Genomic DNA, 144179 nt, shown 5'->3' on the forward strand with positions numbered 1-144179 from the left:
ACACAGACTGTGACGCAAGCCGGGAATCGAATGCGGGTCCCTGGCGCTGTGAAGCAGCAGTGCTAACCACTGTGCCATTGTGCCACCCCAAACAGCAGCCAACAGCGAAACGGAAAGTAAGAAGGCACTTTTCCCCTGATCTGTCAATCATTCTTCCCCCTAATAATTTAAAAGGGTCCTAAACTTGTTGAACTCCAGGACGTCGCATTAGGTCCAAATTACACATAAACATTATCCCACCTAAACCATTTAAGCAGCAATAAAGGACATCTAAGAATTCAGGTCGAAACAATGAAAAAAAAACAGCTGAGTACATGATTTTAAAACATTTTTTCTGAAAGACAAAGTACCATCACAAAAGTCACGTTCGTGTTTCCCTCGCATGGCCACAACTTCCAGTGCAGTGATCACAGCCACATTTCTTTTGTAGTTCGCGATCCATTTAATCAGGAACTGTGCTCTGTTTAGGCGATGCAAAGATATCATGTTCATTAATGCTATTTTCCAATGGAAGTAGCTTCAGCAAACTCAGAATTTTTTCCCTTTGTGGAAGAGAAACTCGGCGCCAATTGAAGACAGAGATGAGGCAGAATTTCTTCTCTCAGCTGAACAACTGTTGCTTTTGGGAACAATTAGATTTAATTAATCGATATGAGGTCTAGCTTTAACTTAGTTTGATATTGTGTTTTTTTCTGTAAAATATGGGGTAAAAACTTCAGGTAACGAATAATAAAAAGCTGCTTCTACGTCAGTGGATTTTGGTTTCATTTAAAACTGTAGTTGCATTGTAGTTAAGGGTTTCTGACATGAAAGCAAACAATGTTGAAGAAAGACTAGGCGATTGCTTAGCAACAAGGGAGGAATGCTGAAATACATAAGCTCCTGTGGTTGAAGGGGAATTGGGAATCGAAGCACAAGACCAGACAACATACTCGCATAAGTTGGTTATTTGTTCCATCGAGTTTGCTCCGCTTTTCAATCAGATCATGACTGGTCTGAAATGATATTCCTCAACCACACTTCCCTGCGGGTAAAATATGTGGGGGTAGGGCCTGGGTGGGATTATGGTCGGTGCAGACTCGATGGGCCGAATGGCCTCCTTCTGCACTGTAGGGTTTCTATGATTCTATGATTCTATACCTATGACCCTTGATTCCCTTACTGATTACAAATCTGTCTATCTGAACTGTAAATAAACTTTACAATTCAGTGTCTATAGCTTTCTGCTGTACAACCTCCCACAGTGGCTACCCGCTGAGAGAAGAAATTGTGTCTCATCTCTGTCTTACATTGGCACCCAGTTACTCTTCCTTAAAGGGAAAGAATTCTCAGTATCCACGATGTCAAGCCTTTGAGGATCCAGTATGTCTCAGCTCGATTGCATCTCCTTCCTCATATCTGAGAAGAAAGCAGCTCTCACTGAAACTGCGAGCTGAAAATCAGGGCAATGGAGTCAGGTGCAGAAAAAAATAACATAGGCTAAAGAATGGAGAGAGCTGGAATTCAGAAAAGGAAAAGAGAAGTCTTCGGAAGACTGAATTCTAAGAGACCAAGAACCAGAATTTGAGCAAGATATTGTTGAATAAAGTTAAAGAAACTGACAGAACGTGTCTCCCAGTGAAAGCCAGGGCAGCAATGGGCTGAACTGGTGAAGTCGGCTAGTGAATAATTATTCAATTATTTGCCCAGCTAAAAAAAGTGAAACCGGAAGAAAAATAAACACAAGGCATGTCTTATGACAATGACATGACACACAGTTTCAGATAGTTTGGGTAAATGCGTTGCCTTTGTTTTGCAGTTATGTTATATGGCATGTGCAGTTCTGAAATGAAATAGGTTTTTCTTTACCAATGAAAATAAACATTCATGGTCATGAAGCTGTCTTTCTTTCAAGGGTGAGTATGCCTCAGGAAATGTGAGTTAATGCAGTTTGGAAGGTCTAATACAGATAGGAAATATACAGTAAATAGCAGAACCCTTAAGAGTTTTGATAGGCAAAGGGATCTGGGTGTACAGGTACACAAGTCACTGAATGTGGCAATGCAGGTGGAGAATGTAGTCAAGAAGGCATGCTCCTTGACTATGGCATGCTTGCCTTCATCGGCCGGGGTCTTGAGTTTAAAAATGGGCAACTCATGTTGCAGCTTTATAGAACCTTAGTTAGGCTGCACTTGCAGCTTGAGAGTTACACGTTAGCCAGGAAGGACCGAAAGAAAGAGTTAAGAAGAGCGAGGAGGGGACATGAGAAGTCTTTGGCAGGTAGGATCAAGGAAAGCCCTAAAGCTTTCTATAGGTATGTCAGGAGTAAAAGAATGACTTGGGTAAGATTAGGGCCAGTCAAGGACAGTAGTGGGAAGTTGTGCGTGGAGTCTGAAGAGATAGCAGAGGCACTAAATGAATACTTTTCGTCAGTATTCACACTGGAGAGGGACAGTGTCAAGGGGAGTACTGAGATGCAGGCTGTTGGACTGGATGGGATTGAGGTTCATAAGGAGGAGGTGTTAGCAATTCTGGAAAGAGTAAAAATAGATAAGTCACCTGGGCCGGATGGGATTTATCCTAGGATTCTCTGGGAGGCTAGAGAGGAGATTGCAGAGCCGTTGGCTTTGATCTTTGTGTCATCATTGTCCACAGGAACAGTGCCAGAAGACTGGAGGATAGCAAATGTTGACCCTTGTTCAAAACGGGGAGTAGGGACAACCATGGTAATTATGGACCGGTGAGCCTTACTTCTGTTGTGGGCAAAGTATTGGAAAGGATTATAAGAGATAGGATTTATACTCACCTGGAAATGAATAATCTGATTAGGGATAGTCAGCACGGTTTTGTGAAGGGTAGGTCGTGCCTCACAAACCTTATTGAGTCCTTTGAGAAGGTGACCAAAGAGGTGGATGAAGGTAAAGCGGTTGATGTGGTGCATATGAATTTCAGCAAAGCGTTTGATAAGGTTCCCCATGGTAAGCGTTTGCAAAAAATACAGACACATGGGATTGAGGGTGATTTAGTGGTTTGGATCAGGAATTGGCTAGCTGTAAGAAAACAGAGGGTGGTGGTGATGGGAAATATTCATCCTGGAGTTCAGTTACTAGTGGTGTACCGCAAGGATCTGTTTTAGAGCCACAGCTGTTTGTCATTTTTATTCATGACCTGGATGAGGGCATAGAAGGATGGGTTGGTAAATTTGCAGATGACACTAAAGTTGGTGGAGTTGTAGACAGTGCGGAGGGAAGTAGCACGTTATGGAGGGACATAGATAAGCTGCAGAGCTGGGCTGAGAGGTGGCAAATGGAGTTTAATGCGGAAAAGTGCGAAGTGATTCACTTTGGAAGGAGTAACAGGAATACAGAGTACTGGGCTAATGGTAAGATACTTGGTCGTGTGGATGAACAGAGGGATCTGGGTGTCCATGTGCATAGATCCCTGAAAGTTGGCACCCAGGTTGATAGGGTTGTTAAGAAGGCGTACGGTGTGTTAGCTTTTATTGGTAGAGGAATTGAGTTTCGGAGCCAGGAGGTCATGTTGCAACTGTACAAAACTCTGGTACAGCCGCACTTGGAATATTGCGTACAGTTTTCGTCACCACATTATAGGAAGGATGTGGAAGTGTTCGAAAGGGTGCAGAGGAGATTTACCAGGATGTTGCCTGGTATGGTGGGAAAATCGTATGAGGAAAGGCTGAGGGACTTGAGGTTGTTTTCGGTAGAGAGAAGAAGGTTAAGAGGTGACTTAATAGAGGCATACAAGATGATCAGAGGAGTAGATAGGGTGGATAGTGAGAGCCTTTTTCCTCAGATGGTGATGGCTAACATGAAGGGACATAGCTTTAAATTAAGGGGTGATAGATATAGGACAGATGTTAGAGGTAGGTTCTTTACTCAGAGAGTAGTAAGGGCGTGGAATGCCCTGCCTGCAGCAGTAGTGGATTCGTCAACATTAAGAGCATTCAAATGGTTATTGGATAAACATATGGATGATATTGGAAAAGTGTAGGTTAGATGGGCTTTGGATTGGTTTCACTGGTCGGCGCAACAACGAGGGCCGAAGGGCCTGTACTGAGCTGTAATGTTCTATGTTCTATGTTCTATAGTGTTCAATTCTGGTCGCCACATTACCAGAAGGATGTGAAGGCTTTGGAGAGGGTACAGAAAAGATTTACCAAAATTTTGCCTGGTATGGAGGGTATTAGCTGTGAGGAGATGTTGGAGAAACTTGGTTTGTTCTCACTGGAACGACGAAGGTTGAGGGTGACCTGATAGATGTCTACAAGATTCTGAGAGGCATGGACAGATTGGGTATCAGAAGCTTTTTCCCAGAGTGGAAGAGTCAATTACTCGGGGGCATAGGTTTAAGGTGCGTGGGGCAAGGTTTAAAGGAGATGGACGAGGCAGATGTTTTACACAGAGAGTAGTGGGTGCCTGGAACATGTTGCCAGGGGAGGTAGTGGAAGCGGATACGCTAGTGACTTTTAAGGGGCATCTTTGACAAGTACATGAATAGGATGGGAATAGAGGAATATGGTCCCCGGAAGGGTAAGGGGTTTTAGTTAAGTCGGGCAGCATGGTCGGTGCAGGCTTGGAAGGCCGAAGGGCCTGTTCCTGTGCTGTAATTTTCATTGTTCTTTGTTCTTTGAAACAAATGCAGTATTGGTCAATCAATATTTGTGTTTGTGGGTATCAGGAGTTAGCTATAGGTTATGCAGGGTGGGCTTATGAGGTGGATACAGCACTGGCTTGGTTATAGAAGGCAGAAAGTCGTGGTGGAATGGTCTTTTTCAGAATGTAGATCTGTAGTTCGTGGTGCTCCGCAGGGATCAGTGCTAGCACCTCTGTTGTTAGTTGTATATATAAATCATCTGGAAGAATATGTGGGTGATCTGATTAGTAAGTTTGTGGATGACACGACGATAGTGGAGTTGCTGATTGTGCTGCGGACTGTCATGGGATACAACAGGATATAAATTCATTGGAGACTTGGACACAAAAATGGCAGATAGAGTTCAATGTGGACAAATGCGAGGTGATGTATTTTGGAGGATGATATTTAGGTGTAAATAATACTGTAAGTAGCAAAACTCTTCGGAAAATTAACGTACAGAGAGATATGGACGTGCAGGTCCACAGTTCCCGAAAAGTGGCAACGCCTGTGGCCACGGTGATGAAGCAAGCATATGCATGCTTGCCTTCATGAGCCGGGGCATTGAGTACAAGAGTTGGGAAATCATGTTGCAGCGATATAAAACCTTAGTTAGGCTGCATTTGGAATATTGCATGCAGTTCTGATCACCACCTTACCAGAAGGACATGGAAGAATTGGAGAGAGTTCAAAAAAGATTCAGCAGGGTGTTGCCTTGTCTCAAGGCAGTGTGTTGCCTTGTGACGAGAGGTTGAATAAACTTGGATTGTTTAAATTGGAAAGACGGAGGCTGATGGGAGTCCTCATCGATGTCGACCAAATTATGAGAGGAAAAGCAAGGGTGGATATTCAGAGGTTTTTTCCAAGTGTGGAAGTGTTCATACAAGGGGAACAGGTTCAAGGTGAAAGGGGGAAAGTTTAAGGGAGATGTGCGGGAGAAAATGTTTCATGCAGAGTGGTGGATGCCTGGAACGCGCTGCCAGAGGACTTGGTGGAAGAAGACACATTATTAACATTTAAAAGGCATCTGGATAGGTACATGAATAGAGAGGGAACAGAGGGATACAGACCGAGTAAGGGCAGAACAAGTATTTTTAGTTTAGTTAGGGCATCATGATTGTCATAGGCTCGAAGGGCCTATTCCTGTGCTGTACTCTTACTTGTTCTTTGCTTGTTTGAGTTAAATTGAGTGGTTTTGTATTTTAAAGTGTTAATGGCATCCGTTCTGCGGCATGTTTGTATGTGTGGTAATACAAATTTATGACGTGGAAAATAAGAGGGTTGACAAAAAACCTTGGATGTTGTTTAGCAATCAGAAGGCACCCGAGGTTGGAAATAATGGGATCGATTCTCCCAAAAGTGCTGAATTGGTGAGAAAACTGGTCTAGATCACGACTGTTTTTTGAGTGCAGCTTCAGACTTGGCTCTTCCCACTCTGTGCAATGAAAAGGTCCCAATCGCGAATATCATTGAAAACCCCGGGGTGCAGGGCCTATCCACGCCACTGTCTGAGAGCTGCGGAACTCTGCGCATGTGCAGAATCCCTGAAATGTCAATCACCCCGTTTTCTGGCCAGCCCGATCGCTGGCCAGCCCGGGACTCGCAGTGCAGCCCCTCCAGCACCCCCCCCCCCCACCCCACACACACACAAACATGGCCCAATTGCAGCACACATGACAATTTCCGGGCGAGGCCCGAGACCGCCGCCCTGGAGCGCTCCGATGTCCAGCCCACCCTTCCAGCACTGGTGATCCCCCCCACTCCCTCACCCCGGCAGAGCCCCCCACTGAGGCCCCCGGGGTCAGACCGCCACCGGGCGGAGGACCCTCCCAGGCAGACCATCACCCTTGCAACACGCCCTGATCGCTAGCCTCACTCCAGCCCCGACCGATCCCCATGTAGAGTGTCAGCGGGACTCCCTCCCCTATCAATCGCCCCGTAAGCCCCGCCCACAATAGGCCCCACCCCCTTGGCACTGTCCGAAACCCGATCGGCATTGCCAAGGTGCCCGCTGGGCAAGGGCACTTTGCCCCTTGGGCGGTGCCGGGGGCACAGGCTGGCACTGCCAGGGTGCCCATGCCCAGCGGGCACCACCCACTAGCACCCGACCCTCTGGGGCGCCCCATATGACCCCCTTCGCTCCAGAGGGGTCTCCCGCTAGTTTCCCGAACATGGAGAGTTGCTCTAAACCCTGGTGGGGTGGGAGATGCTATCGGGCCCGGCAAGTTCCGTGCTGGGCCCGATGACCACATGCAAAATAGATTTAAAATACTTTTAAAACAAGATTTAAATGGCATACCTCTCTTCCCGCTGGTTTCCAGCGCGGTCCCGACTGCAACTGTTCCATGGATCTGCGAGACCCGCATGTGTCGGGAACACATGCACAAATCCCGTGAAATGGCTGACACGTGATTCTCTCTCCTGGACCCGCTAGAAAAATTGCCGTTCGCACTGGGAGAGTCGCCCCCAACAGTTGAGTGTAGTTTCAAACTGGACCCAGGAGGAATTATACAGAACTCGGGAACTGGAGAAATCAAACTTCCCCACTAAAAAAAGGACGCCCAAAAACAAACGAGTTGGGACAAAAGGCATGTCTGAGGAAGAAGTTTAACAACACCAGGTTAAAGTCCAACAGGTTTATTTGGTAGCAAAAGCCACACAAGCTTTCGGAGCTCCAAGCCCCTTCTTCAGGTGAGTGGGAATTCTGTTCACAAACAGAGCATATAAAGACACAAACTCAATTTACATGAATAATGGTTGGAATGCGAATACTTACAACTAATCAAGTCTTTAAGAAACAAAACAACGTGAGTGGAGAGAGCATCAAGACAGGCTAAAAAGATGTGTATTGTCTCCAGACAAGACAGCCAGTGAAACTCTGCAGGTCCAGGCAACTGTGGGGGTTACAAATAGTGTGACATGAACCCAATATCCCGGTTGAGGCCGTCCTCGTGTGTGCGGAACTTGGCTATCAGTTTCTGCTCAGCGACTCTGCGCTGTCGTGTGTCACGAAGGCCGCCTTGGAGAATGCTTACCCGAATATCAGAGGCCGAATGCCCGTGACCGGTCACGGGCATTCGGCCTCTGATATTCGGGTAAGCATTCTCCAAGGCGGCCTTCACGACACACGACGGCGCAGAGTCGCTGAGCAGAAACTGATAGCCAAGTTCCGCACACATGAAGACGGCCTCAACCGGGATATTGGGTTCATGTCACACTATTTGTAACCCCCACAGTTGCCTGGACCTGCAGAGTTTCACTGGCTGTCTTGTCTGGAGACAATACACATCTTTTTAGCCTGTCTTGATGCTCTCTCCACTCACGTTGTTTTGTTTCTTAAAGACTTGATTAGTTGTAAGCATTCGCATCCCAACCATTATTCATGTAAATTGAGTTTGTGTCTTTATATGCTCTGTTTGTGAACAGAATTCCCACTCACCTGAAGAAGGGGCTTGGAGCTCCGAAAGCTTGTGTGGCTTTTGCTACCAAATAAACCTGTTGGACTTTAACCTGGTGTTGTTAAACTTCTTACTGTGTTTACCCCAGTCCAACGCCGGCATCTCCACATCATGTCTGAGGAAGACAGTTATGTCAAATGGGCGAAGAACAACAAATTGAGAAAGGGATTCCTGCTGAAGTTAAAGTTCAAAAAGCAGGTAAGATATTCTGAAGCAAAATGCAGCTGTAACAAACAGACTTGTAGTGAATAGCCAGACATCAGAGGAAAATCAGCAGTTTGATCAAATATGTGAAGCAGCAGTATTCTATTGGCATGGCTGGGAACAGGAAGCCTGAATGCACATGGCAATCTAAGGCAGAGGAAAGGAGCGACTTAAATCCTGATAGTAGATCTTGAGTGAAGTGCTATTTGGGGGAACATTCCCCCGCATATTTGTGTTCTGCGAGTAGAGACTGGAAACACTTGTGTGCATGCCAGCGTTACAGTAAGAGCATTTGGCTCACAATGTTTGACAAACATCTTGGGGACTTCAATGAGAAATCCACCGAAGCTTTATTGGGTGGCTTCTGCTAATTGGCTTCAGAGTATTCTGTGCCTGACCACATATCGCCTCTTGCTTTACTTGATCTGTGTACCTGTCGGGAACATTAGAATTTTGTAATTGCTGTAATCCTTATTAACATGTATATGCTTGAAAAGGTATCGTGGGAATGAGTGAATAGGCTATTATAGTTAATATTTTCTTGTTTAATTAACGTTTTATAATTATGTTTAAAGTGATATGGTATTCATGTGAATCCGTTCACCCACGTCACCCAAAGTAAAGCACACACACGTTCGGAACTATTGTCCCAGGATCCAAACTGAGACCAGATTCTCCAGTAGAAACATTAGTTTGCATCAGAAGAAAGCTCTGAATTGATTTTCCTTTAAATGTCCAGGTTAAGCTGCAATATAAACGTTTCAGGACTGATGATAATTCAAGTGTTTTTGTGTCTCAGTTCCTTTCAAGGAACGTACGTAGATATGGCAGGGTACATTTTATTGAAATATTTTATCTGTATGTTTTCTAGTTCCTCCCTCCAACTATAAGCACCCTAACTGCCTAGCATCACAGCTCCCATGTACATAACATTGCAATGAGTATTATAAGGTCTTGTAGTGCCGTGGAGACCGCACATGTTGCAATGATAGTGATGGTAGCAAGTGTAGCATTCCTTCCAGCTCATGGTTGACCAGAAATTTATTGTACCATTACTGGCTGTCATTATGTGTGCTGGCAGGTTTGCAGTTTCATACGTTATAAGTTTTCTTATTTATTCGTGACACATGGGTGTCGCTGGCTGAGCACCATTTATTGCCCATCCCTAATCACACTTGGAGGGCAGTTGAGAGTCAACCATCTTGCTTTGGCCGTGGAGTCACATGAGCATGACGAGGTAAGGATGGAAAATTTCATTACCTAAAGGACATTAGTTTTTTTTATTTGTGTCACATGTAGGCTTAGATGAACACTGCAATTAAGTTACTGTGAAAATCCCCTGGTCGCCACACTCCGGTGCCTGTTCAGATACATTGCGGGAGAATTTAGCATGGCTAAATGCACCTGACTAGCACGTATTTCGGACTGTGGGAGAAAACTGCTGCACGTGGAGGAAACCCACGCAGACACGGGGAGAACGTGCAAACTCTGCACGGACAGTGACCCAAGCAGGGAATCGAACTTGGGTCCCTGGCGCTTTGAGGCAGCAGTGCGAACCATTGTGCCACCATGCTGCCTGTTCGTGAACCAGATTTTTCCCCTGACAATCAACAATGGTTTCAGTGCCATCAATAGATTGTTAATTCCAGATATATTTTATTGAATTCAAGTTTCACCGGCTGCAGTGGCGGGATTGAATAAAGGTCCCGAGAATATTATCTGCATTTCTGCATTAATCGAAAATATTACGAGGCCATCGCCTCCCCCTAAATATGGTTAATTAGGATATGAACACAAATTGTATGGCCATTTTGCCCTAATTTAGGGCTTAGATCTGGAGCATATTTCTCAAAGACAAGGGTGGTACTCACTACACCACAAGACCTATCGTCATGATTGCAATGTGAAATATATGGGGGCTGCGATGATCGGCAGTTAGAATGGTGGCGATGGTAGGGAGGTACTAAATAAGCTAAAGACATGATTTATCAATAACAAGCAGAAATTTTGAGAGAATCCTGGAATAAATGTCCCTCGGTTTCGTGGAACAGAGTTCAGGTGCATGGTTCTTTAAAGGTGGACTCGCACGTAGATAGGGCAGTGAAGAATACTTTTTGGCATGCTGGCCTTCATCAGTCAAGGCACTGAGTATGGAAGTTGGAAAGTTATGTTGCAGTTGTGCAGAACATTGGTGAGGCCTCATCTGGAGTATTGTGTTCAGTTCTGATCTCTTGTCTATAGGAAATATGTTATTAAGTGGAGAGAGTGCAGAAGAGATTGACAAAGATGTTGCCAGGACTCAAGGAACTGAGTTATCGGGAGAGATTGGGCAGGCTGGAACTTTTTTCTGTGGAGCGTAGGAGACCGAGAGGTGATGTTAGATCTGCATTATGTCATGAGAGGCATGGATTGAGTCAATGCACTCAGTCTTTTTCCCAGAGTTGGGGAATCGACAACTCGAGGGCAGAGATTTAAGTTAAGAGGGGGCAGAATAAATGGGAACCCCAGGAGCAACTTTTTGTGGAATGTGCTGCCGGAGGAACTGGTTGAGGCAGGGGCATAGACAACATTTCAAAGGCATTTGGACAGATACATGGATAGGAAAGCTTTAGAGGGACATGGATCAAATGCAGGCAAATGGGGTTAGCTTAGATGGCATTTTGGTCGGCATGGACCAATTTGGGCCGAAGGGCCTGCCTTCGTGTGGCAGGTTCTATGACTCCATGACTCTAAAGCTGATGACCATTTGAATTAGAAAGAAACATCTTTGCACCAAATTATCAGAAAGTGGATGAAGCAAATCATTTCGTTCCAAAGCCTTCAATCCTGAGCAGAAAGGGTTAAACTAATTCAATTATTCATTCACGAACAACAACAGAGGGGAATGTGTGCAAAACTGACCTAATACGTTTCAGAAGTCGTAACACTCAACCAAAATAACCACCTTAACTGCTCATGGTAGTCACATCCTCTGATACATTGCTCTCAAACATGGGGAAAGCATGTTTTCAGAACTTAATTTAGGAAAGGTGAGATGCATACTTCAAGTGTGTAAAAACAACGCTGATTTTCAAAATAGGGTGTTGTGAGGAAACAGGAAATAGCAGACCTATCGTCCTGAATTCATTAATGTGTGAACCTTAAGTCTTAATAATCCCAGAAAATAAAATAATTGTCACTCAGAAGCATATGAATTTCTGAAAGAAATTTTTTGTCTCCCAACCTTTGTTTCGTTGATCATGGAAATAACTGAATTGTTTGATGATAGATGATATTTGGAAAATTTGGAAAATTACAACTTAATTGATTTATTCTCCAAATTGGAGACCATGGTCGCCTTTCTCTTATATCCATGCGTCTTACAAAATTCCTTCTGTCCCAATTCCCTGGTTATCCGGACAGTAACTGGTGGTCTAGAGAGCCTGCTTTTTTACAGCTGCCGTACTGCCTAGTCTTTCTTCTAGCAGGATTAATAGTTGCTCATCCCCAGAGTTCTGTATTCAACTTCCAACAAATTAAGCTAAAGCGAAAACCTAAAAGCTATCTTCATCCTTGCAAGGGTCTCCAGTTGCTAAGCAAGCCTTCCTGGTTATATGTATTAATCACGCTGAAACGCCCTTTAAGCACAAAAGCATCAAATTTGGAATTGAAACCAACCCCCACACATACAGCCAACTTTGTCTAGCATGGTTCTAGTTATTGGTTCTACCCTTACAGGCACAGAAATCTTAAACCAATCCCACTTAAAACTGTACTTTATTTGAAATGTTTACTAAGATAAGACTTGGTCGGCAGAATGTTACTGCTGTGTAACAGTTACCATTCCTCATGAACATGTGAAAGAATGCAAGAACACAAAGTTCGGAATTGTTTCATTTGAAGACTTACACAAGCCTTAGTATTGGTGTCAGTATTTATGTGAGGTGCTGGACAAGTAGAAGTTCAACGAATCTACATTTCAAAATTCAATGGGCGTGTACAGCTTCAGACTACTTTTGTTTTCATAACAGTACCAGTTCGTCATCGAGGCAAACTGACATAGACAAACAAAATGGTTGGACAGTTATAAGCCTCAAGAGAACGTACATAAAAAGCCAAATAGAGACTAAAAGACATAAATCGATTGCACAAATCCATATCCGTTTGTAAATATAATGAGTTGCAGAAAGGAAGATTTGAGATTCGAAACTCCAAACAAACATATAGGCAAGAATAGGCATTAATGCGTGCATAAGAAGGCAAACACCGAATACACACTTACAAGCACACACACACACACACACGCACACACACACACACACACATACACACACACATTGGCAAAACCACACACATTCACACACACTGAAAATAACGATACAGAACTGGTGCAGTACACATTGTCAGTACACATTGCCACTACCCATGCAGAATTATATAATTCACGCTGACACTCACAGTACAGAATTGGTGCAGTGTGCATTGAGATTAATCATAGAGAATCTGTACAGTGCAGAATGACACTCATTGCACAGAATTGGTACAGTGCAGAATGATGCTAACTCTACTGAATAGGCACAGCACAGAATGAGACTAACCGGACCAAACACATACAGTGTAGAATGACGTGAATCGCACAGAATTGGTACAGTGCAGAATGACGCTAACTGTACAGAATAGGCACAGCACAGAATGAGACTAACCGGACCAAACAGATACAGTGTAGAATGACGCTAACCGCACAGAATTGGTACACTGCAGAATGATGCTAATGATACAGAACTCATATATCTTTTTTAAAATCTCGTAGAATTGTGACAGTGCTGACTGACAGAATAAATATAGTGCACTCTTTAACTAACCTTACAGAAGTGGTACAGTGTCCCTTAATACTAAGCATCAGAATCAGCATACTGCATATTGATAATAACTGTACATAAAATGTAGAGTGCACACTGATACTCACCATGCATAATTGATGCAGCACACACTGATACTTACCGTACAGAATGGTTAATATACACACTGATACTCACCGCACAGAATAGGCACAGTGCATTCTGATAATAACCGTACAGAATTGGTACAGTGCACATTGATAATAACTGTACAGAATTGATACTGTGCACTTTGAAAATGACTGTACAGAATTTATACAATGCACATTGATAAAAACGAAACAGAATTGATACAATGCACATTGATTATAACTGTACAGAATTGATACAATGCACATTGATTATAACTGTACAGAATTGATACAATGCACGTTGAAAATAATCATGCAGAATTGATACAGGACACAATGATACTTACCATGCATAATTTACAATATGTACAGAATGGGTTGAGTGCACATTTATTCTAACCGCACAGAATTTGTACAGTACACATTGAGTATAACCGTCAATAATTTATAAAGTCAAATTGAAACAAAGCATTCAGAATTGTACTGCACATATTAATATTAATCGTTGAAAATGGGAAAAGTCCATAGGAAACCAAGTGAACCTGTGACAAATGGTGTGAACTTGTTGAAATGGCTCTGTCGATACAAAGAATAATAGTTTTATGTGGGCAATTCACATTATATATAACGATACTGAACTATCCTCCCACAATTAACAAAACTATACTCTCCTGGTTCTGTGTGCAACATAATCGTGCTGAAGTGGGCCTGCCACAATCGGATGTACTGAACGTGCCCAATCAATTTTACTTAACAGGAGATTTGTACTCTGAAAATAGACCTGTAAATATTGCATATTCTCGGGGTTGACCAGTTAACACTGGATGGAACCACCATGGACAAGAACTGCTGACACTGAAAATGGTGGAACTGGACAGTAACTTGCTACACTGAACTGAGAAATGCAGCGTAAACATGCTGTAAACATTGTGTATTTCAATTTAATGCAGTGACAGTGCTCCTTAAAAATTAATATCGCAATCAACAAACAGGAGCCGTGTAAGAAATCTGTTCATGTTAGTTTTGAATCACGCATCAGCTTATCTCCTGGGAATGAATACCATGTATAAATGTGGCAATCGTTCAGTGCAGTGCAGATAGCGTTCAGAGCTTCTGAGAGAGATGCACGGAACACCAGATGGTCTGCTGTTTGCCGTTTACTATCCAGTTCTTGCAGTTGTCGGAGTTTTAGGTAAGATATTGTGATGAGCAACATCATTGCTCTTGTTTACAAGAATTGTTACTCCACGGTATCGATATCATACCTTCCCTTCAGTCACTTCATTCTCCCGTTTAACAGGACGATTATTTGGTTCAACCTGCTTTCACTTACAGACTAAGTGGTCCACTTTAAGGGTGTTCATTATTTTATAAAAACATTTCTAATGTCTCCTTTATTGGACAATTTCTCCCTATTAATGACACAATTAATTATAACATCCTTCGTTTTTGATTTGAGTTCATCACTGTGTGGGCATTAATTTTTCCAGTTAAACATATGACTTCTGAAATTCTTAGCTAATATTTCTGCTTTTAAACACAGCAATCTCTCTCCTTTAACGGAATATTTACGTCCTTTAGCCTCCTCTTTTTCATTGCTGTAAGTAATCTCACGTTATTTGTACCATAATGCTCAATTAATTATCACAGTTAGCACAGTGTCAATGTAGCTCTATTGCATTATTTAAAGTTAAATTTACAAGTCAAAGTTAAAGTTCATTTATTAGTAGGCTTACATTGACATGGCAATGAAGTTGCTGTGAAAAGCCCCTAGTTGCAACACTCCGGCGCTTGTTCGGGTACACTGAGAGAGCATTTAGCATGACAAATCCACCAAACCAACACATGTTTCGGACTGCTACTACTGATACTGCTACTTTGGGTGAAATTTCATAATGTTCACATTATGTAAACGTAAATCTCTTGTGCTATTGCCAACGTCATTATGATAATTACACTCTAATCATTGCGCAAGTATTAATAATTGTTTTATCGTCAATGTTGCTTCGCATCAATTATCACACGATGTAAAATAATCTGTTATATTAGTGATATAACTACTGTGCCTGAATTATCACACTGCTATCAAAGTCTAAACGTAGTCTAATGTTGTGTTCTTCACATTGTCATGTAAGTTAATTATCACACAATTATTATTGTATTAATGTAGCTTCGTTGTTCTATTGAGACTATTCTTTGGCTTCACATTCACACCATTATAACGGGATATACATAGTTCTATTTTCTTATTAACACTGTTATTTTGTGAGAATTATCGGATAAGGTGATTTAAAAACCCATGGCATGCTTGCCTTCATCAGCCGGGGCATTGAATACAAGAGTTGGGAAATCAGGTGACAGATATATAAAACCTTGCTAGGCTCCATTTGGAGTTTTGCGTTCAATTCTGGTCACCACAATGCCAGAAGGACATGGAAGCTTCGGAGACAGTGCAAAAGATGTTCACCAGGCTGTTGCCTGGTTTTGCGGGTGTTGGCTATGAGTGGAGGTTGAATAAAATAGAATTGTCTTAGCTGGAAAGACGGAGGTTAAGGGGAGACCTGATAGAGAGCGGCAGAATTATGAGAGGCATAGAGGGGATGGATTGACAGAGGCCTTTTCCCAGGATGGAAGTTTCAATTAGAAGTGGGCACAGGTTCAAGGTGAGAGGGGGAAAGTTTAAGGAAGATATGCAGGGGATGTTTCTCATGCAGAGAGTGGTGGGTGCTTGGACTGCGCTGCCAGAGGAGGTGGTGGAAGCAGGTACATTAGCAGCATTTAAGAGTCATGTGGATGGATAGGGATGGAATAGAGGGATCGAACCAAATAAGGGCAGAAGGTTTTTGTTTAGTTTAATTCGGACAACATAAAACAATTACTGTTACTAAAGAGGTAGTGCTTGGCAGACGAATGGGACTGAAGGTAGACAAGTCCTTGGGCCCGGATGAAAGAAATGGCTGAGGTAATAGCAGATGCGTTAGTAGTTATTTATCAAAATTCGCTGGACTCTGGGGTAGTGCCGGCTGATTGGAAAACAGCTACTGTTATGCCGCTGTTTAAAAAAGGAAGTAGACAAAAGCGGGTAACTACAGGCCGGTTAGCTTAACGTCCATAGTTGGGAAGATGCTGGAGTCCATCATTAAAGAGGAAATAGCAGAGAACCTGGATAAGAATGGTTCGATCAAGCAGACGCAGCATGGATTCATGAAGGGAAAGTCGTGTTTGAGGAATTTACTGGATTTTTATGAAGATGTGACTCGTGCGGTTGACAGAGGGGAACCGGTGGATGTGGTGTTTTTAGATTTCCAGAAGGCATTCGATAAGGTGCCACACAAAAGGTTGCTGCAGAAGATTGGGGTACACGGAGTTGGGGGTAAGGTGTTGGCGTGGATTGGGGATTGGCGATCTAACAGGAAGCAGAGAGTTGGAATAAATGGGTGCTTTTCTGGTTGGCAGTTGGTGACCAGTGGCGTGCCGCAGGGATCGGTGCTGGGGCCTCAACTGTTTACCATTTACATAGATGACCTGGAGGAGGGGACTGAGTGTAGGGTATCAAGGTTTGCTGATGACACGAAGATGAGTGGGTAAGCGAATTGCGTGGAAGATGTGGAAAGTCTGCAGAGAGATTTGGATAGGCTGAGCGATGGGCAAGGATCTGGCAGACGGAATATAACGTTGGAAAATGTGAGGTTATCCACTTCGGAAGAAATAATAGTAAATTGGAATATTATTTAAATGGAGAAAAATTACATCAGGCTACTGTGCAGAGGGATCTGGGGGTCCTTGTGCACGAATCGCAAAAACTCAGTCAGAAGGCGAATGGAATGTTGGCCTTTATCACGAGGGGGATAGAATATGAAAACAGGGAAGTCTTGCTGCAACTATACAAGGCACTGGTGAGGCCGCAACTGGAGTACTGTGTGCAGTTTTGGTCCCCTTATTTGCGAAAGCATATATTGGCCTTGGAGGGAGTGCAAGAGAAGGTTCACCAGGTTGATACCGGAGATGAGGGGTGTAGCTTATGAGGAGAGATTGAACAGATAAGGTCTGTACTCGTTGGAGTTTAGAAGGCTGAGGGGTGATCTTATAGAGACATATAAGATAATGAAGGGGCTGGATAGGGTAGAGGTAGAGAGATTCTTTCCACTCAGAAGGGAAACCAGAACGAGATGGCACAGCCTCAAAATAAGTGGGGGCCGGGTTCAGAACAGAGCTGAGGGGGAACCTCTTATCTCAGAGGGTAGTGAATCTCTGGAATTGAAGTGGTGGAGGCTACCTCGTTGAATATGTTTAAATCGCGGGTAGATAGATTTCTGATCGATAAGGGAATCAAGGGATATGAGGAGCAGGCGAGTAAGTGGAACTGATACGCCTCAGATCAGCCATGATCTTGTTGAATGGCGGGGCAGGCCCGACGGGCTAGATTGCCTACTCCTGCTCCTATTTCTTATGTTCTTATGTTCTAACATGATTGGCACAGGCCAAAGTGCTCAGACAATAATTAATCATCTCATCACCTTGTCCTCGCTTCCAATCCTTGCTACGTTCCCTATATCATTTAATATGAGGTGGTGGAAGCAGGCACATTAGCAACATTTAAGAGGCATCTGGATGGAAACATGGAAACGGAGGAAATACAGGGATAAGGACCGATCACATGCTGAAGGCACTTTCTATTGTCGAGTTACGGCATCGTGATTGGCACAGGCTCGGAGGGCCGAAGCGCCTCTTCCCGTGCTGTATTTTTCTTTGTTCTTTGTTTTTTTCTTCGACATGGATCACTATCCTGCTGGCAGTGGCTAACATTCAAGAAAGATTCACAGATTGATATTTTTCAATGACTCACTAATTCATACTTGAATCAAATTAATGATTTTTTTGATGAGACATTATGAAGCATTTGACAGAAATAGAAGCATTTGATTGGATTGTGACTTTCGACAATTAATCTCTATTTAGCCTGAACGAACAGAACCATAGATTCTAACTCTCAATGGTTCAACTTGGCTATTGCCTTCCACATTAGTTGCTGCTAATATTTCTACAGTCACTGCTATGTGCCCGAGGTTTTCTTTCTGCTTCTTACATGATTTCATTTCCCAAACCGTTCCCATCTTCAACAGTGATCTTCGGATTAAGGAGAAAAATTTTGCATACATCGTATATGTCTCAAATGATTTCAAGTATAATGTAACTGAACAATGGGGTCAGTTGTACATTCCGACATCACAACGAAGTCGTGGGGAAGTGCTGCTTCTGGGGAGGAACATTTTCTTGAACTGGGACCTTATTATGAAAGTTGGTCGGCAAGGATCGAAACGGAAATCCAATGCAGCGACAAAGAACGGCATTGTTATGAGAATTGCAATCTCAACAACACCCCACTGCAAATCCTTAAAACCCTGTTTGTCCATTTGCATAGCCCTGTTTCAAAATATTGTCCAACAGATTAACAGTCAGGTTTTCCAAAAGTGAAAACAGTTACAAAATTCAGCAAATGACTTGGCTTGTTGTCCTTGGTAGAAGACAGAGAGATTTAAACGCAAGTTCTTCGTCCAATGCACTTGTACGTTTATGCTCATTGTTGATTGTTCTGTTGCATACACTCTTGAATAATTTCTGCTTTATATTTATGCATTATGTTTGCTAAGATGGATAGGGAGCTGCTGTTCCTTTAGCTGAACAGTCAGTAGCGAGGAGACACAAGTTAAAAGTGAGGGGTGAGAGGTTTCGGGGGGATTTGAGGAAAGACATTTTTGACGCACAGAGTGGTGACGGTCGGGAATAAACTACCTGGGAGGGTGGTAGAGGCACCTCACATCCTCTAAAAAGTACTCGGATGAGTACTTGGCACGCCATAACATTCAAGGCTATGGGCTAAGTGCTGGCAAGTGGAATTAGATGGGCAGGTCAAGACCTTTCATGCGTCAGTGTGACTCGATGGGCCGAAGGGCCTCTTCTGCACTGTGGTATCCTGTGATTCTGTGGAGTTGATTCAATGTTTCTTCTGCTTCTCAATGCTCTCCAATATCGTAAATTTCAAGGTTATTGGGATTGTCTTATTTAAAGTCCGGGCAATTATTTGAAAACAAGCAGTACCAATTAACTAAAAAAAAACATCTGTCTATTCGGAAATTACAGGGCAAATCTATAAGCTTCATGCAGCATTTTCAAGCATTCCATTATGCAGCGAATAGAAGCAAACTATTCTCTTTGAATAGAATCATAGAATCCCGACAGTACTGAAGGAGGCCATTCGGCCCATTGAGACTGTACCGACCACAATCCTACCCATGTCCTGTTCCCGTAGCCTTATGTACTTACCCTTGTAATTCCCTGACACTGGGGTCAATGAAGCATGCCCAACCTAATCCGTACATCTTTTGACTGTGTGACGAAACCGCAGCAACCGGTGGAAACCCATGCAGACACAGGGAGAACGTGCAAACTCCACACAGTCAGTCACCCAAGGCCAGAATTGAATGCGGTTCCCTGTTGCTGTGATGCAGCAGTGCTAACACTGTGCCACCGTGCCACTGTGAAGCGCACATAAAATTTCTCACTCACACATACATTCTCAGCCACTCTCTCTCAATATTTCTCTCTGTTTACAGCCAATTTCACAGTGATTGTCATCCTGTCTAGAGGAAAGTGCGGTCTCTCCAGATGTGTGACTTGGTACCTGGTGTCCATGGCGGTGTCAGATCTGTTGGTCATTATCACTGCTGTCATACTCAACCGGATTGCTGGTATTTATTTTCCATTGAGTTTCCTGTCAATCACGCCAGTATGCAGCCTCCGTTCCACTTTAATATATACAGCCATAAATATTTCTGTCTGGCTGACGGTCGTTTTCACCTTGGATCGTTTTGTGGCCATCTGTTGTCAGAAGGCGAAAATAAAATATTGCACCGAGAAGAGGGCGAGGTGGGTGATCGGAACAGTTTGTGTATTGAACTGTTTAATAGTCTCCTTATTGTATTTTATATATGAACCTTTGTACATGGTTGGCAATACACCCTGGTTCTGCATCGTGAAATCAGAATTTTATAAGTCAGCTGCATGGGTTGCATATGATGGGCTTCATCGCATTTTAAACCCCTGTCTCCCCGTCATTCTGATCTTGCTGCTCAATGTTTTGACCGTCAGACATATATTAGCAGCCAGTCGAGCCCGAAGAAGGCTCCGGTCCCAAAGCAATAGCGAGAATCAGAGCGACCCAGAGATGGAGAGCAGAAGGAAGTCCATTGTCTATTACTGTTCACACTCTCGGGCAATTTCATTCTATTGTACTCGTTATATTTTATAACCTTTCTGTATGTTCGAATTGCCAGTCTTACTTACTTCTCAGGTTCAAATTACAAAGATTCAAATTTCATTGTGGAGGAAAGTGGATTTATGCTCCAGCTTTTGAGTTCCTGTGTTAACCCATTTATTTATGGAGGAACACAGAGGAAATTCAGATTGGACTTAAAGAATGGACTGAAGTACCCTCTTTGTGTAATTATTAATTTTTTTAAGTGAGGGTATTGAGCAAAACAACACGAAATATATATCAACATAGATCCATTTCTTACCTTATACTGCAGGTCTCGCCTCCCAACATATAATCACTCGATTTGAGATCATGATGCATTGTGTGGTTGTAACAATGTACAAGAAAAGCTGCGGGGCCCTAATTTCAAATTTCAAAGATATCCTCAGCATTTTCCCCATGTGTACTGAGGCCTCGTAGTTTCTCGGCATCCTCGAGATCCTGGAGATCTGTACACTCAACTCAGATAAAAAGTCTGATTTATCGTTGCGTATCTATTTTTTTTAAGGTGAAGTCGCTATTGATTTCTCTCCACTTAAGAATCATAGAATCAGCGAATCAAAGAGCGCAGAAGAGGCCCTTCGGCCCAGCGAGTCCACACCAAAACACCTGAATTCCCACCTAATTCTATCTGCCAGCACTTGGCCCATAGCCCTGAATGTTATGATGAAACAAGTCTTTATCCAATCACTAAAGGATGTGAGGCAACCCGCCTCTACCACCCTCCGAGGTGTGGTTACCTCTGGGTTAAAACGTTTTTCCTCAAATCCCCCACCAAACGGCCTGCCCTTGCCTTGAACCTATGTTCTCTCGTGACTGACCCTTCAACCAAAGTGAACAGCTGCTCATTATCCACTCTGTCCATGTCTCTCATAATCGTGTACACCTCGATCAGGTCGCCCCTCAGTCTTCTTTGCTCCAACAAAAACAACCCAAGATTACTCAACCTCTCTTCATAACATAAATTTTCCATCCCAGGCAGCATCCTGGTGAATCTGCTCTGCACACTCTCCAGTGAAATCACATATTTTTTTTAATGTGGCGACCAGAACTGCACAAGGTGCTCATGTTGTGACCTCACCAAAGTTCTATACAACTCCAACATGACTGCCCTGCTTTTGTACTCTATGCCTCGATTGATAAAGGCATGTGTCCCATGTGACTTTTTCATCACCCTACAAACATGCCCTGCCGCTCTCAGAGATCTGTGGACAAACATGCCAAAGTCCCTTTGTTTCACTCAACTTCCTAGTGTACTACCATTCATTGAGTACTTTCTTGTCAAATTACTCCTTCCAAAGTGGATCACCTCACATTTTCAGGATTAATTTCCATCTGTCATTTATTTGTCCATTTCGTCTACATCTTCTTTTCACCCAAGACATTCGGCCTCACTCTTAACCACCCGTCTAATGCTTGTGTCATCTGCAAACTGACTAATCCTACCCTCCACATAGGCATCAAAGTCATTTACATGAATAACGAATAAAAGAGGGCCCAACGCAGATCCTTGAGGTACGCCACTTGACACTGGCTTCCAGTCATTAAAGCAGACTTCAGTCATCACCCCCCTGTCTTCTGCAACTGAGCCAATTTTGAATCCACTTGATGAAATTCCCGATATCTCATGTGATTTTACCTTCTTTAAAAGTCTCCCATGTGGGACCTGGTCAAAGGCTTTGCTGAGCTTTTGACGGTGGGTAGCAGTGATTTACATAAGAACATAAGAAATAGGAGCAGGAGTAGGCCATCTAGCCCCTCGAGCCTGCCCCGCCATTCAATAACATCATGGCTGATCTGACGTGGATCAGTACCACTTACCCGCCTAATCCCCATAACCCTTAATTCCCTTACCGATCAGGAATCCATCCATCCGCGCTTTAAACATATTCAGCGAGGTAGCCTCCACCACCTCAGTGGGCAGAGAATTCCAGAGATTCACCACCCTCTGGGAGAAGAAGTTCCTCCTCAAATCTGTCTTAAACCGACCCCCCTTTATTTTGAGGCTGTGTCCTCTAGTTTTAACTTCCTTACTAAGTGGAAAGAATCTCTCCGCCTCCACCCTATCCAGCCCCCGCATTATCTTATAAGTCTCCATAAGATCCCCCCTCATCCTTCTAAACTCCAACGAGTACAAACCCAATCTCCTCAGCCTCTCCTCATAATCCAAACCCCTCATCTCCGGTATCAACCTGGTGAACCTTCTCTGCACTCCCTCCAATGCCAATATATCCTTCCTCATATAAGGGGACCAATACTGCACACAGTATTCCAGCTGCGGCCTCACCAATGCCCTGTACAGGTGCATCAAGACATCCCTGCTTTTATATTCTATGCCCTTCGCAATATAGGGCAACATCCCATTTGCCTTCTTGATCACCTGTTGTACCTGCAGACTGGGCTTTTGCGTCTCATGCACAAGGACCCCCAGGTCCCTTTGCACGGTAGCATGTTGTAATTTGTTTCCATTGAGATAGTAATCCCATTTGTTATTATTTCCTCCAAAGTATATAACCTCGCATTTCTCAACGTTATACTCCATTTGCCATATCCTCGCCCACTCACTCAGCCTGTCCAAATCTCTCTGCAGATCTTCTCCGTCCTCCACACGATTCACTTTTCCACTTATCTTTGTGTCGTCTGCAAACTTCGTTACCCTACACTCCGTCCCCTCCTCCTGATCATCGATATAAATGGTAAATAGTTGCGGCCCGAGTACCGATCCCTGCGGCACGCCACTAGTTACCTTCCTCCAACCGGAAAAACACCCATTCATTCCGACTCTTTGCTTCCTGTCGGATAGCCAGTCCCCAATCCACTTTAACACACTACCCCCAACTCCGTGTGCCCTAATCTTCTTCAGCAGCCTTTTATGGGGCACCTTATCAAACGCCTTTTGGAAATCCAAAAACACCGCATTCACCGGTTCTCCTCCATCAACCGCCCTAGTCACATCTTCATAAAAATCCAACATGTTCGTCAAGCACGACTTTCCCCTCATGAATCCATGCTGCGTCTGATTGATCGAACCATTTCTATCCAGATGCCCTGCTATCTCCTCTTTAATAATGGATTCCAGCATTTTCCCTACTACAGACGTTAAGCTGACCGGCCTATAGTTACCCGCCTTTTGTCTCCTTCCTTTTTTAAACAGCGGCGTAACATTAGCCGTTTTCCAATCAACCGGCACTACCCCAGAATGCAACGAGTTTTGATAAATAATCACTAACGCATCCACTATTACCTCTGACATTTCTTTCAATACCCTGAGATGCATTCCATCTGGACCCGGGGACTTATCCACCTTCAGTCCCATTAGTCTACCCAGCACTGCCTCTCTGCTAACATTAATCGTATTAAGTATTTCTCCTGCTGCCAACCCTCTATCGTTAATATTTGGCAAACTATTTGTGTCCTCCACCGTGAAGACCGACACAAAAAACTTATTTAAAGACTCAGCCATATCCTCATTTCCCACTATTAACTCCCCCCTCTCGTCCTCCAAGGGTCCAACATTCACTCTAGCCACTCTATTCCTTTTTATATATTTATAAAAACTTTTACTATCATTTTTTATATGAATTGCTAGCCTAGCTTCATAGTCTATCCTTCCTTTCTTTATCGCTTTCTTAGTCTCTCTTTGTTGTTTCTTAAATTTTTCCCAATCACTTGTTTCTCCGCTATTTTTGGCCACTCTGTACGCAGCTGTTTTTATTTTAATACTCTCCTTTATTTCCTTCGTTATCCACGGCTGGTTCTCCCTTTTCTTACAATCCTTGTTTTTTGCTGGAATATATTTTTGCTGAGAACTGAAAAGGATCTCCTTAAAAATCCTCCACTGTTCCTCAGCTATCCTACCTGCCAGCCTGCTCTCCCAGTCTACCTTAGCCAATTCATCCCTCATCCTATCATATTTCCCTCTGTTCAAACAGAGGACACTGGTTTGGGACCAAACTTTCTCCTCTTCCATCTGAATCAGAAATTCGACCATATTGTGGTCACTAGACCCAAGAGGGTCCTTCACAATAAGATCCTTAATTCTACCTACCTCGTTACACAATACCAGATCCAAAATAGCTCGTTCCCTCGTCGGTTCCGTAACATGCTGTTCAAGGAAACTATCCCGACAGCATTCTAAGAACTCTTCCTCCATTCCACCCTTACCGACTTGAGTCTGCCAGTTTAACCTGAGCATCACCACACCTCAGTCAAGGAGCAAGGTTGAAAATACTGGTCTTCATGAAGAACTAGAGAGGGTATGGAATGAAACCTACGCTATTGGTGTCACTTTACATTACGAACCTGCTTTTCAGCCAACTGACCGAAACCTCTTCAAACTTACTGAAACCATGCAGAGAATGTGTAATCAGTTTTAACTATTCTGGACAGTCGAGACTACTGAGAGTTTCAAGAAGCAGAAATCACATCTCCTTTCCATATTCTTCTTTCTAACTGAGAACTTGTCCCTGACGATTGAATTGCTGCATTATCATGTGTTCTCCTAAACGGTAAGAAATAAGATGGCTGCAGTTTTACTTGTGGTATATAAATAACTGCTCCTCACTTTGCTGACACCAATTCACAACTCAATCAATTCCACTGTTGAAATTTCAGTTTTCCAAATGTTACAATAATTTAACTGATTGTCAAACGATTCCTTCACCATTTATTTTTTTTTCCATTCTCAGTGATATCCCTATTCTAGGATTGTTTATCCATGTACCACAGGTTCCATTTATTCATGAAGATAAAAGCAAAAAAATGTGGATTCTGAAAAAATAACAGACAATGCTGTAAAATATCAGCAGGTCTGAAAGCACATGTGGAGAGAGAATCGAGCCAACATTTCGAGTCTGGATGACCCTGCCTCGGAGCAAAATCCAGCATTTTCTGTTTGGTTCCATTCGTTCACATTGTGAATGAATCTTCAGTGTATTTTAAGGGGTTAGAGACTAAATAACAACGAATTTGAAAGTAAAATAGAAACGGATTTTATTGATAAAAGACATCAATCCATCGGATAGCCCAGTGCTGCAATACAGGCAGACTGACGCAGCAAGATGGCCATGTCAGGGAACGGGGACAAAGACAGTTCAGATGGGAAAAGATGGAGATTGTCCAGAAAAGTTCCGTTGAACAGAGACATTATAGATGTTGAATAAATTGCTGTTTTGTTGGATGTATAGACTCATAGAATCCTACAGTGCAGGAGGAGGCCATTCGGGTTGCACTGACCACAATCCCACCGAGGCCCTATACCCATAACCTCATGAATTTATCTTAGTTAATCCACCTAACAGTAAGGGGCAATTTAGCATGGCCAATCCACCTCACCCGCACAGCTTTGGACTGTGGGAGCAAACCAGATCACCCGGATGTAACCCATCCCAACACAGGGAGAATGTGTAACCTCCATCCAGATAGAGACCCAAGCCGGGAATCGAACCCAGACCCTTGGCGTTGTGAGACAGCCATGCTAATCACTACGCCACCGTGTATACTGGAGCTAAAAAATTGTCTGCAGAACTGTGCAATGTGGGTGAAGACCATGCTGTGGAAATTGCCTTGCTGCAGATCTGCTGTCGAATGAAAATCGGTAGCTTTATCCGAGCAGAAAATGATCTGGAATTCTCCCTGTCGCCGTTCAGAATTTGGAGAAACTGTGTGACTGAAAGAGTGCTATTTACAGCTATATGTGGAGAGAGAATCGAGCTTGGAAGGCCTAAGGGCCTGTTCCTGTCTTGTAATTTTCTTTGTTCTTATATCAAATGGATTGTGTGCTAAAACCGAGAGTTCTATCTTTGTTACATCTCAAGTTTAAAATCTAATGCACAGTCTATGATTTGTATTAGCTGAAAGTTTCCTGCGGATTCATGTTTAATTTGTGGTTATATTAATAAATTTCTAAATGAAACGTCACCACAAGTAACATTTTGTACATGTGTTTTGTTTTGGTGGTTCGAGATATTATTTTCCTTTGGTTTCTTGGTCTCCATTAGGATCATGCCAACAATACTTGTCTTTTTTTCTGCATTCTACGCAATAGGCACATGCTGAAATCCTCCTGTCACTGATCAACATTGTCTTCGCCAGTCTATCAAATTGATTAGTATTGTCACATCAGAAAAAGTACCCACACTTCCGGTGAATTGTAGTCAACATTTCTGCGTGCAGATGTCCAAAAAAGGAAGAAAACAGATGTTCCTAGAATTCGCTTTGAAAATTCTCTCAGACAATTGAACATTCGAGTTTCAACATACCCTCGGTTTACAAATTAGCCTTTTAGAATTGTCAGTGTTTCACATGTATTCTGTCAATATCATTATTTCCAGATCGGAAGTCGTGTAGCTCAGGATTGAACACATCGAAAGCCTTGCATCATTAACCTCCTCGATAACACTTAGTTTGACCATCGATTATCCATTTTTGAAAGAAAACATACTTCCCATTTTCATGCACCTGCTTATTAAGTTCAAAGAGTAGTATTTTTAAATTTTGAAAGTCAAATATGAGGGCATGAAAGCAGAGCTAGCTATTGTGAAGTGGCAAATAGGGTTCACAGCGAGGTCAGTAAGGCAGACATTTAAGGAAATATTTCAAAATACGTGGAATAGAACATTGCCGTGAGAAAGCGAAAATTGTTAAAGATATTAGTAACCATGAAAAATTGTACCATTTCACAAAGGTGGGTGGCACATCAGAAGATTTAAAGGATATAAATACAGCAAAGGACGACAAATTTCTGAACATGGAAGGAAAATTTGAGTATGAAAGAAACGACAGCTCGAACTGTAAAGATGAAGAGCTTCGTCAAATACTTAGCCGAGAAAAGAGTTAACAAAGTGAGCTTGCATCATATATTGCGTGTATCTGGGGAACTGATACTGAGAATGACCACTTTCCAGATTAATGAATCACAAAGTCACAGAATCACAGAAAAACTATAGTTCAAAAGAGGCCCTTCAGTCCATCGAGTCTGTGTCGACGCATGAAAGTCCCTGATCTGCTCACCGAATCCCATTTGCCAGCTCTTGGCCCATAGCCTTGAATGTTATGGCATGCCAAATACTCATTCAGGCACTTTTTAAAGGTTGTGAGGCATCTCAGCTCCACCACCGTCTCAGGCAATCCATTCCAGACTGTCACCACCCTCTGGGTATTTTGTTTTCCTCAAGTTTTACAGAGGTTCAGTATGCTCAAGAATACTCAGCATGGCTTTGTCAAGGGCAGATCGTGCGCTACGAGCCTGGTGGAGTTCTTCGAAAAAGTGACTAAACACATTGACGAAGGGAAGGCGATAGATGTGGTTTATATGGATTTTAGCAAGGCGTTCGATAAGGTCCCCCATGCAAGGCTTCTAGAAAAAGTGAGAGGGCATGGGATCCAAGGGGCTGCTGCCCTGTGAATCCAGAACAGGCTTGCACAAAGGAGGCAGAGAGTGGGTACAGATGGGTCTTTTTCTAACTGGAGGTCGTTCACCAGTGGCGTGCCCCAGGGATCTGTTCTGGGACCCTTGCTGTTTGTCATTTCCATAGATGACCTGGATGAGGAAGCGGAGGGATGGGTTGGTAAGTTTGCCGATGATACGAAGGTTGGTGGGGTTGTGGATAGTCTGGAGGGATGTCAGAAGTTACAGAGGGACATAGATAGGATGCAGGACTGGGTGGACAAATGGCAGATGGACTTCAACCCAGATAAATGCGTCGTGGTCCATTTCGGTAGGTCAAATGGGATGAAGGAGTACAATATAAAGGGAAAGACTCTTAGCACTGTAGAGGATCAGAAGGACCTTGGGGTCCGGGTCCATCGGACTCTAAAATCGGCCCCGCAGGTGGAGGAGGTGGTTAAGAAGGCGTATGGTGTGCTGGCCTTTATCAATCGAGGGATTGAGTCTAGGAGTCCGGGGATAATGATGCAGCTGTATAAGACCCTCGTCAGACCCCACTTGGAGTACTGTGCTCAGTGCTGGTCGCCTCACTATAGGAAGGAGGTGGAAAAGATTGAAAGGGTGCAGAGGAGATTTACAAGGATGTTGCCTGGATTGACTGACATGCCTTATGAGGATAGGCTGAGGGAGCTTGGTCTTTTCTCCTTGGATAGACGAAGGATGAGAGGAGACCTAATAGAGGTATATAAGATGTAGAGAGGCTGAGATCGGGTGGACTCTCAGAGGCTTTTTCCCAGCGTGGAAATGTCTGCTACGAGAGGACACAGGTTTAGGGTGCTGGGGGGTAGGTACAGGGGAGATGTTAGCGGTAAGTTTTTCACACAGAGGGTGGTGGGCGAGTGGAATCGGCTGCCGTCAGTGGTGGTGGAGGCGAACTCAATAGAGTCTTTTAAGAGACTCCTGGATGAGTACATGGAGCGTAATAGGATGGAGGGTTATAGGTAGGTCTAGAAGGTAGGGATGTGCTCGGCGCAACTTGTGGGCTGAAGGGCCTGTTCGTGCTGTAGTTTTTCTATGTTTCCATGTTTCTAAGTTCCCCCTAAACCTCCCAAACTTACTTTCAATTTTTCCCCTCCTCATTGATCCTTCGACGAAGGGGAACAGCTGCTTCCTATCCACACTGTCCGTGCCAGCCATAATCTTGAACATCTGTAAAAGGTCGCCCACTCAGTCTTCTCTGCTCCAGAGAAAACAACCCAAGCCTACCCAACCTCTTTTTACAATTTGAAAGTTCCATCCCAGGCAACATCCTGGTGAATATCCTCTCTACCCCTTCCAGTGCGATGACATCCTTCCTTTAATGTGGCGACCAGGACTGCACACAGCGCTCCACCTGTGGCCTCAGCCAAGTTCTATACAACTCCATCGTGTCCTCTCTGCTTTTCTAATACCCCAATTGAAAAAGGTATGTATGTCATATGTCTTTTTCAACACCCTAAGAACCTACCTTCCCGCCTCAGAGATCTATGGACAAACACGCAAAGGTCCCTTTGTTTTTCAGAACTTTCTAGTGTCAGACATTTCATAGTATACTTCCTCGTTAAATTACTCCTTCCAAAGTTTCATGTTGCACTTTTCAAGGTTAAATTCCATCTGCCACTCATCCGCCAACTTGACCAGCTCATCTATATCTTCCTGTAACCCAAGAAACTCAACCTGAGTGATAACGACCCGGCTAATCTTTCTGTCATTGGCAAACTTATTGATCCTCATCCCCTCTCCCCGCTCACATAATCATCTATGTCATTTATATAAATGATGAATGATAAGGAGGCCAGCACCAATCCTTGTGGTACGCCACTGATCACTGGCCTCCAGTCACTAAAGCAGCCATCTGTCATCACCCTCTGTCTCCTACCACGAAGGCAATTATGAATTAACCTTCTCAGATCACCCTGTATCCCATGTGCATTCGCCTTCTTAAAATCTTTCATGTGAAACTTTGTCAAAGACTTTGCTGAAATCAACTGCACTACCCTCATCGATGCACTTGGTTACATGTTCAAAAAATTCAGTCAGATGTGTTAGGAAGGACCTGCCTTTGACAAAGCCATGCTGACTATTCCTGATCAAACCTTGCCTCTCCAAATGGAGAGAGTTTCTCTCCTTCGGAATCTTCTTCAGTAGTTTCCCAAACACAGTGAGCTTCACTGGTATTTAGTTCCCTGGCTTGTCTCTGCATATTATCTTAAATAGTGGGATAATATTAAATCGGGGCAGCACAGTGGTTAGCACGGTGGCAGTGGTTAGCACTGCTGCCTCACAGGGCCAGGGACCTGGGATCGATCCCCGATTGGGTCATTGTCTGCGTGTTACTTGTGCATTCTCCCAGTGTCTGCGTGGGTTTCCTTTGGGTGCTCCGGTTCCACCCACAGTCCAACGATGTGTGTGTTAGGTTGATTGGACATGCCAGATTGCCTACAGTGTCCCGGGATGTGTAGGTTAGAGGAATTAGCGGGGTAAATCTGTAGCGTTGTGGGGATAGGGCCTGGGGTGGGATTATTTTCGGTGCAGACTCGATGGGCCGAATCGCCTCCTTCTGCACTGTATGGTTTCTGCGTTTAGATGTTCTTCCGTCCTCTGCACACCGGTGGCCACAGAGGAATTAAAATTTTGGGTCAAATCCTCTGAAATTTCCACCCTCGCTTCTGACAACAACCTGGCACACAATTTATCTGGGCATGGTTATATGTCCAAGTTTAACCCCGCCAATACCTCCAATACCTCATCACTCCATTTACCATTTGCTTCGAAGGGCCAAATTGCCTCCTTCTGCCTCTATTTTCTATGTTGCTATGTTACTCCCTAGAACCTCAGAGACTCTCTCCCCGACTTCCATAACTACCTCCTCATTTTCGTGGGTGAAGACCCTTGGCTCTTAATATGTCCTACTCTATCCAGAATGATGCTAATGATACAGAACTCATATATCTTTTTTAAAATCTCGTAGAATTGTGACAGTGCTGACTGACAGAATAAATATAGTGCACTCTTTAACTAACCTTACAGAAGTGGTACAGTATCCCTTAATACAAAGCATCAGAATCAGCATACTGCATATTGATAATAACTGTACATAAAATGTAGAGTGCACACTGATACTCACCATGCATAATTGATGCAGTACACACTGATACTTACCGTACAGAATGGTTAATATACACACTGATACTCACCGCACAGAATAGGCACAGTGCATATTGATATTAACCATACAGAATTGGTAGTACAGTGCACATTGATAATAACTAATCGGAATTGATACTGTCCACGTTGATTATAACCGTACAGATTTGACACAGTGCTCATTGAGAATAACTGTTCAGAGTTGATACTGTGCACTTTGAAAATAACTGTACAGAATTTATACAATGCACATTGATAAAAACGAAACAGAATTGATACAATGCACATTGATTACAACCATACAGATTTGATACACTGCACACTGATTATAACTGTACAGAATTGATACAATGCACGTTGAAAATAATCATGCAGAATTGATACAGTACACAGTGATACTTACCGTGCATAATTTACAATATGTACAGAATGGGTTGAGTGCACATTTATTCTAACCGCACAGAATTTGTACAGTACACATTGAGTATAACCGTCAATAATTTATACAATCAAATTGAAACAAAGCGTTTAGAATTGTACTGCACATATTAATATTAATCGTTGAAAATGGGAAAAGTCCATAGGAAACCTAACACTGCCAAAGTGAACCTGTGACAAAGGATGTGAACTTGTTCAAATGGCTCTGCCGATACAAAGAATAATAGTTTTATGTGGGCAATTCACATTCTATATAACGACACTGAACTATCCTCCCACAATTAGCAAAACTATACTCTCCTGGTTCTGTGTGCAACATAATCGTGCTGAAGTGGGCCTGCCACAATCGGATGTACTGAACGTGCCCAAATAATTTTACTTAACAGGAGATTTGTACTCTGAAAATAGGCCTGTAAATATTGCATATTCTCAGGGTTTACCAGTTAACACTGGATGGAACCACCATGGACAAGAACTGCTGACACTGAAAATGGTGGAACTGAACAGCAACTTGCTACACTGAATTGAGAAACGTAGCGTAATCATGCTGTAAACATTGTGTATTTCAATTTAATGCAGTGACAGCGCTCCTTAAAAATTAATATCTCCATCAACAAACAGGAGCCGTGTAAGAAATCTGTTCATGTTAGTTTTGAATCACGCATCAGCTTATCTCCTGGGAATGAATACCATGTATAAATGTGGCAATCGTTCAGTGCAGTGCAGATAGCGTTCAGAGCTTCTGAGAGAGATGCACGGAATACCAGATGGTCTGCTGTTTGCCGTTTACTATCCAGTTCTTGCAGTTGTCGGAGTTTTAGGTAAGATATTGTGATGAGCAACATCATTGCTCTTGTTTACAAGAATTGATACTCCACGGTATCGATATAATACCTTTCCTTCAGTTACTTCATTCTCCCGATTAACAGGACGATTAATTGGTTCAAACTGCTTTCACTTACAGACTAAGTGGTCCACTTTAAGGGTGTTCATTATTTTATAAAAACATTTCTAATGTCTCCTTTATTGGACAATTTATCCCTATTAATGACACAATTAATTATAACGTCCTTCGTTTTTGATTTGAGTTCATCACTGTGTGGGCATTAATTTTTCCAGTTAAACATATGACTTCTGAAATTCTTAGCTAATATTTCTGCTTTTAAACACAGCAATCTCTCTCCTTTAACGGAATATTTATGTCCTTTAGCCTCCTTTTTTTCATTGCTGTAAGTAATCTCGCGTTATTTGCACCATAATGCTCAATGAATTATCACAGTTCGCACATTGTCACTGTAGCTCTATTGCATTATTTAAAGTTAAATTTACAAGACAAAGTTAAAGTTCATTTATTAGTAGGCTTACATTGACATGGCAATGAAGTTGCTGTGAAAACCCCCTAGTTGCAACACTCCGGCGCTTGTTCGGGTACACTGAGGGAGCATTTAGCATGACAAATCCACCTAACCAACACATGTTTCGGACTGCTACTACTTATACTGCTACTTTGGGTGAAATTTCATAATGTTCACATTATGTAAACGTAAATCTCTTGTGCTATTGCCAACGTCATTATGATAATTACATTCTAATCATTGCGCAAGTATTAATAATTGTTTTATCGTCAATGTTGCTTCGCATTAATTATCACACGATGTAAAATAATCTGTTACGTTAGTGATATAACTACGGTGCCTGAATTATCACACTGCTGTCAAAGTCGAAACGTAGTCTAATGTTGTATTCTTGACATTGCCATGTAAGTTAATTATCACACAATTATTATTGTATTAATGTAGCTTCGTTGTTCTATTGAGACTATTCTTTGGCTTCACATTCACACCATTATAACGGGATATACATAGTTCTATTTTCTTATTAACACTGTTATTTTGTGAGAATTATCGGATAAGGTGATTTAAAAACCCATGGCATGCTTGCCTTCATCAGCCGGGGCATTGAATACAAGAGTTGGGAAATCAGGTGACAGATATATAAAACCTTGCTAGGCTCCATTTGGAGTTTTGCGTTCAATTCTGGTCACCACAATGCCAGAAGGACATGGAAGCTTCGGAGACAGTGCAAAAGATGTTCACCAGGCTGTTGCCTGGTTTTGCGGGTGTTGGCTATGAGTGGAGGTTGAATAAAATAGAATTGTCTTAGCTGGAAAGACGGAGGTTAAGGGGAGACCTGATAGAGATCGGCAGAATTATGAGAGGCATAGAGGGGATGGATTGACAGAGGCCTTTTCCCAGGATGGAAGTTTCAATTAGAAGTGGGCACAGGTTCAAGGTGAGAGGGGGAAAGTTTAAGGAAGATATGCAGGGGATGTTTCTCATGCAGAGAGTGGTGGGTGCTTGGACTGCGCTGCCAGAGGAGGTGGTGGAAGCAGGTACATTAGCAGCATTTAAGAGTCATGTGGATGGATAGGGATGGAATAGAGGGATCGAACCAAATAAGGGCAGAAGGTTTTTGTTTAGTTTAATTCGGACAACATAAAACAATTACTGTTACTAAAGAGGTAGTGCTTGGCAGACGAATGGGACTGAAGGTAGACAAGTCATTGGGCCCGGATGAAAGAAATGGCTGAGGTAATAGCAGATGCGTTAGTAGTTATTTATCAAAATTCGCTGGACTCTGGGGTAGTGCCGGCTGATTGGAAAACAGCTACTGTTATGCCGCTGTTTAAAAAAGGAAGTAGACAAAAGCGGGTAACTACAGGCCGGTTAGCTTAACGTCCATAGTTGGGAAGATGCTGGAGTCCATCATTAAAGAGGAAATAGCAGAGAACCTGGATAAGAATGGTTCGATCAAGCAGACGCAGCATGGATTCATGAAGGGAAAGTCGTGTTTGAGGAATTTACTGGATTTTTATGAAGATGTGACTCGTGCGGTTGACAGAGGGGAACCGGTGGATGTGGTGTTTTTAGATTTCCAGAAGGCATTCGATAAGGTGCCACACAAAAGGTTGCTGCAGAAGATTGGGGCACACGGAGTTGGGGGTAAGGTGTTGGCGTGGATTGGGGATTGGCGATCTAACAGGAAGCAGAGAGTTGGAATAAATGGGTGCTTTTCTGGTTGGCAGTTGGTGACCAGTGGCGTGCCGCAGGGATCGGTGCTGGGGCCTCAACTGTTTACCATTTACATAGATGACCTGGAGGAGGGGACTGAGTGTAAGGTATCAAAGTTTGCTGATGACACGAAGATGAGTGGGAAAGCGAATTGCGTGGAAGATGTGGAAAGTCTGCAGAGAGATTTGGATAGGCTGAGCGAGTGGGCAAGGATCTGGCAGATGGAATATAATGTTGGAAAATGTGAGGTTCTCCACTTCGGAAGAAATAATAGTAAATTGGAATATTATTTAAATGGAGAAAAATTACATCAGGCTACTGTGCAGAGGGACCTGGGGGTCCTTGTGCACGAATCGCAAAAAACTCAGTCTGCAGGTGCAGCAGGTGATCAAGAAGGCGAATGGAATGTTGGCCTTTATCACGAGGGGGATAGAATATAAAAGCAGGGAGGTCTTGCGGCAACTATACAAGGCACTGGTGAGGCCGCAACTGGAGGACTGTGTGCAGTTTTGGTCCCCTTATTTGCGAAAGGATATATTGGCCTTGGAGGGAGTGCAGAGAACGTTCACCAGGTTGATACCAGAGATGAGGGGTATAGCTTATGAGGAGAGATTGAACAGATTGGGTCTGTACTCGTTGGAGTTTAGAAGGCTGAGGGGTGATCTTATAGAGACATATAAGAGAATGAAGGGGCTGGATAGGGTAGAGGTGGAGAGATTCTTTCCACTCAGAAGGGAAACCAGAACTAGAGGGCACAGCCTCAAAATAAGTGAGGGCCGGTTCAGAACAGAGCTGAGGGGGAACTTCTTCTGTCAGAGGGTAGTGAATCTCTGGAATTCTCTGCCCATTGAAGTGGTGGAGGCTACCTCGTTGAATATGTTTAAATCGCGGGTAGATAGATTTCTGATCGATAAGGGAATCAAGGGATATGAGGAGCAGGCGAGTCAGTGGAACTGATTCGCCTCAGATCAGCCATGATCTCGTTGAATGGCGGGCCAGGCCCGACGGGCGAGATTGCCTACTCCTGCTCCTATTTCTTATGTTCTTATGTTCTAACATGATTGGCACAGGCCAAAGTGCTCAGACAATAATTAATCATCTCATCACCTTGTCCTCGCTTCCAATCCTTGCTACGTTCCCTATATCATTTCATATGAGGTGGTGGAAGCAAGCACATTAGCAACAGTTAAGAGGCATCTGGATGGAAACATGGAAACGGGGAAATACAGGGATATGGACCGATCACATGCTGAAGGCATTTTCTTTTGTCGAGTTACGGCATCGTGATTGGCACAGGCTCGGAGGGCCGAAGCGCCTCTTCCCGTGCTGTATTTTTCTTTGTTCTTTGTTTTGTTCTTCGACATGGATCACTATCCTGCTGGCAGTGGCTAACATTCAAGAAAGATTCACAGATTGATATTTTTCAATGACTCACTAATTCATACTTGAATCAAATTAATGATTTTTTTGATGAGATATTATGAAGCATTTGACAGAAATAGAAGCATTTGATTGGATTGTGACTTTCGACAATTAATCTCTATTTAGCCTGAACGAACAGAACCATAGATTCTAACTCTCAATGGTTCAACTTGGCTATTGCCTTCCACATTAGTTGCTGCTAATATTTCTACAGTCACTGCTATGTGCCCGAGGTTTTCTTTCTGCTTCTAACATGATTTCATTTCCCAAACCGTTCCCATCTTCAACAGTGATCTTCGGATTAAGGAGAAAAATTTTGCATACATCGTATATGTCTCAAATGATTTCAAGTATAATGTAACTGAACAATGGGGTCAGTTGTATATTCCGACATCACAACGAAGTCGTGGGGAAGTGCTGCTTCTGGGGAGGAACATTTTCTTGAACTGGGACCTTATTATGAAAGTTGGTCGGCAAGGATCGAAACGGAAATCCAATGCAGCGACAAAAAACGGCATTGTTATGAGAATTGCAATCTCAACAACACCCCACTGCAAATCCTTAAAACCCTGCTTGTCTATTTGCATAGCCCTGTTTCAAAATATTGTCCAACAGATTAACAGTCAGGTTTTCCAAAAGTGAAAACAGTTACAAAATTCAGCAAATGACTTGGCTTGTTGTCCTTGGTAGAAGACAGAGAGATTTAAACGCAAGTTCTTCGTCCAATGCACTTGTACGTTTATGCTCATTGTTGATTGTTCTGTTGCATACACTCTTGAATAATTTCTGCTTTATATTTATGCATTATGTTTGCTAAGATGGATAGGGAGCTGCTGTTCTTTTAGCTGAACAGTCAGTAGCGAGGAGACACAAGTTAAAAGTGAGGGGTGAGAGGTTTCGGGGGGATTTGAGGAAAGACGTTTTTGACGCACAGAGTGGTGACGGTCGGGAATGAACTACCTGGGAGGGTGGTAGAGGCACCTCACATCCTCTAAAAAGTACTCGGATGAGTACTTGGCACGCCATAACATTCAAGGCTATGGGCTAAGTGCTGGCAAGTGGAATTAGATGGGCAGGTCAAGACGTTTCATGCGTCAGTGGGAGTCGATGGGCCGAAGGGCCTCTTCTGCACTGTGGTATCCTGTGATTCTGTGAAGCTGATTCAATGTTTCTTCTGCTTCTCAATGCTCTCCAATATCGTAAATTTCAAGGTTATTGGCATTGTCTTATTTAAAGTCCGGGCAATTATTTGAAAACAAGCAGTACCAATTAACTAAAAAAAAACATCTGTCTATTTGGAAATTACAGGGCAAATCTATCAGCTTCAAGCAGCATTTTCAAGCATCCATTATGCAGCGAATAGAAGCAAACTGTTCTCTTTGAATAGAATCATAGAATCCCGACAGTACTGAAGGAGGCCATTCGGCCCATTGAGACTGTACCGATCACAATCCTACCCATGTCCTATTCCCGTAGCCTTCTGTACTTACCCTCGTAATTCCCTGACACGAGGGTCAATGAAGCATGCCCAACCTAATCCGTACATCTTTTGACTGTGGGAGGAAACCGGAGCAACCGGTGGAAACCCATGCAGACACAGGGAGAACGTGCAAACTCCACACAGTCAGTCACACAAGGCCAGAATTGAATGCGGTTCCCTGGTGCTGTGATGCAGCAGGGCTAACACTGTGCCACCGTGCCACTGTGAAGCGCACATACAATTTCTCACTCACACATGCATTCTCATCCACTCTCTCTCAATATTTCTCTCTGTTTACAGCCAATTTCACAGTGATTGTCATCCTGTCTAGAGGAAAGTGCGGTCTCTCCAGATGTGTGACTTGCTACCTGGTGTCCATGGCGGTGTCAGATCTGTTGGTCATTATCACTGCTGTCATACTCAACCGGATTGCTGGTATTTATTTTCCATTGAGTTTCCTGTCAATCACGCCAGTATGCAGCCTCCGTTCCACTTTAATATATACAGCCATAGATATTTCTGTCTGGCTGACGGTCGTTTTCACCCTGGATCGTTTTGTGGCCATCTGTTGTCAGAAGGTGAAAATAAAATATTGCACCGAGAAGAGGGCGAGGTGGGTGATCGGAACAGTTTGTGTATTGAACTGTTTAATGGTCTCCTTATTGTATTTTATATATGAACCTTTGTACATGGTTGGCAATACACCCTGGTTCTGCAGCGTGAAATCAGAATTTTATAAGTCAGCTGCATGGGCTGCATACGATTGGCTTCATCGCATTTTAAACCCCTGTCTCCCCGTCATTCTGATCTTGCTGCTCAATGTTTTGACCGTCAGACATATATTAGCAGCCAGTCGAGCCCGAAGAAGGCTCCGGTCCCAAAGCAATAGCGAGAATCAGAGCGACCCAGAGATGGAGAGCAGAAGGAAGTCCATTGTGTTACTATTCACAATCTCGGGCTGTTTCATTCTCTTGTACTCGTTGTATTTTATAACCTTTCTGTATGTTCGAATTGCCCGTCTTACTTACTTTTCAGGTTCAAATTACAAAGATTCAAATTTCATTGTGGAGGAAAGTGGATTTATGCTCCAGCTTTTGAGTTCCTGTGTTAACCCATTTATTTATGGAGGAACACAGAGGAAATTCAGATTGGACTTAAAGAATGGACTGAAGTACCCTCTTTGTGTAATTATTAATTTTTTTAAGTGAGGGTATTGAGCAAAACAACAAGAAATATATATCAACATAGATCCATTTCTCACCTTATACTGCAGGTCTCGCCTCCCAACATATAGTCACTCGATTTGAGATCATGATGCATTGTGTGGTTGTAACAATATACAAGAAAAGCTGCGAGGCCCTAATTTCAAATTTCAAAGATATCCTCAGCATTTTCCCCATGTGTACTGAGGCCTCGTAGTTTCTCGGCATCCTCGAGATCCTGGAGATCTGTACACTCAACTCAGATAAAAAGTCTGATTTATCGTTGCGTATCTATTTTTTTTAAGGTGAAGTCGCTATTGATTTCTCTCCACTTAAGAATCATAGAATCATCGAATCAAAGAGCGCAGAAGAGGCCCTTCGGCCCAGCGAGTCCACACCGAAACACCTGAACTCCCACCTAATTCCATCTGCCAGCACTTGGCCCATAGCCCTGAATGTTATGATGAGACAAGTCTTCATCCAATCACTTAAGGATATGAGGCAACCCGCCTCTACCACCCTCCGAGGTGTGGTTACCTCTGGGTAAAACGTTTTTCCTCAAATCCCCCACCAAACGGCCTGCCCTTGCCTTGAACCTATGTTCTCTCGTGACTGACCCTTCAACCAAAGTGAACAGCTGCTCATTATCCACTCTGTCCATGTCTCTCATAATCGTGTACACCTCGATCAGGTCCCCCCTCAGTCTTCTTTGCTCCAACAAAAACAACCCAAGATTACTCAACCTCTCTTCATAACATAAATCTTCCATCCCAGGCAGCATCCTGGTGAATCTGCTCTGCACACTCTCCAGTGAAATCACATATTTTTTTTAATGTGGCGACCAGAACTGCACAAGGTGCTCATGTTGTGACCTCACCAAAGTTCTATACAACTCCAACATGACTGCCCTGCTTTTGTACTCTATGCCTCGATTGATAAAGGCATGTGTCCCATATGACTTTTTCATCACCCTACCAACATGCCCTGCCGCTCTCAGAGATCTGTGGACAAACATGCCAAAGTCCCTTTGTTTCACTCAACTTCCGAGTGTACTACCATTCATTGAGTGCTTTCTTGTCAAATTACTCCTTCCAAAGTGGATCACCTCACATTTTCAGGATTAATTTCCATTTGTCATTTACTTGTCCATTTCGTATACATCTTCTTTTCACCCAAGACATTCGGCCTCACTCTTAACCACCCGTCTAATGCTTGTGTCGTCTGCAAACTGACTAATCCTACCCTCCACATAGGCATCAAAGTCATTTACATGAATAACGAATAAAAGAGGGCCCAACGCAGATCCCTGAGGTACGCCACTTGACACTGGCTTCCAGTCATTAAAGCAGACTTCAGTCATCACCCCCCTGTCTTCTACAACTGAGCCAATTTTGAATCCACTTGATGAAATTCCCGATATCTCATGTGATTTTACCTTCTTTAAAAGTCTCCCATGTGGGACCTGGTCAAAGGCTTTGCTGAACTTTTGACGGTGGGTAGCAGTGATTTAACCTGAGCATCACCACACCTCAGCCAAGGAGCAAGGTTGAAAATGCTGGTCTTCATGAAGAACTAGAGAGGGTATGGGAATGAAACCTACGCTGTTGGTGTCACTTTACATTACGAACCTGCTTTTCAGCCAACTGACCGAAACCTCTTCAAACTTACTGAAACCATGCAGAGAATGTGTAATCGGTTTTAACTATTCTGGACAGTCGCGACTACTGAGAGTTTCAAGAAGCAGAAATCACATCTCCTTTCCATATTCTTCTTTCTAACTGAGAACTTGTCCCTGACGATTGAATTGCTGCATTATCATGTGTTCTCCTAAACGGTAAGAAATAAGATGGCTGCAGTTTTACTTGTGGTATATAAATAACTGCTCCTCACTTTGCTGACACCAATTCACAACTCAATCAATTCCACTGTTGAAATTTCAGTTTTCCAAATGTTACAATAATTTAACTGATTGTCAAACGATTCCTTCACCATTTATTTTTTTTTCCATTCTCAGTGATATCCCTATTCTAGGATTGTTTATCCATGTACCACAGGTTCCATTTATTCATGAAGATAAAAGCAAAAAAATGTGGATTCTGAAAAAATAACAGACAATGCTGTAAAATATCAGCAGGTCTGAAAGCACATGTGGAGAGAGAATCGAGCCAACATTTCGAGTCTGGATGACCCTGCCTCGGAGCAAAATCCAGCATTTTCTGTTTGGTTCCATTCGTTCACATTGTGAATGAATCTTCAGTGTATTTTAAGGGGTTAGAGACTAAATAACAACGAACTTGAAAGTAAAATAGAAACGGATTTTATTGATAAAAGACATCAATCCATCGGATAGCCCAGTGCTGCAATACAGGCAGACTGACGCAGCAAGATGGCCATGTCAGGGAACGGGGACAAAGACAGTTCAGATGGGAAAAGATGGAGATTGTCCAGAAAAGTTCCGTTGAACAGAGACATTATAGATGTTGAATAAATTGCTGTTTTGTTGGATGAATAGACTCATAGAATCCGACAGTGCAGGAGGAGGCCATTCGGGTTGCACTGACCACAATCCCACCGAGGCCCTATACCCATAACCTCATGAATTTATCTTAGTTAATCCACCTAACAGTAAGGGGCAATTTAGCATGGCCAATCCACCTCACCCGCACAGCTTTGGACTGTGGGAGCAAACCAGATCACCCGGATGTAACCCATCCCAACACAGGGAGAATGTGTAACCTACATCCAGATAGAGACCCAAGCCGGGAATCGAACCCAGACCCTTGGCGTTGTGAGACAGCCATGCTAATCACTACGCCACCGTGTATACTGGAGCTAAAAAATTGTCTGCAGAACTGTGCAATGTGGGTGAAGACCATGCTGTGGAAATTGCCTTGCTGCAGATCTGCTGTCGAATGAAAATCGGTAGATTTATCCGAGCAGAAAATGATCTGGAATTCTCCCTGTCGCCGTTCAGAATTTGGAGAAACTGTGTGACTGAAAGAGTGCTATTTACAGCTATATACATGCTTGGAAGGCCTAAGGGCCTGTTCCTGTCTTGTAATTTTCTTTGTTCTTATATCAAATGGATTGTGTGCTAAAACCGAGAGTTCTATCTTTGTTACATCTCAAGTTTAAAATCTAATGCACAGTCTATGATTTGTATTAGCTGAAAGTTTCCTGCGGATTCATGTTTAACTTGTGGTTATATTAATAAATTTCTAAATGAAACGTCACCACAAGTAACATTTTGTACATGTGTTTTGTTTTGGTGGTTCGAGATATTATTTTCCTTTGGTTTCTTGGTCTCCATTAGGATCATGCCAACAATACTTGTCTTTTTTTCTGCATTCTACGCAATAGGCACATGCTGAAATCCTCCTGTCACTGATCAACATGGTCTTCGCCAGTCTATCAAATTGATTAGTATTGTCACATCAGAAAAAGTACCCACACTTCCAGTGAATTGTAGTCAACATTTCTGCGTGCAGATGTCCAAAAAAGGAAGAAAACAGATTTTCCCAGAATTCGCTTTGAAAATTCTCTCAGGCTATTGAACATTCGAGTTTCAACATACCCTCGGTTTACAAATTAGCCTTTTAGAATTGTCAGTGTTTCACATATATTCTGTCAACATCATTATTTCCAGATCGGAAGTCCTGTAGCTAAGGATTGAACACATCGAAAGCCTTGCATCATTAACCTCCTCGATAACACTTAGTTTGACCATCGATTATCCATTTTTGAAAGAAAATATACTTCCCATTTTCATGCACCTGCTTATTAAGTTCAAAGAGTAGTACTTTAAAATTTTGAAAGTCAAATATGAGGGCATGAAAGCAGAGCTAGCTATTGTGAAGTGGCAATTAGGGTTCACAGCGAGGTCAGTAAGGCAGACATTTAAGGAAATATTTCAAAATACGTGGAATAGAACATTGCCGTGAGAAAGGGAAATTCGAAGGAGATGGCCATCATCGCAGGCTAGCGAAAATTGTTAAAGGTATTAGTAACCATGAAAAATTGTACCATTTCACAAAGGTGGGTGGCACATCAGAAGATTTAAAGGATATAAATACAGCAAAGGACGACAAATTTCTGAACGTGGAAGGAAAATTTGAGTATGAAAGAAACGACAGCTAGAACTGTAAAGATGAAGAGCTTCGTCAAATACTTAGCCGAGAAAAGAGTTAACAAAGTGAGCTTGCATCATATATTGCGTGTATCTGGGGAACTGATACTGAGAATGACCACTTTCCAGATTAATGAATCACAAAGTCACAGAATCACAGAAAAACTATAGTTCAAAAGAGGCCCTTCAGTCCATCGAGTCTGTGTCAACGCATGAAAGTCCCTGATCTGCTCACCGAATCCCATTTGCCAGCTCTTGGCCCATAGCCTTGAATGTTATGGCATGCCAAATACTCATCCAGGCACTTTTTAAAGGTTGTGAAGCATCTCAGCTCCAACACCGTCCCAGGCAATCGATTCCAGACTGTCACAACCCTCTGGGTATTTTGTTTTCCTCAAGTTTTACAGAGGTTTAGTATGCTCAAGAATACTCAGCATGGCTTTGTCAAGGGCAGATCGTGCGTTACGAGCCTGGTGGAGTTCTTCGAAAACGTGACTAAACACATTGACGAAGGGAAGGTGGTAGATGTGGTATATATGGATTTTAGCAAGGCGTTCGATAAGGTCCCCCATGCAAGGCTTCTAGAAAAAGTGAGAGGGCATGGGATCCAAGGGGCTGCTGCCCTGTGAATCCAGAACTGGCTTGCCCAAAGGAGGCAGAGAGTGGGCACAGATGGGTCTTTTTCTAAATGGAGGTCGGTCACCAGTGGCGTGCCCCAGGGATCTGTTCTGGGACCCTTGCTGTTTGTCATTTCCATAAATGACCTGGATGAGGAAGCGGAGGGATGGGTTGGTAAGTTTGCCGATGACACGAAGGTTGGTGGGGTTGTGGATAGTCTGGAGGGATGTCAGAAGTTACCGAGGGACATAGATAGGATGCAAGACTGGGCGGACAAGTGGCCGATGGACTTCAACCCAGATAAATGCGTCGTGGTCCATTTTGGTAGGTCAAATGGGATGAAGGAGTACAATATAAAGGGAAAGACTGTTAGTACTGTAGAGGATCAGAAGGACCTTGGGGTCCGGGTCCATAGGACTCTAAAATCGGCCCCGCAGGTGGAGGAGGTGGTTAAGAAGGCGTATGGTGTGCTGGCCTTTATCAATCGAGGGATTGAGTCTAGGAGTCCGGGGATAATGATGCAGCTATATAAGACCCTCGTCAGACCCCACTTGGAGTACTGTGCTCAGTGCTGGTCGCCTCACTATAGGAAGGAGGTGGAAAAGGTTGAAACCGTGCAGAGGAGATTTACAAGGATGTTGCCTGGATTGACTGACATGCCTTATGAGGATAGGCTGAGGGAGCTTGGTCTTTTCTCCTTGGATAGACGAAGGATGAGAGGAGACCTAATAGAGGTGTATAAGATGTTGAGAGGCATAGATCGGGTGGACTCTCAGAGGCTTTTTCCCAGGGTGGAAATGTCTGCTACGAGAGGACACAGGTTTAGGGTGCTGGGGGGTAGGTACAGGGGAGATGTTAGCGGTATGTTTTTCACACAGAGGGTGGTGGGCGAGTGGAATCGGCTGCCGTCAGTGGTGGTGGAGGCGAACTCAATAGAGTATTTTAAGAGACTCCTGGATGAGTACATGGAGCGTAATAGGACGGAGGGTTATAGGTAGGTCCAGAAGGTAGGGATGTGCTCGGCGCAACTTGTGGGCCGAAGGGCCTGTTTGTGCTGTAGTTTTTCTATGTTTCCATGTTTCTAAGTTCCCCCTAAACGTCCCAACCTTACTTTCAATTTTTCCCCTCCTCATTGATCCTTCGACGAAGGGGAACAGCTGCTTCCTATCCACACTGTCCGTGCCAGCCATAATCTTGAACATCTGTAAAACGTCGCCCACTCAGTCTTCTCTGCTCCAGAGAAAACAACCCAAGCCTACCCAACCTCTTTTTATAATTTGAAAGTTCCATCCCAGGCAACATCCTGGTGAATATCTTCTCTACCCCTTCCAGTGCGATGACATCCTTCCTATAATGTGGCGACCAGGACTGCACACAGTGCTCCACCTGTGGCCTCAGCCAAGTTCTATACAACTCCATCGTGTCCTCTCTGCTTTTCTAATACCCCAATTGAAAAAGGTATGTATGTCAAAATGTCTTTTTCAACACCCTAAGAACCTACCTTCCCGCCTCAGAGATCTATGGACAAACACGGAAAGGTCTCTTTGTTTTTCAGAACTTCCTAGTGTCAGACATTTCATAGTATACTTCCTCGTTAAATTACTCCTTGCAAAGTTTCATGTTGCACTTTTCAAGGTTAAATTCCATCTGCCACTCATCCGCCAACTTGACCAGCTCATCTGTATCTTCCTGTAACCCAAGAAACTCAACCTGAGTGATAACGACCCGGCTAATCTTTGTGTCATTGGCAAACTTATTGATCCTCATCCCCTCTCCCCGCTCACATAATCATCTATGTCATTTATATAAATGATGAATGATAAGGAGGCCAGCACCAATCCTTGTGGTACGCCACTGATCACTGGCCTCCAGTCACTAAAACAGCCATCTGTCATCACCCTCTGTCTCCTACCACGAAGGCAATTATGAATTAACCTTCTCAGATCACCCTGTATCCCATGTGCATTTGCCTTCTTAAAATCTTTCATGTGAAACTTTGTCAAAGACTTTGCTGAAATCAACCGCACTACCCTCATCGATGCACTTGGTTACATGTTCAAAAAATTCAGTCAGATGTGTTAGGAAGGACCTGCCTTTGACAAAGCCATGCTGACTATTCCTGATCAAACCTTGCCTCTCCAAATGGAGAGAGTTTCTCTCCTTCGGAATCTTCTTCAGTAGTTTCCCAAACACAGTGAGCTTCACTGGTATTTAGTTCCCTGGCTTGTCTCTGCATATTATCTTAAATAGTGGGATAATATTAAATCGGGGCAGCACAGTGGTTAGCACGGTGGCAGTGGTTAGCACTGCTGCCTCACAGGGCCAGGGACCTGGGTTCGATTCCCGATTGGGTCATTGTCTGCGTGTTATTTGTGCATTCTCCCAGTGTCTGCGTGGATTTCCTTTGGGTGTTTCGGTTCCACCCACAGTCCAACGATGTGTGTGTTAGGTTGATTGGACATGCCAGATTGCCTACAGTGTCCCGGGATGTGTAGGTTAGAGGAATTAGCGGGGTAAATCTGTAGCGTTGTGGGGATAGGGTCTGGGGTGGGATTATTTTCGGTGCAGACTCGATGGGCCGAATCGCCTCCTTCTGCACTGTATGGTTTCTGTGATTAGACGTTCTTCCGTCCACTGGCACACCGGGGGCCACAGAGGAATTAAAATTTTGTGTCAAATCCTCTGAAATTTCCGCCCTCGCCTCCGACAACAGCCTGGCACAAAATTTATCTGGGCCTGGTTATATGTCCAAGTTTAAACCCGCCAATACCTCCAATACCTCATCACTCCATTTACCATTTGCTTCGAAGGGCCAAATTGCCTCCTTCTGCCTCTATTTTCTATGTTGCTATGTTACTCCCTAGAACCTCAGAGTCTCTCTCCCCGACTTCCATAACTACCTCCTCATTTTCGTGGGTGAAGACCCTTGGCTCTGAATATGTCCTACTCTATCCTGCTTATTCTCTTCCCATTGATGTACTTATAGAATATCTACGATTTTGCCACTTTTACCAGACAGCAATTTCTCATATCACTTCTTTGCTCTGCTGATTGTTTTCTTCAGCACTGTTCTGCACTTCCTGTTCCGCACTAATGCCTCCGCAGACGTACTCCCCTTATACCTCTTAAAAGCTTCACTTTTTCTTCTCATTTTATCCTGAAGATCTCTTGTAATCCATGGTCCTCTGGGTTTGTTACACATTCTAATTACTCGAGAGGGCACATGTTGGGCCTGTACTCTCCCCATTTCATTTTTGGAAGCAGTTCGCTGCTCTTCCGTTGGTTTCCCCGCAAGTAACTCGCTCCAATCTACCTTGGCCAGTTCCTGCCGATTTTGTTAAAATCTATCCTCCACCAATCTGAAATCTTTTGCTGTCACTTTTCTATTTCTTTGTCCATAATACATTTGAATCGAACCATGTTGTGGTCGCTATCACCAAAATGCTCCCACACTTCAACCATCTGTCTGGCTTGATTCCCCAGAATTCGGTCTAGCACTGCATCATCGCTTGTTGCAACCTCTACATATTGACCTAAAATGTTTTCGTGTATAGATTCTAAAACACTCAACTCCATCTATGCCCTGAAAATGATGGCTATCCCAATTAATTTTGGAAAAATTGAAATCACCAATGTAATTACCCTCTTGCTATTTTTACACACCCCTGCGAAATACACATATTTGCTCTTCAATTTCCCACTAACTATTTGGGGGCCTATAATAAACGACCAGAAATTTAGCTGTTCCCTAACAGGTATTTTGAATTGGTCTTGACGGTAGAGGACACGAGTAGCATCTCAGGTCTCACTAGTAGCTCCAGTCAGGAAATGGAAGACTGAGAGGAACAGGAGAAAATTTCCATCCGCAAGTAATGGTATTGAGCAAATTGTTAGCAAGCTGCCTGTAAAATATTTGTAACCTCATAAACTTCAAACGAATGGCATGACACAATTGGCCAGTGAGATGGTCGATGAATTGATGTCACTTTTCCAAAATGTTCTAGAAGGCTGGAAGGTTCAATTAGTTTGGCAATTAGCAAAAAAATAAGTCTACAAAACGCAGCAGCACTGAACGTGAAGTGGTACAGGCCAGCTCACCTACGATCCGTCAGAGGGCAAGAATTATTAGCCACTATCAAATACGGCAGAGCCTGGCATGTGGAAAAAAAAACAAGTCAATTATGCAGAGTTAACATTTCTTGTCAAATGAAAATCATGCTTAATGCAATGATCAGAGTTATTTCAATGAGTCACGTGCTGTGGATAAAGAGAATTGATGGGTGGAATGTATGCGTTCAATACAGAAAACATTTGCTCAGTTGCAACATCAAATATTGCTGCAGAAAATGAAAGCTTGTGGTTGAATGAGTATCATATTGACCTGGACAAAAGATTGGTTATATCTAAGAAAGAGATTGTTGGCATGAATGGGATTCTTTTTACTAGGTTTGATGTGACAAATGTACAGATGCAAACAATCCAGTGAGTGTGGCGAAGGAATTTGTGGACACTCACATTCGGAGACTTTGGGCCCGGCGATGTGCTAATCCAGGATTATCACAAATCAGTTAAATGGAATGAATTACATTAGGTTGATTGGCCATGTTAAATTGAGCATAGAGTCAGTGATTAGCGGGGTAAATATGTGGGGTTACAGGAATAGGACCTGGGTGGGATTGTAGTCGCTGCAGGCTCGATGGTCCGAATGGCCTCCTCCCGCACTGTCGGGATTCTATGTATATGCAGGTGATGGATGAAATATGGATCTTATAACACAACCAGAATATGATATAAATTTTGGACAAACATTTAAATATGGAGCAACAGAAGTATTTTTAGGCAATTCTGTGTGCAGAAAGCCTTGATCACCCATGTTGCTGTCTTGTCCATACAACATTTTATTTCACTTTCTGGCAAGACAATCGATCAAAGGTGAAATCAACAGTGAACCAGGAAGAACTGCCTATAGCTTCACAGATTAAGGCAATGTGGACATTGCGTTTTGGTGTGTTGGACTGAAACCACATGAGAAATAAATACCAGCAATTTGGTTTAACATCACAGTGATGATAATGGCTGGACACCCTTCACCGCCAGGAGTACCATTCATTCGCAGAAAGACCCTCTCGTCATATGGCATCTTCTCAGTGATGCCAGGAACAGTCAAATATATGTTCAAATTTGCCTTCGAGTGAATATTAGAATATTTAAAGATGTGCCTTGGATGCAAAAGATGTCAGCAGCTTTGGTGTCTCATTCAATATGGAGAGACTGATGGAAATGGTGAGATGTTTGCGATATTGCTTGAACACAGGGAAATAATAAGCCCCGGACCGCGGCAGTCTGCAATATAGCATCTTCAGCCGTAAGCAATCAGAGAGAGGACAACCTGCCTTAAGCAGCGATGGTGCGAGATCGAGGCCAGTGGCTACATGTGCTTTGTTGGCCATGGAAAAATATAAACAATTTACCAGAGAGCCACTGTAACATTATTTATAAATGTGTCAACAGTTCGGTGTCAAATAATGCTCTTTCAATATATGCACTCCCTTAATTCGCTTTGGAGTTATTCAAAGGTGCAATCCATTGAAAAAATGGATAATATATGCGGATTACTCCGTCGATTTCACGATCGACACCTTAATATCAGGAGTTTCACTGCGATAACAAGGATAACAAGGTGAAAATCCACCTGCAAGCTATAGCGAAACATAAGACAGTGGAGCTATATTTACACCAAAATGGCAATGGAATAACTCACGCATTGTCACTGTGCCAGTAGCATGATTGGTCTATAATTGCACACGGATAATAGTGAGAGAATTGAACGTCAATCACAGCGCCGAAAACACACTAACATTGGATTTTTGCTTTGATAACAGAGTGCGAATTCATCCAGAGCGACACTAGCTTTGCAACAATAGAATTGAATTTACATCAACATAACTTTGTGGCGACTCACCAGAATAGCATTGCCAACTGCACAAAAAAACTTTATTTGCGCTGTGATCAGAGTCTATGAAAGCGCTCAAAACAATTGACAATTACAGGATAAGACAACTTCAACACACTGAATATAGTCTATGCATGTACCCACAGTCAGTATTAATAGCACAATGAAATGCATCTAGTCATTACAGTCTACGAATGTTCCAGGACTAATGTCCGAATAACTTTGTTATTGCAATGGAGAGGGATAGGGCCCTACCGCAGGGCAAGGTTTACAATTGGGGGAGAGGTAATTATGATGCGAATAGGCAAGAATTAGGGGGCATAAGATGGGAACAGAAACTGTCAGGGAAAGGCACTCATGAAAAGTGGAACTTTTTCAAGGAATAAATACTGGGTGTCCTTGATAGGTATGTCCCTGTCAGGCAGGGAGGAAATGGCCGAGTGAGGGAACCATGGTTCACGAAAGAGGTGGAATGTCTTGTGAAAAGGAAGAGGGAAGCTTATGCAGGGATGAGGAAACAAGTTTCAGATGGCTCGATTGAGGGTTACAAGTTAGCAAGGAATGAGCTGAAAAAGGGGCTTAGGAGAGCTCGGAGGGGACATGGAAGTCCTTGGCGGGTCGGATCAAGGAAAACCCCAAGGCTTTTTACTCTTATGTGAGGAATGAAAGAATGACCAGGATGAGGTGAGGGCCGGTCAAAGACAGTAGTGGGAACTTGTGTATGGAGTCAGTAGAGATAGGCGAGGTGATGAATGAATACTTTTCTTCTGTGTTCACCAAGGAGAGGGGCCATGTTTTTGAGGAAGAGAAGGTGTTACAGGCTAGTAGGCTGGAGGAAATAGTTTTTCGGAGGGAGGATGTACTAGCAGTTTTGAATAAACTGAAGGTCGATAAGTCCCCTGGGCCAGATTAAATATATCCTAGGATTCTTTGGGAGGCAATGGATGAGATTGAAGAGCCTTTGGCTTTGATCTTTGGGTCCTCACTGTCCACGGGGATGGTGCCAGAGGACTGGAGAGTGGCGAATGTTGTTCCTCTGTTTAAGAAAGGGAATAGAAATGACCCTGGTAATTATAGACCAGTTAGCCTTACTTCGGTGGTTGGTAAATTAATGGAAAAAGTCCTTAGGGATGGGATTTACGACCATTTAGAAAGATGCGGATTAATCTGGGATAGTCAGCACGGATTCGCGAACGGCAAGTCGTGCCTCACAAATTTGATTGAATTTTTTGAGGAGGTAACTAAATGTGTTAATGAAGGTAGGGCAGTTGATGTCATATACATGGATTTTAGTAAGGCGTTTGATAACGTCCCCCATGGTGGGCTTATGATGAAAGTAAGGAGGTGTGGGATAGAGGGAAAGTTGGCCGGTTGGATAGGTAATTGGCTATCTGATCGAGGACAGAGGGTGGTGGTGGATGGAAAATTTTCGGACTGGAGGCAGGTTGCTAGCGGAGTGCCACAGGGATCAGTGCTTGGTCCTCTGCTCGTTGTGATTTTCATTAATGACTTAGAGGAGGGGGCTGAAGGGTAGATCAGTAAATTTGCTGATGACACCAAGATTGGTGGAGTAGTGGATGAGGTGGAGGGCTGTTGTAGGCTGCAAAGAGACATAGATAGGATGCAAAGCTGGGCTGAAAAATGGCAAATGGAGTTTAACCCTGATGAATGTGAGGTGATTCGTTTTGGTAGGACTAATTTAAATGTGGATTACAGGGTCAAAGGTAGGGGTCTGAAGACTGTGGAGGAACAGAGAGAGGGGTCTATATCCACAGATCTCTAAAGGTTGCCACTCAAGTGGATAGAGCTGTGAAGAAGGCCTATAGTGTGTTAGCTTTTATTAACAGGGGGTTGGAGTTTAAGAGCCGTGGGGTTAAGCTGCAACTGTACAGGACCTTGGTGAGACCACATTTGGAATATTGTGTGCAGTTCTGGTCACCTCACTATAAGAAGGATGTGGAAGCGCTGGAAAGAGTGCAGAGGATATTTACCAGGATGCTGCCTGGTTTGGAGGGTAGGTCTTATGAGGAAAGGTTGAGGGAGCTAGGGCTGTTCTCTCTGGAGCGGAGGAGGCTGAGAGGAGACTTAATAGAGGTTTATAAAATTAGGAAGGGGATAGATAGAGTGAACGTTCAAAGACTATTTCCTCGGGTGGATGGAGCTATTACAGGGGCATAACTATAGGGTTCATGGTGGGAGATATAGGAGGGATATCAGAGGTAGGTTCTTTACGCAGAGAGTGGTTGGGCTGTGGAATGGACTGCCTGCAGTGATAGTGGAGTCAGACACTTTAGGAACATTTAAGCGGTTATTGGATAGGCACATGGAGCACACCAGGATGATAGGGAGTGGGATAGCTTGATCTTGGTTTCAGATAAAGCTCGGCACAACATCGTGGGCCGAAGGGCCTGTTCTGTGCTGTACTGTTCTATGTTCTAATAGTGTTAATAGCACAATAAAACTACTTCTACACATTAATTGCAGTGTATGAATAGCCCAGTACGGAAGATGGGAGACAAAAAGTGATATGGGCACAGACAAAGAAAACAGGGATCATGGGAACTATTGGAAAGAAAAAGAAAAAGACTGCCTTAGCTTTCGCCAACATTTTAACACCCCCTGAGTGTCTCAGTACCAACGATCACCAGCAGGACACTATTCAGTCAATTCCCTCTGTCTCCGATCACCTTAGTCTTAATAGTATCGATTCTCCATTGTTCAACTGCGAAATTGAACCCCGTCAATTTGGACATGTGGCGCTGATGAAACTGATTTTTTCCACAGAAATGTTTGCTTCCTCAGCGATCAAAACATTCATTTTTTTATTGTCCGTTTCTCTGTTCCATGCGCTCAACGCCAAATGTATTTCGCACTTAATTGCTCCTCTACTGTGTTGTTTCAGCGACCTCGGATTTCCATAGCACATTGGGTCGTATAAACATTTCACAGCAGTGAAGATAAACTATTCATTCTGCTCCTAAATTCAAATCCCATGACATTAGTTTCCCTCTGGAAGGTTCACGACATTATAGAAATTAATGTATTTGAACATGAGTACGTCTGCGATCTTTTCCCGACATTATTTATTCATTCATGGATATAGTCAATTACACCAGCAGCTTTAGCTTCTTTGAGGCTGTTTAGTTCATTTTATCTTTTCTGTGTTATTATGGGTACATATCAAATTACCTTTTTAAAATTTATTTGTGGGACCACGGCGTCGGTGGCTGGCCGACATTTATTGCTCATCCCGAGTTGCCTTTGAACTGAGTGGCTTGCTCGGTCATTTCAGAGGGCAGTTGAGAGTCAACAACATTGCTGTGGCTCTGGAGTCACATGTAGGCCAGACTGGGTAAGGATAGCAGATTTCCTTCCCAGGACATCAGTGAACCAGATGGGTTTCTCCAACAATCGACAATGATTTCATGGTCATCAGTAGATTCTTAATTCCAGATTTATTTTTACGGAAGTCAAATTCCACCATTGGCTGGAACATTTGCTGAGTTTCTGGATTAATCATCCAGCAATAATACATGGCCTCAGCTTTTCTCATAATTCAGTGTTATCTTTCAGCTTGTATGACGTTTTGGTTTTTACTGGAGTTAAGTAGTTATTTAAATCGCCTTCAATGCCTATTTTGTTGCATCCGGTATTGTCTCCTTTACCAATTCATTACCCAATTGCTATCAGAGTTTTGCTTCATCAATGGTCTTCAAAGTAGGTATTATTTTGTGCTGTGTTACTTAATGATCCAATGTTTTCTCATTGCCTCCTGAAAATTTCAGTTATTTCCGAATTCAGACATTCACCTGTCGTGTTCTCCTCTGCTGTCCATGAGCTTAAGCTATGCGCCTGTCCTCATCCTCGTTTGTCCCCTTCTGTTTTCACTCATCTGTAGATTCCAGCTGATCTTTTGATTTTGTACTCATTCTAGCGGAACATATCTTCCCTGCATACCGCTGAGCACATTTTGAAACGTTTCTCATCTCTGTTACGTTGATTGGCCATGCTGAATTGACCCTAGTGCCAGGGGGATCAGCAGTGTAAATATGTGGGGTTATGGGAATAGGGCCTGGGTGGGATTGTGCTCGGTGCAGCCACGATGGACTGAATGGCCTCCTTCTGCACTGCACGGATTCTATGGTTATATGGTGGACATCCATTTCTGTTAATGCTGTTTCTTTTCTTCCTGTCAATGCCCATTTCGCCCGTCAATATTCGCGGATTCTATTTATTACTTTTCTCTTCTTATGTATGTTCTTCTCGATCATTATGTAAATAAAAATGTGTACATGTAACTTCGGATCTCCATGACAGTGTTTCTCATGGGTACCTCAACCATGCCCTGGTAAACATTCCCCGCACCCCAATCCCTCAGGTTAAAAGGCAACTTTCGTTCTGGCTTATGGACCACTGAGTTTAACTTCCAATTGGCTTTGATTATTATCATGCTAATTCCCTTCCACCTCTTTGCACCTTCCCAGTTTCTGGTATTTTCCTTTCAAGAACAAAGGGACATAGAAACAGAGAAGACCATTCAGCCCTTTGCATCTGTTCTGCAATTTTACTAGATCTGGCGGATCTTCTTCAAAGCCTTTTTCTTTCACTGCCCTATAGATCTCCTAACGTGTAGTAACTAGGGACGTATCCACCACTGCTTTGATCACACCAGCGACTGAGCCTCCAGAGCCCTCTCGCGTAATGGATTCTCCACCCACTGAGTGAAGAAATTCCCCTTCATCTTTGCCCAAAATATCCCAATTCTAACGAAGAGACGGTGCCCCGTGTTGTAATCCATCAAATGCAATAAATAGTAAACAGGCTTAGCCACACTGTCCCAGCGGTTGGATATTTCAGGTGCTTTCCTGTTTCCTCCAAGATTTGTCTGTTTCTCCTGTGTGCTCCCGCTTCTTGTTCTCACTTGATTGCACTTTTTTTTCTCCATTGTCCCCTCTGAAATTCACATGGATCACAAATATGACTGTCAAGTCAGTTCAATAAATTACTCAATCGTGGGACATGGGCATCGCTGGCTGGACAGCATTAATTGCCCATCCCGAGTCACCCTTAGATGGCACTTGAAAGTCAACCACATTGCTGTGGCTCTGGAGTCACATGTCGGCCAGACCAGCTAAGGATGGCAGATTTCCTTTCCGAAAGGCATTAGTGAATCAGATGGGTTTTTCTGGCAATCGACAATGGTTTCCTGGCCATCAGTAGATTCCTAATGCCAGATATGTTTTCAGTGAATTGAAATTCCACCCTCTGCCATGGCGAGATTCGTACCCGGATCCCCAAGACATTAACTGAGTTTCTGGATTAATAGTCCAGCGATAATACCACTAGGCCATCGCCTCCCCCAAATGCTTATAAGACTGACTGCATTTGGAATCCTGACCTGATTTCAGCGATTTCCCTGTAAAGGAGGAAGCGATCGGTGGTGAACCAAATCTCAGTGAAGTAACGCTTGATCATTGTTCGACTGGAGGAAGGGAGAGAGGGGCGATTTGTGGCTGGAGTAAAAAGGGTAAGGGATTGACTTTTTTCTTCCTTGCTTTTTCGTGAGGTTTCTTTTTTTTCCTAGTTTAAAGTGAAAAGCAGAAGTAGGCCGGCCGCAGGGTGACCTGGGAAGGATTTTTTAAAAAATTTTATAAGGGTGCGGGAGGTTTAAATAGCAGGCCGCACTTTCCAGTGGGCAGCGTCGTTTGTGGGCAGCAGAGTGAGGGCTGAAGGGCTTTGGCTCAACGGGCTGAGGTGGAAACGGGCGAGGCAGGGTAGGTTTACTTCTTAGTTTTTAAAAAACTTAAACAAAGCAAATAAAATAAGGATGGAGGGTCATGTGACGTGTTGTTCCTTCATGATGTGGGAGCTGGTGGACCACATTGTGGTTCCCAGTGAGCATGTCTGCAGTAAGTGTTGGTTGCTTGAGGAACTCTGGCTCAAGGTTGATAAGCTGGATTCTGAGCTTCGGACACTGCGACACGTCAGGGAGGGGGAGTGTTACCTGGATGCTGTGTTTCAGGAGGCAGTCACATCCATTCCAATAACCAGCTTGAATTCAGCCAGCGGTCAGGGACAAGAGGGTGTGGCTGCGAGTGAGGCAGGTAGCGGGATCCAGGGGGTAGAGTTCCAGGAGCCTCAGTCCCTGAACCTGTCCAACAGGTTCGAGATTCTTGCTCCCTATGTGGACGGGAACGGGGACTGCAGGGGGGATGAACAAACTGACCACAGCACGTGGTACAGGGAGCCGTTCAAGTGGGGGGAGAAAAAAGAAATGTAGTCGTAATTGGGGATAGTATAGTTAGGGCCATTGATACTGTTCTCTGTGACCAGGATCGAGAATCCTGAAGGTTGTGTTGCCTGCCTGGTGCTCGGGTTCAGGATATCTCATCTGGGCTGCAGAGGAACTTCGAGTGGGAGGGTAAAAATCCAGTTGTTGTGGTCCACGTAGGTACCAACGACATAGGTCGAACAGGAACAGAGGTTCTGCTAAGGGAATATGAAAAGCTCGGAACTAAATTAAAATGCAGAACCAAAAAGTTAATAATCTCTGGATTACTACCTGAGCCACGAGCGAATTGGCACAGGGTCAATAAGATTAAGGATGCAAATGTGTGGCTCAAATATTGGTGTGGGAGGAATGGGTTTGAATTCATGGGACATTGGCACCAGTGTTGGGGAAGAGGGGACCTGTTCCGGAGGGATGGTCTTCATCTGAATCGTGCTGTGACCAGAACCCTGGCGAATCGTATAACTAGGGCTGTAGATAGGGCTTTAAACTAAAGAGTGGGGGGGGGGGGGGGCGGGGGGAGAAGGGGGGGTGGCGGAGGGTTCAGTTGTATGGAGAATTAGAAAATCAAAGCTAAAGGAGAGTTCAGGAGTTCAGGTTAATGATGAGGACTTTCAACTAGTTAAAGGAGCCGAGGGCTCAGGAGAGGTTAGTAAAGTTTCTAGACCACGTAATAGAACAGAGAGTATAGAAGGTGGCAGGAATCTAACCTCAGGCAAAGTAAAAAAGGTGACAAGCATGAGAAGGGAGGTGGTCAACACAGTGCAAGGAGATGGTCTGGGGAAGAATAATCATGTCTGTGACAGGAAGGGACAGAGCATGCAAAGAAAGGAATGCACTAACAAATCGGGTCCAGGTAAGAAAGACTAACATAAAGACACTTTACCTGAATGCACGTAGCATTCGAAACAAAGTGCATGAGTTGACGGCACAAATCAGTACAAATGGGTATGATCTCGTGACCATTGCAGAAACGTGGTTGTAGGGTGACCAGGACTGGGAACTAAATAGCCTGGGGTATCAGACAATTCGGAAGGATAGACAGAAAGGAAAAGGAGGTGGAGTAGCTCTGTTTATTAAGGATAACATCAGGGTGGTAGTGAGAGACAATATAGGCTCTCAGGAGCAAAATGTGGAATCGATTTGGTGGAGATAAGGAATAGTAAGGGGAAAAAGTCATTGGTGGGCGTAGTCTATAGGCCCCCAAATAATAACTTCAAGGTGAGGCGGGCTATAAACAAACAAATAACAGATGCATGTCAAAATGGAGCAGCAATAATCATGGGGGATTTTAACCTCCATCTTGATTGGTCAACTCAAGTCGGATGCGGTGGACTTAAGGAAGAGTTTTTAGAATGCTGTTGTGATAGTTTCCTCGAACAGTACGTTACAGAACCTACGAGGGAGCAAGCTATCTTGGATCTGCTCCTCTGTAATGAGACCGGTAAAATTAATGATCTCCTTGTGAGGGATCCTCTTGGAATGAGTGATCACAATATGGTTAAATTTCTAATGCAGATGGAGGGTGGGAAAGTAGGGTCCCAAAACAGTGTCCTCTGCTTGAACAAGGGGGATTACAATAGGATGAGGGCGGAGTTGGCTAATGTAGACTGGGAACACAGACTAATTGGTGGGACAGTTGAGGAACAGTGGGGGATTTTTAAGGAGACTTTTCTCAGTACTCAGCAAAAATATATTCCAGTGAAAAAGAAGGAATGTAAGAAAAGGGATAACCAGCCATGGATAACTAAGGAAATAAAAGAGAGTATCAAATTAAAAACCAATGCATACAGAGTGGCCAAAATTAGTGGGGAAATAGAAGATTGGGAAGGCTTTAAAAAACAACAAAGAACTACTGAGGAAGCAATAAAGAAAGGAAAGATAGTTTATTAAAATAAACGAGCACAAAATATAAAAACTGATCGTAATTTTTTTGCAAATATGTAGAACGAAAAAGAGTGGCTAAAGTAACTGTTGGTCCCTTAGAAAATGAGAAGGGGGATTTAATAATAGGAAACGAGGAAATGGCCGAGGCCTTAAAAAAGTTTTTTGTGTCGGTCTTCACAGTGGAGGACACAAATAGCTTATCAATAATTGACGTTCATGGGACTGTAGGGGGTGAGGACCTTAAAACGATCACTATTACTAAAGAGGTAGTGCTGGGTAGGCTAATGGGACTAAAGGTAGACAAGTCCCCTGGTCCAGATGGAATGCATCCCAGGGTACTAAATGAAACGGCAGAAGAAATAGCCAATGCATTAGTTGTAATTTATCAAAATTCACTGGACTCTGGGGAGGTGCCAGCTGATTGGAAAACAGCTAATGCAACGCCACTGTTTTAAAAAAGGAGGTAGACAAAAGGCAGGTAACTGCAGGCCAGTTAGCTTAACATCTGTAGTTGGGAAAATGCTGGAATCTATCATTAAGGAACAAATAGCAGGACACCTGGAAAAGAACGGTTCAATCAAGTAGACCAGCATGGATTCATGAAGGGAAAGTCATGTTTGACTAATTTACTGGAATTTTATGAGGATATAACGAGTGTGGTTGAAAGAGGGGAACCGGTGGATGTGGTGTATTTAGATTTCCAGAAGGCATTCGATAAGGTGCCTCACAAAAGATTGCTGCATAAGATAAAGGTACACGGAGTTGGGGGTAAAGTGTTAGCGTGGATTGAGGATTGGCTATCGAACAGAAAGCAGAGAGTCGGAATAAATGGGTGCTTTTCCGGTTGGCGATCAGTGACTAGTGGCGTGCCGCAGGGATCAGTGCTGGGGCCTCAACTGTTTACCATATACATAGATGATCTGGAGGAGGGGACAGAGTGTAGAGTAACAAAGTTTGCAGATGACACAAAGGTGAGTGGGAAAGCAAATTGCGTGGAGGACACAGAGAGACTGCAGAGAGATTTGGATAGGCTAAGTGAGTGGGCAAGGATCTGGCAGATGGAGTACAACATTGGTAAGTGTGCGGTTATCCACTTTGGAAGGAATAATAGTAAAACGGACTATTATTTAAACGGTGAAAAATTACGACATGTTACTGTGCAGAGGGACCTGGGGGTCCTTGTGCATGAATCACAAAAACTCAGTTTGCAGGTGCAGCAGGTAATCAAGAAGGCAAATGGAATGTTGACCTTTATCGCGAGAGGGATGGAATATAAAAGCAGGGAGGTCATGCTGCAACTGTACAGGGCACTGGTGAGGCCACACCTAGAGTACTGTGTACAATTTTGGTCCCCTTATTTAAGAAAGGGTACATTAGATTTGGAGGGGGGACAGAGAAGGTTCACCAGGTTGATTCCAGAGATGAGGGTGTTAGCTTATGAGGAGAGATTGAGTAGACTGGGCCTGTACTCATTGGAGTTCAGAAGGTTGAGGGGAGATCTTATAGAGACATATAAGATAATGAAGGGTCCAGACAGGGTAGAAGCAGCGAGGTTATTTCCACTTATAATGGAAACAAGAACTCGGGGGCATAGCCTCAAAATACGGGGGAGTCAATTTAGAACAGAGTTGAGGAAGAACTCCTTCTCCCAGAGGTTAGTGAATCTTTGGAATTCTCTGCCCAATGAAGTAGTAGAGGCTACCTCGTTAAATGTGTTTAAGTCACAGATAGATAGATTTTTAACCATTAAGGGAATTAAGGGTTATGGGGAGCGGGCGGGTAAGTGGAACTGAACCCACTATCAGATCCGCCATGATCTTATTGAATGGTGGAGCAGGCTTGAGGGGCTAGATGGCCTACTCCTGCTCCTATTTCTTATGTTCATATGTTCTTATGTTCTGTACCATTGTCCATGATCATTTCTGTCCCACCGTTGTTTAGTATCTCACTCTGTCTGGCTCTATTGGAGATCAAATGATGGAGAATATCTGCCATAATCAGTCAGCGGTCCAGTTAATTTTGCATTCTACGACTATTGATAAAGCAGAATTTGTGTTGGAGGACAAAGAACGGGTGAAAATGACGATGACATTCTCATTAAATTTGACAAAAATATTTTCATTTGTTTTTTTTTATTTATCATTGTCGCATGTATTACTATAGAGTGAAAAGTATTGTTTCTAGCGCCCCATACAGACAAAACCTACTGTGAATAGAGAAGGGAATGAGAAAGTGCAGAATGTAGTGTTACAGTCAAAGATAGAGAAAGATCAACTTAATGCGAAGTAGGTGCATTCATAAGATTTTTAAATAAAAACATTTGAAAGAGTGGTATTTATTTTGTCTGGTGTACTGGCGTGCCGTCCTAATGTACTTTCCGAAAGGTGAAGAAGTGAACAATGTGCTTCACTGTTGCCTTGTTTCTCAGGAGTTTCTCTCTTCAATACTGTAGTTATAATGATGTGGCAATGGGGCATGAGTGCTAATCGACTCTTATGGATGTGAGTTGGACCAATTAAAAAGCCTAGCTTACTCTCAACATTCAAGATTTACACAGACCGCTAGTATATTTATGTTGCTTCATTATAGAGGACTACGTGACATCCACATTGGACTCCCTGCTTCCAACATGCATTATGATATAACTTAGGGAGGTAATCGAAGTTGCAACTGTACGGGAGCCGATTGAACAGGAAGAAATGGACTTGAATCTAAATGGGAATATGTAATCGTAATTGTGTTCCGTTGAAGTGTCGCTTAAGTTCACACAACAGATAACAATATCAAAACTTGTGATTATGTATCTGATGGTGGAACACATGTGAGAGTTGGACAAAAATAATGGATGGAAATATAATGCACAATCCATGCTTTCTTTTATTATTTTCTTCATTTAAATGATGCAACAATTAAATTCAGTGGATAATCCACCCCACTCTTTAACTCAGCTCTGAATTGACTCTGGGTCCCTGCATAAATGAATGGGTTGATGCAGGAACTCAGAAGCTGAAGCATGTATCCATATTCCTCCAGCATAACTGATCATTCACTCAGATTGGAACCTGAGAAATATGCAACATTCGCGATTCTGACATGGGTGAATATTACAAAAAATAACGTGTCTAACAGGATGAAACTGTGCGAGATTGCAAAGAGTAAAACAATGGACTTCTTTCGCTTCTCCATCTCTGGGCCATTCTGATTCTCGCCACTGCTCTGGGCCCGGAGTCTCCTGCAGACTTACTGGTTATTAGAATTTGTCTGACTGTCAGAGCATTGAGCAGTAAAATCAGAGTGAATGGGAGACAAGGGGTTAAAATGCAATGAAACAGGTCAAATGCCGCCCATGCGGTTGAAGTGTAAAATATTGGCTTCATGCTGCAGAACCAGGGGACCTGATTAACTATGTCTACCGGTTCATATATAAAATACAAGGGGATATTCTTTAGAAAGCTCAGAATATATACAGTCGCTATGATCTGTATTGCCTTTCTCTCGGTGCAGTATTTTACTTTCAGCTTTTGGCAAGAAATGACTACAAATCGATCAAAGGTGAAAGCAACTGTTAACCAGGCAGAACAATCTATTACTGCATAGATTAGGGCAAGGCGGAGACAGGTGTGATTAACAGAAATGTGAATGGAAAAAACATTCCAGTAATCCTTTTGTAAATCACAGACGTGATTAAGACCAAGAGATCCGTCGCCGCCATTGACACCAAGTAAATGGTAATACACCTGGAAAGACCGCACCTCCCTCGGGACAGGATTACAATTACTGCCAAATTTGCTGTAAAAGATGGAGAGAGACTGAGAGAAAAATCCCCATTATGTGTGCAAGTCAGAGGGCCAGAAAAGGCATCTGATTGGCTTGACATCCAACAAACTGAACAGATCGTTTCTTTGAATAACTTCCACCTTTGAGCAGACACTGATTTGAAAGTATCACCCAATGTGGAGGCAGTCGTTTGTTTGTTTAAATGATAACCCAGGTTGAAACAGAAATAAAACAATAATATCAGTGTGGGAAATAATGAAGCCCAATGCAGAAGGAAAGCACATCCTCAAATTGAAACCAAAATGACAACATAAATTGGGCAAGAAAAATTACGTATTAGCAAAGAATTTGAAAATAAAATACACAGTGAATCGGGACTATCTGCTGCTGAAAATCGAAAGTGACCTAATTGTACGAATCTCTGAAACCATTTCAGTTTTGGACACTTGGGCAGCCAACGTACACAGTAAAGCATTCAAAAAGTCAGAAATTCAGGAAGGGATAGATAGTGTTTTCTGATATTGCGGTTGAGATGATAATAACGTTTTGATAGCTCCAACCACCCATGCTGATTAACATCTAGAATTTTCCTCGTTCCTCTTAAGTCCAGAAATGGCAAATGGAACAATCTCATTTGGAAAATGCACCCTCTTGCTGTACGGCAGTTCTTCCAACATGTCTTGCACTCTTGAAATGCATGATCACTGCAATCGAAATTCCCATAATTAACTTGCGCATGGCTTCCAAGTAACACCAGCAGCTGTACAAAAACACTTACTGTGGAAGACACAGTGAAGACTGGAATGTTCTGAGAAATTGACAGATGCTCTGACCAGATGGAAACTGTAGGAAGAAAGATTTAGATCTCAGGGACCTTCCACCACCTTGATACCCGAACATACTAGCTAGCATATGTTCCTGGTGAATTGGCAACATGGTGAAAAAAATCAGGATAATTTTGTTTGAGTTCTCTGGTGATAGAAAAAAGAGAATGTTTACGCGGATTTCACTGCCCATGACAAAGCAATAAAGACTGGAGCGCACGATTTTTCTCCAGTGCCTTTCGCCTTTGTTCCTTAATCTCCACCTCTCTCTCTCTCTCTCTCCCTCCATCCGTCTGCCTGCCTGTCTGTCTGTCAACTCTACTTCAGTCTAAAATCTTTCTCGTTCATGTCTGTTGTTTTGATTATTTTGCCTATTCTGTTTCTAGATGGCCTCTCCCTCTTCCAAAAAAAAAGCTGAAGTAAGACTAAATTTATCCTGGCTGCCAAGTTATGCTCCAACCATCATCATGTTCAGCCATGTTTGCAAGGGTATTTCCCCGACATGTACAGACAAAAGCCTGGTGTTCCATTCACTCGATGAGTAATCCAAACACTCATCATAATTCTTGGAGAACATGGGCTCAAATCCCACAATGGAAGCCTTGGTAAAATGTTCTTACAGAGAGACAGTGCTAACTCGATGGACAAATTATCCCCTTGTGCACTGTTTGGATCCTATGGTTCTATTACTTGTTGATGAGAAGCGTTTCTACAATGGCCCACTGTAGTTGCTCCGAGATGGACCTTGACATCCTAATCCTGTCCTTCAACATGTACAAACAGCGTGACAGACAGGCTCAATGTTTTTGCCTTTTGCAGTCAGTCATATCTGTGGCAACTTGACGCAAAGTTCCACAATCATTCTCCATTGGCATCATTTCTAAATTGTTTCCTATTTCAACGAAGTCTGCTTTGTAAACTATAAGGTTAGATCTTAGAAATTAGCAATGAAATGTGATTTCAGCCATTCATATTTTTGTCATTAAGCTAACAATCCTCCAAAAAGCACACTTAAGCAATGAGAGTTAGAGACCAAGGTAAGAGACTCGGCCCATAGAGGTTTGCGAAAAAGAACGAAAAATCAGATTTATTCGCTGAATAGCCATCATTATATTGTATATGTTGATGAAGGTAGCTCAGTATAATCAGTTATAAAGTTCAATTTGAAAGTATTCCGAACATCAAAACTCAATGCATCATTTATTTTGTGAGGTCACTTGCTGCCCATGACATTGCTGTCACTTCCAAATGCAATGAACAATTGATCTACATTCACATACTGAAAACAATGTGACGATTCATCCACAGTAGCAGCGACTGTAACACAATGACTTTACATTTACATTGTGAGATGACAGCAGAAATAACAAAATTTATTTTGTTAAATTGATGAAACTGTAACAGTTTAATCAAACACCACGGCATCCTCAAAGGGTATAAGGGAAGAGCGATAAACTCTCTCGTAAATGAAAATGATATGTGAAGGAATATTGTTGGCAAAGAGAAAACAATGGACTGCAAAGGGATAAATAAGACCATTATTGCAGTTAAACGTGTCAAAGGGAATTTGAAGAGATTAAAATTGTAGAAACAACTATCGTCCTGATTGCTAAGGAAACACAGAATAGACTGCAGGAGGAGTGAAATTATATGGTTTACAAAGATAATATCATGCCCCATAAAAGTAAAATCATCCTATTGTGCCCAAACAGGCCATCTGAAATGGCGATTTGTAAAGCACTCTGGGACAATTGGGCAAGAACTAAAACGACAGTCTGCAGTTTAAAAGACAGAGACAAACAAGCTGCGACCTGGACGTGTGAATCCACAGGATATGGGTCATCTCCAAGATCAAAGAGACTTTCTGGTTGCACTGCGTTGTTTCATCTCCAGGGTGAGATTTTGAAGTAAGGTTAGCCAAGGGGAAGGGTGAACTCTATTGTCGACCATGAGGCAAGGCTCCAACCTAACTCTGGAGTAGAGAGGGGGTGTTCATCATACCCTTGATACCAACTGACTTAGAGGGACTGATTGGTAAATTAGCAGGCACTGTACCCTTTTTGTAACTTCTTGTTCTCCTGAGACGACGCCTCGAGAAATGAATAGAATGCTGCAGTGAGTTTTTGGATCTGGGATCCGTGAGTCAGAGATGTTTTAATAAGAGAAACAGAGATAAAGGAAAATGTTTGTGGAAACTGAGTAAAGTTATTGTGATTATTAGTTTAGAAGAGTTAAAGAGTGAGAAGTCAGAGAAAATGAAGTTAAAAGATGAGTTAGAAATTATGAGAGAGTTAGTTGAGAGGTAAACAGAAGAAAATAAGTAATTCTGTGGAAAAGCAGATAAGCAGGATAGAAACAATGAGGTAAATATATTGTCTATGAGTCAGTTTAAAGTATATCAAGTTAGTGAAAAGAATCTCCAAGAGTTTATCGCTCTTCCCTTATACCCTTTGAGGATGCCGTGGTGTTTGATTAAACTGTTACAGTTTCATCAATTTAAGATTTATTTGGAGACGAGAGATGAAACCGCTGGGCCTCTGACACAAATCTTTGTCTCGTCACTGGACACAGGTGAAGTCCCAGAGAATTGGAGGATAGCTAATGTGGTCCCATTATTTAAGAAGGGTAGGAAGAATAACCCGGGTAATTATAGGCCTGTGAGCTTGACGGCCGTGGTAAGGAAGTTGTTGGAGAGGATTCTTAGAGATAGGATGTATGTGCATTTAGAAAGGAATAAACTCATTAACGATAGTCAGCATGGTTTTGTGAGAGGGAGGTCATGCCTCACTAACCTGGTGGAGTTTTTTGAAGAAGTGACTGGAATGGTTGACGAGGGAAGGGCCGTGGATGTCGTCTATATGGACTTTAGTAAAGCGTTTGGCAAAGTCCCTCATGGTAGGTTGGTGCAAAAGGTTGGATTTCATGGGATAAAGGGGGAGGTGGCTAGATGGGTGGAGAATTGGCTTGCTCACAGAAGACAGAGGGTGGTAGTGGAAGGGTCTTTTTCCGGCTGGAGGCCTGTGACTAGTGGTGTTCCGCAGGGCTCTGTATTGGGACCTCTGCTGTTTGTGATTTATATAAACGATCTGGAAGAAGGTGTAACTGGGGTGATCAGTAAGTTTGCGGACGACACGAAATTGGCTGGACTTCCAGATAGTGAGGAACATTGTCAGAGGCTACAGATGGATATAGATAGGCTGGAAATTTGGGCAAAGAAATGGCAGATGGAGTTCAATCCAGATAAATGCGAAGTGATGCATTTTGGTAGAGCTAATGTAGGGGGGAGCTATACGATAAATGGCAGAACCATAAAGGGTGCAGATACACAGAGGGACCTGGGTGTGCAAGTCCACAGATCCTTGAAGGTGACGTCACAGGTGGAGAAGTTGGTGAAGAAGGCATATGGCATGCTTGGCTTTATAGGACGGGGCATAGAGTATAAAAGTTGGGGTCTGATGTTGCAGATGTTTAGAACGTTGGATCGGCCGCATTTAGAATACTGCGTCCTGTTCTAGTCGCCACACTACCAGAAGGAAGTGGAGGCTTTAGAGAGAGTGCAGAGGAGGTTTACCAGGATGTTGCCTGGTATGGAGGGGCTTCGTTATGAGCAGAGATTGGGTAAACTGGGGTTGTTCTCACTGGAAAGACGGAGGATGAGGGGAGACTTAATAGAGGTGTATAAAATTGTGAAAGGCATAGATAGGGTGAACGGTGGGAAGCTTTTTCCCATGTCGGTGGTGACGTTCACGAGGGGTCATAGGTTCAAGGTGAGGGGGGGGAGGTTTAACACGGATATCAGAAGGACATATTTTACACAGAGGGTGGTGGGGGCCTGGAATGCGCTGCTAGGCAAGGTAGTGGAGGCGGGCACACTGGGAACGTTTAAGACTTATTTGGATAGCCACATGAACGGAGTGGGAATGGAGGGATACAAAAGAATGGTCTCGTTTGGACCAGGGAGTGGCGCCGGCTTGGAGGGCCGAAGGGCCTGTTCCTGTGCTGTATTGTTCTTTGTTCTTTGTTCTGATTACACCAAGTTCTAGCAGGAGATTAATCAATTAAAATCTCAGTTCCCAATGCAGATAGGGGTGTTGTCTATATTTGGGACAGTTGAGTCTGCGGGAGATGGTGTTTATGAATTGGGTTGTGGATTGTATCTGGAAAAGCATGCCCATTGTGCACGTGGCATTGACTGGGGACCCCCACCTCCTTTTCCGGAGGCACCTAATCCCACAGTGAGTTTAGAATTTGCCCCTGGTCTGATGAATTATGTGAATATTAGTTACAAGGAAGGCATGGAATTGCCAGGAGATGCTGTTGATTGTGAAGGAATGAATGTTTTAAAGAATCTCAGCACTGTATATAGTCCTGAATGTAGACTTAACCGTCCCCATCAGTGGCTAGTCTTGCGTTATTAGAAAATGTTATGCCCAGGAACCCCATTAAAACAGACCATGTGGGGTAAGGATCTTACACTCTCACTCACATCACAAAGAATCCCAAGTGGTCCTTTGTTTTTGTTTAAAAGGGGGGAGTGTGCAGTGTGTGTTACAGAATTTTGAGAGAAAGGAACTATGTTCTCTCAACTTTCTAGGGAAATGTTGTAAATTAATTGGCAAGATGAAGAAACCTGATGAGAGAAAATCAAAGGTTGAGCTAATAATTTGAGTAGTTTTTGTATTTCAGTGTGTTTGTGTGGTCTGGTGGCTTGTCGAACGTAGGTGGTTGGTGTTGCAATAGATTGAGAGCAGGAGTTGTTAAAGCCTTTGCGTTGTCCTTGTGGTGTATTTGTTGCAGGCAATACATGCAATGCTTCACACTTTGGTTTAACTTCAAAGGGGCTGAGGAAGTGTTAAAACTGTTAAAATTTAAGTATAAGATTTCTTGAATTTACTTCTGTTTTTGAGTTTACTTACAGTTTGGAAGAAAGAGGAACGAAGGCGACGGTCTTAATCAATTTTCTATATTTTCTTTAAATGTTTTATTTTCATCCCTGTTTAAAATGTTAAGTTTGAATGAAAGAGGAAGTGCTGTGGAATGAATGTTGGAAGCTTCCATGTGTGTCTGTGTCTGTTTAATAAAGTGGTTGCGTGGATGTTTTTCTTGTTGTTTGCCTTAATGTTCTCATGTGATTTTACAACAGTGGGTTTGATGCAGAGTTTAAATAAAAATTGGAAATTGGATTGGATTAAGTTGAAATAATTTTTTGGAATTCCTTAACCTTTTAATCAATGGCCATCCAGTGGTAATGAAAGTTCATGGAGGTGAAAGATGAGCTTTGTTGACCTGTGCACACACGCTGTCTGACTTACTGAGTTTCTCCAGCTTTTTCATCTTTCAGTGCAGATGTCTGATCCACTTTGGATGGCAATGAGAATATATTTGTTGACTTCCTTCCTGAACGATGACTTGTTGGTCTCGGGGTATGAGTCTCACTTCAGGTGTTAAAATCCACAAGCTTGTGGTAGATCCCGGGTTTATACTACCGGACAAGCCCTCATTTCGCATTGGAAGAGTGGAGGGTTTAGTTAGTTTATTGCTAATGCACGTGGCGGGATTGAATTACATAGGGTCAGATTTGAGAACCTGAGCACACATTGCAGGAATTCTAACATAGTAACACACTCACAAAGAATCAAAGAATTTTCAAAAAGTGACTATGCTTACAGACATTTACTTAATACACTTCACCAATTCAGAGGACCGAATGATTGTGGGTTCAGACAGCGTTTGCCTGCATATTGAGTTGTGGGTGTCTGCCCCACTCTGCGTCCCTCTCTGTCTCTCTTTGTCGCTGTATACCTGTCTCAGATTCTTTCACTCACTGTCTATGTATCTCTCCCGTACTTACTCTTTTGCTCTTTTCTCCCTCTATTCTCTCGCTGTCTGTGTGTAACCAATGTTCACTGGATTGATTCCTGTGATGAGGCACTTGTCCTGGGAGGGGAGATTCAATGGGATATGTCTGTTCTGTTTCTAGTTTACAGTAATGAGAGGTGATCTGATTGAAAAGTCTGAAATTGGGAGACAATTTGACAGTGTACATAGTGAGAGGCTGTTTCTCTCCTTGCTGGAGCATTTGGAACAAACATAATTAAGTTGTCATGTGAATGTACCTTTAAGAAATGTTTTCTTTTAAATCATGTAGCCTTCAGCTTCAGTTATGTCATTGGGGTGCAGGGAAGCTGTGGCAGTCAGGTAATAGGGCTTCCAGTTTCGTTTGTGGCGGACAGGTGATATGGTTCTTTTTTTCCTTTGGGAGTTTTAGTTTCGTTTTTGAGAAGCAGTTTAGCAGCAAGCTAAGAAGCAGTCCCTCTCTCTCTCTCTCTCTGTCTCCTTTTTTTTCCCTTTTTGTTTGGTTCTGCCTTAAAGAAGCTGTATTTTGGGAAATAGATTCGATGATAACCTCCTCTGAGTTTCTTCACAAACGGTTTTCAGCATTCAACCCAGGAGGCTGGATTCCTGTAACAAGTGAGCATTAACCTATGCTGTATTGTGTTTACTTGGAGGGTTTTGTGTACTGGATGTTGGCTTTGATTGGAACACATTAGAGATATTTCTTTAAGAGTTATATATTTTCGTGGTTGTTGTGTTTCACTTTTATAATTGTTAGAAGTTCTTGCTAATTGTCTGACTATCCATGTCAACAATACACTTAATTTAACTTTGTTTTGATAAAAGTTCCTCGTTGGTCACTTGAGTCACACCTGAAGTGAAACCTCTCATGCTCATCCTCGCCAAATTCAACGTAAAGCTTTACAGGTCAGGCGCGCTTCATAGAACACTTTGAAGTATTCGACTTGACTTGCAACAAGGTGAAAGATGTGTGGAGAGTTTGCAATGTTTGGAAGGGGATGAAGTTAAGAAGTGGAGGATGTGAATGAAGTTTATTGATAATTGAAAGCAATACATTCTAACGTTGGGTATTCTGTCGCGCAATAATTGTAAACTTTGTCATCAGAACAAGCTGAGCCACCAGAAAGGAAATAAAACCATACAAGTCTTCACACGCATTTTAAGGTTCGACCTTTAGTGCCCGGCGAGCTCATTTGGTAGAGTATAAGACTCTTAATCTTCGGATCGTGCGTTCGAGCACCACGTTGGGCATCATTATTTTAAACTTTGCCCCTTTCTTGGGTGAACTCCAGATCTCAAGTTCTACAGCTGTGTCACCACTCAAACTTTGTGTTTCTCCATCCTGCGTTGTTAACCTCACAATTACTGCTTTCTGAGTTAAAGCTATCTCTCCTTCATTGGAAGACGGAGAGTTTAATGCTTTAATGCTTAATGCTTACATCCTATCACAAGACCGTTTGTTCTTTTATCCTCCACCCCTCTATTTTCCTTGACTCTGTACTTGTTTGCAAACATTAAATCTCTAAGGGGAATAGCTGATCCCTATCCATAAGACCATAAGACCATAAAACAGAGGAGCAGAATTAGGCCGCTCGTCCCATCGAGTCTGGTCCGCCATTCAATCATGGCTGATTGTTATCTCATCCCCATTGTCCTGCCTTTTCCCTATAAACCCTGATCCCCTTATAAATCAAGAACATATCTATATCTGTCTTAAAGACATTCAATGACCTGGCCTCCACAGCCTTCTGTGGTAAAGAGTTCCACAGATTCACCACTCTCTGGCTGAAGAAATTCCTCCTCCTCTCTGTTTTAAAGGATCTTCCCTTTAGCCTGAGGTCGTGCCCTCTGGTTCTAGTTTTTCCTGCTTGTGGAAACATCCTCTCCACTCTGTCCATGTCCCATAACTGTAAGGGCCACAGCGAGAGTGGACAGGAATAAACCTTTCCCTTGATGGAGAGATCACTGACTAGGGGTTCTCGGTTTAAGGTAAGTTTCAGAATGTTTCGAGCGGATACGAGGAAAATACCTTTTCAGCCAGAGGGTGGTGGGAGTCTGGACCTCACTGCCTGAAAGCGTAGCAGGGAGTGAGACCTTTTTAACATCGAATAAGTGCTTAGATGTGTACTTGCAATATCAAGGCACGCATTGCTACGGGCCAAATGCTGGAAAATTGGTTTCGAATAGAGAGGTGGTTGTTTGACCAGTGGAGACGTGATGGGCCAAATGGCCGTTTCTGTGTGACTCTATGACTGGGCACTTGCCCCTGTGAAACATGATTATTGCTGCTGATATCTCCCGATATGGCTTGAGATCAAATGATTTTGGGCGGCACGGTAGCACAGTGGTTAGCACTGCTGCTTCACAGCTCCAGAGACCTGGGTTCGATTCCCGGCTAGGGTCACTGTCTGTGTGGAGTTTGCACATTCTCTTCGTGTCTGCGTGGGTTTCCTCCGGGTGCTCCGGTTTCCTCCCACAGTCCAAAGATGTGCGGGTAGGTTGATTGGCCATGCTAAAATTGCCCCTTAGTGTCCTGGGATGTGTAGATTAGAGGGATTAGCGGGTTAAATATGTAGGAATATGGGGGTGGGGCCTGGGTGGGATTGTGGTCGGTGCAGACTCGATGGGCCGAATGGCCTCTTTCTGTACTGTAGGGTTTCTATGATTTGCTGTAGATTTGGGGCGCAGTGCATTGCGAGTTTTTTGCATATCAATGGTGGTGCATAATGATGATGTGGAGATGCCGGCGTTGGACTGGGGTAAACACAGTAAGAACTTTAACAACACCAGGTTAAAGTCCAACAGGTTTATTTGGTAGCAAAAGCCACACAAGCTTTCGGAGCCTTAAGCCCCTTCTTCAGGTGAGTGGGAATTCCCACTCTCCTGAAGAAGGGACTTAAGGCTCTGAAAGCTTGCGTGCATAACAACACATTGTTGTCGCACTTGCTGTTGCTGCCACAGTGAATGAAAGTGGTCAAATTCTTTGAGTGACCATTTGCCACTTGCTGTCGTGTTCTCGGTTCTGTGGTATACAAATGGGCACTCGCGCCTCTGAGTCAATCAATTCCAGGTCAAATATTGGAGGAATCTTGCCGATGATTGGTTTGCTGAAGGGCCTTTTATTTAAAATTCTCAGAAAGTGGAAATCTAGAAAATGAGGAAATCACCTTCAGACGATGCAGAGAATGACTCTCCTGGAGTCATTGCATCAGCTCCAGAGGGCGATTGCTCAAGAATACAAAGTGCTCAGGGGCAGAGAAGCCATAGGGCGTCCACCTCCAGTCGTGATTCACTCACTCATCTGTCCCAATTCAAAGAAGAGTGTGGACGCCAAGTGTCGCGTGGCACAGTGGCACCGTGATTCGTATTGCTGCCTCACAGCGCCAGGAACCTGGTTTCAATTCCTGCCTCGGGTCACCATCTGTGTGTAGTTTGCAAATTCTCCTTGTGTCTGCGTGGGTTTCCTCCGGATGCTTCGGTTTTCTCCAGCACTCCAAAGATTTGTGATTTAGGTTGATTGGTGTTGCTAAATTGACACTGGTACAAGGGGGATGAGTAGTGTCAATATATGGGGTTACCGGAATAGGGTCTGGGCCGATTCAATGTGCCGATTGGCCTCCTTTTGCACTGTAGGGATTCTATAAGTGTCCAGTGAGCTATCGGTTACACCGTGGAGCTGACAGCGCTCTGACCTAAGACACTTGGCCTTTCTCCCAAAACACACACACACACACACAAACACATAATTGCCAGTCTCCAGGGGATTGCTTGTTGTTGTCTGACACCAACTGCTCCTTTCCTTCAACAGTGCATTTAAAGAGCAGCGAAAAGATGAAACGAAACAGCGATGGTGCAGGCATCTGAGGCTCAGAAATGTGCATTGTAATCGTCGTTGAAATGGCTGACAAATTGTCCCGTCGATTCGCATTTTGTGAGAATTTTATGCGAAATGTCCTTCAGCAAAGCCATCATCAGCATTGAGAACGTGAAGCAAGGCTCCACCAGGATTTGAACTCGGATTACTCGATTCAGAGTCCATACTGGTCACCATTACACCACGGAACCCAGAACAAAGCCACCCCCACCACCCCCCCCCCCCCCAACCCGACAGTCCCATTCCTCAATCCCTTCAATTCATACTTACATTGCCCTTGCTGGTTCCTCCTGTCAAAATGTGTATGCTAACTTGAACTGCATTAAATTTCGCTGTAGCTCATCAAATTCAAAGAACAATGTTAGGATCGATTTGTTATAAACCTGATTAAGATATATCTGCTGAACAACATCAGCTTATCACAGCTCTGCGCTCGTTCGAAAATGTGAACAATTTCAAATCTTAACAGATTGGAAGGAGAGTGTGACTGTCGATAATTGGCTCTGTGCACATTCTTGTAATCAGTATCTGGGAGTCAGAAAGATGAGATCCTGCTGGCCTAGTGTTTAGGGCTCAATGCACCGTTTACAGCAATGTTACAATGGAAATAACAATAAACAAGCGTCCCTGTACCTGTTTATTAATCTCGTCTATCCAGGGTTGGACTGCTTCATTAATCTCACCTATCCAGGGTTGTACTGGGATGTCTGGAAGGCCAACATTCATTCAGTAAAATGCTTCTCCATTGTGACTGTTTCTAACTGCCTGTCGCTAAAAACCTTGACTCTGATCCACTAGACCACCCGGGCATTAGCAATGTTCTCCTTTCTATCATTCCTTCTTTCAGTTAATCCATCCTGCCTTGTTCTCTGTTGCAGGTCTGCCCCCTCTTCCTCTTTGCCTCGGGACTGTGCAATTTTGATACAGAAACTGCTGGGAAAACTCAGCATAATCGTTTCTTTTAGCAACCAGAACACAAATTATTTAAACTTTGATTATTCTAAACTTAGAACAAATCGACAACTTTCTGGACAGTTTCCAGCCAGAGACTTTTCGCCCTTGAGGTAAATGTGATGACCACTACACCACAGAAATACTTCACGAGCAAAAACCCAAAAGGACAGAACAGTATTTAGCTGCGCATTTAGGCTACAACTCACCATTTGATTTACAGAAATAGATTGAGACAAGATACTGAGGAATTATATCATGAATTTTATCTGCCAGTAGAATCACAAAACGATTCAAGTCATCGAGGCCATTCGATCCATTAATCGGTGACTGAAATTCAATTGGTTTACCAAATACATTCAGTGAGTATCGCAACTTCGCAATTATTTTTGTCCTCTGGTGATTCCAGTCATCAGAACTAGATCAGGCGACTCGGTGTCATAGTAATTAGCATTGCTACCAGTAAATGGTACCAGGGACCCGTGATCGAACCCAGCCGCTGTGTGGAGCTTGCACGTTCGATACGTGTCCGCATTGGCTTCCTCCAGGTGTTCCTGTTTCCTCTCACAGTCCATGGATCTGCTGGTTAAGTAGATGAGCCAGGATGAATTTCCGCTCAGTTTTCAACTTTTGTGCAAGTTGGTGCACGGGGACGAGGAGAGGATGTGGACCGAGGTAGAGTGCTCTTTCGGAAGGCCAGTGCAAACTCTATGGGATGAATGGCTTCCTTCTGCACAGGAAGGATTCTATATTAAATCTTTAAATCTCTGAAATGGATGTGCAGGCACTTATATTTTAAAACAATATATTTGCAGCTTTAAGAAGATCTAAGAACTAGGACAACTAGGAGCAGGAGTAGGCCATCTGGCCCTTCGAACCTGCCATTCAATAAGATCATGGCTGATCTTTTCGTGCACTCAGCTCCACTTACCCGCCCGCTCACCATAACCCTTAATTCCTTTACTGTTCGAAAATGTATCTATCCTTACCTTAAAAACATTCAATGAGGTAGCTTCAACTGCTTCACGGGCAGGGAATTCCATAGATTCACAACCCTTTGTGTGAAGAAGTTCCTCCTCAACTCAGTCCTAAATCTGTTCGCCCTTATTTTGAGGACATGCCCCCTAGCTCTAGTTTCACCCGCCAGTGCAAACAACTTCCCTGCTTCTATCCTATCTATTCTTTTCATAAGCCTATATGTTTTTATAAGACCTCCCCTCATTCTTCTGAATTCCAATGAGTATAGCCGCAGTCTACTAAGTCTCTCCTCATAAGCCAACCCGCTCAACTCCGGAATCAGCCTAGTGAATCTCCTCTGCACCCCCTCCAGTGCCAGTATATCCTTTCTCAATTAAGGAGAACAAAACTGTACACAGTACTCCAGGTGTGGCTCAACAGCACCTTATACAGCTGCAGCATAAGCTCGCTGTTTTTAAACTCCATCCCTCCAGCAATAAAGGACAAAATTCCATTTGCCTTCTTAATTACCGACTGCATCTGCAAACCAACTTTTTGTGATTCATGCACAAGGACACCCAGGTCCCTCTGCACAGCAGCATGTTGCAATTTTTTTACCATTTAAATCATAGTCCATTTAGCTGTTATTCCTACGACAATGGATGACCTCACATTTACCAACATTGTACTCCATCTGCCAGACCCTCGCCCACTCACGGAGACTGTCTATACCCTTTGCAGACTTTCAGCATCCTTTTCAGCCTCATTGTTCCACAGGAGCAGGCTGAGGGTAAGAGAGATTGTGTCTGCATTTTATTTATTTATTAATTTTTCAGTTAAATTTGGCTTAAAAATCGGAGGTTTTTTTCAAAACAGGAAGTAGGCCCAGGAGCAGCCTGGGGAAGGTTTAAAAAGGGCTAATTTAAAAAGGAGGTTTTTTTCAAAACAGGAAGTAGGCCTAGGAGCAGCCTGGGGAAGGTTTAAAAAGGGCTAATTTAAAAAGGAGGTTTTTTTCAAAAGAGGAAGTAGGCCCAGGAGCAGCCTGGGGAAGGTTTAAAAAGGGCTAATTTAAAAAGGAGGTTTTTTTGAAAACAGGAAGTAGGCCCAGGAGCAGCCTGGGGAAGGTTTTTTTGGAGGGTTTAAAAGCACTTTTGAGCGGGCAGCGTCTGGAGTGGGCAGCAGAGTGAGGAGGGAACAGAGTGTGAGCTGTAAGGGCTTTGGCTCACAGGGCTTTGGCGAAGGCGAGGAAGGTTGTTTGTTTTTCTTCTGTTACACCCCCTTTTTTGTTTTATCTCCCAAAAACTAAAAAGGACATGGCTGGTATGAGTGGGAGGCCAGTATACTGCATTCGGTGTGGGATGTGGGAGTTCCTGGAGACAACTTGCCTCCCGGAAGTCCATATCTGTGCCAGATGCGTGGAACTGCAACTCCTGAAGGATCGTGTAAGGGAGCTGGAGCTGAGGCTCGGTGAACTCAGTTTAGTTAGGGAAAATGAGAGATTAATAGTCAGGTAGTGACACCAGGGTCTCGGAAGGAAGACACGTGGGTCACAGTTAGGAGGGGTAAAAGTCAGAAGGGTGATGTGCCAGAAAGTACCCCAGTGGCAGTCTCCCATAAAAGAAACGGATGGGCAACAGATGGGAGAAGGGAAGGGAGTGAGCAGTCTGTGGAGGGATCCACTGTGGTTGTCCCCCTCCAAAACAGGTATATTGTTTTGGATTCTGTGGAGGGGGATGACCCTCCAGGGGTAAGCCACGAGGACCAGATCACCTCCACGGAGACAGGCTCAGGGGTCCGGAAGGTAAAGAAGGGGTTTAGGAGAGCGATAGTTGTGGGGGATGCAATGATTAGAGGCACGGACACGCGGTTCTGTGGGAGTGAACGAGAATCCAGGATGGTAGTCTGCCTCCCTGGTGCCGGGGTACTGGATGTCTCCGAGAGGGCAGGAAGCATATTTAAAAAGGAAGGTAGTCAAACGGATGTGATTATACACATTGGTGAAAATGATGTAGGTAGGAAGAGCAGGGGGGTCATACGAGAAAAATTCAGGGAGTTGGGTGCTAGGCTAAAAAGTAAGGCCTCCAGGGTAGCAATCTCTGGACTGCTCCCGGTGTCTAGCGCAAGTGAGGCTCGTAACAGGGAGATTCTACAGTTGAACGCGTGGCTAAAGGACTGGTGCAAGAGGGAGGGTTTTAAATTCATAGATAACTGGGAAATCTTCAAGTCAGGACGGCAACTGTACAGAAAGGATGGGTAACACCTTGACTGGAAGGGAGCAAATATCCTGGCTGGGAGTTTTGCTAGAGTGTTTCGGCAGGATTTAAACTAGTGTGGCAGGGGGGTGGGGAACAAAACAGTAGGTCAGTAAATACTGAGGCTGGGGTTGAGCTGGGGGCCAGGGCAAGGCTAGCTAAGAAGAGGAGCACTCTGGAGGAGGATGACCTGAGTGGGCCTGGAGGTCTGGAGTGCATCTGCTTCAATGCGAGGAGCGTAACGGGTAAAACAGACGAATTTAGGGCCTGAATGCTTATGCGGAATTTGGATGTGGTTGCTGTGACGGAAACTTGGTTAAAAGAAGGACAGGACTGGCAGCTGAATATTCCGGGGTATAAGTGTTTTAGGCGAGACAGAGGAGGGGCTAAAAAAGGTGGGGGAGTAGCGATATTAGTTAAGGAGCATATTACCGCGGTGCAGAGGGTAAACAACTTAGAGGGGGTCATGTACTGAGTCGCTGTGGGTGGAACTCAGAAACAGGAAGGGTGCAGTCACTATGCTGGGGGTGTACTACAGACCACCCAACAGCCCACGGGAAGTGGAGGAAAGGATATGTCAGGAGATTCAGGATAGGTGCAGAAAAAATAGGGTTGTTGTCGTGGGGGACTTTAATTTCCCTGGCACAGACTGGAAAGTGATTAGGGCTGGGGGTCCAGACGGGGAAGAATTTGTAAAATGCGTACTGGAAGGTTCTTCGGAACAGTATGTAGATAGCCCGACTAGAGAGGGGGCTATACTGGACCGAGTTCTGGGAAATGAGCCCGGTCAGGTCGTCAAAGTTTCGGTAGGGGAACATGTGGCAAATATGATTCTATGATTCTATGATTCTAAATAGTGACCACAACTCTGTTAACTTTAGGATAGTAATGGACAAGGATGAGTGCTGTCCTACGGGCAGGGTGCTAAATTGGGGGAAGGCTAACTATAGCCGGATTAGGCAGGAATTGGTGGATGTTGATTGGGAGAGGATGTTCGAGGGTAAGTCCGCGTCTGGCATGTGGGAGTCTTTTAAGGAACTATTGATAAGGCTGCAGGATAGGCATGTGCCTGTCAAAAGGAAAGATAGGAAAGGTAGGGTTCGAGAGCCGTGGATAACCAGGGAAATTGAGGATCTGATTAAAATGAAAAGGGAGGCGTACGTTAAGTCCAGGGAACAGAAAACAGATGGAGCTCTGGAGGAATACAGAGAGAGTAGGAAAGAACTCAAACGGGGAGTTAGAAGGGCAAAAAGAGGTCACAAGGTGTTCTTGGCAGGCAGGATTAAGGAGAATTCTAAGGCATTCTATTCATACATTAGGAACAAAAGAGTTGTCAGGGAGAAAATCGGACCTCTCAGGCACAAAGGAGGGGAATTGTGCTTGGAACGCAAGGGAATAGGGGAGATCCTAAATGAATATTTTGCATCGGTATTCACGAAGGAGAGGGGCGTGTTAACCGGGAGTGTCTCAGAGGGAGGTGTTCACCCGTTAGAAAAAATCTCCATTACAAGAGAGGAAGTGTTAGGTTTTTTAGGGAACATTAAAACTGACAAAGCCCCAGGGCCTGATGGCATCTATCCTCGACTGCTCAGGGAGACGAGAGATGAAATTGCTGGGCCTCTGACGGAAATCTTTGTCGCTTCTTTGGACACGGGTGAGGTCCCTGAGGATTGGAGGATAGCGAATGTGGTCCCGTTGTTTAAGAAGGGTAGCAGGGATAACCCAGGAAATTATAGGCCGGTGAGCTTGACGTCCGTGGCAGGGAAGGTGTTGGAGAGGATTCTTAGAGACCGGATGTATGTGCATTTAGAACGGAACAATCTCATTAGTGACAGACAGCATGGTTTTGTAAGAGGGAGGTCGTGCCTTACAAATTTGGTGGAGTGTTTTGAGGAAGTGACAAAAACGGTTGATGAAGGAAGGGCCGTGGATGTCGTCTATATGGATTTCAGTAAGGCATTTGACAAAGTCCCACATGGCAGGTTGGTTAAGAAGGTTAAGGCTCATGGGATACAAGGAGAAGTGGCTAGATGGGTGGAGAATTGGCTTGGCCATAGGAGACAGAGGGTAGTGGTCGAAGGGTCTTTTTCCGGCTGGAGGTCTGTGACCAGTGGTGTTCCGCAGGGCTCTGTACTGGGACCTCTGCTATTTGTGATATATATAAATGATTTGGAAGAAGGTGTAACTGGTGTAATCAGCAAGTTTGCGGATGACACGAAGATGGCTGGGCTTGCGGATAGCGAAGAGCATTGTCGGGTAATACAGCAGGATATAGATAGGCTGGAAAATTGGGCGGAGAGGTGGCAGATGGAGTTTAATCCGGATAAATGCGAAGTGATGCATTTTGGAAGAAATAATGTCGGGAGGAGTTATACAATAAATGGCAGAGTCATCAGGAGTATAGAAACACAGAGGGACCTAGGTGTGCAAGTCCACAAATCCTTGACAACACAGGTGGAGAAGGTGGTGAAGAAGGCATATGGTATGCTTGCCTTTATAGGACGGGGTATAGACTATAAAAGCTGGAGTCTGATGATGCAGCTGTATAGAACGCTGGTTAGGCCACATTTGGAGTACTGCGTCCAGTTCTGGACGCCGCACTACCAGAAGGACGTGGAGGCGTTAGAGAGAGTGCAGAGAAGGTTTACCAGGATGTTGCCTGACATGGAGAGTCTTAGCTATGAGGAGAGATTGGGTAAACTGGGGTTGTTCTCCTTGGAAAGACGGAGAATGAGGGGAGATCTAATAGAGGTATACAAGATTATGAAGGGTATAGATAGGGTGAACAGTGGGAAGCTTTTTCCCAGGTCGGAGGTGACGATCACGAGGGGTCACGGGCTCAAGCTGAGAGGGGCGAAGTATAACTCACATATTAGAGGGATGTTTTTTACACAGAGGGTGGTGGGGGCCTGGAATGCGCTGCCAAGTAGGGTGGTGGAGGCAGGCACGCTGACATCGTTTAAGACTTACCTGGATAGTCACATGAGCAGCCTGGGAATGGAGGGATACAAACGATTGGTCTAGTTGGACCAAGGAGCGGCGCAGGCCTGGAGGGCCGAAGGGCCTGTTTCCTGTGCTGTACTGTTCTTTGTTCTTTGTTGTTCTTTGCATACTTTGCTCTGCCCCTCAGCTTAGTATCATCTGCGAATTTTGACACACTACACTTGGTCCCCAACTCCAAATCATCGATGTAAATCGGAAACAATTGTGGTCCCAACACTGTTCCCTGAGGCACACCACTAGTCATTGATCGCCAACCAGAAAAACAGCCATTTACCCCAACTCTTTGCTTTCTGTTAGTTATCCAATCCTCTATCCATTGTAATACATCACCCGTAGCACACAGTTTTTGGTGCGGCACCTTTTCAAATGCCTCCTGAAAATCTAGATACACTACATCCACAGGTTCTCCGTTGTCCACTGCACACGGAATGTTCTCAAAGAATTCCACCAAATTAATCAAACATACCTGCCCTTCATGAACACATGCTCCGTCTTATCAATGAGACAATTTAAATCCAGATCATAGAGTCATAGAGTCACAGAGGTTTATTGCATGGAAACAGGCCCGTCAGCCCAACCTGTCCCTGCAGCCCTTTTTTTATGAACCACTAAGCTAATCCCAATTGCCTGCATTTGGCCCATATCCCACTATACCCATTGTACCCATGTAAATATCTAAATGCTTTTTAAAAGACAAAATTGTACCCACGTCTACTACTACCTCTGGCAGCTTGTTCCAGACACTCGCCACCCTCTGTGTGAAAAAATTGCCCCTCTGGTCACTTTTGTATCTCTCCCCTCTCACCTTAAACCTGTGTCCTCTCGTTTTAGACTCCCCTAACTTAGGGAAAAGATATTGACTCTCTAGCTGATCTGTGTCCCTCATTATTTTATGTCTCGCTCTTTGTTCCTTAATGATAGATTCAAGCATTTTCCCTACTACAGAAGTTAAGCTAACCAGCCTGTCGTTACCCGCCTTTTGTTCTACCTCCTTTTTTAAGCAAAGGCGTCACATTTGCTGTTTTCCAATTTACGGGAACCACCCCAGAATCCAGCGAATTTTGGTAAATTATCTCTATTGCATTTGCTATTTCCCCCGCCATCTCTTTAGTACCCTAGGATGCATTTCATCAGGGCCAGGAGGCTTGTCTACCGTTAGCCCCATTAGTTTGCCCAACACGGCTCTTTCGTGAAAATGATAGTTGCTCGGTCCTCATCTGCCATAGCCTTCCTTCGTCAATTTGTGGCATGTTATTTGTACCTTCCACTGTGAATACCGACACAAAATACCTGGTCAATGCCTCAGCCATTTTCTCATTTCCAGTTATTGCATCCCCCTTCTTATCCACTAAAGGACAAATGTTTACTTTAGCCATTCCTTTTCGTTTTATATATTTGTAGAAACCTTTCCTATCTGTTTTTACATTCTGAGCTAGTTTGCTCTCATAATCCATCTTTACTTTCATTCATAGCTTTTTTCGTGTCTTTCTGTTGACCTTTAAAGATTTCCCAATTCTTTAGTTTCCCACTAATCTTTGCCACAATGTATGACTTTTCTTTCAACTTGATACCCTCCTTTATTTCCTTAGATATCCATGGCTGATTATCACCTTTTCTATCGTCCTTCCTTATCACTGGTATATACTTTTGCTGAGCACTGTGAAAGATCGCTTTGAAAGTCTTCCACTGTTTCTCAATTGTCCCAGCATAAAGATTTTTCTCTCAGTCTAACTTAGCCAGCGCCTCCCTCATCCTTTTGTTGTCTCCTTTGTTTAAGCACAAGACACTGATATTGGATTTTACCTTCTTATGCTCATTCTAGATTTCAAATTCAACCATTCTGTGATCGCTTCTTCTGAGAGGATCCCTAACTGTAAGATCATTAATATTTCGTGTCTCACTACACAGGACCAGATCTAGGATAGCTTGATCCCTCGTAGGTTCCATTACATACTGTTCAAGGAAGCAATCGCGGATACATTCCATGAACTCCTCCTCAAGGCTGCCTTGACCAAACTGGTTTGACCAATGTTATGGAACTTAAAATCCCCCATGATAATTGCTGAACCAATTTTACATGCATCAGTTATTTCTTTGTTTATTTCTCGCCCCACCATGATTTTATTATTTGGTGACCTATAGACGACGCCTATCAGTGATTTTTTTTCTCCTTTCTGTTCCTAATTTCCACCCAAATGGATTCAACCTTTTTTTGCATAGAACCTGTATCAACTCTCACTACCGCCCTGATGTCATCTTTAAATATCAGAGCTACACCACCTCCCTTACCTTCCTGTCGGTCACTCCGAACAGTCTGATACCCCTGGATATTTAACTCCCAGTCGTGACCATCCTGCAACCATGTCTCTTAAAGGCCACCAAATCATACCCGTTCGCAATGATTTGTGCCGTCAACTCATTTACTTGTTTTGAAAGCTACGAGCATTCAGATAAAGTGCCCTTATGCTCGTTTTGTACCTTTGTTTAAATTCTAACACTTCCATTGATAAAATCTCCTGAGTTCTCCTTCCTTTTAACATGTTTCCTGATTTTTGATGTGGTTGGAACCTTCTCCCCACATTTTGTCCTTGCTCCCTCATTCTCGGACTCTACACAGGTTCCCATCCCCCTGGCAAATTAATTTAAACCCTGCTCAACCGCACTGGCAAACACCTTCCTCGGACATCAGTCCCAGTCCTGCCCATGTGTAACCCGTCCAATTTCTGGGGAGGTCCCACCTCCCCAGAACCGGTCGCACTGCCCCAAAAATCTGAACCCCTCCCCCTGACACCATCTCTTCAACTACGTATTTATCCGATATATCCTGTCATTTCTACTCTGACTAGCACGTGGCGCCGGTAGTAATCCTGAATACACTACCCTTGAGGTCCAAATTCTTAACTTTCTTCCTAACTCCCTGTATCCTGCTTTTAGAACCTCATCCTTTTTTTTTTACTGATGTTCTTTGTACCAACGTGTACTACGACCACTGGCTGTTCGCCCTCACCCTTGAGAATGTCCTGCAGCCGCTCTGAGACATCCTTGACCCTCGCGCCAGGGAGGCAATCTACCATCCTGGAGTCTCGTTTGCGGCCCCAGAAACGCCTGTCTATTCCCTGTGCATTTAAATGTGGATGAACCATAAATGCCAATTCATTGTTGCCTGCAAGGGATGTGATTTGGGCAGTGTTGAATTTATGAGTCTTAATTTTTTTGATGAGGACGCTGGTGAAGCCAACATTTTCCCATCACTATCCTTCAGAATGTGGTGGTGAGCCAGAATATTGAATCGTTCCAGTCAATGTGTTGTAGGTAAACTCCACAGTGCTGTTACGGGGGAAGTTCCAGGACATTGGACCAGTGAGCATGAAGGAGTAGAGATTTATTTTCAAGTCAGGATGATGGGCGGCTAAGAGGGAACTTGAAGGTAATGGTTTTCCCAAGTATCTGCTGACGTCGATATGGCAGTGGTCTTGGTTTGGAAAGTGCTGTCGAAGAGGGTTGTGTAGATTGTACATACTGCTCCAATGTGCGTCAGGAGTGTAGCGATTTAGTTTGTCTATGCAATGCCAATCAGATGGGCATCTTTGTCCTGATGGGTGTCAAACTTCTTGGGCGGTGTTGGGATTGCACTTATCAGAGCAAGTGATGAGTACTCAATTACACGTTGACTTTATCGTTGCAAATGGTGGGGAGGTTTTCGGGAGCATGCAGATGAGTTAATCACTGTGAGATCCTTAACTTCTGAACTGCGCTTGTGGACACAATATTTATATGGTTAGCCCAGTTGAGATTCAGTTCAATGGTAAGCCCCAGGTTGTTGCCAGCGGGGAATCCACTGATGTAAATGCCTTCGACTGTCCAAGGTCGGTGGTTGGACTCTTGTTGAAATCGCCTTTGATAGGATATCGACTATTCAACTGCCAAACTGATGATACACTGCTTACTTTTTTGGAACATCTATTGTTGAAACGAAAACGATCTATGCTATTCCCATCAGTTTGTGTATTAACAGAAAGTGTAAAGTGGGGAGGAGTCGGGAAAGGGTGACAGACTGGGGGGTCAATCAGTAAAATGTTCAAAATGTGAGCCACACAAGTCAGAATACCCTATATTCTACACACAAGCCTCTGTTTTTTTATTCTTTATTCAATTTGCGCTTAAAATAATTACATACCAGCTGAGAGGAACAGTAAATTTGTTGATTATTCTGTAATGGTGGTCAGTAATCAATGAACCATTATTGGGATCCTGGGAGAAGGGGGCTGGAAATAACTCGAGCAGTGCCGGTTCAATCCCGTGGTAGAGCTACAGCCCTTTCTTCATCCAGCTCTCGGACACACAAACACATATACACCGCAAAAGGACATCATTATCAAAAGCACAGGCCGTAACTTAGCAGCGATGGATAGTAGCATGGCGGGAGACAGATTATTGCTTCCAATCTCAATGATAACTCCTCAGTATTTGCCTGAATATCAGCATCAGCTGTCACACGCATGACACTCTCCTTGGGAACGACGCTGCTGAAGCATCGTGATAGCTGCGCAGCCAATGCTGAAAGGTCGCACGCAATGATATGTGTGGAACAATGATGGACAGTGTCGCTCTTACAATCACAAACAATGTGTCTTTTGTTCTGATGGACGGTCAACAAAAGAAATACACGTGCTTATAGGGTATCGTGTATTTCCACGAAACTATGTGCTTCCAGGAGACTATGTGCTTACATGAGACTTTCTGCTCATCGGGGACTATGTGTTTTGCGGAGACTGTGTACTTACCGGAGACTGAGTTTGCAGGAGACTTCATGCTTACAGGGTCATCAGCTAAAGCATAAGGGAAAGGGAAGATCTGGAGGGAAATGTCAGTCAAGGTCAGCCATTAGGCTGCGGGTAAACCAATAGTAAGGGTGCAGTCAGGATAGGCGATTGCTGCGGGAAATGTGGCTGTGAAACCGTAAGTGAGACGGCCTAATGCATGGGTGCATAATTTCTTTAGGGAGCACAAAGCATAAGGAGCATGTATGCACAGCTGACCAGACAGAGTTCCTCATGATGAGTAATCAGAAAGACATAATTTCCTTAACCTAACTTCACTCTCAGATCATGAATAACAATAGTCAGATTCAGAGCCTATGCACATTCCTCATGCTATGAGGAAAGTCAAGGAACCTTCGATGGCGGGCTCATATTGCATTATTCCACTACAGCGTTAGATCAGAGCGGAAGCACTAAAGATGATGAATCGCCGACTGTGGGTATTAACAGAGGCAATATGCTATGAGCACTGCGTCCAGTCCTTGCCCAAATGATAGAGATAGCCAGTCTTGAGCTGACCCATCTTCAGAACACTGCCGGAAGAAAGGGTGATTCTCACCTTTTGCTGATGACTTGACGCTTGAGTCATCACCGAGGCTACAGATGCTACAGCGGCAACTTTGTTAACATCAGAGACAGGTTCAGGTAGTTGCTTGGACCCAAGAGTGGAAGGTGGCGGAGTAAATGCAGGCAATGAGTGCAGACAGAAATCTGGCATGAAACGAGTAATTTGGATGGACAATAAGTACTGCCATGACCCCAATGCTCACATCTGTTCAAACAACAACAAAAGATTACAAAAAATAATTCCTTCCTGCTTACTCAACATATGCTACTTGAAACATTACAGTGATCTCCAGCGCTAGGTTGATAGGAATGGATAAGTTGTGAATTAGCACCGAGTGGGGAATTGGAAACTATCTCGAAACAAAATACAAGGCTGATTCATCGGGTACTGCAGTTTACTTTAACATCCCATTTTAAACCATTCTATAGGGATTTAAATGTGAGCAGAGCTAATGAGCGGAAGTGATATGGATAAGAGGAAGTCATGCAGAAATATGCAATACAGTTCATATTAGATTAGAACATTTTCAGAACTTTAATGCTTTTGCAAATAGTCTCAGCGGATATTTCACCCCATTCTTTAACTCGGTTCTGATTTTCCTCTGAGTCCCAGCATAAATAAAAGGGTTGATGCAGGAACTCAATAACTGAAGCATGTATCCAATTTGTTGGAGGATGTATGTGGAATTAGTAGAATCGGAGCCTGAGGAATAAGTAGCATTCGCAATTCGGACATAGAGAATCGTTACAAAGAATAACAAATATAACAGGATGAAACTTCCAGAGATAGCAAAGAGTAAAACAATGGACTTTCTTCGCTTCTCCATCTCTGGGTCACTCTGATTCTCTCCATTGCTCTGGGCACGGAGTCTCCTGCGGGCTCTATTGGCTGCGAGAATATGTCTGACCGTCAGAACATTGAGCAGTAAAATCAGAATGAATGGGAGACAAGGGGTTAAAATGGAGCGAATCCAGTCATATGCAGCCCATACTGCTGATGTGTAATACACATCTTTTAAGCCACAGAACCATGGTATATTGTCAATGATGTATAACGGTTCATATGCAAAATACATGAAGACATTTTTCACGCAGGTCAGCACAGATACAATTCCTGTTACACACGCTGCCATCTTCTCGGTGCAATATTTTATTTTCAGCTTCTGGCAAGAAATGGCCACAAATCGATCAAAGGTGAAAGCGACAGTGAACCAGGCAGAACTGTCAATGGCGGCAAAATTTAAGGCAGCACGGACGCTGCAAACTGGTGTAATAGATAGGAAACTGGCTGGGAAATACATCCCAGAAATGCGGTTCAATATTACAGCCGTGATAATGACCAAGAGATCCGTCACTGCCATGGACACCAGATAACAAGTAATGCATCTGGAGAGACCACACCGTCTTCGAGGCAGGATCACGATCACTGCCAAATTAGCTGTAACAGGGATAAAAGAAAGAGAGAGAGATAGAGTGTAAGTGAACATCTGTTTAAGTCAGAGCAAGAATAAGACTTTCACTTATTATTTCACAAAAAGAGTCATGTGCAACACTATAGTCTGTACCAAACTTAAAGCATTGAGACGTGGTCCAAAATTGGTGGTTCTCCATTTCCTACTGTTTCATGTGATGAACATAGTAACCTGGATCAAATGCATGAAGAGCTAAATGTTATGGCAATGGAATCTAATCAAAGGAGGCCGAACAGTGGAGAAGAAACAATCAATTTTGAACTGAAAAATGGAATTCACAAGAAAAATATAACATCAAACAAGGGTATGGAGATTATAGAAAATATCTAAGCAACGGACAAGAATCGAAATTAGAACATAGAACATTACAGCGCAGTACAGGCCCTTCGGCCTCGATGTTGCGCCGACCAGTGGAACCAATCTAAAGCCCCTCGAATCTACACTATTCCAATATCATCCATAAATTGACAAGAATGTAGCTTATAACTCTTGGAATGTTAGGCCGATTTAATTAATAAAAACAATCACTACTGGAAAATGTTATCCCTTCTGTAATATATACAAATTGTGGTTATTGAAAGGAAAATTGACGTTTATTCAAACGTGTGAAGAACATTTGGTAAGTGGGCGTTTTTGTTCTGGCATCATCAGCTGACAATCACCTGGGATTTCCAGTGTTGATCTAAAGTATTGCAACTTACAGGTGGTGAGGTCTCATTCGGATAGCAGCCATCTTACAATTCACCAAATTTCCTGTGGTTTATTTGTCATTCATTCATGGAAAGTGGGCGTCGTTGACTCCGGCAGCATCTGGTGTCCATCCTTAATTGCCCTTGTCGCACTGCATTGTCGTGATGGTTGCTGGCCGTTTACAATTGGAGGGCATTCATCAAAATAAGTGTATATGTTGGGTGCAAAAACTGTCATCAGTTGCGTGGATGAACAGCGTGAAAATTCTGAACATGTGAACAGACCGAGAGGTTACTGGATGGAAGTACCAGAAGAAAATCCCTGATCCAACAGTCATCAAAATAGAACCCCCATGGCAGGGAATATGGAATAGGACAGCCGGGCTGAACCAGTCAGTGTTGGAGACTGAGAACATAAAACTGTCCTCTGTGAGTTCGGGGCAAATTCCAATCGTCCATGACAGGCATTTATACGTCAGTCAAAAACTTGGTGCCTTAAAATGTCACCTTAAAATATAAATTAATTACATTCAGCCGTTATTATTCATTCATTCAATCCCCTACGTTATGTAATAGTTTAGATGGGATTATTGTATCGCTGTTAAAGCCAATAGCAAAATAACTCTACATACGACTGTGATTACAATGGCAACATTTGTGAAAAGCATGAGTTGATTTAATCCAATTGAATGCCAAATTCATTGCGATAATTGTGTGAGAATTACTCCACTGGAGCAACTTTATAACTCCGTTTATGCTATGAGACCGTTTTTGTTTAACAATTCAGCAGCAAAAATACTTTACTCAGAGCTACAATACTAACAGATAGATAGAAATGCATTTATTACCTGAGATATTAGTTGGAAGACCTAACAAAACAATACAATAGGGCAGTCCATGAAAGTTTGAGCTTCCTTCTAGAAACGCCCCTTGCTCTTTGGGGCCCTCTCTATATGCCTCCAATTTTGAGTGAGAGTCGGCAACTTCAGACAGTATCGTCTTATGGGTCTGGATATTTACCGCAGAAATGTTAGACATACATCTCCCAGCCTAGCTTCTGGTTATCTATACAGCTGCCTCCCTGTCACCTCCTGAAGCCCATCAGAAACAGAATTCTGCCACCAAAATGACCTTACTAGCCTCATCACCTCGAGAGCCCCAAATCACCCGGATCAGATTACTGATCCCTGCCCGATCAGACAGACAACCCATGGCAGCTGGCATCCTGCACTCTTAACCACTTTCCTTAACCAACGTACCCCATTAATCACCTATCCTGCTTTTCGACATATATTACCCATTCTACTCCCTTATCCAACCCAAACAACCTAAACGGGAGGAAACATTTATGACCTGAGATATTAGTTGGAAGACCCAACAAAATAACTCAATAGGGCACTCCATGAAAGTTTCAGCTTCCTTCTAGAAACGCCCCTGCTTTCTGGGACCCTCTCTGTACGTCATCAACGTTGAGTTAGAGTTACCCGTCCTCCCACCTTACAGAGTGAATTCACTTAAACACTTACACTGACTGCGCAGATGCTCAATGAAAGTTGGATAATTTAAACTCGCTACCTAAAGGAAAACTAGCCCAGCTCAGTAAAAAGGTGTTGGCTTCGATGCAGAGCTGGTTTTTCGAAGTTTCCAACGTTCGTCACTTATATCAACGAATTCTCCATCAGAAGACAATGCAAAAAAAAATCAAAGGATCATATGTGTGTATATGATATCCGGTCAGGGTTATAAATTGGGAATCTGACCCTGATCGGAAGGTTTTGACCCATGCTGTGAATACAACAAATTAATAATCTTAAAGCTTGAAATGTACATGACATAAAAGAGCAGAACTTAGAAGTTATACATTAAACACCTTCTATCTATTAAGGGGATTGATATTTGAAACAAAATGAGAACGTAAGAGGTTCAGAACATCGAATTAGATGCAGATGTAGTCAAATTCAAACCTTCAAGCCTGCTCCGTCATTCAATCAGATCATGGCTGATTTCTCAAATCTACTTCCTCACCTGTTCCCCATATCCGCTTATCCCTTTTTTTTAGTAGAATTATGTCTATTTTTCTGTTGAAACCATTCAAGAATTCAGATTCCATCACACCATGGGGCAGGGAATTCTACAGTCACCACCCTGTGCAAGGAGTAATTGCTGCTCATCTCAGTTTTAAATCTACTGCCTCTCAACCTATTTTTGTGACCTCTTGTTCTAGATTGCCCCACAAGAGGAAACATTTGGTCTAAATCAACAGACAATCCCTTTCAAAATTTAATATATCTCCATCAGCTCCAGCGAGAACAGCCCAAACTGTTTATTCTCTCCTCATACGTCCTTTCTCAAGAGAAAAGGATATCTGCAACGTGAAGAAGTGCTAATGGTCCAATGAGAGAACTGATGCAGCCAACAACAATTCACCAACTATTATCTACAACACTTTACCTGGAAGCCCGATAGCTGCAAGAACAGGGTAGTAAATCGCAAAGAACAGACCTGTTGGTACTCCGTGCATTTCTATCAGACGTTGTGACCACTATCTGCTTTATGGTTTAAAATGGTTATATTTATACCTGATGGCAGGCTCCTGGGACATGATGCAATGTTTAACGTTAATTGCCTTTGTTGTGAAATACATATTCGTGCAGCTTTTATATTTTCTTTTATTCTTGCAGTTCATGGAATATAATGTTTTCATGATTTTTCAAATTGAAACATCCAGGGATTGTGAAATTATCTGTTCGTCTTCTGTGCACCAATGATAACTGCCGGTATTGTCTATTACTGACCACTCTGAGAAGTTTAAATTGTCCTGAAACAACGTAAGCAGCTTTTCACCCCTGATATTATTCAGCCCTTGTGGTCACAAATTAGGTGGAGAACCGTTCCAAATCTCCCTGTACACAAATTAATTATGTGCAGTCCCGACTGGATATGATTACAATTCGTATTCACAGGCCAAGTTCTTCAAGCTTCGATTCCCTGTGGACTTGCTCAGGTCAGAACCATGTGGACACATTCAGTTCACGGTGTACAGGTGAATCTCCAATTTAACGGACCCTATGCAGCAGAGCAGTTCCGTTGAAGAGTCATGCTGGGCTCGAAATGTTAAGTCTGTTTCTTTCTGCACATATGCTGCCATACATGAACTTTTTTTTTTCCAGAATGCTAAACTTTAAATGATCATGTCCATCTTATCACAGTTAGATCCTGTGACAACATGCACTGTCCAGCTCTGTAACTTCAGTGTATGCTGGTATAATTTATACAGTGATGTTCTTTCTGTACAGATTCAGCTTGATGTGTTTCCGTTCACTGTGGACGTGATCTATAACAGCAATTTTTCATACAGTCCCGGACAGGTCGACTTCAGCACTCTTAATCTCAGTACTTTCTCCCTTAAGCCAGTGTGGTCTGGCCCAATAGAGCACGGTTCCGTTCGGAATGAGCAGATCCAAGTGCAGGTCATGGCATTTACATTCAGTGTTAATGGATCATTCAGCCCGGTTATTCTCGGTGTCAATAGATCTGGTTTAGCAATATTGAGGTTATGGAAGTTGAGCGGGATAAGATCTATGGTGGAGAGGAAATGTTCGTTATATTTATATTCCAATTTGACAAGAACTGTTTAATTTTTATAAAAGTTTAATTATTATTATCAATACAGTGACCCAAGTCAAAATCGAACTGTGCTAACCACTGTGCCATCGTGCCGCCCCGTACAGTCAGCAGTTACTGAAATGCAGAATGTGTCAGTTGATCCTAGTTACTTTCATTGTTGACAAGTTCATTAAAATATGATGATATTCAGGATGAAGATGTCCACTTTCGCACAATTATATTCTGAGCAGAAAATATCTCATTCGGCATGATTGTTTTATCGTCATCAGGAGAAATTCAACAATGTCACCGCCTGAATGGGTTAGTTCATGTCACTAAGGTTCTCGCTACACAAGTCTACTCATGATCACCAGTTCCTGATGGAATTTGCATTGGGCAGTGCTATTAAGCGACATTTAGACATCATCACTATGGTCAGTGATGCTCCCTTGAGGTTCCTCCATGCAAACTATGTGCCTGAATGTATCACGGACTGAGTAAAACTGTGATATACTAACTGAATTCAAACAGTTTTGTAAGTGTTTGTGCTTTCAAATCGTCACCAGGTGCTTTATTATAAAATGGTATCCCGAGCTCTGGATTTCCGCACGATGGGCAACATCCCCGTCAAAACATTTGGTGTTTCAATATAATAAAGCACTCATTCTTCTGAGCTTCAAAGGCCGAACCTGCTCAACTTCTCCTCATGAGACAACCACTTCATTCAAGCAATCATCTTCACAAACCTTGAATGAATTCCATCCAACTTCCCTCTATGATGGCTAGAATCATCTCCTTGCGGTCCCAACACTGTCCTTTTCATTTCTAGCATGACATTGCTGCTTTTATGCTGCTACACTGTTGCAATAAGTCACTCTATGTGACAGCCTAATTGTGCGATCTCCCTGAATAAAGTACAAGAACAATGAAGCCCCTCTGTTTGGAAGTTCAGCCACCCCAAAACTTGCCGAATTAGCTGCCGTAAATCCGGTAGCATGAATGGTCCTGTCGATATTGAGCAGCGACAGAGCATCTAAACATCAGCAACTGATGGTGCGGGATTGTCACGGTCGGCATTTGCTGGATAGGGGAAGGTCCTGGGAGGGTGGAGGAGTCTAGGTTCGAGGGGCGACGAATATAAAAGCAGTGATATACTGCTGAGGCTTTATAAAGCTTGGTCAGAAGAAATATAGAAAATTCTGAGCAATTTTGTTCTCCTTACTGAAGGAAGGATATGCTGGCCTTGTGTGGGTGCAGAGGAAATTGAAGAGAATGATCCCAGGGAAGAAAATATTGACGTCTGAGGAGAGTTTGAGGACTTAGGATCTGTACTCAGTGCAGCTGAGAAGGATGAAGGAGGACATCATTGAAACTTGCAGAATAATGAGAGAGCTGTAGAGTGGACGTGGCGAAGATGCTTCCATTAGTAAGAGAGACTAGGATCCTAGGGCACTGACTCAGCATAAAGAGACGATCCTTTAGAACTGAGATGTGGAGGAATTTCGTCAGCCAGAGGGTGGAGAACCTGTGGAAATTTTTGCCAGATAAGGCTGTGGAGGCCAGGTCATAGAGTGCATTTAAGACAGATCGAAAGATTTTTGGATGGTAAGCAAATCAAAGGTTATGGCGAAATGACGAGCGAATGGGGTGCAGAAGCATATCAGACATGGTTGAAAGGTCTTATGACCTTTTTTTCGTTTGCTTACCGCTGGTGGATATGCTTGTGTAATCGCGAGTGTGAGGGAGCAGGCGGACTTGAGTCGTTGCAGGAGAGTTGGGGAGTGGTTTGCTCGGACAAGAGGGCGGATCGATGTTGGGGTGGAGTGGTCAATGGGCTGTGCGGAGGTAATTGGTGTCTTGGAGATATCGGGTGGGAAGTGGGAATCGGAAGAGATGGGTAAGGGGGATACTGTGTGGGCTGCTAATGGGTGCTTCAGCAGGTACTTAGGGATTCAGTGGCGGAGGACTGGGGCTTCGGTCAATTCAATAGTTGCACTCGAGCAGCTCGATCCACAATGTGTCAACAGGAAGGATCTTCTCAGCTGCGACCGTGAACCACATTAGCAAATACAGGGTAACGTATACAGACAGAAAGGTCACTAATGAGGCAGGCATTCAGGCAGAATTATTTGATCATTTGTGTTCTTATTTTCCGTTTCCATACTATAATATTCTGGAGTATTTACAAGTTGAAAATTAATGATTGCGGTAAAACCCTGGAACGGTCCAGTGTGAAGCTCTTTCGAATCAGCAATTTCATCGAACTCTCTTGCTCCATCCTTCCCTCTCTGCCACTTGGTTACAGCAGTGAATGCACATCAAAGAAATTCATTCATCACAATGTGCTTTCACAGTAACGTCATTGCAGTATTAATGTAAGCCTTCTTGTAACACTAATAAATAAACTTTAACATTGAAATATCCTGCATTCATGAAATGACCTTTTATGTTTCTCTCCATTTCTTGACCTGGCAGCAGCGGAAACCATTGATAATGTGAGAAGGGATTGTCAGTTTGTCTGTCAGTTTGGGATTATTTGGGATTGAGGGGCGGCATGGTAATACAGTGCTTAGCACTTTTGCCTCACAGCACCAGCGACCCGGATTCGATTTTCGGCTTGGGTCACTGTCTGTGTGAAGTCTGCCCATTCTCCCGGTGTCTCCGTGGGATTCCTCCAGGTGCTTTGGTTTCCTCCCACATTCTGAAAGACGTGCTGGTTAGGTGCATTGATCCGAACAGGCGCTGGACTGTGGCGACTGGGCGAATTTCACAATAACTTCATTACAGCGTTAATGAAAGCCTTATCTGTGACAAATAAATAAACTTCATATTAATTGGCATGCTGGAATTGCAGAGCAATCTACGTGAATTAGTTATGCGTCTGACCTTATACATTCATAGAGTAGAATCATAGAATCCCAATCGTGCAGAAGGAGTTTATTCCGCCCATCGAATTGAGCCTATACTGACAACAATCAGTATTTATCCTGCTTATGCCCCTGATATCGATAAAACGTGTGGGTAAAATTAAGGACAAAGAAACGATAAATTGTTGCTATTTGGATGGAAACGCTGAGACAGATGCTTTAAGTGATGGAAAATCACAGGTTCAGTGCATTGTTGGGTCAGCGAATGCTGTGGAAACATCGAGTAAAGTAGCTGATAAGAGATTGAATCGTTCAGTCATTAATTGCGGAGTGATAGAAGATATGAGGTGAGAGAAAGATGGATGCTGAACTGGGAGAAACGAGGAGGAAAGACAGGTTTAAAATTAGCTGAATCGTTGCATTGGTGATACATCAAAATGTGACTAGATTATTCAAAAATGGGTAAATGATAGAAGGAAACGAAGAACAATGGTCAACCAGAACTGGAAAGGAGCAGGGAGTTGGTATTGCTCTATAAAGAGCCGTCATGGTGCATCAGCGTTTAATCCCTGCGCTTTGTTGCAATAATTCTGGTGGCTCATGGCTGTACCAGTCTGAGACAAAAAAATATCATTCCCTAGAGAAAGGGACACAGTCCAGCACTGTCTTAACCGCACCGCATCTAATTTCAGGGAAACTTCCTAACTCTCTTTATCCAAAACAACCCGAACGATGTTATAAATGGCTAAATATATGAATTCAGCTGGAGATATCAATAAAAATAATCCTGTCAATCAGATAATTGACCTCAGAATCAAAAGGAAAATCTGAAGTTTCACATAGCTGTACTAAAGCTGAGAGAATCCATTTTTTTTGATGAATCAGAGCGAGCATGAGACTCGTAATAATCCAAGATTAGTTAACCATCACCTAAGGGACAAGTTCATCACGGAGAATGATCAAACAGAGGGAGAAAATGGTAAAAAATACATTCCAGAAGAGTCAGGCAGAGGTAACTAGGCGGAGAGACACCCACAGATAGATCGGGGCAATCGTAGAGAGACAAACAGCAGAGAACCGAAAGTATTGATACATTCCACAATTTTATTCTCTGTGCATTTATAGCGACGAACATAAAACGGCAGTTGCACTTGTATAGCCGTTAACCCCGTCGACATCCATTTGTGCAGCACTCAAGGACTTTGTTTCGAAGTTTAGTCATTGATGTAAAACAATAATCGAATAAAAATAATAAAAAGAATAAAGAAGAAAAGTCCAACTAGCATATTGGGAATTGTTTATAAATATCGAAAATATATTTTCCTTCTTCATAATGAGGCAACTCTAACAGATCTAAATATCTGGTGAATTTCGAAGTTTTACGGAATTAAAATTGTACTCTTCCAGCGGTCCAGGAAACGCTAACACAACGTGAAACATCTAATCGATCTTTAAACAATAACAAGCTGAAAGTTGCATTTTTTTTTGTTCTCGAAGTGCAAGTGGTCTTTACGTCTATACACAATGGCAAAGAACAGAACAGAACAGTACAGCACAGGAAACAGGCCCTTCCGCCCTCCAAGACTTTGAGCGTGAGGGAACGAGCAAAGCTAACAGTTCACAAACCCTCTCCGGTGTTGGCCCTGTATCCGTTCTCTCAGCAGTTTCACTGCCACATTGACCTAAGAAGCACATGTCGCCAGTTACCGAGGCGACCAAGGTCTTCAACCACTCAGCTTTTCTGCTCAAAATTTCATGAAGCAAATGCACAAGGTGGTTGAATTGCTCTTATTGGAAACTGTGTGTTTTTAAATACCAACAATATATTTCAAATGACTGCAGTCACTCTCGTCATCTCGGGATTTTCCAGCATACAGGAAAATAGGAATTAAGAGCAATTCAGCCCTGCGAGCCTCCAATCAGATCTTGGGTGACCTCAGATTCACCTCTCCACCGGTTCCCCAGGAAATATCTGTATCTCCTTCTTGAAACATTCCTTGTTGGGAAGCTGTTTACACTGGTATGTGGAACTAGAACTGGGGGCATTGCCTCAAAATAAGGGGGGACTGACTTAGGACTGAGCTGAGGAGGAACTTCATCCAAAGAGTTGTGAATCTGTGGAATTTCCTGCCCAGTGAAGCAGTTGAGGCTCCCTCATTGAATGTTTTTAAGGTAAGGATAGACAATTTTTTGAGCAGTAAAGGAACAGTGAAGAAAGTGGCCTGGTAAGTGGAGCTGAGTCCACGAAAAGATTAACCATGATCATATTCACTGGCAGAGCAGGCTCGACGGGGCAGATGGCCTACTCCTGCTCCTAGTTTTCATGTTCTTCTGTTCTTCTGAAACTATTTATTAATTCAGAATCCAACGTGCGGTGGAGCAGCGAGTTAAATATGCTGAATGCTAAACAGCCAATGTATGTTCAAATTGGAGCTTCACTTTCTTTTTTGTTGCATCAATCCTAATATTATACAGGTCAATTTCATAACTAATTACTTTACTTTCGATAACCAAACTAGTCTGTGTGAATAAAATAACAACACTGGGGACAGGCCAATTCCACCAACAACTCATAGTTTGATGTCTCAAAAGTTTGAAGGACTGGGTGAATTTAGATGTGCGCACTATGTCGGCAAATTTCCTCGTCCTTTTCTTGAGCTGAGAGTTGGTTGGCAGGCTAGCAGAATTCTCAAAGTATTCGGAAAGAAAGTGAACTGAAATAAAAAAAAACCAGTACACCAGTAGAGAGCCCATCGCCTGGTGAAATAGGGATATTGCCAGTGACCATAAAATCTTGTTGTCAGGACTTACATTATGTGGTGTGCTGAGGGGACAAAACTCAAGGCCGTTTAGCAAATGGCTGACTGGTGGACGAACCGGACAGGTATAAGCTGTGGCTGGCCAGGGTGTCAGTGGATGCATGAATATAGATATGTGTAAAAATATTGCGCATTGGATATGTATTTAAACGCCTGTGTGTGTTGGCCTCTTTTAAGGTCTGCTTTGGAAACAGGCCGATGTGTGACATTGATAAAAAATGGTACACGGTTCAATATAAAATGTAACTTTTTTTGATTATCCTAATCAAAAGCCCTAAACAATTCAGCAAGTTGGCTTAGTGCTTATTTCACATAATTTTTTAACTCCTCTCTGATCTTACTTTGAGTCCCGGCATAAATAAACGGGTTGATGTACGAACTCAAAGTATATCCGCTTTGCTGGAAAGTAAACGCGGAATTGCTGAAACCGGAGCTTGAGAAATAAGTAACTTTTGCAATTCGGACAAATAGGATCAATGCAAAGAATATCAGATATGACAGGATGAAAGTGACTGAGATGGCGAAGAGTAAGACAATGGACTTTATCCGCTTCTCCATCTCCGGATCACACTGATTCACGCCATTTATCTGTGTCCTGAGCCTCCTGCGGGCTCTGTCGGCCGCCAGAATGTGTCTGACGGTCATCGCATTGAACAGTAATATCAGAATGAATGGTAGAACAGGGGTTAAAATGCATCGGGTCCAATCATATGCTGTCCATGCAGGCGACGTATAGCATATACGTTTTATGACACAGAGCCAGGGTATATTATTAATAATGTACATCGGTTCAAAAATGAAATACAAAACGGGATTTTTTATACAGGCCAGTTTTAGGCCATGTCTCGCTATTTTCTCGGTGCAATATTTTATTTTTAGCTTCTGGCAAGAAATGGCTGCAAATCGATCAAATGTGAAAGCGACAGTTAACCAGACAGAGCTGTCAAAGGCTGTGATATTTAAGGCAGCACGAACACTGCGAACTGGTGTGATGGACAGGAAGCTGGATAGGAAATACGTTCCAACAATCCGGTTTAATACGACAGCCGTAACCATCACCAGAAGATCTGAAACCGCTATGGACACCAGGTAACAAGTCATGCATCCAGAAAGACCGCATTTTCTTCGAGACAGGATCACAATCACTACCAGCTTAGCTGTAATAGAGAGAGGAGGTAGTATATAGAAACGATACTGATTCTAATCCCAATAAAATTATATGCTCGCCCTTTTCACAGACTTCACTGTGACATCTAATGCATTGAGACTTATTCTGTTGTATAAACGAAAAAAACCCGATCTATCTCAGATTTTAAAATGTTAATTATCCTTACATCTCCAGCCAGAATGGAACGATTTCCAGGCCTCCAGCCTTCTTGTGTAGAAAGCTTTCCCACTTCACTTCTGAAAGGGATCGCTCCACAATACCTAAATGTTCACCTTGTCCAATTACAGTAGTTCTGATTGTTCTACTTAGAGCAGTGAACATAAGAATGGGAAGTGATAGAGGTGTTCTAATTCAAGAAGTGTTTGAATGGAGAGAATTTGGAGAATGTTTCCAGTTGTTGGACATATGGTCATCGGAAGATATAGATGTAAGGTTTACCACAAAGATCAAAGGAAATGTTTATTTAGAAAGAGGGAGTTGTGACGCGGACTGCTCTTCCTGTAATGCAAGTGGAGGCAGCTACTCTCGTAATTTTTCAATTCGAATTTGGGGATAAATGCATTAATGGGAGAAAACAATGTGGGCTTACAGAAGAGTAGAAGAGCAATAATATATTGTTGTATGAACATGTTTTAATGTACAATTGATACATTCACATTTTTATCTTTTTAGTGATCTTTGGCGTTCGACAAAGCATTTCAAAAGGTCAGTGCTGATGTTTCCTTGTTGCTTTGTAAGGTACAAACATTGGGTATTTAATATCTTATACTTTAAAATAAATCAGTTTGATTTTATGGAAATGAATTTGATTGTTTCATACCAGCGTGTTGTGGCACTGATCAGCGTCAAATACGGATATACCTCATTATGGGTTTGACAATGTTCTTGTATTTTGACATTTTATCCATTCACAAAGGTTTTGTGGATGTTGATGTTACCTACAGCACTCAGAATGATCCCAAACGGAAGCTCTACTCACTTTCATCATCACTTATCTATATGGGAAGAGGGGCTCGTCTGCAAATCCAAGATTTATTTCCTAACCTCTAATTTCACTTGAGCTCAATGCTGTGTTCTGCAGTTCCAGTGGTCTGTTATGGTCCAACCCCATCTGTGCCTCTCTGAAGTCACACGTAGGACAAACTGGGTGAGACAGGCAGATTTTCTCGCCTATAAAGATCTGCATGTGTTTTCTTAAAGGCATTTAATAAAAGTTGCCATACGCACCATCACTGACGATGGCTGCAAGTCCAGATTTATTATTGAATGCAGCGTCCACAAGTTGCCATTCTAGAATTTAAACATGCATCCCAATACCATAAACAGGGGCCCCTGGAAAACTGTTCTCGTGATACTACAGTCACTCCACCATCTCTATGCGTCCATATTTCGTTCAATTTACAACCTAATACGTCCTAATATTTGTCACAGGAACATTTTGTGTATTTGGTTATTGAATTTGAATGTGACTGATATGAGTCATCTTCCCATTTGTCCACATATTTCCTCAACTGTATTAGTCATTAATCTTGTCCTCGATCTATTTTCTGTAAGCTTAATCACAATTGAACTCAATCAGTGTGGTTATCGTTACTTCGATTCTGTGTTGCAGATGATGCAAAGCCAACATATCCATCTTAAGATGTATTTGTCAGCCTTGTTTTTGAAACTGCACGCATCCAGACAAGAGACGAGAATTCTATTTCATTCATGATGTCTGTAGTTGAAGGTGGAGCACTGTTTCGTGAACCATGCAGCGAAATAGCCTTTATGGTATTTCAAGCCTCTGAGCCACAGTGTTTATATGGCGGGTCCCATTCAGTTTCTGGCAAATAAGATACAACGGAATGTTGATGGAATTTTCGGCGGGGAAATTATTCTGACCATGTGAGTAAAGATAACCTTATTTGATGTTATTTGATTTATTATTGTCACATGTATTAGCATGCAGTGAAATGTATTTTTTGTGTGCTTTACACACAAAGCATACCGTACATAGAGAAGGAAAGGAGACAGTGCAGAATGTAATGTTACAGTTATAGCTAGGGTGTAGAGACGATCAGCCTACTCCGAGATAGGTCCATTGAAAGTATAATGGCAGAAGGGAACAAGCTGTTCTTGAATCGGTTGGCACTTGACCTCAGACGTCTGCATCTTTTTTCCACATGGAAGAAGGTGGAAGAGCGAATATCCGGGATGTGTGCAGTCCTTGATTATGCTGGCTGCTTTTCCGAGACAGCTGGAAGTGTAGACACAGTCAATGGATGGGGAGCTCGTTTGCGTGATGGACTGGATTTGTTCACGAACCTTTGTTGCTTTCTGAGGTCTTGGAATAGGCAGGAGCCATACCAAGCTGTGTGATAAAACCAGCAATAATGCTTTCTATGTTACATCTGTAAAAGCTGGTGAACGTTGTAGCGGACAAGCCAAATTTCCTTTAGCCTCCTGAGAATGCAGAGTGGTGGGTTTTCTTAATGATAGAGGGACCGGGGCAGATGGTTGATGATCTGGACTCTCAAAACTTGAAGCCTTCAAACACTTCCACCTCGTCCCCATTAATGTAGACAGGAGCATGTCCTCCACTACGCTTCCTAATGTCGATGACAACCTCTTTCGATTTGCTGACATTGAGGGAGAGATTTTCATCGCAGCAGTTCACGAGATTCTCTATGTCTTTCCTGTAATCCAATCCATCTTTGTTTGAGGTACGAACCATTACGGTGGTGTCATCAGCAAAATTGAAAATCGAGATGGAGGGGAATTTAGCCACACAGTCATAGGTATATAAGGAATATAGTAAGGGGCTGAGGATACAGACTTGCAGGGCACCGGTGTTGAGGATGATGGTGAAGGAGGTGTTGTTGTCTATCCTCACTGAGTGTTGTCTGTGGGTTAGGAAATCTAGGATCCAGTCACAGAGGGAGAAGTTGAACCCCAGGCCATGGAGCATGGAGAGTGCTTTGTAGGAATAATGGTGTAGAAGGCAAAGCTGTAGTGGATAAATACGATAGTGACATAGCTGTCTTTGTTATCTAAGTCTTCCAGGGTTGAGTGTAGGACCACAGAGATGGCGCCTGCTGTGCACCTTTTACGGCCATGGACGACTTTCGTGGATCCAGGCTACCTGGGACACCTGAATTGATTCGTGCCATGACTAACCTTTTGAAGCAAGGAGAATGTCAGAGCCGCCGGACGATAGTCGTTAAGACATGCTGCCTGGCTTTCCTTGGTACCCGGGGTGCTGGTCGCCTTCTTGCAGCAGATAGGAACGTCAGATTAGTGTCAATTGATGTTAAAGACTTCCAAAATTGAGTTGAAACTGCTTGAAAGAAAAAAACAAAACCGATAACTGAAAGGGACAGCCTCAATTGAGGTACACAACTGACTGAATAATAGGAAGTTGTGATCATATGTGAATGGATATGTTTAAGGCTGGATGAAGATTTGTCGATGTGTTCGCCAGAAGGCAGTTAGGGCCCTTTGCGTGTGAAGATAGGTATCAATGATCTGGAACTTTTTCTGCAGGAGGCGGTGACAACATTTGCGACTGGTACAAAACTTGCAAGTATTAGAAACAGTGAAGAGAACAGGGCAAAACTTCAAGGGTGAATAGAGACGTTTGTGGTTAGGTCAGATGGGTGGTAGATGAAGATGAAAAAGGAGTAATGTGAGGTGATGCGCTTTGCAAGGAAAAATATGGAGAGAAAGTACAAAATAGGGAGTAAAATTCTTAAAGGGGTGCAGGAGCAGAGAGACATGGCTGCATATTTGCACAGGTCATTGATGATTGAGGGACGGGTGAACATAGCACTTAATGATGCATAGCATATTCTGGATGTTAGTAATAGGGACATGTAGCACACGGATTATGATAAAATTATACATGATATTAGATGGATTGCAGCAGCAACATTTTGGGCAGTTCGATGAGCCACACTATAGGAAGGAGATAAACGGATTGGGGAGAGTGCAGAACAGGTTTGCAAGCATTAATCCAGGGATGAGAATCTGCAGCAATGACAATAGGTAGGATAAGTTAGGATTGTTCTCCTTGGAGGGAAGAAAGTGAAGTGGTGATGTGATAGATATGCTCATAATTTTGATGGGGCTGGACAGGGAAGATGGGGAGAAACTGCTCCACCTCATAAAAAGGACGAGGAACGAGAAGGCATATGTTTAATGAAATTTGCAAAAGAGCGGATGTGATGTGAGAGAGAAAAAGAACTATTTCTCACAGAGATTGGTTCGGGTCTGGAATGCATTTTTTGGAAGTGCGGTTAAGGCAGGTTCAATTCAAACATTCAAGAGGTCAAGAGATGATCGCTTGAATATAAAGAATGTGCAGGGGGACGGCGAAAACGAAGGGAAAAAGGTATTAAGTTATTTTTTTTTCAGAAACCCTACAGTGCAGAAGGAGGCCATTCGGCCCATCGAGTCTGCACCGACCACAATCCCACCCAGGCCCTACCCCCACATATTTACCCGCTAATCCCTCTAACCTACGCATCTCAGGACTCAAAGGGGCAATTTAAAAAAAAAATCTGGCCAAGCAACCTAACCCGCACATCTTTGGACTGTGGGAAGAAACCAGAGCACCCGGAGGAAACCCACGCAGACGCGAGAAGAATGTGCAAACTCCACACAGACAGTGACCCAAGCCGGGAATCGAACCCAGGTCCCTGGAGCTGTGAAGCAGCAGTTCTAACCACTGTGCTACCGTGCCGCCCTTGATATGGAGTTCACTTGGAGTTATGAAGTTATGAAGTTCACTTGGAGAGCTGATGCAGACACGGTGGGCCAATTGGCCTCCGTCTGCACGCCAACAAACAAGCTGTGATTCAGGACCTAAATAAACAAATCCAGCCTGAAATCGACGAAATTGATGATGAAGGACTGCACTGACAGAACGGGCAATATTAAGGGTGGGCTTTTCTTCCCAGTCGCCTTGACTACTTGGAGGTTTCATTGTCAAACGGCCAATAATAAGTGGGGAAGAGGGATCGTGATGCACGAATTCAAGATCAAGAAGCACTGCATTATTAGATTATCAGCACTGTGTAAGTATTGCACAGCCAGAGGGTCAATACTGAAGGATTGTTGCACTGTCGGGATGTCAGAAACCCGGTTAATCCAGAAACCCAGTTTTGGGTTCGACTCCCACCACAACAGCTGGTGAAATTTGAATTTAAGGAATTCAGGAATTTATAATTGCCCGATGACCATGAAATCATTGTCGATTGTCAAAAGAACCCATCTGGTTCACGAATGTCCTTTCGGGTCGGAAATCTGCCGTCCTTACCCGCTCTGGCCTACATGTGACTCAAGGGTCACAATAATGTGGCTGACTCTCAACTGCTCCCGGACAACTAGGGATGAGCAATGAATGCTGGCCAGCCAGCGACATCCATGTCCCACGAATGAATAAAACAAAAAGTATTGTGGCAGAACTGCGCTGTCTGGAGGCCAGCAATGAGGCAGCATATCATTGTCTGAGGATCAGCACTGAGCGAGTGCTGCACACTTTGAGCTTCAATGCTCGAGGTAAGCTGCGCTTTTGGAGAGTCACTCTGGAGGGAGTGTTGCACTGTCGGAGTGCCTGGACTGAGGTCGCACAGTTGTAAGTTCAGCAGTTAGAGAGGGCTGCACTGATTGAGAGGATGTAAGGAAGATTTGGTATCTTATTGGTCGGATGGTAAGCTTTGAGGGCCCGCTAAACCAGTGTAAAATATATAATTTTGATACTCAGCAATAATTCACCCCACCCTCTTTTCATTATTATTCTGTGCTGCCATCCACTGCATACTCCACCCAGTTGAATTATCAGTTGATTTTATTGATGGTACCAGCGACCACAGCATCCATTGTTACGATCTTGAACTTCTGGGAAAATTAATGCTCAGCTTCACATCTCGATTTCTAATTTCCCTTTCCAATTTTTCCAGATCCGACTTTAACTCCAGTGAGATCTCTTGATCAATCGAGTAGGATGTATGTAGTAGGAGGGAGAGTCACCATTACCTGCGCTGTTCAAGGAGATTCTTCCGAGAGAAGTTTCTCCATTTACAAAGGGAACAGAATGCTGGACTTCAGTCAAAGCATCACAAAGGACAACATTAGAACATTCACTGTGGCCAATGCAAAGTAAGGAGGGCAGTATTGATGTAAATATAAAGCCTCCGTCAGTGATCGTTGAGTGAGACTGTGCCTGTCGATATAGTCGGTTACTAAAAGGGAACAGAGGATGTTAATATGGATAAAGTAAATGAAAAAAACTGTGGATGCTGGAACATGGAACAGAAATAGAAAATGTTGTAAAAGTTCAGCAGGGTTGACAACATCTGTAGGGCGAGAACAGAGCGAACGTTTTGAATCTGGATGTTAGGTCTGTTCTCACAGATGCTGTAGTAAGACGTCTCACAACACCAGGTTAAAGTCCAACAGGTTTATTTGGTAGCACAAGCCACACGTTTTCGGAGAGCTGCTCCTTCATCAGGACTCACCTGCTGAAGGAGCAGTGCTCCAAAAGCTTGTGGCTTATGCTAACAAATAAACCTGTTGGACTTTAACTTGGTGTTGTGAGACTTCATACTGTGCTTACCCCAGTCCAACACCGGCATCTCCACATCATGGCTCACAGATGCTGCCAGACCTGCTGTGATTTTCTTCATTTTCTGTCTGTGTTGCTATTTATTGTTTTTTCAACACCTCTGATATATAAAAATGAGATGGCCCTTATTTCGTTGTATCAGTGTGTCGATGTCCCAGGGATTCTCTGTGCTCAACACAGTGCCTGTGTTCCAATTGGACCAGGTTCATCTTCTGTGTGGAAATTGGAAACTGTTGCATTACAAAGTATTAAAAGGAGTCCAAGCACAGAATCAACACATCCTCTGAGCACAGGACTTACACAAACCCACTTCTTGTCTATCTATCCCTATCTTCTTCCAATATATTCTCCCTCATATGTTTATATGACCATCATTGCACATATCCCTGCCGTTTCCTCCAATACGATCCCTCAGGGAATCACCATCTTGACGACTCCCACTCAACCTTTCAGGAATTGCCATGATTTTCCACTGCCTACCTAAAGTTTAATGAAGGTCTTTTGTTGATGAGAGCTCGCCTGCAAGTGGAATCGTTTTATCTCTGTCTAACCTGTCGAAACCCCTTAAATTGTCTCAAGAGACAAGGAACAAACCACCTTGCAGCATTCGACTTTGAATGGAAATTTCACCAGGCTTTTCAATCTTTACTGACCCATTAAATTTCAACTATTGTGTAACTTGTCGATATTATCTGCTCACGTTCATTTTACCCCATGCCAACAGAGTTTGTGGGCAAATTTTGCCACAGTCATTGTCGTAAATCCGGCGACAAGTAAACAGTCGTCATGTCAGCATGCTGCTCTATTTACAGAATTGGACAGGAGAGGCGGGCAGGAGCTTGTGTGAGTGAGTGTGGAGGGAGGGGAGCCGAACACATCTCGCCATGAGAGATTACATTCACCCTTCTTATGTTAATGTGTTTAAATTTCACATGTTTCCTTACTAACTCTACAGGGACCCTGGACAAACCGACAGTATCAGTTAACCGTCCAGATGAAGTATTTGTGCGAGGAGAAATGATCAAGGTGACTTGTGAGGCGCCGTCTACATGTTCAGGGAGCAGTTTGAATTTGAACAGAGGAGAACAAAGTCAACCAATCAAAACTGAAACAGCCGTCGCAGAGCAAACCAGAGTCATATTTACTATCATAAATCCATTGGGCATCGGGTCAGAGTTATTCTCCTGTGCTTATAAAAAGATGGTGCCACAGGGGGAGATAATCTCAGAGAGAAGTGAAAAAGTCTGGGTGACGGTAGTGGGTAAGCTTCAAAACGTTTCACTCCAAAACGCCCAGCACCATTCAATGAAGCTCATGGAGAATCCTGGTCAAATCTTCTTTTACAAAGATAATCAGCAGCTCTACTCGGATAAAACTATTATGATGGATCACATCGGAGCATGCACTGCGAGCAGGACAGACCATGGAGGGCGGTATCAATGCACATATGTAACCTTTGTCAATGGGAGGCAGTTAGTGTATCAACTCAGTGAGCCTACGATTGTCACTATAGCAAGTGAACGAAGGGAGACAGCGATGTCTATTTAACTCGCATCACATTTTCAGAAAGGTCACCAGTTTCAACAGCTAATGCTGTTTAATGTTTACCGAAATTGGATCAGAGCTGTACTCTTGTGGGTACAGATAACTCTTGAACACACTTTGACAAATGAATGGCAGCATCATCATTCATGCTGAACCTCTCGAGCAGTGGTTCCCAAACTTTTTTCACTGGGACGCACTTGCAGAATAAAAATTTGCTCGCGCAACACTGAATTTTTTATTGAAAGGAAATACATTTTTAAAAAACAACTCCTAGCACTGCTTGACTCATAACATAGAACACAACTACTTTATAATATGATCAAGGGACATCCAGAAAGTATAAAACAATGCTTGTTAAAACCATGTTTAAATGTTTCTTTGATTGTCCTTGAATCTTCCCGCCACACTTGCCATCCTCTCTCGCCGCACCAGTGTGGTGCACCGCACCCTTTGGGAACCACTGCTCGAGAGCAACACAACAGAGAAATGACCTATTCCCTCCACGGTGAAGGTGCCATTTTTGTGTCAGAGCTGTAAACCTGGTCTCACCCTCAGGCTTCAACCCAAAATTTCTGCAGCGTGTTTGGCTGCAAGCGGTTCGAAAGATCCTATTGCAAAACCGACTGAGGAACTTGCTTCCACTTCCATTCCATTCAATGCATTTTGCATCATGAAAAATGAACAAGAATGTGTTTAATTCTGGTTCTTTACATTCTACAGTTTCCATGTAAATGTTACCAACGTCTATGCCACTTGAAACGATTACTCTCCATTTACTAGTTTTAAAAGATTCTTCGTGATTTTGAATATATTCATGAAATCTCCCCTCATAGTCTGGGCTCTGACTCGAATAATCCCAACATTTTCTCCCTCTGTAACATAAATCATACTGTTTTATCGAAGGTCAGAGTATTTATTGACAAAACTCATGCCATCAAAGATTTGCATACACACACCCCAAGTTCCTCCCTTCCCGCACCTTATTTGTAATTGGACATGTTAGTTGAAATTATTTCTGCACATTGTTACAAATAAACGCTCCGCTTCGTACCTCCCTCGGTTAAAGCTAATCTGCATGCTCTGTAATAAGGATATAAGAAAATCTGTTCCCGATGTTTGTTAACAAGCAGGTCAAATGCCCAGTGTACTTCCTAGATTTGTGTAATCTTCCTTCTTAATTATTGTCCCACTGATAAATACAGGTAATTAATAATTTGCTTCACAAAAATAAGTCAGTACTGAATTTTGAATTAATTGTTACCACTTCTTCATTTCCAATTACGGATCTCCCCAAACAAAAGATATCAAAGAATTGTAGTTCAGGGTCGAGAAGTCACGTTTAACTGTACCAGCCCCCAGGGGAATCGTAGATGCACATTTTACTTATACAGGCAAGGATAAGTGAAGTACTCAGATGTGCAGTCTGCTGCTGCAGGGGCCCATTCTGTCACCTTCTCCATCAGGAATATCGATCACAGAGGTGGAGGAAATTACACTTGTCGGTATAAAGCAGATGTGATAGAGAGAATAATATTCTCGGATCTGAGTGACCCAGTGCACATCAATGCCAAAGCGTGATACGCACGTGCCCTGTATTCAAGCAAATTCAGGTGTTTCGATTTCAGAAGGAAGGGACAATGAATGAAATACAGCCAAAGTGAGCGAAGGCGTTGAAAATTTGGAGCACAGTTGGATTTAAGCAAATTAGTCCAACATGATTCACCCTTCATAAAACCATGCTGACAATAGTGTTTCGCATTTTGACTTTCGAAATGTCAATTGGATTCCAACAAGTTTCTAATGACAGATGTTAGAATCAGAACATCCCCAGAGTGCAGCAGGAGATCTTCTGATCCATTAAATCTTCATTCACCCATGCCAGCACTATCGTTAAGAAAGCCGACCAACGCCTCTACTTTCTTAGAAGACGAAGCAAATTTAGCATGTGGCTACAACTCTCACCAACTTTTATCGATGCACCATAGAAAGCATTCTTTCTGGTTGTGTCACAGCTTGGTATGGCTCCTGCTCTGCCCAAGACAGCAAGAAGGTACAAAATGTTGTGAATGTAGACCGTCCATCACGCAAACTAGCTTCACACCCACTGACTCTGTCTACACCTCCCGCTGCCTCTGGAAAGCAGCCAGCATAATTAAAGACCTCACCCATCCCGGACATTCTGTCTTTTACCTTTATCCGTTGGGAACTATATACAAAAGTCTGATGTCACGTACCAACCGACATAAGAATAGCTTCTTCGCTGCTGCCAGCAGACTTTTGAATCGACCAACCCTGCATTCCGTTGGTCTTTCTCTACACCCGAGCTATAACTGTAACACTTCATTCTGCACCCTCTCGTTTCCTTCTCTATGAATGGCATGCTTTGTCTGTTTAGCGCGCAAGAAACAATGTTTTCATTATATGCTAATACATGTGGCAATAATAAATAAATTCAATCAAATCAAATCAAATCAAATCAAGTCGACAAAAAAGTGCATCTTTATCCAGGCTCATCCTCAACGCCTTTCCCCGTAGACCCATGTATTTACCCAGCTAATCCCCCAAACCTACACATCTTAGGACGCCAACGGACAATTTACCTTGGCCAATCCACCTAACCTGCTCATCTTTGGATGTGGTAAGAAACCGGAACACCCAGAGGAAACCTACGCGGACACGAGGACAATGTGCAAAATGCACACAGATAGTCACCCAAGTCGGGAATGGAATTCAGGTCCCCGGTGTCGTGAGGTTGCTCTCGAAACATCGGGACCTTCGATTACGAACAGTATGGAACAGGTTCATAGAGAGTGATATAGATAGAACTACAATCATCCATTCATCAGAATATGGACAATTCAATGAGGTTAGTCCAATCGAAAATGATGAACAGATATTGTGGCTGTCTTAATTTTGATGGCAGTGTTATCCTCAAGAGATAAATCATCCCAACAGTGAAATATGATTAAAACTTCAACTAAATATGGAAATAATATTCAGCGCATGGTGAATCAGTTTCTCTTTCTCAAGTGCAGTTGTCAATATTCTACATGTCATCGGGACTGTGGAGCTGGACAGGGCCTGACGCATTATTGGCAGAACCACAAGTATTTCTCGAAGCTGATATAGAGCGGAATTAAATTCAAATTAACTTTCACTGTTTAACAAGATTGATGATGCGATTCCAGGGATATCTCACCGCATAGCATAACTCCTCCCTGAATTTACTCTGTGTCCCTGCGTAAACAAACGGGTTAATGCAAGAACTCAACAGCTGAAGCATTATTCCGATTTCCTCCAGAACATAATATAATTCATTGAAATTAGAACTGGAGAAATACGTGACTCTGGCAATTCGGACATACAGGCATGTTATTAGAAACCAAATCCATAGAAAAATGAAACTGCTCGAGATGGCGAAGAGTAGAACAATGGACTTTCTCCGGTTCTCCATCTCTGGGTCGCTCTGATTCTCTCCATTGCTCTGGGCCCGGAGTCTCCTGCGGGCTCTATTTGCCAGTCGGATATGTCTGACTGTCCGAGCATTGAGCAATAAAATAAGAGTGAATGCGAGGCAAGGCATCAAAATGTGGAGGATTAGGTCATATGCGGCCCAAGCAGAGGAGATATAAAATATTGTTTTTAGGCTGCAGAACCAGGGGGTGTTATTAATTGTGTACAAAGGTTCATATATAAAATATATGAATGAAGATTTCAAACAGTTCACTGTAAAAACCGCTGCGATTACATAAGTCGCCGTCCTCTCGGTGCAGTATTTCAATTTCAGCTTCTGGCAACAAATAGCCACAAATCGATCAAAAGTAAAAGCAACTGTTAACCAGGCAGACGTTCCCAAAGTTACTGAGTTCAGAACGGCACGGAGACTGCACAGTGGTGTGATGGACAGCAAACTGACCGAAAAGTAAATGCCCGCAATCCTGTTTAAGATAATACCCGTGATAATGACCAAGAGATCGGCTATTGCCATGGACACCAGGTATCGAGTGATGCACCTGGAAAGGCCACACCTTCCAAGGGACAGGATCACAATCGCCACCAGGTTCGCTGCAGAAGTGGGAAAAAGAGAGAGACAGACTTAGAAAAATGCAAGCCTGCGTTTGTGTGCGAGAATGAGTATCCAATGTTAATAAAATGACACCAGTGAAAATGATCAGTTTTGCATTATTTGGAGTTATATGTGTACGTGACCCTGTTTTGTACCCAATCCCTCCCGCTACAGACACTGTTCCTGCGAGTAGAGTAAAGACTCATGTTGACAGAGCAATGACATCACAACGTTCAATAGCGCAAAGTAAACTGAACAATGGCATTTTTTGATTTGTTCATTCGTGGGATATGGGCGTCGCTGGCTGGCCAGCTTTTATTGCCCATCGGTTGTTGCCTGAGGACACTTGAGAGCCACATTGCTGTGGCTCTGGAGTCACATGTAGGCCGGACCAGAAAATGGCAAGAAATTCCCTTCCTTAAAGGACTTCGTAGAATCTCCCACTGTCAACATCCTGTGGGTTAACATTGAGCAGGGACTGAAATGTACTCGCCAGAAAAGTGCTGTGGCTATCAGAGCAGTTCAAAGGCTGGGAATCCTGAGTGGAGTAATTCACCTCCTGACTCCTGGCCACTATCTGCAACGCACAAGTAAATGTAAAACTCTCCTATTGTCTGGAGGAGTATAGCTCCAATAATACTCAATATGCTTGATACCATCCAGGGCAAAGCAGCTCGCTTGCTTGCTACCAGTTCCACAAACATTTAGACCCTCCACCACCGATCAACAGTGTCAGCGGTGAGTACAATCTTCAAGATGCCGTGCGGGAACTCATCAAGTTTCCTCAGGCAGCACCTTTCATAACCACGATCTCTGCAACGAGAAGGACAAGAGCAGCATATACCTGGGAAAACCACCACGTGGATGTTCTTCCCTCCCAAGCCACTCACCATTGTGTCTTGTAATTGTTTTGTCTTTCCTTGACTGGTGCTCGGTCAAAATCCTGCGACTCCCTCCCAAACACTCTGTAGTAAACAACACTGCAAATACTGCAGTGGTGAAGAAAGCATCTCACTACCACAAGGGCAAGGTGGGGATGAAATATATATTCTGGTCTCGGCAGCGATGCCCATATACCATAAATCAATTAAAATAAACAGGTATGGCTATTCCAGCCTGCTACAATGGCACAATGCTACTTGCAACTTGTCTGGTCTTGGATTTGTACATCATTTTGCTAAATCAGATTAGAGCACATCTTCTAGAACAAGAATAGAAAAATGTGGTGCATTAAATTTTAGCAATCTTCCAAATGGGACATTACATTTATTGCCTTCCTTGTCCCCTTTAGTACCAGGAGACAAATATGTCCATTGCTGCTCAATTTAAATATCAAATCAGTTTAGAATATAGGATAGATTATTGGTTTCTTATGAGCTTCAACACTTGAAGCATGAATTGCAAATAATTAAATACAGCTGAACACTGCTTTTATGGAGATTGGAGCCTTTTGACTTGGAATTCCTTTTTTAAATACATTGAATTTAGTAATAACCCCTTGAAACAAATTATACTTGTGTCTTCCAAAGCAAATAGGAAAGCATAATTAATGTGCAGATCTTGCTGGATTTTGACATGGATTGCTTCAGCATTAGAGGTGTTGCGAATTATATTGATGATTGAAAAGGCAGCAACGAACGGAAATCGTCCCGGACCATGTTGTGGTGGTAGGAACTGAAGAAACCCGAGTGTTCAACAGAACCGCGAGAATCAAATGTGGAAACTAAGAGCTGGTCTGAATCAATGCGTGTTAGAGTCTGAGAGAAGAACCACAGTGGTCGCCTTTGTGATAAAAGACTGATTCAGAAAATGGCTGTTTATTACATTCCTTATATTACTGTTATACATGGACTTCTAATAATACTAAATTCTCTATATAAATTCAGCTGAAAAGAAATAACGGGTGAATAATTTCAGCCAGCAAAACATTTGTGGAAGTTCGACATTGTGAATGCAAATAACGCAGGGGAGATTTTGTTTTACACAGCAGTAGCAGTGCAATAACTCACCAACAGTACAAATGCAAACAACACAAGTCAATATACCCACATCGCGAGATGCTAGTGGTATGACAGGAATTAATGCAGCAATACAGAAACTTGCTCAGACCGCAGCTAGAGTATCGGGAACAATTTTCAACTCCTTAGCCATGATAAAAAAAATATTTGCTACAGATGTTATGCAACGAAATTCAGAAAAATTATTCTGTCATTCAGAGGCGATTAAAGATTAAAGGGTATTATTACCTGGAGTTCAGAAAAAAAGGAGAGGCATTCTAAGTCAAACATACAGCATTCTTCAAGAGCTCGACAGGACATATGGAGTAAAGAGGTCTCCGCTGGCTGGATGGCAGAGATCCCGGGGACACATTTTCAGAAAAAGTGGCACATCATTTTTGGCTGATTTTGGGAGGGATTTTGAGTTCCGACTCTGCATCATTCTCGGCCACAGAGAGCAGTGGAGATTCAGTCATTGAAAATGTCAAAGACAGAAATTGATAGATATTTAAAAATTAAATTCACCAAGAGATCGATGGATAGTGAAGGAAATGTGTGATAAATTAGACGATTAGCCAAGATCTGGCTGAATTGAGTCGCGGGCTCAAAGGGCTGAATAGCTTATGCCTGCAAATTCCTCATGCCCTCCTTGTAAAATTAGCGGAATGATGAGGTATTGTCAAGAAAAGATGGTATACCAATCAAAGGAAGGTGTTTTACTGTAATGTAAAAAATAAAACATGCCAATAAATTCAATGAAAAGGAACAGTTGACGGGGAGATTGTGTCAGTAATAGCAAAAATTATATCCATAAATCTGAAGAAATAAGCATTAGCATTTTAAATTGGTGGTAAATATGTTAAAATGAAGCAGAATTGCCACTTTGACAAAGGGGCGAAACCGTCCAGTAAAAAACATAAAAACATATTAGTATCATTTTAAAGTCTGGAAATAATATTGTACCAGGAACAAGGGTTAATGAAAAATCGGAGCATTGATGCTTGGCCATTCTATGCAGTAAATCCAAAGCGAATTAAAAACGGCTAAACTTTACCTGGAATCCCGATAGCAGCGAGGGCAGGGTAGTAAATGGCAAAGACCAGACCTTTCGGTGATCCGTGCATGTCTGTCAGAATCTCCAAAAGCCTTCTGTAATACACAGTAAGAGTGCTATATTTATGGTTACTGTAATGCTCCAGGGAGTTAATTAGAAGGATGCTTTTTTAAATATAAATCAATTACACTTATTGAAACAAATAAATTTAATTTAAATATCGCTGTTGTTAGGCGTAACCTTTGTGTTTTGATGGGCTGGTTCATTTTTTTCAAAAGGAATCAGTTCAATAAGTGAAATACTTGAATACTGTCCAATCCAAATATTGTCCAATGATGCCACGTATATTTAATCAACATAGATAATGAAACATCTAGCATGCAGTTACAGAGGTTAATGTGACCTTCTAAATTATGAATTAGCGGATTGAAACTCAGGAATTGAGGGCCTTTAAAGTGAGAGTCATGTTTTCTACCTGATCGTTATTCAATCATTGTGTTCGCCGTTCACATGCAAGGACGTGACACATTGCTGTACTCTGCATCCGCTTTAACGCAACCCTGAGTACAGTTACATTCAATAGGGGCAGATCCAGTTCCAGCTTGGCTGATTATTTTCAATGGGAAACTCTTCAGTTCACTACTGGTATTCTGGCCCAGTTCAACGTGGTTTTGTACCGTTTGGAGTGATCAATCTCAGCGCGGTTCAGTGCAGTATACCGATTCGGGTGGCAAGGTGATGCAGTGGTTATCCACATTTAAGTCCATCTGCCAACTATTGACCCATTCGCCGAAACTATCTCTATCCATCTGCAGAATGTTTATATCCTCTTCAATGCCTGCTTTCCCAAATATTTTAATATCATCCGCAAATTTTGCTACGTTAAACTCTGCCCCTGCTGGTAGATCATTCATAGAGATTGTAAATATTTGAGGTGCGACGACTCCCACTGCGACACCCCACGAGTTAAATTTCGCCAGGCGAACAAGACCCATTTTTGCTGACTCTCTGATTTCTGTCAGTCAGCCAATTCCCAATCCAAATTAGTACATTATTCCCAATCCACTGCAATTTCACCTTCAGGGTCAATCTTTTATATGGCATCCTATCAAACGCTTTCTGGAAGCCGAGATACACCCCATCCATATTTTCCCCACTATCCACCTTGCAGGTTACGTCCTCAAAGAACTCAGGAAAGTATGTCAGCATAGCTTTCCTTTCATATAACCATGATCACAATGGTTTCTCTTTCCAAAGCTTTCCAAAGCTTTCTCTTTCCAAAAGCTCAGTCATCTACTCCTTAACGTTTGATTCCAGCAACTTCCCCACCAGGGAGATCAAGCTAACTGGCCTATAATTTCCTACATTTTGCCTCTCTTCCTTTATGAATCGGGACTTCAGAATAGCATGTTTCTAACCCACAGGGACATTACTTGAATCCAATCAGTTTTTAAATATCACAACAAATGCACCCACTATCTATGCTACCACCTCTTTATATAGCTCAGGGTGCACACCATCAGGTCCCGGAGACTTATCTTCATTTAATACCATCAGTTTCATAGAAATCATAGAAATCATAGAAACCCTACAGTACAGAAAGAGGTCATTCGGCCCATCGAGTCTGCACTGACCACAATCCCACCCAGGCCCTACCCCCATATCCCTACAGATTTACCCACTAATCCCTCTAACCTACGCATCTCAGGACACTAAGGGCAATTTTTAGCATGGCCAATCAACCTCACCCGCACATCTTTGGACATCTTTGTTCAATACTCTCTCTCTGGTGATGGTGAATGCATCAACTTGCTCTGCATTTGCTACAGGTTTTGGAAAAAAAACAGTAAAAACAGTTAACAGTACAGTCAAGGTTCGCTGGATTATTTCCTGTGATGAGAGACGTCTCCTGGGATGAGAGGCTGTGTAAATAGACTGAAATTCCCTGAAGTTTAGAAGAATGAGAGGCGACCTTCGAGAAACGTACAGAATACAGAGAGCTAGTTTTCACTGGTTGGGAAATCTGAAAAAAATCTCAGGATGAGGATTCCTTGGAGTACAGACACGCAAACACATATAGACAGAACTCGTTTTGACTCTAACTCTTAACTGTAATAGCATATTTGAAATAAATATGTCATTGCACATAATATGTATGAGATGAACACTCAATAAATAAATAATCTTGGTAACACCGGGTAACAGGAGAGCCGGCAAGACTTGATAATTATTTTTAATGTTGGCCGGAACTGTGTGACAGTGAATTCTGATGGGGAAAACAACAGTGCAATCTTAGCCTCTGGATGATCTTGAACACAGCCAGTGGGATTCTGCAGGTCCGGGAGGCGGGCTGTGGGGGTTACTGATGGACCCAATTTCCCGGTTTGGGCCGTCCTCATGTGTGCGGAGCTTGGCTATCAGTTTCTGCTCAGCGACTCTGCGCTGTCGTGTGTCATGAAGGCCGCCTTGGAGAACGCTTACCCAAAGATCAGAGGCTGAATGCCCGTGACCGCTGAAGTGCTCCCCTGGTTGGCTGTAGAGATACGCATTGTAATCGGTATTCTGTAACTTGATTTTGTGTCTCTGTGCCCTGTTTGAGAGCAGATTTCCAGTCCATCTGACGAAGGAGCAGCGCTCCGAAAGCTAATGGCATTTGCTACCAAATAAACCTGTTGGACTTTAACCTGGTGTTGTTAAAACTCTTACTGATAATGAACCACCAGCCTTTCCCTGGTGTAATCATTATCTGGGAACAGTCGAATGCACTGACCAATCTGCCACAGAGACCTGAATCAACTGGAGCCCACACTACATCACGGTGTCGGCGAGTGCTGGAAATATCCAACTTTAATTTCGTTTTATAAAACCTGATCCAGACTGACAACATGACCAAAAGACCGTTTACAAGTCTATTCAAGCCCATGTGACTACATTGCTTTCACAGCGTTGCTAGGGTGTACTAGTTACCTCTTTCTCCTAACATGTGTAAATGGCCATTTGATAGAGCAGATAGGGAGAAGTTGTTTCTAAATACGAGAGGCCTGGGAATTAAGACAGTTCAAGAAAAACAAGCATTTATAGAGCGCCTTTCCTGATTATTGGATGTCAAAACGCGCTTCCCAGCCATTCAAAGGCAGCTACAATTGAAAAAGGTGTCTATAAAACTTGGATTTGAATTGAGGACCTCTTGATCTGCAGTCCAATGCCCTCGCACTGATCAACACCACCTCACATAGCAACGGAGATTCAGGATCCACAATGATCTCATTCAGTGGTGGAGGACGACCAAAGTGACAGTCTCCATCCCGCTTTCTCACACAGATAATGGTTTCTGAGTGAACTCGTAGAGTTCAGTGCTAAATTAAGCCAGGTAATTTCGTTTAATTTGGCTAAAATTTGGATGCGAATCTAGGAGATATTTGCGTGAGTGTAAACGATAAAAACAACTGCACCATTACCACCCAGATTTGAGCTTGCATCACCATCTTTACCATCAGCGCTTTGCAGCTTATCACTGCCCTTCTCTTTCTGTACTTGTTTTTGGCCTGTTTACTTGCGACATTTCCAGCTGAGAAACGGAACTACAAACTTCAATCCACTGATTTTGGCAGAGTTGTTTTGGATCAGGGAGTATTTCATATTTAGTAAACTGATTCTCAAAACCACAAAATCTCAATATATCGAAGCGGGCCTGTGACCCTGAAAGCACTGATTCCGAACACGATAGCAGGATCTCATCTTCCTGATTCTCCCAGATAATGATTACAGGAATGTGCACAGTGCCAATTGTCCACAGTCACACTTTACTTCCAGTATTGTGCACGTTGTTAAGATTTGAAATTATTTATCATTTCACACGAGCTTCCAAATGACGTCATGCACCACTATGCACATGCAAAAAACGCATATGACAGCGCCCGCCAAATCTACCGCAAATCGTTTCACCCCAAGCCGTTTCGTGAGATATCAGCAGAACAATGCATGTTTCACAGGGGGGACTGCCCAGTCAAAGAGTCACACTGAAAAGGCCCTTCGACCCATCGCGTCTGCACCGGTCAAACAGCCACCTCGCCAATATTTGTATCATCCGCGAACTTACCGATCAATACTCGACATCCAAACCTAAATAATAAATATAAACAATAGTTGCAAGGGCCTCGACACTTGTCCCTTCGAGACTCCACTGGACATAGGCTTCCAGCCTGGAAGAAAAAGCCCTCGACCGTCACCCTCTGCTCCCTGACATTCAGACAATTCTGGATCCAATTTGCCAAATATCCTTGGATCCCATCAAAGGTGACGCATAACGACACGTTGCAGTCGCACTTGCTGTTGCTTTCACATTGAATGATAGAGGTCATGTTCTATAAGTGAGCATTTTCAGCTCGGTGCTGTGTTCTCGGTTCTCTGTTATAATGGTGAGGACTTTGAATCAAGCGATCTGCGTTCAAATCTCGGTGAAATCTTGTATTTTTCTCTGCCAGTGCTGATGATAGATTTGCTGAAGGGCATTTCGTTTAAAATCTCACAAATACGAATCGAGAGGACAATTTGGCAGCCAGTTCAACTGCTATTACAATGCAGATCGCTGAGCCTTTGGCGACAGATGCTTCTTGCATCAATATTTTTTCACCTACCTTTTCGCTGCCCTTTAATTCCTCTGTTGAAAGAAAGAAGCAGTTGGTGTCACACAAAAACAATCATTCGACTGGAGCCTGGAAATTTTGAGCCAGTGCGCTTGTGCGTGCGTGCGCATGTGCGCGTGTGTGTGTGTGATTTTGGAGAAAGGCCTCATTCCTTAGGCTCGGCCGCTGTTCGTTCCCGTTTGTTTCTTGGTGTAATGGTCAGCACTCTGGACTTTGCATCTAGTAATCCAAGCTTGAATCTCGGTGGAGCCACTATTCTCGTTAAACTACCTTTTGTTTAAATTGAAATAATGGAGCAATAGTTGTCACACAACAACCATTCGACTGGAGTCTGGCAATTATTGAGAAAGTGCATGTGCACTTCAGGAGAAAGTCCACGTGCCTTAAACCAAGGCTCTGTCCGTTCCATGGTGTAACAATTAGCACTCTGGGCTTTGAAGCCACCAACCCCAGCTCAAATCTTGATGGATACACTTTTCTGGTGGTCCCACCTCTTGTTTAAATTGAGACAGATGGCTGTGTCAATGAGACCTGTAGGTGGACCCCCTGCCAACTTCGGTATCTCTGCATCTGAGCGCTTTGTATTCTTGAGCAGTCGCTCTTTGGGGCTGATGCAATGACGGCAGGAACGTCATACGTTGCATCGTCTGCAATGTGATTGTGGTGAAATTTGAAAAAACGCACGACCCTCCATTGTATATGGTTGCTGAGTTTGTCTTGCGTTTTGTTCTGTTTTTATTACTAATTGAGAGCACTGTCGATATCTTCTGCAACAACTGTACTCCACTGCCTTAATTGTCTTCTGGTTCTTCCCGCCACGGTTGATCTTGCCGAATCCAGCTTTCATAGTTTCACCTATTCGGCCTTCATTTCCCGGCACTTCGACCATCAGCAAGATTGCTTTGCCTTGTTCTGGTCTACATCTGCAAGTCGTGTCTACTCTTCAGCTACCCAATACCGGGATCAGTCGGTTCCAGAGCTACCCTATTGCACCCCAATTCCGGGCAATTTCTAGGGTAAACATTATGTGTATAACCCACACTATTTGTATTTGTCATTGGACATGTACCCTGTCAGTGTTGATTCAGTTTCATGTTGAACGCTATTAATGAATCAGCTTCCATCAGTCTTTCAGGACGTACATTGCAGATTGTAACAACTGAGTGTTCATCCAAACCATCTCCTCATATCCATATTGGTACTTGCCAATCGCCCTGAAACAGTTTTTGTTGAATAATACCCGATAATATAATGGACCCAGTTGCTTTTTATTTACATGAACAAAGCCCATGCTGATTTTAAATGACTCTGGTTACTTTACATGATTTGCTCAAAGGAAAATCTCAGCTTCTCCCGACTATCCGTGTGAACAGAGTCAGCCATGTCCTCATTTGTTTAAATCTCCACTTCATTTCCTCCAAGGTCATGACACACATATAGTGTCTAGAATTATATACAATGCGCCTGCTGAGAACATTAATTTATTGTTTCGCAGTTGCACACTTCTGCTTCTGAATATAAATACGTTGTGCTTTTTTGATGTGGAGATGCCGGCTTTGGACTGGGGTGGGAACAGTAAGAAGTCTCACAACATCAGGTTAAAGTCCAACAGGTTAATTTGGTAGCACGAGCTTTCGGAGCGCTGCTCCTTCATCAGGTGAGTGGGGAGTTGGGTTCATAAACAGGCCATATAGAGACACAAACTCAATTGCAAGATAATGGTTGGAGTGTCAGTCTTTACAGGTAACCAATTATTTTCAGGCACAGATAGAGTGGATAGAGGGATAATGACAGGTGAGAGTGGTGTGAATTGTCTCAAGCCAGGACAGTAGGATTTTGCAAACCCAGGCCAAACGGTGGGCGTTACAGGTAGTGTGACAACCTGCGCAAAACGTGCCAGATCATTGACACGGGTGCTATCATCACCCTTCACCACGTCCACGCAATCTACTCATGTGACTCGGCCAAAGTTGTCTACCTGATACGCTGCAGGGAAATATGTCCCAAGGCATGGTACATTGGTGAGCCCCTGCAGACACTAGACAACAGATGAATGGACATCGCTCGACAATTACCAGACAGGAGCCTTCCTGTTGGGGAACACTTCAGCATTCATGGTCATTCAGCCTCCGACCTTCGGGTAAGTATTCTCCAAGGCGGCCTTCAAGACACCTGACAATGCAGAATCGCCGGGCAAAAACTGATAGCCATGTTTCACACAACTGAGGAAGGCCTCAACCGGGATCTTGGGTTCAAGTCACACTGCGTGTAACTCCCACTATTTAGCCTGGCCTTGGAAAATCCTACTAACTGTCCTAGCTTGAGGCAATTCACATCTCCTTAACCTATCATTAACCCTCTCTCCACTCGCATTGTCTGTGCCTATAAAGACTTGATGACCTGTAAAAGCTTACATTCCAACCATTTTCTTGCAATTGTGTCTGTGTCTCTATATACCCTGTTTGTGAACCCAACTCTCCACTCACCTGATGAAGGGGCAGCGCTCCGAAAGCTCGTGGTACCAGATAAACCTGTTGGACTTTAACCAAGCGTTGTGAGACTTCGTACTGTTCTTTTTTTTAACACAGCAATATGTTTTTATCTGGCAGTTTCAAAAATGTGAATCCTCTCTTTTCGGGAACCACAATGAAATTTTCCCCCGTTGTCTCCATGTGCTTATTTAGATGAAATTTTACCTGCCACGTGTCTGCTCGTTTAACAAATCTTTCTTTGTCTTGCCAAATCTTTCTGATTTCCGCTCTATTTGTTACATTTCCCACGAATGTGACAATATGAAAGGTTTCAGTTACAGCCATTACTTTTAAGCCAATGTCATTTATATCAAACAACAGCGGTTATCCATGGGGAATATCAATTTAAATTACACTCCTGTCTGAATAACAATCGTTCACCTCTTCTCTCCGACTTATGCCCCTGAAGTGATATCGCACCCACATTGGCAGTGTGACTTTCATCCATGTGGTTAAGTTCCTGCACAAGCCAACTAAATGGCACGTGATCACTCAGAGAACAACAACTTCACAGTCTTCATTATATGTTTTTGTTGCCTTCATCAAACACCTCCGTCAAATTTATGCTCTGAACATTTATAATCTTCCTATCAGCTGGGGAAACATTTTTACCATGAGACCGCAAGCAATAGGAGCAGGAGTAGGATGTTCTTACCTTCGAGCCTGCTCTGTCATTCAATACGATCATGGCTGATCTGACATCCCTGATTTCAACGTTCCTGCCCTTTCCCGGTAAGCCTTGATTCCGTTACTGATTATACATCTATCTATTTCAGCCTTATATATGCACATGGATTCTGTTCAAACAACTCAAGCCAGCCCTCTGAGACAAGAAATTCCTCCTCATCTCAGTTATAATTGGCACCGCTTTATTCTGAAACTATGCCATCCTCTCCGATGAGGGGAAATATTTTTATTAAGATTTACCCTTTCCTGCAGCTTAAGAATTCTACGTATTTCAAGGATATCTCCTCTCATTTGTCTCAATTCCAATAAGTAAAGTACAAAACTGTGTCATCTTTCCTAATCAGACAATACCTCCTTATTGGGGAACATGACAGTGAACCTTCTCTGAACTTCTCCAATGAAAGAATCGTTCCTAAAATGAGGGGACCAAACTGCTCACTGTACTCCAGACTCATGTTGAACAATCACTGAAACAACTATATGATGACATCAACAAGTTCCATCCCACCATCAGATTCACCATGGACTACTCTCCGGAATCGGTTGCATTCTTGGACACACGCATCTCCATCAAGGACGGTCACCTCAGCACTTCACTGTACCGCAAGCCCACGGATAACCTCATGATGCTCCACTTCTCCAGCTTCCACCCGAAACACTTTTAAGAATCCACCCCCTGCGGACAACCCCTCCGTATACAGAGGATTTGCTCAGATGAGGAGGATCACAACAGACACTTCCAGACGCTGAAAGATGCCCTCATAAGAACAGGATATGGCGCTCGACTCATCGATCGACAGTTCCGACGCGCCACAGCGAAAACCTGCACTGACCTCCTCAGAAGACAAACACGGGACACAGCGGACAGAGTACCCTTCGTCGTCCAGTACTTCCCCGGAGCGGAGAAGCTACGACATTTTCTCCGGAACCTTCAACATGTTAATGATGAAGACGAACATCTCGCTAAGGCCATCCCCACACTGCTAATTCTTGCCTTCAGACAACCGCACAACCTCAAACAGACCATTTTCCGCAGCAAACTATGCAGCCTTCAGGAGAACAATGACCAGGACACCACACGCCACAGCAACCTCTGCAAGACATGCCGGATCATCGACACGGACGCCATCATTTCACGTGAGAATACCATCCTCCAGGTACACGGTACATACACTTGCAACTCGGCCAACGTTTTCTTCCTGATACGGTGCAGGAAAGGATGTCCTGAGGCATGGTACATTGGGGAGACCATGCAGACGCTGCGACAATGGATGAATGAACACTGCTCGACAATCACCAGGCAAGACTGTTCTCTTCCTGTTGGAGAACACTTCAGCGGTCACGGACATTCGGCCTCTGATCTTCGGGTAAGTGTTCTCCAAGGCGGCCTTCACGACACACGACAACGCAGAGTCACTGAGCAGAGACTGATAGCCAAGTTCTGCACACATGAGGATAGCCTCAACCGGGATCTTGGGACATGTCACACTATCTGTAAACCCAACGACTTGCCTGGGCTTGCAAAATCTCACTAACTGTCCTGGCTGGAGACAATACACATCTCTTTAACCTGTGCTTAACCCTCTCTCCACTCACATTGTCTGTATCTTTAAGACTTGATTACCTATAAAGACTCGCATTTCAACCATTATTTTGTAAATTGAGTTTGTGTCTTTTATGCCCTGTTTGTGAACTGAAATCCCACTCACCTGATGAAGGAGCAGCGCTCCAAAAGCTAGTGGCTTGTGCTACCAAATAAAACTGTTGGACTTTAATCTGGTGTTGTGAGACTTCTGACTGTGTTTACCCCAGTCCAACGCTGGCTTGTCCGTATCTTGAAGAATAGCTCATGGACGGCATGAAGTTTTCCAAATAATTGTCAGTATTTCTAAAGAAAGAATGTCGTCTCACTAGAGAAACAAGGTTCATTCTTTATTGTCTGATGAAGACGCTTTTTTACTTGGGGAGTGACCTTGGTTAATAACTCATTCAAAACGATTTAGGTTCGACTAGCTATGTTGTAGGAAGTTGAGTATTCTGGCTGCCTCCCAAATTTCACCCTTGTCCTCTTCAAACCTCTACAAAGATGCAAACATTAATCATTTAACCTTTTCTCATAAGGCAACGCGCCCATTCCAGGTTGACCTATTATAAACCTTCCCTGAACTATTTCGACATATTTGCATGCTTCCTTCAACAAGGTGACCTGGATTGTACACAAGACGACAGATTTGATCTTGTTCCTGCTCTGTGCAACTGTCGTACATATTCCCTCTATCTGTATTCAACGCCCCTCAATACATTATACAATTCTAATTGCTTTCCTCGTTACGAGCTGAACTAACTACGGCCTATCGACCCTGCACCGACTCTTACCCAGGCACAATCCCTTTAACCCCTCGTATTTACCCACTCATCCCCCTAACCGATAGATCTTGGGACACTAATGGGCAATTTATCATGGTCAATCAACCTAAGCTGCACACCTTTGGACTGTGGGCGGAAACCAGAGCACCCGAAGGAAAACCACGTGGTGACAGAGATAATCTACAATCCCCACACAGACAGTACCACAAAGAAGTCCTCAGGGTAGTGTGCAAGGCCCAAGCAGATGCATTTCTGTCATCAAAGAACTTCCTGCCATCAGATGGCCTGAAGTGGAGATGTCAGATGATGATTACATAATTTTCCGCATCAGTCACGAGATGCTGAAGCAATCCATGTCCAAAAGTAGGATGACCTGCACGATATGCCAAATTGGGCTTTGATGTTTCAGATTATCACACACAAATGCCTGGCAATGTCCATTTAAAGCACAAAAAATCTAATCATTACGCCTTGTCATTCACTAGCAGCATCAGCACTCAATTTCGTCATCCTGGCGATTATCATTGACCTGAAACTGAACTGGACCAATCATATAAAATGCCATGACAACAAAAGCAGGTCAGAGGATCGGAATCCTGATTCACCGAATTCTGTAACCTCTCCGACGTCGTCACATTGCTCCAAACGTGCATACCACAATATTGTATACAATATTCTCGGTGGGTTCATTCTAGACTTTTTCACATTTCCTTTGCAACTTCATGTTGACTCCATGCCCAGATTTACAACTTCCAGTCTGATATTCTACACACTTATTTGACAGCTTTGACAATGTGGCCTTTCGCATGCATGTTCTGTGTACAAATACCCAGTCGTCCCCTTCATAAAAGTCTCTATTATTTTAGACCATAAAGCTTGAATTGCCTTGCCACATTCACCTTCCCAAAATTTAACTGTCCACTTATATGCTTTTCTAAGTTGGGAAAATTGAAGCAAATTTTTTCATTCCTTCTCCAAGCTCTGTCCCCAGCTCTCAACACCATCCCTCTGCCTAGGAACTGTCTCATTCTGTGTCAGACTCTTTAGAAACCTGTATACTATATGTGCTCCAGAGCACCACCCTGCCTCAGCACGCCAAATCCTCCAACGTACCTCACCGCCTTTGTTTCAACTGGACATACCTACTCCAACACATTTCTTGGTGGACTGGCATATTCCATTCTCCATCAACTTGAAGATGTTTACAACACTGCTGAACAAGTCCAAACTGAACAAGAACGACAGCTTTTCCAGTCGTACTTATGTTCGCAGACATACACTGGGGCCGGTCACATTTTATGTCCTTCCCTTTTTGATTAAGGGTGTTATATTACCATTTCTCCAATCCACCGGAACCATTCCTGCATTCAGGGAATTTTTGGATAATGTAACGAATGGATCCATTATCTCCAACGCCACTTCCTTTAATGGTCTGGGATCTAGGCCATCAATCTTTGGGGACTTGCCTGCCTTCAATTCAAATATTTTTCTCAATACTTTTTTTACCAGTGATGATGATAGTTCTCAGTTCATCGCTTTCTAGAGCCTCAGCATTTTCTGTTGCTTTTGGGATTGTATTCGTGTCCTCCACATAAAAACTAAGGCAAAATATTGATTCAGTGTCTCAGACATTTCTGCTTTCCCATTATTAACTTCCAGCCTCATCATCCAGCGGACCCACATTGACTTAGCAACTCCCTTCCTCTCGGTCTCTTTAAAGAACCTTTTGCCATGTATTTTTGTACATTGCGCTAATTTTCTTTCATTATTTACCTTTGAAATTTTTATTAATTATGTGACTCTTTGATAGTCCTTAACAGCTTCACAATCTTCTAGTGTGGCCTTTGCATTATGGCATGTTTCAGTTTTTGTTATTTTTATTGAATCCTTAACTTCTTTACTAAGCGATGGAAATCAGCACCCTCTCCCCCCACCCCCACCCTCTCCCCCCACCCCCACCCCCAACCCCTCCCCCCCGCCCCCACCCCCCCCCCCACCCCCCCCCCCACCCCCCACCCCCCCCCCCCCCAGCTTACCACGATTCCTGATCTTTGGAAAATTTGTTGGTTGGGGGACGACTTGGATATCTTCTTGTTCATTAATCTGAATTCAAGTACGTTTTGAGAATCCAATTTCTTTTGTATGTATGTCCGTGAGTTCGAGTAATGAGTGTTTTTATTTTCGCATTTTGTGTTTGCTCACAAATACATGTTAATTTGTTAATTTAATTACAGGGCAGCCTTTAAAGGATCTGCTCTTAAAAATACAGGATGGATTCAACAAATTTCCTCAGATATACATGTTTTTACAGTTAGTAGAGAAGTGCGAAAAGGAATCAAGTCCTCATGTCACGTTCATATCACCGGTTCCTTCAAGAGCTCTGCTCCTCTGTCATGTCTGCAACGACTGGGCTCCCACCGTCAAGCCAGGCTTCACTGTCACTTCTGGATCTAATTTCCCTCCAGCCGCGCTTCACTGTTAATTTAAAACATTTGTTATTGAATCTCTCTTGTCTACCACTGTATCACAGAACATACCCTTTGTATTCCTGGTCCAAACACTTCCATGCATCTGTGGAAAGAGTAACATATTTAAAAATGACAAGAAGTCCACAAAGAAAAAGCTGTTTTTCTCTCCAGCCTGATTTGTAATTTCATTGTATATTTGCCTTCCTCAGAGTTACGATATTGACTCTTTCATTCAAAGACTGTTGTCTCTCCAAATGTGTCTCTTGTTATCTGTTGGCCATGGCAGTGGTGGATCTACTGGTCATTATCCTCGACCTGATATTGAGGCACCTTCCGTTTGTTTTTGAGGAGCAGTTTATTTTCCTGAAGTCGGTTCCTGTCTGCAATATCCACTCAGTCCTGCTTTTTGCCGCAATTGATTGTTCTGTCTTGTTCACCGTAACTTTCACCTTCAATCGAGGTGTTGCCCGAAGCTGAAAATTAAACATTGCAACGAGAAAATAGCGGCTATTCTTCTGTGATCAGTGGCTGCTCTGAGCTTTTTAAAAAACAATTTCTGGTATTTTCTGTTAAAGGGTCCATATTCGCTATACAATGAACCATGGTTCTGTCGTTACACATGGGCTGTTCTAAAATCTCTGATCAGGGCAGGAATTCAGTTCCTCGACAACATTCTAAACCCGTGGGTCCCATTTGTCCTGATTCTACTGCTAAATGTTTTGACAGTCAGACACATATTCGCGACCAGCAAAAATCGCGTGAGGCTCCAGACATGCAACAGGGAAGTGGATCTCAAAGACCAAGAGATGGAGTGTTGAAAGAAATCTATCATTTTACTGTTTGTTATTTCAGCCAATTTCATCCTGTTATGGTTGATGTTAATGGTTTATACCATATGGAAACGGATGATGTTTGTGGGGGTTAAATTCATGCAATTATATGGTTATGTTATGGAACTAGGTTTCATGTTACAGCTATCGTGTTGCTGCACAAACACTGTGATTTATGCTGTGGCTCAGACTATGTTCAGAGAAGAGTTAGAGAATGTGCTCAAATCTCCCTTTACTCCAACTTCTCGAAGATGAGTAGAACAAAATGAAAGAGATTTTCGAGGTGATTCTTACTTCATTTTCCATTTGCCATCGAGGAAGGTGCCCACTTTTGGGCGAACTGATTTACTGACAGTTTCCGAAGATTTATCATTTTAGTGCACATTTCCACCCATCTGTCTCTATGGGAGTTTCTAAAATGTCCTTGCTTTTCACTGTATACGATGGATGGGGACTGGGGTGAGGGAAAACCAATCTATCTTCCTTCATACCAATTGGACAAAAATCCACTTCTATACTCCAACGGTGCATCAACTTGTTATACAGCTTTTAATTTAAACACCTTCTAATCATTCCAGTTAAATGAGAGAAACAAGGACAGTAAATCAATTATTTCTTTATTGAGCACTTCTAATACCAACTGAAACATGAACAGTTGGAACTCATTAACTCTTTACTGAACTTTAACTCAAACTGACCAATAACTTTCAACAGAACTTGAACTCTTAAACTGCACTTTAATTTTAAGTGAGCATCAACTTTAACGAAGCATCAACTTTAATTATTTGTCTGAATATAGATACTACCGAGTTTAGGAAAACCTTGGCCAAGGAATATCCTCGATATAGAATCTATCTTCTTCTTCTCTGAAGTATCCTACAGGGTACAGATCTTCTTCTGATGGTTGATCTTTTCGAGTTATCGTTGGCAAACAAAGACAAGCATGTTTCTTTATCCACAATTCTCCACTCGCTTCTAGAAGATTCTCTGTCTTCCAGCCAACTGTGCAACAAGAACCCGATCACATGGCTCAAAAATCCGGTGAAGTTACTTGTGAATGACGCAATTACGCTTAGTTTAGTCGACATTTCCCATTAATAACAGCCTTATAAATCGAAGACACGCTGTATCAGTTAATGTAAACAACTTCCCTCATCTGGGAAGCTTCAGATTACAGCTCCCAGTCCAGAGCAACTCTATGACCTGCATCTGGTTTCAATCTGTAAATGAACCAAAAATCCCAGCATGGTTAATTCTCAGCCAGAAAAGCCATTTTAAATGCACTGTTGCCATTATTGTTGTTAAGTCACCGTTGTCGCCGTTCCTCCCCTGTCCACAAACTTGTTCCAGCACACTGATTCGGCAAGAATCCACGCACCTACACCACTACCCTCCAATGTGGCAAAATATTCATCATCTCCTGCCTTTGCATTGATGGGCTGGACTATAAATCCCAAAGTCAATATGATATTGGGGGATACAGCGATAACGCGAGATCACAGAGTGGGAGCAAGGTCACTCACAGGCTGCGAGGTCACATGAAGGGTGCGAGGTCAGAGAGACGGAGCAAGGTCACACAGAGGGAGTGAGGTCACAGAGAGGGGCTCGTATAGTGCTGGCCAGCACATTTTGAACACAGTAAGAGTTTTAACAACACCAGGTTGAAGTCCAACAGGTTTATTTGGAAGCAAATACCATTAGCTTTCGGAGCGCTGCTCCTTCGTCAGATGGAGTGGAAATGTGCTACACACCTTTAACTTGTGCTTGGTCCTCTCTCCACTCACATTGTCTGTACCTTTAAGACTTGATTACCTGTAAAAACTCGCATTCCAACCATTATCTTGTAAATTAAGTTTGTGTCTGCATATGCCCTGTTTGTGAACATAACTCCCCACTCACCTGAAAAAGGAGGGAGACTCCGAAGGTTTGCGCTACCAAAAAAACTTGTTGGATTGTAACCTGTTGTTGTGAGACTTCTTACTGCATCTATGGGAACAGAGAATGTGACCTCGCAGCCTGTGAGTGATCTTGCTCCCGCTCTGTGATCTCGCCTTATCGCTGTATCCCCCAATATCATATTGACTTTGGGATTTATAGTCCAGCCCATCAATGCAAATGCAGGAGATGATGAATATTTTGCCACATTGGAGGGTAGTGGTTTAGGTGCGTGGATTTTTGCCGAATCAGTGTGCTGGAACAAGTTTGAGGACAGGGGAGGAACGGCTACAAACGGTGACTTAACAACAATAATGGCAACAGTGCATTTAAAATGGCTTTTCTGGCTGAGAATTAAGCATGCTGGGATTGTTGGTTCATTTACAGATCAAAACATCTGTTCTCTCTCCACAGATGTTTTTAGCCCTGCTGAGATTTGATAGCTTTGTCTATTTTTGATTCATATTCCAGCACCCGCAGTATTTTTCATTTATTTTATCCACATTAACATCCTCTGTTACCTTTACTCCCCGACTATATTGACAGACACAGTCCACTGAATGGGGATTCCGACGACTGATCACTGATGGAGGCTCTATAATTACATCAGTACTGCCCTCCTTGGTTGTATTGGTTGCAGTGAATGGTCCAATGTTGTCCTTTGTGATGTTGTGACTGGAGTCCAGCATTCTGTCCCCTCCTGTAAAAGAAGAAAGTTCTCTCTGGTGAATCCCCTTGAACAGCGCAGGTTATGGTGACACTTTCTCCTACAACATACACACCACTAGATTGATCAAAATATATCACTGGAGATATAGGCGGACCTGGAATAATTGGAAAGGGAAATTAGAAATCGATGTATGAAGTTGTGTGTTAATTTTCCCAGAAGTTCAAGATCGTAACATTTTATGCTATGCTCACTGGTACTATCAATAAAATCAACTGATAATTCAATTAGATGGAGTCTGAAGTGGATGGCAGAACGGAATAATAATGAAAAGAGGGTGGGGTGACTAATAGTTGTGTATCAAAATTATATACTTTACACTGGTTTAATGGTCCCTCAAAGCACAGCACCACAGTACTAGCGTGCCGCCCATGTGCACTCTGCCGCCCGAATGGTGTATCTGTTTATCTGTTCTCTTTGCATCTGTCCAGTTTTCTCTAACCATAGCATAGTTTGTCTATCTGATCTGTGTAGCTCTCTGCGTGAATCCGTCTCTGTCTGTGAGCCTGTCTCTCTCTGTGTCACTGCTTACTTTGTGTGTCGGTCAATGTCTTTGTATCGGCTTACATCCCCATCCATGTGCATATCTGTGCATTCTCTCTCCCTCTCAGTCAATATATTTTTCTCTGTAGATCTGTTTCTGTGTCTGTTGATGTATGAAGGTCAGTCTCTCTATATTTGCCTCTGTGTCTGAGTCCATTGTTCTCCCTCTCTTTCTGCCATGCTCTTTCCCTTCCTCTCTTTCTTTCAGTCTATGGGTATGTTCAGAATTTTAGATATTTCTCTTTGATTATCTTTGCCGCTGACAGTGTGTCTGCCTCTGTCATTTTGTCTGTCTCTGTACTTTTAATCCTTTAAGGAATTCGTGCCTCGATTAATTTAAACTTTTGAGATTTTACAAAAAGGCACATTAAATGATCTGCGCTGAGCACAAGGGGCAGCTGCTGCACTTTGGACTCGGCCCACTGTGCCCATTTCTGCTCCAGTAATGTGGCAACTCCACGCAGACAGAAACAGGAAGTACCAAATAAATAAAACGGAACCGAGAGTTTCCAAATTCAGCGCTAATTTAGCACAGGCTTCACATTAATTGTCAATAACCTCAACGTTAATCTGCTATCTCCATTAACAGATGAAGAATAAATAAATCGATTTTAGAAAATGAAAATATATTAGACTGAATTTCACAGTAAAAGCAAAGGCTCGTGACGTTAAACTGGGATTTCAGCGCAGAGCAATCATTCCGCCATTTTCTGTCTCTTGCTCTCAATCTCTCAGTCTGCAGGTTTGTTAACAATTCTGTATGTTTGTCTCTGGTTATCTTTGCCTCTGAACGTGAGCCTGTCCCTGTCCTTACGTCCGTCTCTGTACTTTAAATCCTTTATGGAATTATTGCCTCTTTAAATTGAACATTCGAGATTTTACAAAATGGACATGAAATGATCTGTGCTGAGCACAAGGGGCAGCTGCTGCACATTAGACACCGCCCACTGTGCTCATCACTGCTTCAGTGATGTGGCAACTCCCGCAGTCTGAAACAGGAAGTACCATACCAATTAAACTGTTTTCAAATTTAAGAAATCAATTAGGAGAGCAAAGAGGGGATGTGAGGACGCACTGGCTGGTAAAAGTAGGGAAAATCCTAAGATACATTGTAAGTACATCAATGCGAAGAGGATAACCAGGGAAAGAGTAGGGTACATTCGTGATCAAGAGGGAAATCTGTGGGTGGATTCAAAGGACGTTTGTCGGGTATTAAATGAACATTTCCCATCTGACTGTACCCATGAAAATGATAAGGTAGTTATGGAACTCGGAAAGAGAGACTGTGAGGCTCCAGAGAAAATTATCACAGGGATTGGAGGTATTGGTGGGCTCAAAATTGGACAAGTCTCCAGGTCCGGATGAATTATGTCCCAGGCTGTTGTGGGAGCAAAGGGAGGAAATTGCAGGGGCTCTGGCCCACATTTCTAATTCCTTCCTGACCACCGGGGAGGTGCCAGGAGATTGGAGAACAGCCAATGTGGTCCCACGATTTAAGAAAGTTTTAGAGACAAGCCAGGGAACTACAGATGAGTGAGTCTCACATCTGTGTTTGGGAAACTACTGGAGAAGATTCTGAAGGAGAGAATCTGTCTCTATTTGGAGAGGCAAGGTTTGATCAGGGATCAACAACATGGTTATGTCAGAGGGAGGTCATGCCTAACAAATGTGATTGAATCGTTTGAGCATGTAACCAAGTGTGTAGTTAAGGGTAATGTAATTCACGTAGTTTACATGCATTGCATCAAATGCTTTACCAAAGTCCCACATGGGAGACTTATTAAGAATGCATATGGGATAAACGGTGATCTGATAAGGTACATTCAAAGGAGCTTAGCGATAGGAGACAGTAAATGATGACAGGTGGCTGCTTTAGTGAGTGGAGGCCAGTGAACAGTGGCATACCACAGGGATCCGTGCTGGGCCCCCTATTTCTTTGTCATTTATATAAATGACATTGATGGCTATGTGGGGGTGTGTGGGGGGGGGGGGGGGGGGGGAGGGGGGAGGGGATCAAATCAGTCAATTCGCCGATGACATAAAGATTGGCCGGGTGGTTAGCGGTGAGGTTGAGTATCGTGTGCTACAGGAAGATACAGACGAGATAGCCAAATGGGCGGATCAATGACAGATGGAATTTAACCCTGAAATGCGTGAGGTGGTGTACTTTGGAAGCAGTAATTTGACAAGGAAGTATACTATGAGAGGTCTGACACTGGGAAGTTCTGAAAAACATGGCGTGTTTGTTCATAGATCTCTGAAGGCGAAAAGGCACGTTCATTGAGCGGTGAAAAATACATATGGCACACTCGCCTATCAATCGGGATATAGATTACAAAAGCAGATCGGTCATGATGGAATTACACAGAACTTTGGTGAGGGCTCAGCTGGAGTACGGTGTGCAGTTCTGGTCGCTACATTATGGGAAAGACGTGAACGCACTGGGGATGGGAGGGGATGCAGAGGAAATTTACCAGGATGCTGCCTGAGATGGAACATTTAAGTTATGAAGAAAGGTTGGACAGGTTTAGATTGTTTTCGTTGGAGCAGAAAAGACTGGGGGGCGACATGATTGTAGTGTTCAAGATTATGAGGGGCATGGACAGCATGGATAGGGAGCAGCTGTTCCCGTCAGCTGAAGGGTCATTTAGGAAGGGCCACAAGTTAAAAGTGAGGAGTGGGAGGGTTAGCGGGGATTAGAGGCAAACATGGTTTACTCAGGGGGTGATGACGGTCTGGAATGCACTGCCTTGGAGGGTGGTGGAGGCTGGATGCCTCACATCCTTTCAAATGTACCTGTATGAGTACTTGGCGCGCCATAGCATTCAAGGTTATGAGCCAAGTGCTGACAGGTGGGATTGGGTGGGCAGATCAGGGCATTTCATGCATCGGTGCAGATTCGATGGGCCGAAGCGCCTCTTCTGCACTGTAGGATTCTGTGATTTTGTGATTCTGTGAAATTCACAGCGCGTTAAGAACTCGATATTTTACACATTGTCAGTGACATCAACACTAATTTACTCTCTCCATTAAAAGTTAAAAAAAAACATATTTGAGAAAGTGGAACTACGTCAGGCTGAAGTTTATCGGAACAGCAAAGGCTCATGACTGAAACTGATGCTTTCAGCGTAACACAGCTCGAGCTCAGATAATATGCAATTTAACTCCTGAATTTAAGGACGTTCTATCCGAAATAAAATGTATTTTAAAACGTAGCACATAATACATTGCGGCAGTATTTTCTTCTGCAGTTGCAAAAGATTAATTAATATTTTCACGGAAATAAGCATCCAATACTTGTGCAATATCTCGCTGAAGACAGACGGCTTCATTCCTTAACACAAGTACATTGAATTCATTAAATAAAGAACATTTACTATTCCACAAATTATCTCACAATGTTTCAACTCAAGGAAATATGAAGTTATTTTCATTATTTGCGCATTTTCACAGATTCTGCTGTGGGTAAACACAAACACGGAAGAAGACATAGGAGCTGAATTAGGCTAGTCGGCCATTCGAATCTGCTCCGCCATTGAATCAAGGCTGATAATTTTCTCAACCCCATTGTCCCGCCTCTTCCTTGTAAATTTTGATCCCATAACAATCAAAAACCTATCTATCTCTATCTTAAATATACTCAATGACCTGGTCTCCATCGCCTTCTGTTGCAATGAATTAATTGCTTTAAAAAAATCCTCCTCATCCCGATTCTAAAGGGCTGTCTCTTTACTCTGGGGCTGTGCCCACGGATCCCAGTCTCTCCTACTAATAGAAACATCATCTCCACGCCCGCTCTATCCAAGCTTTATGATTGGCTTGCTGACGAGATGCATTGAAATGTTTGTACAATCAAATCTCAAAGGAAGTTCCAGAGTGGCGAGAAAGTACGCAACTGTAATTAAACTATGCAAAATCATGGTGTTGCGTTGAATTGGACAGCTATTTAAAAAGATCGGGCACAAAAACACGGTGGAAAATCTTCTCCTTGTGTAATATTCGCTTCTGTAATATTCATTAATCAAATACAAATAACTTAAAGTTTGAAATGACACGAGTTACTCACAGCCATTTCCAATATATGCACTTCGGGTCAATGTTGCACTTGCCTGAAGAGTTGTTCACAAACCAAAAAAAAGGATATGTTGTGACTGAGTGACGCTGGCAGTTAAAGAGAATGTACAATAGCTGGTGTGTGTGTGTGTGTGTGTGTGGGAGTCGATGAGTGTGTGTGTATATGTGTATGGATTGTGTGTGCGAGTGTGTGTGTGTCTGTGGATGAGTGTGTGTGGCCGTGGATGAGTGTGTGTGTGTGTGTGTGTTGTGCGTGCGTGTGCGCATGTGCATGCATGTGTGTGTGGGTATGTGTGTGTGTGTGTGTGTGAGTGTGTGTAATTACAGTGCAAATTAGCATATATCCAAATTATGCAACTGAATAAAACAAAAACACTGAATCGTCATTGTGGAATGAATGGGGATCCTCGTAAAGCTATATGAGCTTACAAATTATGGGGATTTAAATATAAAACCTGACCAAAAGGAACAGTTGAAACTCTGCTTGTTGAAAAACACTGGTCTCCACCCTCTGGCCACATCTCCATCTCAGTGATATGCTCATTCCTAACAATGTGAATGGAAAGGTGAAGTAAATGAAGTTCCCAGATCTGAATGCTGCCTGAATCATTCTTCAGAGAGCATCATTTAAACGGACAACACACGCACTTTCACAAAAAAACACAGAGCTCTTTAACTCGTGGTACAAGCCAGAAATGACCAGAGAAATTATCAGAATGCTGAAATTGGTCAATATACATCATAGTGAAAGGCAGCAGTTGGTATCTGAGGGAACTTCAGTTCAAAGAAAGAGGAATTTTGTGGAGACAATTTCCAGTAGGAACATTTGATGATGCCAACTGTAGATATTCAAGTAAGGAATGAGATTTTAAATTAGATCTGAGTTCGTCTCCTGGCTGGCACCGTCCAAGTTCCTCTTTCTCTGGTCATTTCTGGCTTGTACCACGAGTTAAATATTGGACAAATCATTTGTGATGCAGTATGAGTCTGAATCTACATTCCTTTATCTGTTTACACAATTCAATTGAAATGATTTAAATACAAGTTATTTTATTTTCCACAAAATATCTCATGATGTATCAATCGGGGAGCATGTTATATTCTACTGAATCGTTGTGCTATTTCACACCATGCCAGGTGTTAAAAAAAAGAGTGATTGGTTTCATAATTAGGGACCTTGAAAATCGGATTCAATAGGAAATTTCAAAATCAGGTCTTTGGTTCAGCAACATTAGCTTTCTTTTTAAGATCGAGCTTAGAAAAAGCGTGCGAGATGTTCTCCTTGTGCATTATCGGGAGATATGCAACTGAATCTATCATGCTGCTAATTTGAAATTAATATCAGTATCACATGGCGTCTAACAAAATGTCCAATATTATGTGTTGTACAAATGTGCGTGCGTGTATGCGTGTGTGTGTGTGTGTGTGTGTCATGACACGAAGATGGCTGGAATTGCGGATAGCGAAGAGCATTGTCGGGCAATACAGCAGGATATAGATAGGCTGGAAAATTGGGCGGAGAGGTGGCAGATGGAATTTAATCCGGATAAATGCGAAGTGATGCATTTTGGAAGAAATAATGTAGGGAGGAGTTATACAATAAATGGCAGAGTCATCAGGAGTATAGAAACACAGAGGGACCTAGGTGTGCAAGTCCACAAATCCTTGACAACACAGGTGGAGAAGGTGGTGAAGAAGGCATATGGTATGCTTGCCTTTATAGGACGGGGTATAGACTATAAAAGCTGGAGTCTGATGATGCAGCTGTATAGAACGCTGGTTAGGCCACATTTGGAGTACTGCGTCCAGTTCTGGTCGCCGCACTACCAGAAGGACGTGGAGGCATTGGAGAGAGTGCAGAGAAGGTTTACCAGGATGTTGCCTGGTATGGAGGGTCTTAGCTATGAGGAGAGATTGGGTAGACTGGGGTTGTTCTCCTTGGAAAGACGGAGAATGAGGGGAGATCTAATAGAGGTATACAAGATTATGAAGGGTATAGATAGGGTGAACAGTGGGAAGCTTTTTCCCAGGTCGGAGGTGACGATCACGAGGGGTCACGGGCTCAAGCTGAGAGGGGCGAAGTATAACTCAGACATCAGAGGGACGTTTTTTACACAGAGGGTGGTGGGGGCCTGGAATGCGCTGCCAAGTAGGGTGGTGGAGGCAGGCACGCTGACATCGTTTAAGACTTATCTGGATAGTCACATGAGCAGCCTGGGAATGGAGGGATACAAACGATTGGTCTAGTTGGACCAAGGAGCGGCACAGGCTTGGAGGGCCGAAGGGCCTGTTTCCTGTGCTGTACTGTTCTTTGTTCTTTGTGTGTCTGTGTGCGTGCGCGTGTGTGTGTTTAAATACTAATTTACAGATCTCGTCATGTATCCCATCACGAGATAAAATGAAGCAATAAGGTAATGGAAATACATTCTGGAATGGATTGATATATCATTGGAGGGAATTGAGATCATAGATAATGGGAAATGAGAGATTACATCTGAGGAAAGGGAACAATTGAAACCTTGTTTTTTTCAAGAACACTAACGTGCGATCCATGGGTAGATCGCCACCACAGTGGTGTGCCCATCATTAACAACATGAATGGAGAGGTGAAGTGAATACAAGTATCCCGAAATAAGTGTTGCCTGAATCATTATCCAGAAAACATTATTTAAACAGACAACACACACTGTCACAAATATCACACAGCAGTTTAGCGCGCGATGGAAGACAGACAGAATTTTGAGAAATTATCAGCGTTCTGAAATTGGTCAATGTCAAACAGCACTGAGACATTATCGTGAAAGGCAGCGGTTTGTATCTGAGGGAACTTTGGTTCAAAGAAAGCGGAATTTAAAGTGTACGATTCCGGCAGTGACTCAAATCTAATCAAAGATAACTAGTTTTTTTCATTGTGTGCCCACTGTTGGTATTAATGAATCAATGGACGGCACAGTGGCACAGTGGTTAGCAATGCTGCCTCACAGTGCCAAGGACTCAGGCTCGATTCCCTGTCTTGGGTCACTGTCTGTGCGAAGTCTGCATGTTCTCCCTGTGTCTGCGAGGATTCCCTCCGGGTGGTCCAGTTTCCTCCAACAGTCCAATTGTCCGACGTTCTGGGTAGGTGTATTAGCCAAGCTAAGTTCTCCCTCAGTGTGCCCGAACAGGCGTCGGAGTGTGGAGACGAGGGGATATTCACACTAATTTCATTGCAATGTTAATTTAAGCCTACTTGTGACTCTAATTAATGAACTTAAACTACATGAAATTGTCTCAACAAACGCCCTGAAAGTATTGCGAACTGAAAGTAATCATAACCCACCCTCACACATGCCATATCAAGCACACCACCCGCCATTAATGATATTGTCTGTATTGCTTGATCTGATATCCGTGCAAGTGATAATGGCAAAGCGTCACCTGTCCATCTCGCTTTCTCACTTACCAGCATGGAAAAATTGTCCTGCAACGCATTTGTCCAAAACGGCTTTTATTGATCTCGATGTACAGAGTTTATCGGTGGCAGCAGAACCCAAAGATCCCCCCCCCCCCAACTTCATGGGGCGCCTGCCAAGACAGTGACTCAAACCTATCATAGGAACTATTCTTTTATGGATTAAAGACAGAGGGTGTCATAAATAATGATTATTTGTTCTCAGTTCCTCTGAGATAGAATTGCTCTCAATAAAATCCAGCTCCACATCCACACCTGCCCCAGTTGGAACACTTCCCACTGTTACCTCTCCATGTTTCGGTGCAGTTAATGACTGTGATTTGAAATGAAATCAGTAGACGTGATAATGGCATGACTTCATCTTTTCCCGTGCATGTCCATTTCCCAGTATGGAACAGATATTAAGGAGCAACAATGGAACATTTGTCCTGTCACAGCTGAGCTTATTGGTAGAGCCAGAAAATCCCTTGACGGAAATTAAGCAACAGAGCAAGAAAGGGATGTTCATCATTGGGCTTTCCTGTACGAGGCTTCTTGATATTTGGTTGCAATGGAACCAATAACTAGGAGAAATTCAGATCAGCAGCTTCATGTTCTCATCTGATTTGATACAGTTTGAGGTCCACGAGGATGCTGACCTCATTACAGCTTTTGTTCAAACATTATCAAAATAGTTTAATTCCAGAGGTGAGCTGAGAGTGACTGTCCTCGATATCAAGGCCACATTTGACTGAGTATTGCACAAAGGAGCACCGGCAAAACCAGATGGACATCTCTCCACTGGCTGTAATTTTACCGAGCTCAAAGAAGATGTCTGTGATTGATGGAACACTCGAATATAACAGCAGAAGTAGGCCATTCAGCCATTCGAGCTTTCCCTGCCTTTTAATACGATATTGGCTGATCGGGCCCGACAATGCCTTTTACCCCCATTATTAAATAACCATTTACCTTAAACTTCTGCTTAAAACAGATACTTATAGCGTTGTAATCAACAATAACTTCACCAATGATATATTCAAATACTCTTGCAATAAAAGCTGAAATCCCATAATCATAGATTCATAGAATCCTACAGTGCAGAAGGAGCCCATTCGGCCCATCGAGTCTGCACTGACCACAATCCCACCCAGACCCTATCCCCATAACCCCATACATTTACCCTAGCTCGTCCCCCTGACACAAAGGGGCAATTTAGCATGCCCTAAATAACCCACACATCTTTGCACTGTGGGAGGAAACTGGAGCACCTGGAGGAAACCCGTACTGACATGGGGAGAATTTCCAAACTCTACAGAGAGAGTGAACCAAGCCAAGAATCGAACAAGGGTCCCTGGGGCTGGGAGGCAGCAGTGATAACCAATGTGCCACTGTCCATTCGAATAGGTTTTTGCACCTATCATCTAAGTTCCAGGGCATCAGTGTGAGAGATCCTGAGAGATTCCGAGGCCCAACCTCTTCAGTTCCTACCTAAATGAAGTTCATTCATTCATGATCAGAACTGAGGATATTTGCTGCTGATTGACACGGTGCAACGCCATTCACGACTCCTCACATGCCAAATCATTCATTTCAAAATTCACGAGGACCTGCACCATATCTAAGCTTGGGCTGCAAGTTATATTTGCCCCACACAATTGCCAAACAATGACCATCTCCAACAAGAGAGTATCTAACAATCGCCCCTTGGCATTCAATGGTATTACCATCAACGAATCCCCCACGATTTTATCAGAAAATTAATTGGAGAGATGTAAATACTATGGCTACAAGGCATGACTCCCCAAGGCCTGTTGATACACTGCAGAAGTCAGGATTGTTATGGAATAATCTCCACTTTCCGGGGTGAGTGCAGAACCAGCAACAGTCAGGAAGGTCAACACCATACAGGACAAGGCAGCCAGCTTGATTAGCATTGGTGGCACAGTGGTAAGCACTGCTGCCTCACAGCACCAGGGGCCCGAGTCCAATTCCGTCCTTGGATCACTGTTTGTGTGGAGTTTGCACATTCTCCCCGTGTCTGCGTGGGTTTCCTCCGTGTACTCCAGTGTTCTCCCGCAGTCCAGAGATGTGCGGGTTAGGTTGAAGGGTCATGCTTAATTGACCCTAATGTCAGGGGATTAGCAGGATAAATATGTGGGGTTACGGGAATAGGTCCTGGACGGGATTGTGGTCGATGCAGACTCGGTGGGCTGAATTTCGTCCTTCTGCACTGCAGAGATTCTGTGGATATCTTCGATAAATATCAATTTCCTCCTCCATCGATGTTTCATAGCAGCAATATGGATCACATAGAAGATGCACTGCGTGAGCTCATCAAGGCTCCATAGAGAGCAACTTCCACTCTCTACTCTTAGCAGAACATCACGCATTCCAGGAAGCAGTTGAGTGAACCTTCTCTGAACTTTTTTCATGCATGCATTTCATTTCTTAAATAATAAGACTAAAATGCACAGTATTTAAGATGGATCCTCAAAATGCCCTTTACTGTGGTTACGAAATATCCACACTTTTATATTTCATCCACTTTGAAATATACGCCAGCATTTCATTGAACATCCTATGCACTCTCCGTACTCCAAACTAACTTTTTGTGATTCATGTGTCAGGACAATTCTTCTGTTCCTCCATTCAGATAATGTGCTGTTTTTGTTTTAATGCAGACAAAGGGGACAAGCTCGATTTCTCCCACAATACTTTCCAAGAGCTAATATTTTGTCTGCTCAATTAACCTAACGTTACCACCTGCAATTTCCTCATGCTGTCTGCAAACCTTACTTTCCTGCCTCTCTGTATTTAATCGGAAGACATAGTAACTAAATATCGACCTCTTCATCCAAATTAAGAATGAACTTTACAATAGTTGAAACAGCAGCACTGATTCCCATGGAACACCACCTGACACATCTTGCCAGGCTGAAAATGATCGATTTATGCCTACTGCGTTTCACGTTAGCTTGCCAAATATTCGATCTATTTTACCATGTTATCCAGTACATCTTGTGCTATTATTTTATGTCGTCACATTGGATGCTTCACGCTCACCCACACCTTCCAGAAGTTTAAGTACAGCACGTCTGCATTTTGCTCCTATGAACATTGTTCTTATTTCCTCAAGCAAGGCAGCTAGGTTGGTTAAGCACACGTTTGCTGCAATAAAACCCTATTTACTCTGCGTGATGGCTTGGAGCTTTTCTGTGTGTCTTGCTATAATGTTTTTAAGGAGTTCTGTGTATTTATTCTGTGACAGATTTTAAACAGTGCAAATATGTAATTGAATTCCATATATAACATAAAGGCTCAGATTTCATCTTACCCTTCCCAAAATATAAAATAAAGCCACAGTGGAAAACCCCAGAACTTTCAAATCGTCGCTGCAGCCAGTTGTTTAAATGTAATGCTTCTGTGGACTGAATGTGATTTATTTTTGAGATCAATATTTTTTGTGAGAGCAAGATTGAACGTTATCCAGTCTGAGAATGTGATCCATGCTCTTTGGGTTACACATCCCATTTACACAGAACAAAGAACATTACAGCACAGGAACAGGTCCCTGGGCCCATCAAGTATGAGCCGACACTTGACACTGTCAGGAACTGAAGGTCTATTGTCTGTATGTCATTCGTATGCCTCTATTCCCTGCCTATTCATGAATTTGTCAAGATGCCTCTGAAACATTGCAAATGTATCTGGTTCTACCACCTCCTCCAGCAGCGCATTCCATGCAGTTACTATCCTTTGTGTAAATGAATTGCCTCTCACATCTCCTTTAAAATTTTCCCCTTTTAGCTTTAACCTCTGTACCCTGGTAATTGACATATCTACCCATGGGAAACGTAAAGAAGCTAAATCTTTTTAAACTTTAAAAGAAACCAGAACCAGACTGAGAAACAGGGGGCAGGACATTTAATTCAGAAAATGTGTTTATATGATGAAATTGGGAAGATGAATATGCAGAGACAAGAAAGGAATAATGATTAAAATTTCAGGATATGAGTTCATCTGGGAAAATATCGAATAGTGACTCGACAATTCAGTAAATGTACATTATTTTTGTCTTTGCAAAAGAGACATGAAGTCCGCAGTACCAAAGTATGCTAATCCATTATATGGCAATAGTTTTTCCTCAGCTGAAGCATTTCATCCTATTCAGAGTACACATTCTAGGCACCACAATTTAAGGGGGCAGGGGTGCTGAAGAGATTTACTTGAATGACACCAGGGATGAGCGAATCTTGTTTGTTTGAGAGACATGAAAACTTGGGCATGTTCTCCGTGGATAGAAGATTAAGCAATGATTTCCTCTAATGTTACCAGAAATGACAGTCCTCAGTAACAGAGAGTTTAGAGAGGGTGAGGTGTTTAAATATGAATGACGCATACACCAGTCATCTCCCCGTTTATTTGGAACACACGTCAGTGAATCGGTAGAAAGTGATGCCTACTGTAGGAGAAATAAGGTATTACCTCCGGCTATCATTATACTAAACTGCTATCCAAGTACACTGAGTTAAATCGCGAGATTATAATATTCCAAACAATAGTTCCTCAGCTATATGAAAAAGGATGCAGGGAAAACATGAAAAAGTGTGGATGATGCAAACATTACTCGCTGACGTTTTGCAAAATGATGGGATTAGCTAAGGTGATTGAGAACCAATCTCTGAGCATAAGGGACGGAGCAACGCTGTGTATATTGAAGGATATTACTCTTTGCACAACTATGGCTCAACGAAATGTTCACCTCTGGCATATTGAATGAGGAAATTTATTGATTCATATGTTTCGATTCTAAATCAATTCCTTATGCTTACTGGCTGTGTGACTTATTCACCAGAAAACTTTCCCTGAACAGGCAAGACTGGCATATTCACTAGTATCACAAAACATCTGTAATTTGGGTGCAGTATAGAACATGGGGTGATAATCAAGCAAATGGAAAACGACCACCCTTAAAGAGAATATTAATTGGCGCAATTTGTTATACCAGAAAACAAAAGTTTCAACTTGGAGGAGTCCTGGTTAAAATAAAGAAGAACTTCACCCCTAGCATTGATCACAGTACAGCATTCCAATCCAGAAAACTATGTATGTATTAGAATACACTCTGATGGTTAATATATCCCTTCTCCATTGTCCATCTCTAAATCTTCTGAAGATGTTCTTTCACAGCGTGAGATGTATATCCAGGCTGCCAACACAACATATCCAACACGACACATCGTTGGATGTTGATGTTTCAGTGTGGACTCTGAACAATCTGATTATACAGTAAAGCTCACACTATACTCTGTGGGCATCTAGTTATTATAAATTTACAACAGGACCAGGAGATCACTTTCAGCAGCGGGCAAGCCCTCTATTTGCTGCACTCATTTCAATCACCCAAGCAACTCATGTAAACCCGAGTGTCTCAGGTTGTCAGAGTTTATTGAGGAGGTAACCGGCAAATTTGATGAGGCTACTTTGTTGAGATGGTGTACATGGACGTTCAGATGACATTTGACACAGTGCCACACAACAACCACTGCCAGCAAGGAGTCAAATGATTCTTGAAACAAGTTAACCGTCTCACGAGAGAATAATTTGCAAATATGTGGATGCAGTAAGAAAGTTAAGTTAGTAATTATGATTTTAAAACATATATGCTGATATTTTAAAGGATTTTATGTATTATACGAATCATTATTCACTGCAGCTGAAAGCAGGTTAACACATGGTATAGTGGTAAAGGCGGATAGTTCAGAACAAAAGGCCTGGGAGCCCCATTGTTCGCGAAGCTCATGTCAGAAAGTGTCTTATGGAATCATAGATTCCTACAGTGCAGAACGTGGCCATTCGGCCCATCGAGTCTGTACTGACCACAATCCCACAGAGGCCCTATTCCCATAACCCCATGCATTTAACCTAGCTAGTCCCCCTGAAACTAAGGGACAATTTCGCATGGCCAATCCACCTTACCCACACATTGTTGGACTGTGGAAGGAAACCGGAACAACCGGAGGAAACACAAGCAAACATGGGGAGAACGTGCAAACACCACACAGTCATTCGCCCTAACCTGGAATCAAACCTGGGCCCCTGACGCGGTGATGCCGCCATGCCAATCTTTGCGCCACCGTGCTGGCCAAAAGAGTTTATTGAGGAAGTAACAGGAAAATTTGATGAGGCTATTTGTGTTGAGATGGTGTACATGGACTTTATGAGGGAGAACATATTGCAACATTTATGAATAGGAATACTTACAGTCTCGCCTCGGATAAAGACGTGCTCGGACGCGAGAACATGTTTCTTTCCAATTTGGCAATGAATCGGTAGGAACACCACTTTGTCCCCTGTTGTAAGTGTCTAAGGAAACAAGGCAACAAGGAAGTGACTTTAGCCAAGATGGAAGTTAGATTAAATGGATGAATGGGATATCATTATGCTGGATGGTAAAATGCAATTGGCTGAAGTGAATCTCAGGAATTATTATTGATGTGTGTACACTAAATGTAATTGATTTTAAGCTAATGTCAGGCTGGAATGATTAACAAGAAAAACGATAATTGATCTGTTTCTGATTGTATACGTCAGATTCATTGGACAGGTTCTGTCGCTTTATTTCAGAGCTACTTAACCCTTTGGTGATTTCCTTGCAGGCACTTGTTTTTTCTTTGAATAAATGATACGTCTTCATGCAGAGATACCTGCCTCGTGAGTTTTTGTATTGCCTAAATTTAAGAGAGTACCGATCATCTCGATTTACCCTAAAAGATCGGGATAGGTGACAGATGAAGTTCAATGATGAGAATTGTGAATTGATGTATTTGGGTAGCAGAAACATAGATGGACAATATGAAATAAGGGATTAAATTTGAAAAGGTATATAGGAGCATCAGAGTCAGTTTGCATATGTGCCTCCATCATTAAAAAGGTGGCAGGGGAAGGGGAGAGAGTCATTAATAAAGCATATTGTATTCTGAGCTTTGTTAATCATGCATCGAGTTTATGAACAAGGAGGTGCAGCTGCAGATAACAATACCCAGATAGAGATCAGCTACAATATTTTGCACAGTTTCAGGGTCACACTTCTGGAATTATGTAAAGGCAATAGCGAGAATGCAGAAAAGGCTTAAAATAATGTTTTAATGGATGAGAAACTTCAGTGATGTGGATAAATTGGAAAAGTTGGGACTTATAAATTGGTAGAGAAAAAGACTCAGAGGACATTTGCTAACTGTGTTCAAAATCTTGAACGGAGCTGTGCAGAATTATTCCAGATACATTCTTCATACTTGGAAAATAGGCAAGAACGAGAAGGCACGGATGTACATTGATGAGCAATAAAGGCAAATGCAATGCAAAAAAACACACACACAAGTTGTTCGCATATGGAATCAGGTTCAATCGACGCTTTCAAGGGGCATTAGATGATTATTTGAATATAGGCAATATGCAGGGATCCGGGGAAAAGGCAGGGGATAGGCATTAAGTCTTGAGGTTCGTTTGGAGAGTAAATGCAGGCTCGATGAGCCAAATGGTCTCCTTTGT

This window comes from Mustelus asterias, chromosome 30 (genome assembly GCF_964213995.1).
Source record: "Mustelus asterias chromosome 30, sMusAst1.hap1.1, whole genome shotgun sequence".
NCBI lineage: Eukaryota > Metazoa > Chordata > Chondrichthyes > Carcharhiniformes > Triakidae > Mustelus > Mustelus asterias.